We start from the raw sequence: 129,500 nt of genomic DNA on the forward strand, positions 1-129,500 counted from the left end.
CTCCAAGCAATCTTGTCCTCAGCCTGGGCACCCCTAGTTACCTGATCCATCCTTAACTGATCCACCTGTTCAGCCCGAATGACCCCCCCCCCCAGTGCCGCAATCCATTAAGCCGTCTCTCTAGCCGAAAAAGGTACATGGAGAGCTTCTCACCCTTCTCCTGATTCATATTTTGAAACTCCCCGAGGAGCTCCCGGTCAACCCAAAAGCACCTCCCAAGGCCTCCATATAGTCATCCAGAGTGGCCAAGGGCTGGTTAACCTTCACACCTCGCAGTACCCCAGCCGCCACTCCCTACAAACTTTCAACCAATCTCTGTCGATTTTCCTCATCCGAGCACTGCACTCACTCAACAACTGCAATGTCTGATAATTTCTGTCTCATAATCCTCTTCCCCTTTGGGGGTAGGTGTTATCCCTGAGAAAATATTTTTCCTCTGGTGGGGCCCCTCTGCCTTTCTCGCCTGGGAGGTAATGGCAGATGCCAACTCGGAACTCTCACCTTTCACTGGGGTATGGGAACTAACCAAATTTTCCAAATGTCACCACTCCTTCCCTTCATCCTCAGTACCGAGAGAATTCATTCCCCAAGATCACCTCCCTCAGCCGCTGACGACTCAGCTCACTGAGCTCCGGCCCCTCCCTCCCCGACAATTTACATACACCATGGCCCTGCCTCCCCTGGGATACCAATCACCTCTGGCAACTCTGCCCCTTATATGTCCTCACTTGTCTGCACTAACAGTATGGCTGTACCTGTCTCAAAATCAAAGTTCCGTGATACAATCTCCACCTTGCCAACAGCTTTAACTGTACTCAAACCTCGAAGTAACTCTTCATGCGATACACTAGTCTCCACCCCCTCAACATGCACGCATTGCCCTCTGCCCCCCTCACAACCGCACACTGTCGCCGAAATGCAGCTGTCGCCATCACAACTGTACTTTAAGCTGAGTGGCCACGCAACATCTGCAGAATTCGATCCGGAACGAGCCCCCACAAATATAATACTCCTCTCTATCAACCCACGTACATCGAGGGGAAACCGCCGTCTGCCCACCAAACTGTGTCTCACGCTCGCGTAGATGCTGCGTATGCACCCCGGCGCAAACCCACAACGTGAGATATCAGTCAGTACACAATGTGCGTTTGAACGATTACACTTTATAAATTTTACTGTAACTACGGAGTTAGTAGGGAAACAAAACTATAAATTAAAAAGGCGCCAAGATTAGAGATTATACAGTTTGTACACACGTTGGAGCTCACGCAATATCCTCGGTCCACCATTCGATTTCCTCCAAACTCCACGACCCTCGGACTGGGACCAACCACGGTGGTCTACCAGAGCGCTTCCCCGACGTCCTTCCTCCTCGCCTCTCCTCGCTGAACTTCCTGCACATCAGTCCTGGTTCCCACACGTACAGATAGAATAACAAGACTCCCATTGGCTAGTCCCCCTGTTATCAGTAGTTCCACATGAGTCTGGTGCACAGATCTCTTCAAATTCCTAAACCTTTGCCTATAGGCTTCTGGAACCAGCTCATAGGCTTTAAGTACAGCCTGTTTTACAGCCTCATAATTAGCTTCATCATCAACTGATAGGGCAGAATAAGCCTGTTGAGCCTTATACTTCATTACACTGTGCAACAAGAGAGGGCAGCTTCCTTCCGGCCACTTTAGGCTCTGAGCCACTTTCTCAAAATGCTGAAAGTATTTATCAACCTCAGTTTCATCAAATGGAGGGACCAATTTAACTTCCCAACTGGCAACAAACTTATCACCAGAGTCAACAGGTTGCCTCTCTTTACCTTGTCTAGCTTAAATTTCCTTCATTTTTCTAACTCAGCAGCCTCTAGTAATCTTTGTTGTGCAGCCTCAAACTGCCTGTTTTTCTTTCTCCGCAGCTTCAAACTGCTTTTGTTTTTCTTTTTCTCTTTCAGCAGCCTCTAGCTGTCCTCGTTGTTTTTCAATCTCTTATCTAAGTTTTTCTAACTTTATTCGTTCCAGCTTCAGCTGGAGCTCAGGGCTAGCTGGTTTACTTCCAGGAAACCTTTCTAACACATCTTCTTCAAACTTCTCCGTAGCTATATAGCGCTCAGCTATTTTCCTCTGAATCTCTGGCTTTCTCATTGAACGCTTAACCTCATCTTACTAGCTAGATCTTACTAGCTCTCTAGCAATGGCCAACAAGTCATCCTTTTTTGTATTCTCTAATGCCTCAGGGTCTGGCGATGCCAGAAATGCATCCATATCTTTTGCTGCTGGTTTCAACACCCAAGTTAATCAAAAGAGAAGCATCCAATCAGATCGATAATTAATCAATCAATTTTGTTCATATCCCGGACGAGCCCCCAATTTTATGTTATGTACCAACACCAATCGATCACACACTGAGTCTGGTTTTAATATTAAAACCACTGTCTTTATAAGTATCTACTCCGAATTTAGTAACTTAAACAAGATAAACAAAAGTTAACAGTGTTATGCATGTGTGTGTGTGTGTGTGTGTGTGTGTGTGTGTGTGTGTGTGTATATATGCAGCTCCCAAACTACCAAGATTAGGAACAATTCTTAAAGTCTTAAAATGGTAAAGTAGAAAAGTTCAGTAATCCATGAAATAAGTGAGTTCAGGGAGAGATTTGTAATCCAGGATATAATGTAGAGAGAAGGTGATTACGAAGGGTCAGAGGTTCCTGGCTGGGTAAACAAAATAACAGCCGTTGAAGATCTTGTCCATTGAGCCATTTCGAAATCCACTAGAAAACAACCAGGTGACAGGCACAGGAATATCGTCTTCAAGTGGTTACCACAACACCCCGATTCCAGAAAAAGGGCCAACAAAAGTGGTACCACAGGATACTCCAACAAATCCACACATAAGGATTATACGAAATGACAATCATACATCCTTTGGGCATAATCATAGTCAACCCAACCTTTTTGGCATAGGAGAGTTCCAAACCATAGCGGTGACAAGCTGAAGTTCCAACAGCTTTCCAGTCTCTTTCTCTCTCTCTCTCTTTCTCTCTCTCTCTCTCTCTCTCTCTCTCTCTCTCTCTCTCTCTCTCGCTCTCTGTCTCTCTCTCTCTCCCTCTCTCTCTCTATCACTCTCTCACTCTCTCTCGCTCTCTGTCTCTCTCCCTCTCTCTCTCTCTCTCTCTATCCCTCTCTCTATCGCTCTATCTCTCTCTGTCTCTCTCTCTCCCAATCTCTCTCTCTCTCTCTGTCGCTCTATCTCTCCCTCTCTCTCTCAAGTCCACAGTAGGCTGCCCCAGCCTGTGACTGACGTCATAGTCCTGCCTCACTGAGGTGATCTTAAAGTAACACTCACAGTACAAGCCTGCGTGTCTCATAGCACTGTGCATTGGCCCTTCCAAGCCTGATGGATACCAAAGGTGCTTCTCTGGCAGAGGATTGTGATACTGAAAGATTGCAGCATGCTGTTGTGCAGAGGAACTTGGGAGTGCTTGTGTGTGAATTGCAAAAAAGTTGGCTTTCAGGTACAACAGGTTATTAAGAAGGCAAACGGAATGGTGGCCTTCATTGCTAGAGGGATTGAATTCAAGAACAGGGAGCTGCAACTATACAGGGTACTGGCTAGGCCGCACCTGGAGTACTGTGTGCACTTCTGGTCTCCATATTTAAGGAAGGATATTCTGGCTTTGAAAGCAGTGCAGAGGAGGTTCACCAGGTTGATTTCAGGGATGAAGGGGTTAACTTATGAAGAGAGATTGAGTCGCCTGGGACTATAACTCTCTGGAGTTCAGAAGAATGAGAGGGGATCTTATAGAAACATACAAAATTTTGAAAGGGATGGATAAGATAGAAGTAGGAAAGTTGTTTCCAATAATAGGTGAGACTAAAACTAGGGGACATTGCCTCAAGATTCAGGGAAGAAGATTTCGGACAGAGATGAGGAGAAACTGTTTTTCCCAGAGAGTGGTAAATCTGTGGAATTCTCTGCCCAGGGAAGCAGTTGAGGCTTCTTCAGTAAATATATTTAAGATACAGTTAGATAATTTTTACATAGTAGGGGAATTAAGGGTTATGGGGAAAAGGCAGGTAGATGGAGCTGAGTTTATGGGCAGATCAGTCCCGATATTATTGAATGGCGAGGCAGACTCGATGGGCTGGATGGTGTTGTGGTTTCTCGTGCCCCACAAACGACCAGGAGATGCAGAAGATTCTTCAAGAAGGGTTAAACTTTAATTTGCAAATCAAAGCTGAGATAGTCATTGAGCTAGTCGCTGATTGCCCACCGATCCTTGTACATAGCATTTTTATAGCAATCTCCTGGTTTAGTTGCATTAGCATATCCAATCGGTCTACAGTTGCGTATCACAAGTACATCCGCCACTATTGTTTCTACCCATTGACTTAATCATATTCTAATCTACATCTCTTAGCTACCTCTTATTAACACACCATTGTCTTCTACATTCTTAAGATTTCATTCTCCTACTAAATTGGATACATGCATAGCAAATAGCAAGTTCAAAGCTGACTACATAGTTTTGGTTACACAGCAAACAATGCAACTTTTATACTCCAATAATGGCCTACTCCTGCTCCTATTTCTTATGTTCTTGTGTTTTTATGTTCCTATATCTATATCCCGGCTGTGGGTGGGGGGGGGGGGGATTCCGGAAGGAGAGAGGGAGGGATGAGGGAATCGGAGGTGGGTCCATTCCATGGGGTTTCGGGTGGAGTGAGAGATTTGGATGAAGGGAGCTCTGCCCTAAAGTGTGAGTGTTAGCAGGAGTGCAGGGATATCAAGCTGTGTGGGAGAGATTGCAGAGAAGTTGAGATACCATGCCACTTTCTCTTTGGAGACCTAATGTGCCGTATCATGACATTCCCCTGGACTGACTGATGCTGACAGTGCTTCTCTCTCTGTCTGTGTCTGCCACTTTCTATCCCTGTCTCTCTCTACCTCTCTAACTCTATCTTTGTCTCTGTATCTCTAGCTCTCTGTCTCAACCTCCCTCTCCCTCTGCCAATTTCAATCTATCTCTTTTTTTCCTCTACATCTCTCTCTCTCTGAAGTTTGCCTGCTCTCCTTGTGACCGTGTGGGTTCCCTCCCACATTCCAATGCCGTGACGGCTAGTTGATTGGCTACACCCATCCTATTGCTGTCTGCAAGGAGTTTGTATACTCTCCCTGTGACCATGTGGGTTTCCTCCAGAATCTCTGGTTTCCTCCCACATTCCACAAATTTGAATGTGTTAGTAAGCTCATTGGTCATGTAAGAGAAAAGAGGTGGCATGGTCTCATTAGGCCTGAAGGGCCTGCCACTGTGGGGTATCTTGAATTAAACCATTCCAGCAAAAAGAATGAGGGTTTGTTGCTATAAATTCCATTGGCTTTGAAAGGCAGCTGATGGCTGCAAGATAATGAGTCACAGAGATGCTCCCTTTAGACTAGCAGGGGTTCAGTGGGCTGAATGGCCTACTTCTGCAGCGACAACTTCAGATGTCCAGCTGGCCCAGTTTGTGAAGGGACTTCGGTAGATCACAGGTGCGCACTGCCAGCATTCCCCTTGATTTGGAAGTTCTTAAAATACGCTGCGACCGGCTGGCAAATGGAAGAGGAGGAGGGAGAGGAAAGACCCAACGGGTCGGCCAGCCTCTGTGGGGAGGAACGGACATCTGCACCCGCCCGGGACTCAGGACAGACTGAAGGAGAGGTTCACAACCTCCAGCGTGGGGGACGGCTGAGGCGGTGACACTGACTTCCGGCGTCGGGGGACGGCTGAAGCGGTGACACTGACTTCCGACGACGGGGGACGGCTGAGGCAGTGACACTAAGTTCCGGCGGCGGGAGGGCTACGGACCAGCGGCGGGTAAGGAGGGACCTTGGGGGACGCGGTCAGGCCGGGTGCGAGGGACGGAACGGTCGGAAGAGATGAGAGGGATCGGGTTGGAAAGCGGGACGGGAGAATAGAGGGCGGGAAGGGGAGCCGTGGCCCCGGTCCCGAGGCCTTGGCTCCGGGTCCGTTGGCCCCACGCTGGGCCTCGGCGGAGGGAGGGTGTTACTGTTCGTCTCCTGAATTGGAGGCCTGGCCTGGTCCTGGGAGCCTCTTCCCTTCCGCCCCCATATTCCTTCCCTCACTATCCTCACCCCACCTTCCCTTCCTCAATCCCCTCACTTCTCCTCCCTCCTCAACCCATCTCCCCTCCTCCACACTTCCCCCCCTGCATTCCCCCTTCGTTCTCCACCCTACCCCTTCCCAACTCCTCCACCTCATTCCTGCCCTTACCTCCCTAATCCATCTCTCCCTTCCTCCACCCCAATCCCCCTTTCCACCACTATCACCTTCCACTTATTTGCCCTCTTTCTGGACAGACACCGTGATTGTGCCCCGATTGCGCTGCCCCCTGTCAGCAGCACAGATCGGGTAGGTGCAAAAACCAGGAACGTGAAGGAGAAGGAGGCACTGTAGCTGTAGGTGATGATATGAGAAGAGAAAGTGATGGGACCTTTTCTTAGCCCAGGGATAATTATGTGCGTTTTAGTTGCATGCGATGAGGAAACATTGGAATAAATCTGGAAGCAGCCGGTGGATCAGAGAGAGTAGCATTATTTTATATCTGGTGAAATGGTCTCCATTGATGGTTTATTCCCCTCCATAGATGCTGCTGAGTTCCTCCAGCATTTTGTGTGTGTTACTCTGGATTTCCAGTGTCTCTTGTGTTTGAATATTTCCAGAACTTTCTTTCAATTTCAGATTCGCTGCATCTGAATGTAAAGTCCTGTTGTTCCCTCACTTTTCCTGACATATGTTTTTCCAGAATTGTTAAGAAAGCTATGATGTGGTTTGATTTGAAATCTGTAGGATATTAAGTGTAACTGATAGAGAAATCATTTCCACTCAGCCTTTCTAGATGCATTAAAAAAAAACACGATATAAACTGTAGATCATAGAAAATATTCAGGTTTATCATCATGGACTTTCTGATGTGAAAGTTGTTTCATGGTTGTAGTACAGTGCAAAAATGCTTAAGTTACTGTAAACTTCAAAAATAAATAAATGCAAAGGAAGGATTAGTGAGGTCATTTTAATGGGTTTATGGACCGTTTAGAAATACGCCCTAAGAGATAAAATAATTAGGCCTCTCAGCCTATCAATTCTGCTCCATCTGTTCCATCATGTCTGATTTATTCTCCCTCTCAACCCCATACTCCTGCCTTCTCCCTGTAACTTTCAACACCTTTACTAATCAAGAACCTGTTAACCTCTGCTTTAAATATATCCAGTGACTTGGCTTCAAAGCCACGCTGGGCAATGAATTCCACAGATTCACCACCTGTGGCTAAAGAAATTCTTCCCCATCTCCATTCTAAAGGAAATCTGATGGTTGAGGGGAAGAAGCTGTTCTTGAATCATTGAGCTTGTCTTTCAGGCTCCTATACCTCATCCCGGATGGTTACAAAGAGAAGGCTTGTATTGGGTGGTGGAGGAACCACGTTATAAAGATGTCCTTTTGAGAGTAGAGCAGTGCCCATGATTGGACAGTCCTCTGCAGCCTCTTGCAGTCCTGTGCATTGGAGCCTCCAGAGCAGGCGGTGATGCAGATTGAAACTCTGCAGGTGATGTGAGGTCTGGTGCTGGCTGAGACAATGAATATAAGTACAGGGAGGTTATGGTCCCACTTTGTAAAACATCAATGATGTCTCAGCTGGAGGAATGTTTAGCAATCTGGAAGGACACTATTCTACTGGTGAGGGTGCAGAGGAGATTCACCAGAACATAGCCTGCACTGGAGTGTTTCCTCGATGTGGGGCGGGGATGTTATCCTTGCAGAAGGGGAGAGGGATAGCAAGAAATCAGTTCTTAGCAGCAGAGGTTTCTCTGACCATAGGAGATAGGCTTTAGGTCAGAGGTTTGGAACTTTGAGTAGGAATTTTTGAAAAATTTCAGTGCATGGTGGAAATCTGTCTTAGAACTCAGATTTCATTCATTTATTTATCAACATAATCAAAACAGTGAATCTGTCATTGGCATTAAGAGTCAACACAATCTTTAAGAGTAAAGAGAAAGAATTGGGATTAGTATCGGAGGGTATCGATAACCAGGATAGATGTGCCATATGACATGTTGCAGCGAGGAGGGTTTTGGTGTGTTGCAGCCTGTCTGTCCTTCTCATGTATACACTGCTGACCCACAGTACACATCACCAGCAGCTGGTCCTGGTCCAGATACATAGACAGCACTGCCAAGAGAGCTCGCCGATGCCTCTACTGTCAGTACTCAGTAGCCTAAAAAAACAAACTTGGTACATCACTGTCAACACGCACCAATTTTTATGAACGCACCGCAGACAGAATCCTGCCTGGATACCTCAGGGTTTGGTACGGCAACTTTTCTAACCATAACTGCAAGAATCTGCAGAAAATTGTGGACACATCACAGGAACCAACCTCCCCTCTGTTTACATGCTCACTGCCTCAGTACAGCAGCCAGAAGAATCAAAAACCTCACCCACCCTGGACATTCTCTCGTCTCCCCTCTCCCCTCTCCCATCGGGCAGAGGTACCCAAACCTGAAAGTACCTACCACCAGGCTCAAGGACAGCTTCTGCCTCATTGTTATCAGCCTCTTGAATGGCTCCCTAGTACCATAAGAAGGTCTCTTAGCCTCACGACCTGCCTCATTAGATAGATAGATAGATAGATACTTTATTCATCCCCATGGGGAAATTCAACTTTTTTTTCCAATGTCCCATACACTTGTTGTAGCAAAACTAATTACCGTAGATTTCGCACTACAGAGCGCACCTGATTAAAAGCCGCTGGCTCTAATTTTAGAAAGAAAATCAATTTTGTACTTGTACAGGCCGCACCGGATTTTCGGCCGCAGGTGTCCCACGTTGTAATATGAGATATTTACACAGAAAGATATTACACGTGAGGATTTTTTAACTTTTAATTAAATCCATATGGTAACATAAACAAATACATATTGCAAATGCTTTTTTTCGAACCGTGCCTGTAACGTGGCTACTTTTAAATATACGTTGCGTATACTTTTTTACTGAACAACATTCCAATATCTCCTAACGACTGGTAAAAAATATATATACTGCAGCCTACCAGGAAAAGTTATTGATCGCCTTTAACTTAAAAGCAGCGTTCGCTCAGATCTAATGCCGCTCGCGTAATGCGCTCGCCCCCGCCTTCCCGTTTATCGCAAACCGGCATTTTTCCCACAAGACGCGGCAAAACCGGGTGTGACGTCATAGCATCCCGCGATGTAGTACAGAAAACAAATATAGTTAAAACACTTCTAACTTTAACTAGAAAATGAATTACTAAGCGAAAATATTATAAACTAAATAACTGCCATAAAGGCAGCACAACGCTTTTCTTCAAGTGTTTTCCATGTTGATGAGGGTGAGTACAAATGACTGATTTACAATAATTTAATTGTGAAAGTGCGCTTGATTTATCGTACAATTTCATTGGACCTCTGTGAACTACTCATCAATTTTATTGGTCTACTGTTACGAGGCAAAATGTTTTTGGCGGCATGAAAAAAAACCATGCATTAGCCGTACCGTAGTAAAGGCCGCAGTGTTCAAAGCTGTTCAAAATGTGGGAAAAAAGTAGCGGCTTATAATCCGACATCTACGGTACATACAATACTTAACTCAGTAAAAAATATGATATGCATCTAAATCACTATCTCAAAAAGCATTAATAATAGCTTTTAAAAAAGTTCTTAAGTCCTGGCGGTTGAATTGTAAAGCCTAATGGCATTGGGGAGTATTGACCTCTTCATCCTGTCTGAGGAGCATTTCATCGATAGTAACCTGTCGCTGAAACTGCTTCTCTGTCTCTGGATGGTGCTATGTAGAGGATGTTCAGAGTTTTCCATAATTGACCGTAGCCTACTCAGCGCCCTTCGCTCAGCTACCGATGTTAAACTCTCCAGTACTTTGCCCACGACAGAGCCCGCCTTCCTTACCAGCTTATTAAGACGTGAGGCGTCCCTCTTCTTAATGCTTCCTGCCCAACACGCCACCACAAGGAAGAGGGCGCTCTCCACAACTGACCTATAGAACATCTTCAGCATCTCACTACAGACATTGAATGACGCCAACCTTCTTAGGAAGTACAGTCGACTCTGTGCCTTCCTGCACAAGGCATCTGTGTTGGCAGTCCAGTCTAGCTTCTCATCTAACTGTACTCCCAGATACTTGTAGGTCTTAACCTGCTCCACACATTCTCCATTAATGATCACTGGCTCCATATGAGGCCTGGATCTCCTAAAGTCCACCACCATCTCCTTGGTCTTGGTGATATTGAGACGCAGGTAGTTTGAGTTGCACCATATCACAAAGTCCTGTATCAGTTTCCTATACTCCTCCTCCTGTCCATTCCTGACACACCCCACTATGGCCGTGTCATCAGCGAACTTCTGCACATGGCAGGACTCCGAGTTATATTGGAAGTCTGATGTGTACAGGGTGAACAGGACCGGAGAGAGTACGGTTCCCTGCGGCGCTCCTGTGCTGCTGACCACCGTGTCAGACCTACAGTCTCCCAACCGCACATACTGAGGTCTATCTGTCAAGTAGTCCACTATCCAATCCACCATGTGAGAGCCTACTCCCATCTCCGTTAGTTTGTGCCTTAAGATCTTGGGCTGGATGGTGTTAAAGGCACTAGAGAAGTCAAGGAATGTAATCCTCACAGCACAACTGACCCCATCTAGGTGAGAGAGTGATTTGTGCAGCAAATACGTGATAGCATCCTCCACTCCCACCTTCTCCTTATACGCAAACTGAAGAGGATCCTGGGCGTGCCTGGTTTGTGGCCTCAGATTCTGTATTATCAGCCGCTCCATGGTCTTCATCACGTGCGACGTCAAGGCAACAGGTCTGAAGTCATTCAACTCCTTTGGTTGTGGTTTCTTCGGTACCGGGACAATACAGGATGTTTTCCACTGTCTGGGTACTCTTCTCTGCTCCAGGCTCATGTTGAAGATGCGCTGTAGTGGTTCTCCCAGCTCAGTCGCACAGGCCCTCAGTAATCGTGGAGCATAGTAATCACCTTACTGGAGCATAGAATACCACAGAACAGTAAAGGCCCTTTGGTCCATGATGTTGTGCCGACCTTTAAGATTAAACTACTAGAAGATTAATCTAACCCTTCCCCACCACACACTGTCCTTTCCTCTTTCATGTGTCTTGAATGCCCCTAATGTGTCTACCACAACCCCGGTAGCATGCTCCACATACTCACCACTCTGTATAAAGAACACTCCCCTGTACTTTCCTCCAGTTGCTTTGTCGAACTATTGTACTGTTTACCTGCACTGCACTCTGTGGCTGTTGTTTGTTCTGGGTCCTGTTATTGTCCTCAGTCCGTTGTGTGATGAATCGATCCAGGTGAACAATGGGCAAGGCAAGATTTCACTGTTGTTAATAAACTGATTTCAGGAGGTCCTCAAAGCCCTGGTGTTCTTGTTAAGGCCATTGCACCTACTGGGACATAGGCAGCCAACAGCAGCTCACAGAGTCCTCTGTCCAGGGCCAGTTTTTTGGTCTTTTGAGGTGGAGCCTATCAAAGATCCTCTCCCAAGGATGAGCTATTTGGAGCTCCTGTTGGCATTTCTGTAGCGCTGGGTTTTTATGGGGTGGGGTGGCTAGCCCCACGGCCAACCCTCCTCCTCTCACAGCCTGACTCAGAACCGTAGACAGCGGAGTTAAACAGCTGATGTAAGCACTGCCCTCTGGACGAAGGATGGTTCTGGGATCCTGCTGTGTTGTGGTCAGGACAGGCAGTGGTCTCGCAAGTCCTCCATCTGGTCAGTCACACTGTGGACATACTCCAGTATGCCTGATTGTTCACCCAGACAGAAAATAACCCCATCCTCACCGCAGAAACCCTCCAGTGCAGGCTTCGTCCTGGTGAATCTCACCAATGGAGTAGTGTCCTTCCTATAGCACGGTGACCAGAACTATAAACAGTACTCCAGCTGTGACATCCTCCCCCTCCGCCAAACAACGATGGGCACTGTGCTGAATCCGCCCCACATTCTAACCAGTTGCATCACCGTCTGGTACGGAGGGGCCACTGCACAGGATTGGAGAAAGTCGTAAACTCAGCCAGCTCCATCATGGGCTTCAGCCTCCACAGCATCGAGGACATCTTCAAAAGGCCAGCATCCATCATTAAGGCTCCCCATCACCCAGGACATGCTGTCTTCTCATTTCTACCATCAAGGAGGATGTACAGGAGCATGAATAATTATTATAATAGTAATAATATCTTTACATTGCATCTCCATCGCTACATACAAGCAAAAAGGAAGGGAAATGGGGGAGGATATTGCCCAAACACTGATTGTGTACATCATTGTTTTCTATATATGTGTGTACAATCAGATCAATGTGTATTGATAAATTTGTTGGCCTGGTGAAAGAAGCTGTCTCGGAGCCTGTTGGTCCTGGCCTTAACACTGCAAAGCCATTTGCCAGACGGTAGCAGTTGATGCGGTTTGTGTTTGGGGTGACTGGAGTCCCTGATGATCCTCCGGGGCCTTTTTTACGCACCTGCTGCTGTAAATGTCCTGACTAGAGGAAAGTTCACATCCACTGATGCACTGGGCTGTCCACCCCACTCTCTGCAGAGCCCTGCAATTGAGGGTAGTACAATTCCCGTACCGGGTGGTGACACAGCCAGTCAGGATGCTCTCAGTGGTGCCCCTGTAGAAAGTCCTGAGGATTTGGGGTCTCGTGCCAAACTTCCTCAGCCATCTGAAGTGAAAGAGGCGCTGTTGTGCTTTTTCTCAGCAGGGGTGTCAAACTCATTTTAGGTCACGGGCCGGATTGAGCGAAATGCAGCTTCATGCAGACCGGATCAGTCGGACGCGTGCGAACGCAGCTTTCGTTGCCTCCGTTTTTCAGCCTGCTCTCATGTGTCTCAGTCTCTGCTATAACTACAAAGTGTTTCACTTTACAAATTCCATTTCTTATGAAGAAGACTGCCGAATAAACGCTAAAAACCCTGAAAACCTGGTACCTGAATAAACTCAGCATTAGCCATATCATACGCCATAGGCGCTTCGATTACTGGGGCCAGCTTTAATAGTAATTAGATATTATCTCGCGGGCCAAAGATAATTCCACCCGGGCCTTGAGTTTGACATATATGCCGTACAGATATACACTCAGCGATTCAGGAACAGCTTCTTCCCCTTCGCCATCAGATTTCTGAATGGACAGTGAACCCATGAACACTAACTCACTATTTTTTTTTACTCTTTTTGTACTACTTACTTAATTTATTTTTTAAATAAAATATATATTTCTTTTTGTAATTTATCTTTTTCAAAATTATATATTGCTTTGTCCTGCTGCCACAGAACAACAAATTTCACATTAAAAACATTAAGATATAGGAGCAGAAGCAGGCCATTCGGCCCTTCGAGTCTGCTCTGCCATTTCATCATGGCTGATCCAGTTACCCATCAACCCCAATCTCCTGTCTTCTCTCCATATCCCAGCATGCCCTGCCAGTCAAGAATTTATCAACCTCTGCCTTAAATAAAGACTTGGCTTCCACAGCTGCCTGTGGCAAAGAATACCACAAATTCTTCATTCTCTGACTAAAGAAATTCCTTTCTTAGATTGGGGCTCCAGATCTGCTCACAGTACTCCCAAATGACGCCTCACCAGTGCCTTATAATGCCTCAACAGTATATCCTTGCTTTTATATTCTAGTCCTCTCGAAATGAATGTTAACATAATATTTGCCTTCCTCACCACCGATTCAACCTGCAAGTTAACCTATAGGGAATCCTGCACGAGGACTCCCAAGTTGCCTTGCGCCTCAGATTTTTGAATTTCCTCTCCATTTAGAAACAGTCTAAGCTTTTATTTCTTCTACCAAAGTGCGTGATCGTACACTTCCCACACTGTATTCCACCTGCCACTTCTTTGTCCATTCTCCTAATCTGACTAAGTCTTTCTATAGCCTCTCTGCTTCCTCAACACGACCTGCCTCTCCACTTAACCATGGCATCCACAAACTTGGCCACAAAGTCATCGATTCCATCAGATCATTGACATATAACATAAAAGGAAGTGGTGGAACGCTGCAAGTCACCAGAAGCCAACCAGAAAAGGCTCCCTTTACTCCAACTCTTTGCATCCTGGCAATCAACAAATGCTCTATCTGTGCTAGCATCTTTCCTGTAACTTGTTAAGCAGCCTGATGTGTGACACCTTGTCAAAGGCTGTCTAAAATCCAAGTATACAATACAGTCGACCCTCCTTATCCGTGAATCGCGAAAACCTGGAAGTGCTCTTTCAGCACTTGTTGTTCGAGCATGTACAGACTTTTTTTCTTGTCATTATTCCCTAAATAATGTAGTATAACAACTATTTTACATAGCATTTACATTGTATTAGGTATTATAAGTAATCTAGAAATGATTTAAAGTATACGGGAGGATGTGCGTGGGTTACTGTGGATCGGGATCGAAAAAAAATCTGAAGTTCTCTTACTCAGTAAGTCAGAACAGGTACATTCGGTATTATTTAGTGTCAGTTAGTCAAACATTTGTCTTAGTATATAGCATATATTTTACCTTTCTATGCATATAAAGCACTTAAGAACGCATGTTTCAGTGCCGGGCTCGGGAATGGATTCGATCTAGTGACAGACCGCTATGGAATGCGCTCTCCACCATGCCGGGTTGATGTGGAGGATCAAAACCCCAGAATCCAATAATTCAACCACTGCGTTGCTTAGTAATAATTGTAGCTTTCATCGGGGCACAGCCTTTCTCACTTTATCCATTAAAATTGTTCCAATTGTTGACTGACGTAGCCTAACGCTTTTCCAATGACCGATGGCGTTTCACCTCTTTCTGATAGCTTTAATATTTCCACTTTATTTTCAATCGCGATCATGATTATTTTCGGTAACACAAACACTGCGGATTCAGATCTCTGCTGCTGGGTCCTAATGTCCACCGCACTGCGACAGGTTAAGTAAGGTCTGGGGTTCCGCTGGGTCCTAAGATCCACCGCACTGAACCAGGTTGAATAAGGGACTTGAGCATCCACGAATTTTGGTATCCGCAAAGGGTCCCGGAACCAATTCCTCACGGATCAGGAGGGCCGACTGTATTCACCAATTCTCCTTTGTTAAAGAATTCCAACAGATTTGTCAGGCAAATATTTCCGTGAAGGAAACCATGTTGACTTGTCTATTTTATCATGTGGTTCCAAGTACCCGGAAACTGCATCCAGCATTTTCCCAATCCGTGAGGTCAGGCTAACTGGCCGCTCATTTCCTTTCTTCTGCCTCTCTCTCCCTCCTTGAAGATTGGAGTGATGCTTGCAGTTTTTCAGTCCTCTAGAACCATGCCAAAATCTATTGATTCTTGAAAGATCATTATTGATGCCTCCACAATATTATCAGCCACCTCTTTGAGAACCCTGGGGTGTACACCATCCAGTCTGGGGGGGGGTGACCTACCTTCAGACCTTTAAGTTTCCCAAGCACCTCCCCTAGTAATGGCATCTTCACTCACTTCTGGCCCCTGACACTCTTAAACTTCTGGCATTCTGCTAGTGTCTGCCGCAGTGAAGACTGATGCAAAATGCTTAATCAGTTTGTCCGCCATTTCCTTGTCTTCCATTATTACTACTTCAGCATAGTTTTCCAGTGGTTCGATATCTACTCCTGCCTATCTTCTACATTTTATGTGTTTTGAAGAAAGTTTGGGTATTGTGTTTAATATTATTGGCTAGCCTGGCTTCATATTGAATCTTCCCTTCTGTTGGTTTTAAAAGCTTGACAATCCATTAATTTCCCATTGATTTTTTTCTCTATTATATGCCCTTTCTTTGGCTGTTATATTGGCTTTGACTTCTCTTTTCAGCCATAGTTGTGTTATCCTGCATTTAGAATATCTCTTTGGGATGTATCCACCCTGTGCCTTCCAACTTGCTCCCAGAATCTCACGCTATTGCTGCTCTGCCGTCATCCTTGCTGGTGTTCCCTTCCAATCAATTTTGTCCAGCTCCTCTCTCATGCCTCTGTAATTCCCCTTACTCCACTGTAATACTAATACACCTGAGTTTTTTCAAATTGCAGGATGAATTATATCATATCATGATTACTGACCCCCTAGGGTTCCTTTACCTTAAGCTCTTTATTCAATTCTGGTTCATTGCACAATCCCCTATCCAGAATAGCTGATCCCTTAGTGGGCTCTATCACAAGCTGCTCTAAAAAGCCATCTCTAGGCATTCTACGAATTCCCTCTCTTGGGATCCAGCTCCAACCTGATTCTCCCAATCTCCCTGCATATTGAAATCTCTCATGACTATCGTAACGTGCAGTGACGTTCTGATTTTGTCATCCACCCTAAATAGTTTGACTGGGTTCTCACACTGCCTCTGTTTCCTTGCCCTCGGCAGAGATGTCGCTCTCGCTGACCAAGCGGGATCTGGACGAGCTGAAGCCATGGGTGGAGAAGACGGTGAAGAGGGTGCTGGGTTTCTCGGAGCAGACGGTGGTGACCGCTGCCCTCAACTGCGTAGGCAAGGGGATGGACAAGAAGAAAACCGTGGGTAAGAAGGCCGCGGCGAGGGATAAGCTCCAGGGTGGGCTGACGGGCACGGAGAGTGTGAAGTGGGACAGTCTGTGACAGTGACCTAAACACACCAGAGATCGGGGGTTCATTTCTTGTGCTGTTTGTAAGGATTTTGTATGTTCTCCATGGGTGCTCTGGTTTCCTTCCACAGCCCAATGACATACAGGTTAGTAGGTTAATTGTTGACATGAGTGTGATGGGTGGTGGGGGCTCATTGGTGAGAAGGTTACCTTGCTAAATATCTAAATAAATAGTCATTTTATAATTCCGCCTAATCCATATGCCTGGGTATCTAAATGCCTTTATTGTATCTGCCTCCATTACCGCTCTGTCAGTGCATTCCTCCCACCCCGCATTATGTAAAGAAAAACAAGCCGTACACATCTCCCTTGTCTCTGCCTCTCACTTTATAAACCTCTATCAAGTCTTCCCTCCGCCACTCCAGTGAAAACAACCCTCAAGCGAGGGTGGGGCGAGGCTTGTGTTCACCACAGACATTCCTGTGGATGGAATCTGGCACCATCTTCAGGTCCAGTCTGTTTTCACCCTCTTGAGCATCCTGGGCGAGGGAAAGGCCAACTTGAGGTGTTGATGAGGGATGTTGGCCTGGAACGTCGACTGTTTATCGATGACGCCGGACCTGCTGAGTTCCTCTGACGTTTGTGTGCTTTGTGCTATCTTGTTCCATATTGATGGTGGCCCTTCAGCCCATCAGTATGCTGAGCAGTCCCTTTGCCGGCAGGTGGCTTCTCTCCCCACAGATGCTGCCCAACCTTCCAGCCTCTGTCATTTAATTGATTCCTGTTTCCTGCTGATTGATTGATCTACTTGCATCTCCCATGTTTGGAAATAGTTTACAGTGAGCAATCGACCCCATATGTCGTTGACCCACATTTTCAATTTTAATTGACCTTCAACCATACATTAAAACAGTAATACATCGATACATTAATAAACAAGACAGTGTTCCTGTGGGGTCAAGGTGCAGAACACAGTACCAACAGTCATACACAGCACATATGGCACGTATAAGGTTGCAGTAAGCATACAGTCACACAGAAATACAGTCCAAGTCCCTGAGCCAATGAATGTTGCAGAAGTGGAACACAATACGGCTTGTCAGCAGTGTGAACTCCACCGCAACTCCAGCACCCTCCTCCTGGGCGGCTGCAAACAGGACACTGGAGTCTGAGGCCCAGTCCTTGCTGTGACCGAGGTCTTGCAGCTCCCTGACTGTCGGCCCCACCAGTAAACCGGTCAACTGTACTTGCAGCATTTCACAATACCAAAGTCCAGCGGCGTCTTGCAATCACGGGAAAAGCAACAGAGACAACCTGTTAGACTGCACACTGCCTTCGATCCGAGGAAAATGTGCAAACTCCACAGACGTGCGCCTGCATACTCGTTCACGTGCACGTATGCTCACCAACGCAGACGTAGAACCTGGAGTGTCTGGAACTGTTGCACTACTTGGATGCCCCCAGGTTAGGGGGATTTCAGGGGAACTCCAGCCATCGCCTCACTTCTACATTCACCACCCCCACGTTCTCATTTCCTGAGACAGGGTGACTCCGCAACAGCTCGGGCTGTTCTTGCAGAAGAATATCAAGAGATTGGCAGACGGGCAGGTGAAATCCACACAGGACGGGATTGAGCTGGAACACCAAGACTATCCTCCTCCCAGAGTGATTTCATTTACACCTAGTAACGCTGTTACCACAGTGACTTGAGTTGGGCAGAGTCTGGTACAGGGTGTGTTATCAGGTGAAGCTCGATGGATGGGCTGTTGTTGGGTTTTATTTTATGAGTCTGACCTCTCTCCCCACATGTCTTGACTTCCCTCCCCACTGCCTCGCCCACCCTCCCTCCCTTCCCCCAACTTGCCCTTCTCCCCCCCCAACTCCCCCTCTGTCCCTCCCTCTGCCCTCCCCCCTGCCTTGGGCCCCCACCTGCCCCTCACCTCACCCCTGTCTCCTCCCCCACCTTGCTGCTCCCCCTCTGTTCTCTCCACAGAGCACCTGAAGCCGTTCCTGGATGATTCAACGGTGCGGTTTGTGGACAAGCTGTTCGAGGCGGTGGAGGAAGGCCGTAACTCCCGTCACTCCAAGTCCAGCAGCGAGAAACACAGGAAGCGGGAACTGAAGGTCAGTTGTCCACGCCTGGCCCTCTCCTTTCACCCTCTGCGGTTTTTCCCCCTTATTATTTCTGGCCTCTGTTACTTCACATTTCTCCTTAAAGTGACTTGATTCTCCGAGCTTTTGGTTGACTGGATGCCGCGGATTAGCTGGTGTGTGCTGCTGTGTAGTGTGTGGGATTTTTCAGGCACTGTGCGAATGTGGGTTCTTGCCTGGGGCGTAACTTCAGCTCACCATCTCGCTGCTGCCGGCAGGAAGTCTTCGGCGAAGACTCGGAAGTCACCCGGGAATTGTCGGCCAAGAGGAAACGGATCCCGAGGTTCGAGGAGGTGGAGGAGAACGAAATTATCCCAGGTCCCCCCACTGAGAGCCCCGGGATGCTCACAAAGATTCAGGTAGGACCTTCTTAACTCCAGAACATACCTGCTCTTGGGATGGGCAGGGTGCGCGGTGGGAAACACAGCTCATGGGCAGTTGTACAACTCAGACTGCTGAGCAAATAACTCTACTGACATAAAACAGCACAGCATACAATCCATTGAGAACTTAACAGCGCGTAAAAGCAAACAGTCCACAGCATCTGATTTGGTGCACCACAGCAAACAGTCCACTGAGTCTACTTCGACTTCACCACAGCAAACAGTCCACAGTCTGTTTGAACACCCCTCAGGAAGTTTGCCGAAAATGAGTTTGTCTGCTAAGAGAGAAAATAACCTAAAATTAAACTTCTAGCTTTTTGCATCTCCAACGTCTAGACCTTCATCTCATATCTGACCCCAGGACTGTGTGATGAGACAATGTGGAGGGGGCTTCTTCTCATGTCTGACCTGGGAACATGTGATGGGATGGTGTAGAGGAAGCATCACTCTGTGTCTTTCCACAGAAGTGTGTGATGGGATGGTGTAAAGGGACTTTCACTCTGTCTGACCCCAGATCTGTGTAATTGGGTGATGTAAAGGGAGCTTCATTCTATGTGCGACCCCGGATCTGTGTAATTGGATGGTGTAAAGGGAGCGTCACTCTGTGTCTGACCCCGGGAGTGTGTGATGGGACAGTGTGGAGGGAGTTTCACTCTATGTCTGACCCCGGGAGTGTGTGATGGGGTGGTGTAGAGGGAGATTCACTCTGTGTCTGACCCCAGGAGTGTGTGATGGGACGATGTGGAGGGAGTTTCACTCTGTGTCTGACCACAGAGTGTGTGATGGGACGGTGTGGAGTGAGATTCACTCTGTGTCTGACCCCGGGAGTGTGTGATGGGACGCTGTGGAGGGAGTTTCACTGTGTCTGACACCGGGAGTGTGTGATGGGACGGTGTGGAGGGAGTTTCACTCTGTGTCTGATCCCGGGAGTGTGTGATGGGACGGTGTAGAGGGAGATTCACTCTGTGTCTGACACCGGGAGTGTGTGATGGGACGGTGTAGAGGGAGATTCACTCTGTGTCTGACACCGGGAGTGTGTGATGGGACGGTGTGGAGGGAGTTTCACTCTGTGTCTGACCCCAGGAGTGATAGGACTGTGTAGAGGGAGTTTCACTCTGTGTCTGACCCCAGGAGTGATAGGACTGTGTAGAGGGAGTTTCACTCTGTGTCTGACCCCAGGAGTGATAGGACTGTGTAGAGGGAGTTTCACTCTGTGTCTGACCCCGGGAGTGTGTGATGGGACGGTGTAGAGGGAGCTTCACTCTGTGTCTGACCCTGGGAGTGTGTGATGGGGTGGTTTGGGGGAGAGCTTCACTCTGTGTCTGGCTTGACTCTGCCTCGGGAGTATTCCTGTCTGATCTGCCACTGGTTGATTGTGGTGTCTCCTGTCACTGACCGTTCCTGTTTGGTGTTTACAGATCAAGCAGATGATGGAAGCTGCAACAAAACAGATCGAGGAGCGGAAGAGGCAACTGAGTCTCATCACTCCCTCCTTTCCGCAGGTAGAACTGCTGTCCTTCCTCAGGGGCAGCCTCGAAAACCCTTGGTTGTATCGGCCTGGTGGCTGCTGGGGTTTAGTCCCCCTGAGATGGGGCAGGTGTTAGGGGAGTGCCCATGTGTGCTGGGCCACATACTCCCCAAGGTGTTGGGGTGGGTGGCAAGGGCGTTGGGTGCTGTGACTGCCTCTCTGTAGTGGGGTTTGCGGCCCTGGGTCCTGGGACTGTTTCCCTGAAAATACAATGCATTGGAAGGTCCCGTGGATGCTGGGACTGTCTCCCTGAGTTGGGGGGAGTCATGAAGTCCTGTGGGTGTTGGGTCTGTCTCCCCGAGGTGGGGGAACTGTATTGGGGGGGTGCGGTTTAGAGAGAAGGAGGTCCTTTAGCTGCTCTGGTGTCTCCCTGAGGCGCAGGTGGGGGAGGGTCTCTAGGGTGCTGGGACTGTCTCCCCGAGGTGGGGGGAGTGGTGAGGTCCTGTGGATGCTGGGACTGCCTCCCCGAGGTGGGGGGAGCGGTGAGGTCCTGTGGGTGCTGGGACTGTCTCCCCGATGGGGATGTGGGGGAGGGGGTGCATGGAGCTGTATCGTGGTCTGATCTGGGTCACGTCTCTCTGCCAGCGGGTCTCGGCTCCAGCCCTCTCGGCCGACCTCCCCCCGATGGGCCAGACTATTCAGCCATCCCAGGCTGCCTCGTTCATGAATGACGCCATCGAGAAGGCGAAGAAGGCGGCGGAGCTGCAGGCACGCATCCAGACGCAGCTCTCGCTGAAGCCCGGCCTGCTGCAGAGCACCAACCTGGTGGGACTGGCCAACCTGCACGCCATGGGCATCGCTCCTCCGTGAGTACCTCCGACCCCTGGACCCACTCACCACTGTTCCCTGTCCTCCGCGAGTACCTCCGACCCTTGACCCACTCAGCACTGTCCCGTCCTCTGTGAGTACCTCCGACCCTTGACCCACTCACCACCATCCAGGGTTCTGCCTCTCCCCACCCTGGGGCCCAATATCCACCATCCCAGCACGAGAGTTTGAATTAGTTCAGCTTTATTTGTCACGTGTCCATCGCAGTTTGTGAAATTCGTTGTTTACATCAACGACCAACACAACGCAAAGACGTTCTGGGGGCAGCAGCCACATTTCCGGCACCAACATAGCAGGTGCACGACTCACCAACCCTAGACCTAATGGAATAGAATAAGATAGGAGCAGAATCAGGCACTTTGACCAATCTGCCCCTTAATCCTGTCTGATTATTGCCAACCTTTAACCTCCCCAACACCTTACCAATCAAGAACCTGTAAATCTCTGCCCTAAATACAGCTAGTGCCCTCAGACTTTATTCCCCCTCCATAGGAGAATGAGGGGAGATATTATTGAGGTATACATAATTATGAGAGGTAAAGAGGGGGTGAATGCTTCGGGGCTGTTCCCCCTCAGGCTCTGTGAGACTAGAACTGGATAAGGGTGAAATACATAACAAGACTCTGAGGGGGAACTTCCTCGCTCAGGATGGTGTGAATGTGGAAAGAGCTGTGAGCAGAATTGGTTGTGGGTTGAATTGTGTGTACATGGATGAGAGAGAGAGAGATGGAGGGCTATGGTCTGGGCACTGGTAGATGGGACCAAGCCAGCATGGACCAGATGGGCTGAAGGGCCAGTTTCTATGTTGTGGTGCTCTATTACTCTGTTTGGCCTCCACAGTGCCCTATGGTATCAAATCCCACTGATTCACCGCCTTCTGGCTGAAGAAATAATTCTTCATCTCAATTCTGAGGCTGTGCCCTCGGATCCTGCCGATGGAAACACCCTCTCCACGGCTGCCCTTCCCTGGCCTTCCAGTATTCAGTGAGATTCCCTCTCCCTCATCCTTCTGATCTCCATCGAGACATGAAATCCGGATGGTCACTCCACAATTTCCCTCTCTCACCTCGCACACCAACTCACCCTCCGACTCGTTGTGTTACTGGGATATGGAGAAATCCCGTGTGCCCACACACTCAGCAGAGACACAGGTATAAGCACTTCTTTACTCAGGACACACACACACGCTCAGGAGAGACATGCAGGCATATACACACACTCGGGTGAACCAGGCACACGTACCTGCGTGTGTGTGTGTGTGTGCAGGACAGAAAGATGCATGCACACAATGTGCAGTGTGTGTGTGTGTAGGAGGGTGGGTAAGGTAGGGCAATGTGCGAGGTGCCCTGGTTGAACACGCCTCCTGTCCCTCTTCTCCCGACAGGAAGGTGGAGTCGAAGGAGCACCTGAAGCCGACACCGCTGATCCTGGACGACCAGGGCCGGACGGTGGACGCCACGGGCAAGGAGGTGGAGCTGACGCACCGCATGCCCACGTTGAAGGCCAACATCCGGGCGGTAAAGCGGGAGCAGTTCAAGCAGCTGCTGCTGAAGGAGAAGCCTTCCGACGACTTGGAGTCCAACAACTTCTTTGATCCCCGCGTGTCCATGGTGCCCGCCCAGCGGCAGAAGAGGCTCTTCCGATTCCACGAGAGGGGCAAGTTCGAGAAGATCGCCCAGAGGATACGGACAAAGGTAGCGCTGGGCACAGGGAGCGAGCTCGGCCTGCTCAAACCCAGCACACGTGTGGTTCTGTCCTGTATCATGTGTTGTTAACATGTGGCATATCTCAGGCACATGGCTGTAATGTGTTATTAGCATGTACACGAGTGCTTGTGGGCTGTAACATTGTGACGTGTGCCATTTACACATGGACATGTTGGCACACGTGTTAACATGCCTCTGGAACACGTGACTGGGCAGTAATGTGTCATTAACACATGACTCATGTTCACACACATGTTAACGTGTGTCTGGCCTCTCTGGAACACGGGTGATCATGAAGCTGGAAAGTGTAGAAAGGCTATTTGCAAAGATGTTACCGGGACTGAAGAGTTCGAGTTTTAAGGAGAGACTGGATGGGCTAGGACTGTTTTCTCTGGAGCGAAGGCGGTTGAGGGGGTGACTTTGGATTTATAAAATCATGAGGAGCATAGATAAGGTGATTGGTTAGTCTTTTTCCCCAGGATAGGGGAGTCTAAAACTGGAGGGCAAAGGTTTTAGGTGAGAGGAGAAAAATTTAAAGGGGACCTGGATGACAACTTTTTCCACCCAGAGAGTGGCAGGGATGTGATACGAGCCGTCAGAAGAAGTGGTAGAGACGAGTACTTGGTTAAAAGCTGCTTGGACAGGTACTGTACATGGGGAAAGGTTAAAAGGGAAATGGGGCAGATAGGGCTAGCTCAGGTCGGGGTACATTGGTCAGCATGGACCAGTTGGGCTGAAGGGCTGCTTCCATGCTGTATCAGTCTGCAGCTCTTAAGACAGCTCAGGAAACCACTGAGGGTAAATCTGAGCATTAAACTGAGTCACTGGAGTTGGGAGGCAGCGGCAATATTAGCTACAGACAATACTCCACACGTGGTCTCTCTGTACAGCTTATCAGGGTCAATGCCATTTCTACCAATCTCAATGAGCCATGTACCTGAATGTTGTAGGTTAGGTCTCTGTTCTATTAACATTCCCCACGAGTGCTTGGCCATAACCCTCTAAGCCAGGGGTCAGCAACCTCTTTGCCTCTGTGGGCTGGATCTCATATTAATGAGCGGACGGTGGGCGAGATAAATGCCCTAAAAAACAACTTGAAATATGGGAATTACCCATTTAAATACATCTAGTTATGTTTTGCCTCAAATTAATGAGTAACGCATGCTAGAAAATCAATTGTGCTTAAGGTTGCCTACCCCTGCTGTAAGCCTTTCCTATCCATGCCATTCACTGTGTCAGGCCTGTCCTGGTTTAAATTCCCAGAATGCAATTGCTGCCGTTTGTCTGAGTTCAGGACCCTTGACCTGAACCCTGAATTTGTGTCCTCGATCTCACTTGCCCTCCCACACTCTCCCCCCCCCCATTTTTATGCACACTGTCCCCCTCCAGTTTGCGTATGCTTTTTCTTGCCCCCCCCCCCCCCCCCCACCTCGCGCTTGCTGTCTCGCCACACTCCTGCCTGATCCACCGGGTGCCCCTGGCATTCTCAGACTTCGGGCATCTGCAGTATTTCGGTTTGTGAGCCTTGATGGGGGTATGGTGGGAGGGAGTGGTGGTCTGACCCTGGAACCGTCTCATCTTTCCCGTCTCCCCACAGGCTCAGCTGGAGAAACTACAGACCGAGATCGCCCAGGCAGCCAAGAAGACGGGGATCCAGGCGTCGACCAAGCTGGCCCTGATTGCCCCCAAGAAGGAGCTGAGGGAAGGCGACGTACCGGAGATCGAGTGGTGGGACTCGTACATCATCCACAGTGGGGTTGAACTGTAAGGCTCTCTCCACACAGGCCGAATCTTCAACTGCTCGGCGCTGGCTCATAACCTCTTTCTGTTTAAAGCATAAACAGTACTCCACCCATGGTGTTGTGCAGAACTAGTTGAACTATATTTCAACGCCCAGCAAAACTAATCCTTCCTTACACAACGTTCATAAGATGATAAGACATAGGAGCAGAGTTAGGCCATTTGGCCTATCGAATCTGCTCCACCATTCCATCACGACTGATTTATTATCTTTCTTAACTCCATTCTCCTGTCTTCTCCCCGTAACCTTTGACACCCTTACCAATCATGAACCTATCAACCTCCACTTGTTGTATGCCCGTGACTTGGCCTCCACGGCCATCTGTGGCAATGAATTCCACAGATTTGCCACTCTCTGGCTAAAGAATTTCCTTCTCATCTCTGTTCTGAAGGGGCATTCTTCTGTTCTGAGTTTGTGCCCTCTGGTCCTAGACTCTCCCACTGTTGGAACTGTTCCAGAATCTAGTGATTTTTGGAAGATCACTACTAATACTTCCACAACAAATGTCATTTATACGGCACTAGGCACAGAAATAGGCCCTTTGGCCCAACTAGTGCCTGCTAGCCTGATTTTCTGATGGGTGTCTAACATGGGATGTGTTACACTTAGTCGATGCGTGTCTAGTTCTCTCAAATTTGTTTTTCTTAGCCAGCCCCAGTTGACACGTAGAACGTAGTGAGGCCCTGGGGTTCCATCTTCGGCTTGTGGCAGTCGACCTTTGTTAGACCCAATAGCTTGGCCTCCACGGCCATCTACGGCAATGAGTTCCACCACCCCCATTGTAAAGGGACATTGTTGTATTCTGAGGCTGTGCTCTCTAGTCCTAAACTCCACTGTTGGAAGCATCTCCACGTCCACTCTGTTGAGATCTTTCTCATTCTTCTAAACCCCAGAGCCCTCAAACGCACCTCAAAAGTTAACCCTTTCATTCCCAGGATCATTCTTGGTGAAACTCTTCTGGATGCTCACCAGTGCTGGCACATCTTTCTTAGATAAGGGGCACACAACTGCTCATGATGCTCCAAATGTAGCCTGACAATGCCTTCTAAACCCTCAGCATTACATCCTTGCTTTAATATTCTAGTCCTCTGGATATGAATGCTGACATTGTTCCATCTCGCTGCATGATGTCTAAGTGTATTTGTGTCTTGCCTCCACCCAGGACTGCAGAGAACTTGGCCAGCGAACGCACCTTTCACGGAATCACTAACCTCGTGGAGCATCCGACCCAGATCAGCCCTCCAGGTACGTGCGGGGAATGAGGTGTACGTATGGACACCCCAGCAGGGCAGTGCCTCGAATGAAAGGGAGGAGCATTTGATCACTCTAGGCCTGTACTCACTGGAGCTTAGAAGAATGGGACAGGGGATCTCATTGAAACCAACCGAATATTGAAAGGCCTCGACAGAATGGATGTGGAAAGGATGTTTCCTATAGTGGGAGAGCCTAGGACTGGGGTACAGCCTCAGAATAGAGGGACATGCATTTAGAACGGAGATGAGGAAAAATTTCTTTAGCCTGATCGTGGTGAATCTGTGGAATTCGTTGCCACAGACGCTGTGGAGGCCAAGTCATTGGGTATATTTAAAGCAAGGGTTGATAGGTTCTTTAATAAGGGTGTCAGAGGTTACGGGGAGATTGCGGGAGAATGGAGTTGAGAGGGGAAATAAATCAGACAGAATTGACTGGCAGAACAGACTTGATGGCCAAATGGCTTAATTCCACTCCTGTGCCTTATGGTCTTTATAAGAAAATATGAGAGGCAGAGATGGGGAAGACAGTCTTTTTCCCAAGGTGAAATGGCAGATACTTGCATGGTATTGGGGAGGGGTTTGAAAGGAAATGTAGGGGAAGTTTTTCTTTGCATTGTGTTCGCAATGTGCTGCCGGGTGGTGGTGGAGGCAGATATGATAAGCTGTTTAAGAGTCTGTGGATGGTAGAGGGTGGAGGGATATGGACCACATGCAGGAAGAAGGGATTCTTTAAAATTGCCCTCCTGCGGTGCCACGGTAGAGTAGCCATAGACACGACTTTATTACGGCTCAGGGTGCCGGAGTTTGCCATCCGCAAGGAGTTTATACATCTTTCCCGTGAACGGGTGGGTTTCCTCAGGGTGCGCCATCTCCCCCCCCCCCCCCCCCCCCACCCACAGTTCAAAGTTGTACTGCTTACTAGGTTAATTAGTCATGGGAAATTGTCTCATGATTAGGCTAGGGTTGAATATGTGGTTCATGTTGTTGGGCCAGAAAGGCACGTTTGTCACTGTATCTTGAATATATAAAAAATGAAGTAAATTGCTGCCTGGCGTGTGGGTGAGGGAGTTAATGGCAATGTGGAGGCATTAATAAGTATGTTTGATGTACAGTGAGTGGTTGGCAGTGGGTACGAGGCCTGCCTCTATGTGGAATGATTCCGTTACTGGGGTGGGGAGGTAGTATTTGGCCGTGCGCTGACCAACGCGCTCTCATTTCTCTCACACAGTCGACACAGACAAGCCTGTGACCCTCGGGGTCTACCTGACCAAGAAGGAGCAGAAGAAATTACGGCGGCAGACCCGGAGAGAGGGGCTGAAGGAGCTACAGGAGAAGATCCGATTGGGGCTGGTACCTCCTCCCGAGCCGAAGGGTAAGGAGCAACCTTGTCTCCATCCTCCCCTCCCCGCTGTTGCCCACCTCTGCCCTTAAACCTCTCTCCTCTCTCTCCCCGCAGTGCGAATCTCCAACCTGATGCGAGTACTCGGTACGGAGGCTGTGCAGGATCCCACCAAGGTCGAGGCACATGTCAGGGCCCAGATGGCCAAGAGGCTGAAGTAAGTGGGGGCGGGGAGGGGTTCCCCAGGGTGGGGAGGGGAGAGGTTGGGAGCAGGCCAACCTTCAGAATGAGAATAGAGTTTGTCATTGTGAAATTTGTTTTGCGACAGCAGTACAGTGCAATTGATAAAAATGAGGGTGCAGAAGGTGTTCACTGGGACGCTGCCTAGATTCGAGGGCATTTGGGGGTGTTTGTCCAAGAGGTTGGACAAACTTGGGTTGTTTTCTCTGGAGCAGCCGAAGCTGAGGGGGAGATCTGATAGGGTAGTTAAGAAAGCTTATGGGTTGTTAGCTTTCATAAGTCGAGGGTTAGAGTTTAAGAGACGCAATGTAATGATGTAGCTCTATAAAACTCTAGTTAGGCCACACTTGGAGTACTGTCCAGTTCTGGTCGCCTCACTATAGGAAGGATGTGGAAGTATTGGAAAGGGTACAGAGGAGATATACCAGGATGCTGCCTGGTTTAGAGAGTATGCATTATGATCAGAGATTAAGGGAGCTAGGGCTTTACTCTTTGGAGAGAAGGAGGATGAGAGGAGACATGATAGAGGTGTACAAGATATTAAGAGGAATAGACAGAGTGGACAGCCAGCGCCTCTTCCCCAGGGCACCACTGCTCAGTACAAGAGGACATGGCTTTAAGGTAAAGGGAGGGAAGTTCAAGGGGGATATTAGTGGAAGGTTTTTCACTCAGAGAGTGGTTGGTGCGTGGAATGCACTGCCTGAGTCAGTGGTGGAGGCAGATACACTATTGAAGTTTAAGAGACTACTAGACAGGTATATGGAGGAATTTAAGGTGGGGGGTTATATGGGAGGCAGGGTTTGAGGGTTGGCACAACATTGTGGGCTGAAGGGCCTGTAATGTGCTGTACTATTCAATGTTCTATGTTTATGACAGGCCTAAATAGAGTAGACAGACTTTTCCCAGGGTAAAGATGTCTAATACCAGAGAGCATGCATTTAAGATGAGAGGGGGCAATTTCAAAGGAGATATGAGGGGAAGTTTTTTTTTGACACAGTGTTGGGTGCCTGGAATGGGCTGTCTGGAGAGGTGGTAGAGGCAGACACGTTAGAGATTTTTAAGAGTTAGGCACACCATTGTGGTGAGGAAGGTTATGGATATTATGTAGACATAAGGGATTCGTTTCATTGGCCATTTGATGACTAATTTATTTGGTTCGGCACAGGATTGTGGGCTGAAGGGCCTGTTACCATGGTGTATCCAGAAGTAATAGAAAAATAAATAGAACCTCTGAGAGTGGGTAACCAAGGGGTGAACAACACAACACACTAAACCACTTGTCCCCGTGGCACACTTAACAGACCTTCCTGACTGACAGGGTTCATATGTTCATAGACCTTTGATGGAGGGGAAGAAGCTGTTCCTCAGCTGTTAAGTGTTGGTCTTCAGGCTCCTGTACCTCTTGCCTGATGGTAGCAATGAGACAAGACCATGTCCTGGCTGGTGCAGGTTCTGAACCCTGGATGCTGTACTCTTGAGGAATCGCCTTCCGGAGATGTGGTTGACGCTTGAAGCTTGTGCCTGTGAGGGAGCTGGCAGAGTCTACAGCCTCTGGGTTGCTAGCACCGGAACGTGAAGCTTTTCACCCTTCCCACTGCTGATCCCTCAAAGAGGACTAGTGTGTGACCTGAACTCCCCTTCTTGAAGTCCATAATCAGTTCCTTGGCCCTGCTGACACTGAGTGCGAGGTAGTTTTGTGACACCACTCAGCCAGCCGATCTATCTCAGTCCCGCACACCACCTTGTCGCCATCTGAGACTCTGCTAGTGACAGTGGTGGATTTACAGGCGCCATTTGAGCTTTGCCTAGCCACTCAATTGTCAGAGTAGGGAGAATAGAGCAGTGGGCTAAGCACACATCCTTGAGGTGCACCGGTGTAGATTGCCAGCAGGGAGGAGTTATTATTGCTGATCTGCACTAACTGGTCTCCTGATGGGGAAGTAAAGGATCCAGTTGTAGAGAGTAGTACAGTGGGACCTGCTCATTGTTTACAACGTCGAAGGGCACTCAGATGGGACCAAGGGTGGAAGAGGTTTGCAAGGACATAGGCCAAACACTGGTCAGAACAGGCCAGTAGGGCAGAAGGGCCTAGAACGGCTGAGTGGAACCAGCATTTCCTCTGTGGAATTACTGTCAGACTCATGAGGGTGGTGTATATGTGTGGGAGTGTGCGAGGCTGCGGAGGACATGGGGGTCAACCTTTATACATTCCGAGAAGTTTCTTTGTTGCTCCAATAATGGAGATCTTGTGAAATTCTTTTAGATCATGACCAGACGATATAGGAACAGAATCAGGCCATTCTGCCCATCAAATCTGCCCTCGCATTCAATCACGTCTAATATTTTTTCACTCCATTTAATTGTTCAATTTAATATCAAAAAATTAATACAATATACAACCTGAAATTCTTATTCTTCGCAGACATCCACAAAACAGAAAAAACCCTAAAGAATGACAGAAATGTCAGAACCTCAAAGTCCCCTCCCACCCACAAACAGCAGGAACACCATCAACCCTCTCATTTCCCCCCCCTGCACAAGCAAAAGTACTGACCCACCCCCCATGCAAGCAATAGCAAAGCTGCCTAAAGAGAGAGACCTTGATCAAGAGTCCCATCAGAAACTACAGTCCATCCCAACACACCCGCACCTCAGACAGGCTGTTCCTGCAAGAAATTAGAGCGGGAGACCAATAGCTTGCTGTTTTGATGTTGCAATCTATCTCGTCACTTCTGAGTCGACCGACAGGCTCTCACCACCGAGAGAGGGGATCACTCACCACCAAGGGAAGGGATCACTCACCACCGAGAGAGGGGATCACTCACCACCGAGGGAGGGGATCACTCACCACCGAGAGAGGGGATCACTCACCACCAAGGGAGGCTCTCACTCACCACCGAGAGAGGCTCTCACTCACCCACCGAGAGAGGCTCTCATTCACAACCGAGGGAGGGGATCACTCACCACAGAGGGAAAGGATCACTCACCAGCGAGAGAGGCTCTCACTCACCACCGAGGGAGGGGATCACTCACCACCGAGAGAGGCTCTCACTCACCACCGAGGGAGGGGATCACTCACCACCGAGAGAGGGGATCACTCACCACCGAGGGAGGGGATCACTCACCACCGAGAGAGGCTCTCACTCACCACCGAGGGAGGGGATCACTCGCCACCGAGAGAGGGGATCACTCGCCACCGAGGGAGGCTCTCACTCACCACCGAGAGAGGGGATCACTCACAACCAAGGGAGGGGATCACTCACCACCGAGGGAGGGGATCACTCACCACCGAGAGAGGGGATCACTCACCACCGAGAGAGGCTCTCACTCACCACCGAGGGAGGGGATCACTCACCACCGAGAGGCTCTCACTCACCACCGAGGGAGGGGATCACTCACCACCGAGGGAGGGGATCACTCACCGCCGAGAGGCTCTCACTCACCACCGAGGGAGGGGATCACTCACAACCGAGGGAGGCTCTCACTCACCACCGAGGGAGGGGATCACTCACCACCGAGGGTGGGGATCACTCACCACCGAGAGAGGGGATCACTCACCACCGAGGGTGGGGATCACTCAGCACCGAGAGAGGGGATCACTCACCACCGAGGGAGGGGATCACTCACCACCGAGAGAGGGGATCACTCACCACCGAGGGAGGGGATCACTCACCACCGAGAGGCTCTCATTCACCACCGAGAGAGGGGATCACTCACCACCGAGAGAGGGGATCACTCACCACCGAGGGAGGGGATCACTCACCACCGAGAGAGGCTCTCACTCACCACCGAGGGAGGGGATCACTCACCACCAAGAGAGGCTCTCACTCACCACCGAGAGAGGGGATCACTCACCACCGAGGGAGGGGATCACTCACCACCGAGAGAGGGGATCACTCACCACCGAGAGGCTCTCACTCACCACCGAGGGAGGGGATCACTCACAACCGAGGGAGGCTCTCACTCACCACCGAGGGTGGGGATCACTCACCACCAAGAGAGGCTCTCACTCACCACCGAGGGAGGGGATCACTCACCACCGAGAGGCTCTCACTCACCACCGAGGGAGGGGATCACTCACCACCGAGAGAGCGGATCGCTCACCACCGAGGGAGGGGATCACTCACCACCGAGAGAGGGGATCACTCACCACCGAGTGAGGGGATCACTCACCACAGAGGGAGGGGATCACTCACCACCGAGAGAGGGGATCACTCACCACCGAGAGAGGCTCTCACTCACCACCGAGGGAGGGGATCACTCACCACCGAGAGAGGCTCTCACTCACCACCGAGAGAGGGGATCACTCACCACCGAGGGAGGGGATCACTCACCACCGAGAGAGGCTCTCACTCACCACCGAGGGAGGGGATCACTCACCACCGAGAGAGGGGATCACTCACCACCGAGAGAGGCTCTCACTCACCACCGAGGGAGGGGATCACTCACCACCGAGAGAGGCTCTCACTCACCACCGAGGGAGGGGATCACTCACCACCGAGGGAGGCTCTCACTCACCACCGAGGGAGGGGATCAATCACCACCGAGAGAGGGGATCACTCACCACCGAGGGAGGGGATCACTCACCACCGAGAGGCTCTCACTCACCACCGAGAGAGGGGATCACTCACCACCGAGAGGCTCTCACTCACCACCGAGAGAGGGGATCACTCACCACCGAGGGAGGGGATCACTCACCACCAAGGGAGGGGATCACTCACCACCGAGAGAGGCTCTCACTCACCACCGAGGGAGGGGTCACTCACCACCGAGAGAGGGGATCTCTCACCACCGAGAGAGGCTCTCACTCACCACCGAGAGAGGGGATCACTCACCACCGAGAGAGGGGATCACTCACCACCGAGAGAGGGGATCACTCACCACCGAGGGAGGCTCTCACTCACCACCGAGGGAGGCTCTCACTCACCACCAAGGGAGGGGATCACTCACCACCGAGGGAGGGGATCACTCACCACCGAGAGAGGCTCTCACTCACCACCGAGAGAGGGGATCACTCACCACCGAGAGAGGCTCTCACTCACCACCGAGGGAGGGGATCACTCACCACCGAGAGAGGCTCTCACTCACCACCGAGAGAGGGGATCACTCACCACCGAGAGAGGGGATCACTCACCACCGAGAGAGGCTCTCACTCACCACCGAGGGAGGGGATCACTCACCACCGAGAGAGGGGATCACTCACCACCGAGAGAGGCTCTCACTCACAACCGAGGGAGGGGATCACTCACCACCGAGAGAGGCTCTCACTCACCACCGAGGGAGGGGAATCACTCACCACCGAGAGAGGGGATCACTCAAGTGGACATCACCGAAATGTAGGCCACAGGCTCTGACAGTAGCAGAACCACACTGGAAAGACAAAAGAGCTGTGAAAGAAGTAGTTTTGTGAACCGACATGGTCTGAAAGTGCTTCCCCCCCCCAAACACCTTAGTCATTTTCCCTGCATCATGACCCCTCCCCACCCCTCTATTCGGGACAGAATACTCCATCATAAACCTTTTGGGTGCTGGGGATCATTTGTGGAGTCGAGATTTAATCTGTATGATCATTTACTGATACAACATGGTAACAGACCAACGAGCGCGCGCCGTCCAGTTACATGCATGTGACCAATTAACCTGCAAATCGATATGTCTCTGGATTGTGGGAGGAAACTGGAGAACCCCACATCGTCACAGGGAGATGTTTGAACCTCTTTATGATAGAAAAATGGAGGGCTATGTAGGGCGGAAGGGTTAAAGTGGGTCGAAGACCCTGTACTGTTCTATATTCATTGCTTGAATTGAACCCATGTCTCTGGCGCTGGGATAGTGTTATGCCACCCCCTTTTATTTGCTGCTGGTTTTGGGGGTGCAAGGAGAAGGCAGTCTCAACTGACAGAGGCACGTTGGGGTTCAGTGACCCAGGGTCACTGTAGAAAGGGAGGGTGCAGGCGCCAGGAAGGGCTGGCCTCCCTAACTGACTGCTCCTCGCCAGGGCTCACCAGGATGCCAACAGCGCCCGGAAACTGACAGCAGACCAGCGACGTGAGAAGAAGATGAAGAAACTGAAAGAGGACCTGACCCAGGGGGCCCACATTGCCGTCTACCGGTGAGTCCACGCGCCTGTCTCATGCTTCGAGTGGCCCTCTCGTAAGCAGCCTCCCGCCACTCGGTCGCCTTTCTCCAGCAGCCCCACTAGGCAACAGAGTCAGGGGACTGTCCAAAGGTTAAACCACGTGGCATCCTCTCCCATGGTGCCCCTGTCCCCCAAACAAACACCCTTCCCACAGTGTGGGGACACCTGCTCAGCCCTCCCACGGTGTGTGCCCCTGGGATGGTGCAAAGGGGGTTTCCTCTAGGTCCAACCCCGGGAATGTGTAATGGGACAGTGGGCTTCCACTTTGCAGGATTCACCCCACCCCTCCGGTCGTTCCTCCCAGAGTGTGACCTCCAATCGTATCGTCCCTCCCTCAGTACGATCCTCCCCGCAGTATGGTCCTCTCTCAGCATTGCCTGTCCCACAGTGTGACAGCCCTATGTGTCTGAGGGTTGATAAAGCAGGCAGGGTAGGAGAGTTGGCCGGGGGACTGTCTTTGTGCTGAGCCTCTCCCCTGCAGGTAGACTGACAGATCCCTGTCTCTCGCAGGATCCGAAACCTGAGCAACTCCGCCAAGAAGTTCAAAGTCGAGACGAATGCAGCGCAGCTCTACCTGACGGGGACGGTGGTCCTACACAAAGATGTCAATGTCGTGGTGGTGGAGGGAGGTGAGCAATCGTCTTGTCCCTTCATCGCCGTCCTAACTTAGGCAAAGCCAAACTTGGAGGTCACCTAGATCAGTTCTCCATCTCAGCAGAAACTCGCTGCCCAGCGGCCCCAGTTTCATAATAGTGAAGTGACAAGCAGGGTCTTAGCAGCCTTGTGACAGCAGGGTAGAGGGAGTTTCACTCTGTGTCTGACCCCGGGAGTGTGTGATGGGACGGTGTAGAGGGAGTTTCACTCTGTGTCTGACCCCAGGAGTGTGTGATGGGACAGTGCAGAGGGAATTTCACTCTGTGTCTGACCCCGGGAGTGTGTGATGGGACAGTGCAGAGGGAATTTCACTCTGTGTCTGACCCCGGGAGTGAGTGATGGGACAGTGCAGAGGGAATTTCACTCTGTGTCTGACCCCGGGAGTGTGTGATGGGACAGTGTAGAGGGAGTTTCACTCTGTGTCTGACCCCGGGAGTGTGTGATGGGACAGTGCGGAGGGAGTTTCACTCTGTGTCTGACCCCGGGAGTGTGTGATGGGACGGTGTGGAGGGAGTTTCACTCTGTGTCTGACCCCGGGAGTGTGTGATGGGACAGTGTGGAGGGAATTTCACTCTGTGTCTGACCCCGGGAGTGTGTGATGGGACAGTGTGGAGGGAATTTCACTCTGTGTCTGACCCCGGGAGTGTGTGACGGGAGAGTGTGGAGGGAGTTTCACTCTGTGACTGACCCCGGGAGTGTGTGATGGGACAGTGTGGAGGGAGATTCACTCTGTGTCTGACCCCGGGAGTGTGTCATTGGACGGTGTGGAGGGAGATTCACTCTGTATCTGACCCCGGGAGTGTGTGATGGGACGGTGTGGAGGGAGTTTCACTCTGTATCTGACCCCGGGAGTGTGTGATGGGACGGTGTGGAGGGAGTTTCACTCTGTGTCTGACCCCGGGAGTGTGTGATGGGACGGTGTAGAGGGAGTTTCACTCTGTGTCTGACCCCGGGAGTGTGTGATGGGACAGTGTGGAGGGAATTTCACTCTGTGTCTGACCCCGGGAGTGTGTGATGGGACAGTGTGGAGGGAGATTCACTCTGTGTCTGACCCCGGGAGTGTGTGATGGGACGGTGTGGAGGGAGATTCACTCTGTATCTGACCCCGGGAGTTTGTGATGGGACGGTGTGGAGGGAGTTTCACTCTGTGTCTGACCCCGGGAGTGTGTGATGGGACGGTGTAGAGGGAGTTTCACTCTGTGTCTGACCCCGGGAGTGTGTGATTGGACGGTGTGGAGGGAGTTTCACTCTGTCTCTGACCCCGGGAGTATGTGATGGGACAGTGTAGAGGGAGTTTCACTCTGTGTCTAACCCCGGGAGTGAGTGATGGGACGGTGTAGAGGGAGTTTCACTCTGTGTCTGACCCCGGGAGTGTGTGATGGGACAGTGTAGAGGGAGTTTCACTCTGTGTCTGACCCCGGGAGTATGTGATGGGACAGTGTGGAGGGAGATTCACTCTGTGTGTGACCCCGGGAGTGTGTGATGGGACGGTGTGGAGGGAGATTCACTCTGTGTGTGACCCCGGGAGTGTGTGATGGGACGGTGTGGAGGGAGATTCACTCTGTGTCTGACCCCGGGAGTGTGTGATGGGACGGTGTGGAGGGAGCTTCACTCTGTGTCCGACCCCGGGAGTGTGTGATGGGACGGTGTAGAGGGAGTTTCACTCTGTGTCTGACCCCGGGAGTGTGTGATGGGACGGTGTAGAGGGAGTTTCACTCTGTGTCTGACCCCGGGAGTGTGTGATGGGACGGTGTGGAGGGAGATTCACTCTGTGTCTGACCCCGGGAGTGTGTGATGGGACGGTGTAGAGGGAGTTTCACTCTGTGTGTGACCCCGGGAGTGTGTGATGGGACGGTTGGAGGGAGATTCACTCTGTGTGTGACCCCGGGAGTGTGTGATGGGACGGTGTGGAGGGAGATTCACTCTGTGTCTGACCCCGGGAGTGTGTGATGGGACGGTGTGGAGGGAGATTCATTCTGTGTCTGACCCCGGGAGAGTGTGATGGGACGGTGTAGAGGGAGTTTCACTCTGTGTCTGACCCCGGGAGTGTGTGATGGGACGGTGTGGAGGGAGCTTCACTCTGTGTCTGACCCCGGGAGTGTGTGATGGGACGGTGTGGAGGGAGCTTCACTCTGTGTCTGACCCCGGGAGTGTGTGATGGGACAGTGTGGAGGGAGATTTACTCTGTGTCTGACCCCGGGAGTGTGTGATGGGACGGTGTAGAGGGAGCTTCACTCTGTGTCTGACCCCGGGAGTGTGTGATGGGACAGTGTGGAGGGAGATTTACTCTGTGTCTGACCCCGGGAGTGTGTGATGGGACGGTGTAGAGGGAGCTTCACTCTGTGTCTGACCCCGGGAGTGTGTGATGGGACGGTGTAGAGGGAGATTCACTCTGTGTCTGACCCCGGGAGTGTGTGATGGGACGGTGTGGAGGGAGATTCACTCTGTGTCTGACCCCGGGAGTGTGTGATGGGACGGTGTGGAGGGAGCTTCACTCTGTGTCTGACCCCGGGAGTGTGTGATGGGACGGTGTGGAGGGAGTTTCACTCTGTGTCTGACCCCGGGAGTGTGTGATGGGACGGTGTGGAGGGAGTTTCACTCTGTGTCTGACCCCGGGAGTGTGTGATGGGACGGTGTGGAGGGAGATTCACTCTGTGTCTGACCCCGGGAGTGTGTGATGGGACGGTGTGGAGGGAGATTCACTCTGTGTCTGACCCCGGGAGTGTGTGATGGGACAGTGTGGAGGGAGATTCACTCTGTGTCTGACCCCGGGAGTGTGTGATGGGACGGTGTAGAGGGAGCTTCACTCTGTGTCTGACCCCGGGAGTGTGTGATGGGACGGTGTGGAGGGAGATTCACTCTGTGTCTGACCCCGCGAGTGTGTGATGGGACGGTGTAGAGGGAGCTTCACTCTGTGTCTGACCCCGGGAGTGTGTGATGGGACGGTGTAGAGGGAGTTTCACTCTGTGTCTGACCCCGGGAGTGTGTGATGGGACGGTGTAGAGGGAGTTTCACTCTGTGTCTGACCCCGGGAGTGTGTGATGGGACGGTGTGGAGGGAGATTCACTCTGTGTCTGACCCCGGGAGTGTGTGATGGGACGGTGTAGAGGGAGCTTCACTCTGTGTCTGACCCCGGGAGTGTGTGATGGGACGGTGTAGAGGGAGCTTCACTCTGTGTCTGACCCCGGGAGTGTGTGATGGGACGGTGTAGAGGGAGCTTCACTCTGTGTCTGACCCCGGGAGTGTGTGATGGGACAGTGTAGAGGGAGTTTCACTCTGTGTCTGACCCCGGGAGAGTGTGATGGGACAGTGTAGTGGGACTTTCACTCTGTGTCTGACCCCGGGAGTGTGTGATGGGACAGTGTAGAGGGAGTTTCACTCTGTGTCTGACCCCGGGAGTGAGTGATGGGACAGTGTAGAGGGAGTTTCACTCTGTGTCTGACCCCGGGAGTGAGTGATGGGACAGTGTAGAGGGAGTTTCACTCTGTGTCTGACCCCGGGAGTATGTGATGGGACAGTGTAGAGGGAGTTTCACTCTGTGTCTGACCCCGGGAGTGAGTGATGGGACAGTGTAGAGGGAGTTTCACTCTGTGTCTGACCCCGGGAGTATGTGATGGGACAGTGTAGAGGGAGTTTCACTCTGTGTCTGACCCCGGGAGTGAGTGATGGGACGGTGTAGAGGGAGCTTCATTCTGTGTCTGACCCCTTTTTATTTAACAAAATTCTTTTATTGCAAATATCGGTGCTATACAATATATAAAAAAGCAGTGACTAACACAATTACTTCACTACAAATAGACAATATACATTACACCAAAATGTTCCCATCTCTATCAACGATGGCAGAGCTCAAACGGTCTCGAAACTCCTCTAAGGTCGCTGTGGACTGCGCGTGTTCTTTTTCAATATTGACCCGGGCACGAACATACCCCCTAAACATTGCCAGGCAGTCTGCCCGGGGAGATCCTCCCGACACCCGTTTCCAAGACCCTTGGATGGCGGATTTCGCCAGCCCCAGGAGCAAGTTGACTTGGACATTCTCATCCCTCCATGCCCCCTTCCTTACTGAATGACCATATATAAACAGGGTGGGGCTAAAGTGCAACCAGAAGGCGAGAAGCAGCCCACGCAAATACGCGAAAAGGGGCTGCAGCCTCACACACTCCATGTACATGTGGTGCACAGTCTCCTCCAGCCCACAGAAATGACATGCGGGTGGGAGATCCGTGTACAAACTAAAGAACTTATTACAGGGCACCGCTCTATGCAGCACCCTCCTGCGGAGATCCCCCAGGTGCATGGGAAGAACCCCCTCGTAAAGGGACTTCCAGTGGGGACCCGCCTCACCTCCGGGTGGAAAGACCGACCACCATGGTGTGTTGGGACGGTGGACAAGGGCAAGAAAGTGGTGGGTCTGGAGCACCAGCCCATACAGATACCTCCTACTTGCATCCCTGAATGGGACTGTGGGTATCGAAGAGAGACGGCTCAAGTTGTGTGGACACGGCTCCCGGAGAAGATTGCGGGGCCTGGGCCCGACAAGCAGCTCGGCCTGAGTCGGTCCACACAACTGAGCCGCACCGACACCCACTGAGGTAGGGCAAGGGTCAGACAGGACCCCGCCCTCCGCCTGAGGAGGGGATTCCCGGCCTGAGGCGACCATGTTCCAGACTCTCAGTAGGTCCTGATAGAAGCCGGGCAGACTCCGCAAAGCAGTACGGCTGACGCCCGCCGGTGGTAGCCGCATGTCTTCGTGGAGACAGCAGCCCCTCTGGAGGAAGAAAGTTGCCAATACGTGCCATCTGGGAGGGTGCTCGGCGTCCAGGAATCTCTGCAGAGTCCTGAGGCGGAGAGCCGCCAGTCGTGTACAAACGCACACCAGTGACTGTCCGCCCTCTCCCGCTGGGAGACTCAAGACCGCTGCAGAGACCCAGTGTTTCCTGGTGCCCCAGAAGAAGTCCACTAACTTCCTCTGCATTCTCGCAACAAACGGGGCAGGAGGGGCCAAGGTGACCATCCGGTACCACAACATGGAGGCCACCAGCTGGTTTATGACCACCACCCTGCCTCGATAGGAAAGCACCCTGAGAAGGCCTGACCAGCGCCCCAGTCGGGCCATGACTTTCATCTCCAGGTCCTGCCAGTTCGCCAGCCAGGTCTCCCCAGAAGGACTCAGGTAGACTCTCAGACAGAGATGTCTAGTGCTCCACTCAAAAGCTCTCATCTCCTCTGGCAGGGAGTCCACCTGCCCCTGACCCACTAAGAGTCCGGAACATTTTGCCCAGTTGATCCTAGCGGAGGATGCAGCCGAGAAAACTTCTTGGCACTCGCGCATCCTCCGCAGGTCACTGGGATCTGTCATCATGAGGAGTACATCATCGGCGTAGGCCGAGACGACGACCTCCATGTCCGGTTCACGCAGAAACAGACCTGACGGCCTTCGCCGAAGAAGGCTCGAGAATGGTTCGACACAGATCGCGTACAATTGACCGGACATGGGGCACCCCTGACGTACTCCTGTCCTGAAGGGAATGGGCGCTGCCAGTGATCCATTGACCTTAACAAGGCACTCCGCGGCAGAGTATAGGAGCCGAACTCGGGCCACAAAATGTGGTCCGAGTCCAAAGGCCTGCAGAGTGCCCACCAGGAAACTGTGGTCTACCCGGTCAAACGCCTTCTCCTGGTCAAGAGAGAGAAACGCTGCCCAGGACCCAGTCTCCTGCTGCAGGTGGATCAGGTCCCGTACTAGGTGGACGTTGTCCTGGATGGAGCGGCCCGGGACCGTGTAAGATTGGTCAGGGTGAATCACCTGTCTCAGTACTGAACCAAGATGGTTGGCCATTGCCTGGGCGAAGATGTTGTAGTCCGCGCACAAGAGGGAGACCGGGCGCCAGTTCTTTAGCAGGCGGAGGTCTCCCTTCTTGGGCAGTAGGACCACAACAGCTCTCCGCCATGAGAGGGGCATTTCCCCGGTGGCTAGGCTCTCCCCTGGAACAAGGCTGTAATCAACCCCCAGGACATCCCAAAAAGCCTGATAAAACTCTATACTCAGACCATCTAAGCCAGGGGACTTACCCCTCCGGAGTTGCCGAAGGGCAGTAGACAGCTCCTCCCGAGTCAGGGGAGCATCCAGACACGCTGCGTGCTCTGGGCTGACCTTAGGCAAATATTCCCAGACCTCATTGCTCACCTCTGCATTTGACGGATCTGATGAGAATAAGGACCGATAGAATGAGTGGACTTCTTTGATAATTTCGTCAGGGTCCGTGACGGAGGTGACATCAGCAGCCAGTAGCTCCACCAGCTGCTTTTGAACTCCCCGCCACTTCTCCAACGAGTAGAAGAAGGGTGAGCCACGGTCCAAATCTTGCAGCATTTGGATCCGCAACCTCACATATGCACCTCGGGACTGCTGAAGCTGCAGATTCCTTAGTGAGTCCTTCTCCTGGTATTCCTGCCACAGTTGTTGGTCTCCAGCGGTTGGACCAAGATGGGATTCTAGGTGAAGCAACACTCTCTCAAGCCGCTCAATCTCAGAGCCCCGCCTCCTTGTCGACCCCCTAGTGTACTCCCGACATAAAAACCGGATGTAGATTTGCCCACACCTCACCACAGCCGTAGAGAGCAGAACTCTCAACGTCTCTCTCTCCAGGCGGCCCAGAACGCCCGGAATGAATCCCGCTCGAGGGTGCAGAGGAGTAAATTCCATCCTCACAAGATGATGATCCGAGCACGACACCGGCCGCATGGAGGACGCCGACACGCGGGAGACATAAGCCCGAGAGATATACAGGCGGTCTATCCGGGAACCCCCCTCTCTAGATCTTCTGGAGAAGGCGCTAGAGTCGGGGTGAAGATTCCGCCAGTTGTCCACCAAGTCAAAGGAGCCGACTAGCTCCTTTAACTTTTTTGCCGATGCTGGGTTGCGTTGGAAGCCCGAGCGGTCCTCCACCTCGAGGGTACAGTTGAAGTCTCCCCCGAGGATAACGCAGTCCCCAGGATCGATGGAACTCAGCAGAGTGGACAGCTGACAGAATAGGCTCGACTGTGTCACCCCACATACACATTGATAAAATGCAGAGGTACTCCATCCAGGCGCACAGCCAGGTGGAGCAGACGGCCGGGCACAACATCTTGGACTCCTACGATTTCTGGCCGAAAGGTTGGTGCCAACAGGATCGCCACCCTGCTAGAGTTGAAGCTAAGCTGACTCACGTAGACCCCGCCCTGCCACTCCAGGAGCCAAGCGGACTCGTCCCCTGAGGTGGTATGGGTTTCCTGTAGGAAACTCACCACGTATCTCCCATCCCTGAGGACTGAGAGATTGTTATATCTGCGGAGAGGGCCCCTGCTACCGTTTACATTTAGACTAGCTATGGTGAGTTTCATGTCGGGAGCATACTAGGCCTCAGCACCAGTACCCTTCCCGTTGAGAGCGGTGGCGCCCTCAGCCGCACTATCCTGAAGAAAACCAAGAATATTCTTTGCTTTCCGGGCCCGACTGCTACCATCGCTACCCTGTGACTCACCATCTCCCGAAGGAGCGAGTCTGCTTTTCACCCTGATGTCCCTCACCAGGTCATCCAGGAAGCATTTCAGCTGCCGCCTGTCGTTCCCCGACACAGCATTCCTCTTCCCCTACTCCTTCTGTCTGAGGATGACTCGCAGGGACTTCACCAGCCTCGGCATGCTAGGCCAGCAAAGCGAGGCTGGTTTCGGCCGATGGTTTGCACCCTCAGAGGTGAGAATGAACTCTCTAATCTCCTCTACAGGTATCAATGGGATTTTCTCAGGCGGGATGAGGATGTCTATTGTCTCACTATCAAAGGAGTTTCCCTCCAACCCCTCACTGCAAATAGATCCCCCATCTTCCTCCTCGTGCGTTCTAGAAGTTGGCTGCACTGGTAACCCACACTGCGCAGCAGGTACCTCACTCATACCTGCCCACTGCACCATCGTATCAGTCTTATCCACAGTTACGATGATGGAGGGAAAATCCCCAGGGACTCCCTGCAGGCCATTAGTATCTTTCCTTTCAGTTAGTCCTGACGAAGGGTCTCGGCCTGAAACATTGACAGTGCTTCTCCCTGTAGATGCTGCCTGGCCTGCTGTGTTCCACCAGCATTTTGTGTGTGTTGCAAGCCATTAGTTGATGGGGTCGGCATGCAGGTTATATCACCCTCCCCAGGAGACAGGTATGAAGGGGACCCCAGCAGCTCTGGTCCAAGGGATTCACCGGCAGCCTGATGCTGACAGTGAGAGAGCTTGGTCTCCTCTCCGCTCATATTATTCGATACACTTGCCTCCAGGGAGGCGCTAACTACTAAGTCCTGGGTGGAGGGCTCCGGGTCTGCCTTAGTTGTGCAAACAGGCCTAGCACTAGCTTGCTGCACAACCACACCACCTACCACAGGAGTGGTGGCCACATCTGGGATTCAGGGTTAGAACCAACCTCTGCCTGGATTCCCACCCCTTCCTGCGGCTCCCCTGCATCTACATTCCCTGCCCTCTTGGGGGAACATTCCCTACTCCTCTTCATGCTGGAGGAGCACACAGGTGCTGGATTCACCGATGGGATGGTACTTGCCACTTCCATCACCCTGTCCACCTGCACACTTCCCCGAGTCTCCTGCTCCATTTCAGGGCAAACGGGCGTGAGCTCTTCTGTCTTGGGGGCCGACTTCTTCGGGTGTTTGGACTTCTCCTTTGCTTTCTGGCCCCACACAGACTCCACCCCATCCCTCGCCTGAACCTCCCTGCACGTAGCCTCAGGATCTACTGCCTGAACCACAGGGGCAGGAGCAGGGACTGAAACAGATGTAAGAATAGGGACAGGGGCAGGCACAGGAATGGGATCGGGGCAGAGGTAGCTGGGGCACTGGTGCCCAAAGTGGACTCCCTGGGTTTTCGGGTGCTAGGACAGTCCCTCCGAAAGTGCCCCACCTCCCTGCACGCATGGCACCGTGGGCACTCAGATCTCCAATACACCTGATAATCTACCCCCTTGTGCCGGACAGTAAACTGGCCCTCAATGTAGTCCTCCCTTTCCAGCTGCATGAATACCTGACGCTGGAAAGAAAGTACGGTACGGAGGGTGCGTCTCCTGAATTTGTGCCTGATGGCAGTTATCTCGGACCTTTCTTGCCCCAAGCGTGCTAGTGCGGGAAGCAGGTCCTCGTTGGGGATGAAAGGCTTAACATGACCGAGGACGATGCATTGTGTGGGAGCTGTCACCAGCTCCATCTGTAAAAAGATGTTTTCCACCGTGATCTCCCTACTGAGAGCCCGATGCACCAACTCATCATTCCTCAGATAAAACACTGCCTTCCCGCACTCTTTCTCGGTGGCCAAAATACCATCTCTCCCCAACAAGTCCTCCATGGCCTCCGTGCACTTTTCCAGGGTAGTTCCAGGACGCAAGATACATTGCACCCCGCGTTCCACTTTTACCGACCGAAACAGGGCGTTGTCCGAGGCTGGAGAGGCAGCTGCCTTTGCATAACTCCCCGAAGGCCTGCGACTCCCTGTAGACCGGTCCGGCATGCTGGCACTATGTCCGAATCGAGAAAAGGCTGGAAAAGTTTGTACTCGACAGTACCTTGCTGGCCTGGCACCAGAGATTCCAACGCCAGGAAAGGCTCCGTTAGTCCTGCTGAACTTCCAGGCTGTGAGAGGTTGAGACGTCTCAAACGATGCTTTGGCTCCTACACCGAACGAGAATCACGACGATAAAGGTGGAAGGATGTTGTCCCAATGTCAGTGGGGAAACAACGGTGTTTGTCTCCAGTTTTTGGAGCGACCCAGCTTCCTGGCGAAATGCCAGCGGCCACAGCAGGGTACTGCGCAGTTAGCAGCTGTCAACGAACCCAGTCTAAGCTGGCAGAAAAACTCCAAACGAAGCTTCCACACTAACCCAGCCACTCACATAAATGTCCAAGAGACGTTTCGAAACAGCTCCAAAGTATCTCACAAACTTAATAATTCAGTTTTTCCTCGATTTCTCTCAGCTCATTCAGAACAGTTCCACGCTGTGTCTGACCCCAGGACTGTGTGATGGGACAGTGTAGAGGGAATTTCACTCTGTGTCTGACCCCGGGAGTGTGTGATGGGACGGTGTGGAGGGAATTTCACTCTGTGTCTGACCCCGGGAGTGTGTGATGGGAGAGTGTGGAGGGAGTTTCACTCTGTGTCTGACCCCGGGAGTGTGTGATGGGACGGTGTGGAGGGAGTTTCACTCTGTGTCTGACCCCGAGAGTGTGTGATGGGACGGTGTGGAGGGAATTTCACTCTGTGTCTGACCCCGGGAGTGTGTGATGGGACGGTGTGGAGGGAGTTTCACTCTGTGTCTGACCCCGGGAGAGTGTGATGGGACAGTGTGGAGGGAGTTTCACTCTGTGTCTGACCCCGGGAGTGTGTGATGGGACGGTGTGGAGGGAATTTCACTCTGTCTCTGACCCCCGGGAGTGTGTGATTGGACGGTGTGGAGGGAGTTTCACTCTGTGTCTGACCCCGGGAGTGTGTGATTGGACGGTGTGGAGGGAGTTTCACTCTGTCTCTGACCCCCGGGAGTGTGTGATGGGACGGTGTAGAGGGAGTTTCACTCTGTGTCTGACCCCGGGAGTGAGTGATGGGACAGTGTAGAGGGAGTTACACTCTGTGTCTGACCCCGGGAGTGAGTGATGGGACAGTGTAGAGGGAGTTTCACTCTGTGTCTGACCCTGGGAGTGAGTGATGGGACAGTGTAGAGGGAGTTTCACTCTGTGTCTGACCCCGGGAGTATGTGATGGGACAGTGTAGAGGGAGTTTCACTCTGTGTCTGACCCCGGGAGTGAGTGATGGGACAGTGTAGAGGGAGTTTCACTCTGTGTCTGACCCCGGGAGTATGTGATGGGACAGTGTAGAGGGAGTTTCACTCTGTGTCTGACCCCGGGAATGAGTGATGGGACGGTGTAGAGGGAGTTTCACTCTGTGTCCGACCCCGGGAGTGTGTGATGGGACGGTGTAGAGGGAGTTTCACTCTGTGTCCGACCCCGGGAGTGTGTGATGGGACTGTGTAGAGGGAGTTTCACTCTGTGTCTGACCCCGGGAGTGTGTGATGGGACGGTGTGGAAGGAGTTTCACTCTGTGTCTGACCCCGGGAGTGTGTGATTGGACGGTGTGGAGGGAGTTTCACTCTGTCTCTGACCCCGGGAGTGAGTGATGGGACAGTGTAGAGGGAGTTACACTCTGTGTCTGACTCCGGGAGTATGTGATGGGACAGTGTAGAGGGAGTTTCACTCTGTGTCTGACCCCGGGAGTGAGTGATGGGACAGTGTAGAGGGAGTTTCACTCTGTGTCTGACCCCGGGAGTATGTGATGGGACAGTGTAGAGGGAGTTTCACTCTGTGTCTGACCCTGTGAGTGAGTGATGGGACAGTGTAGAGGGAGTTTCACTCTGTGTCTGACCCTGTGAGTGAGTGATGGGACAGTGTAGAGGGAGTTTCACTCTGTGTCTGACCCCGGGAGTGTGTGATGGGACGGTGTAGAGGGAGTTCTGTGTCTGACCCCGGGAGTGAGTGATGGGACAGTGTAGAGGGAGTTTCACTCTGTGTCTAACCCCGGGAGTGAGTGATGGGACAGTGTAGAGGGAGTTTCACTCTGTGTCTGACCCCAGGAGTGAGTGATGGGACGGTGTAGAGGGAGTTTCACTCTGCGTCTGACCCCGGGAGTATGTGATGGGACAGTGTAGAGGGGGGCTTCGCTCTGTGTCTGACCCCGGGAGTGTGTGATGGGACGGTGTAGAGGGAGTTTCACTCTGTGTCTGACCCCGGGAGTGTGTGATGGGACGGTGTAGAGGGAGTTTCACTCTGTCTCTGACCCCGGGAGTATGTGATGGGACAGTGTAGAGGGAGTTTCACTCTGTGTCTGACCCCGGGAGTGAGTGATGGGACATTGTAGAGGGAGCTTCACTCTGAGTCTGACCCCGGGAGTATGTGATGGGACAGTGTAGAGGGAGTTTCACTCTGTGTCTGACCCCGGGAGTATGTGATGGGACAATGTAGAGGGAGTTTCACTCTGTGTCTGACCCCGGGAGTGTGTGATGTGACGGTGTAGAGGGAGTTCTGTGTCTGACCCCGGGAGTGAGTGATGGGACAGTGTAGAGGGGGTTTCACTCTGTGTCTGACCCCGGGAGTGAGTGATTGGACAGTGTAGAGGGAGTTTCACTCTGTGTCTGACCACGGGAGTATGTGATGGGACGGTGTGGAAGGAGTTTCACTCTGTGTCTGACCCCGGGAGTGTGTGATTGGACGGTGTGGAGGGAGTTTCACTCTGTCTCTGACCCCCGGGAGTGTGTGATGGGAAGGTGTAGAGGGAGTTTCACTCTGTCTCTGACCCCCGGGAGTGTGTGATGGGACGGTGTAGAGGGAGTTTCACTCTGTGTCTGACCCCGGGAGTGAGTGATGGGACAGTGTAGAGGGAGTTACACTCTGTGTCTGACCCCGGGAGTATGTGATGGGACAGTGTAGAGGGAGTTTCACTCTGTGTCTGACCCCGGGAGTGAGTGATGGGACAGTGTAGAGGCAGTTTCACTCTGTGTCCGACCCCGGGAGTGTGTGATGGGACGGTGTAGAGGGAGTTTCACTCTGTGTCCGACCCCGGGAGTGTGTGATGGGACTGTGTAGAGGGAGTTTCACTCTGTGTCTGACCCCGGGAGTGAGTGATGGGACAGTGTAGAGGGAGTTTCACTCTGTGTCTGACCCCGGGAATGAGTGATGGGACGGTGTAGAGGGAGTTTCACTCTGTGTCCGACCCCGGGAGTGTGTGATGGGACGGTGTAGAGGGAGTTTCACTCTGTGTCCGACCCCGGGAGTGTGTGATGGGACTGTGTAGAGGGAGTTTCACTCTGTGTCTGACCCCGGGAGTGTGTGATGGGACGGTGTGGAAGGAGTTTCACTCTGTGTCTGACCCCGGGAGTGTGTGATTGGACGGTGTGGAGGGAGTTTCACTCTGTCTCTGACCCCGGGAGTGAGTGATGGGACAGTGTAGAGGGAGTTACACTCTGTGTCTGACTCCGGGAGTATGTGATGGGACAGTGTAGAGGGAGTTTCACTCTGTGTCTGACCCCGGGAGTGAGTGATGGGACAGTGTAGAGGGAGTTTCACTCTGTGTCTGACCCCGGGAGTATGTGATGGGACAGTGTAGGGGGAGTTTCACTCTGTGTCTGACCCCGGGAGTATGTGATGGGACAGTGTAGAGGGAGTTTCACTCTGTGTCTGACCCCGGGAGTGAGTGATGGGACAGTGTAGAGGGAGTTTCACTCTGTGTCTGACCCCGGGAGTATGTGATGGGACAGTGTAGAGGGAGTTTCACTCTGTGTCTGACCCCGGGAATGAGTGATGGGACGGTGTAGAGGGAGTTTCACTCTGTGTCCGAACCCGGGAGTGTGTGATGGGACGGTGTAGAGGGAGTTTCACTCTGTGTCCGACCCCGGGAGTGTGTGATGGGACTGTGTGGAGGGAGTTTCACTCTGTGTCTGACCCCGGGAGTGTGTGATGGGACGATGTGGAGGGAGTTTCACTCTGTGTCTGACCCCGGGAGTGTGTGATGTGACGGTGTAGAGGGAGTTCTGTGTCTGACCCCGGGAGTGAGTGATGGGACAGTGTAGAGGGAGTTTCACTCTGTGTCTGACCCCGGGAGTGTGTGATGGGACAGTGTAGAGGGAGTTTCACTCTGTGTCTGACCCCGGGAGTGAGTGATTGGACAGTGTAGAGGGAGTTTCACTCTGTGTCTGACCCCGGGAGTATGTGATGGGACGGTGTGGAAGGAGTTTCACTCTGTGTCTGACCCCGGGAGTGTGTGATTGGACGGTGTGGAGGGAGTTTCACTCTGTCTCTGACCCCCGGGAGTGTGTGATGGGAAGGTGTAGAGGGAGTTTCACACTGTGTCTGACCCCGGGAGTGTGTGATTGGACGGTGTGGAGGGAGTTTCACTCTGTCTCTGACCCCCGGGAGTGTGTGATGGGACGGTGTAGAGGGAGTTTCACTCTGTGTCTGACCCCGGGAGTGAGTGATGGGACAGTGTAGAGGGAGTTACACTCTGTGTCTGACCCCGGGAGTATGTGATGGGACAGTGTAGAGGGAGTTTCACTCTGTGTCTGACCCTGGGAGTGAGTGATGGGACAGTGTAGAGGGAGTTTCACTCTGTGTCTGACCCCGGGAGTATGTGATGGGACAGTGTAGAGGGAGTTTCACTCTGTGTCTGACCCCGGGAGTGAGTGATGGGACAGTGTAGAGGGAGTTTCACTCTGTGTCTGACCCCGGGAGTATGTGATGGGACAGTATAGAGGGAGTTTCACTCTGTTTCTGACCCCGGGAATGAGTGATGGGAGGGTGTAGAGGGAGTTTCACTCTGTGTCCGACCCCGGGAGTGTGTGATGGGACGGTGTAGAGGGAGTTTCACTCTGTGTCCGACCCCGGGAGTGTGTGATGGGACTGTGTAGAGGGAGTTTCACTCTGTGTCTGACCCCGGGAGTGTGTGATTGGACGGTGTGGAGGGAGTTTCACTCTGTCTCTGACCCCGGGAGTGAGTGATGGGACAGTGTAGAGGGAGTTACACTCTGTGTCTGACTCCGGGAGTATGTGATGGGACAGTGTAGAGGGAGTTTCACTCTGTGTCTGACCCCGGGAGTGAGTGATGGGACAGTGTAGAGGGAGTTTCACTCTGTGTCTGACCCTGTGAGTGAGTGATGGGACAGTGTAGAGGGAGTTTCACTCTGTGTCTGACCCTGTGAGTGAGTGATGGGACAGTGTAGAGGGAGTTTCACTCTGTGTCTGACCCCGGGAGTGTGTGATGGGACGGTGTAGAGGGAGTTCTGTGTCTGACCCCGGGAGTGAGTGATGGGACAGTGTAGAGGGAGTTTCACTCTGTGTCTAACCCCGGGAGTGAGTGATGGGACAGTGTAGAGGGAGTTTCACTCTGTGTCTGACCCCAGGAGTGAGTGATGGGACGGTGTAGAGGGAGTTTCACTCTGCGTCTGACCCCGGGAGTATGTGATGGGACAGTGTAGAGGGGGGCTTCGCTCTGTGTCTGACCCCGGGAGTGTGTGATGGGACGGTGTAGAGGGAGTTTCACTCTATGTCTGACCCCGGGAGTGTGTGATGGGACGGTGTAGAGGGAGTTTCACTCTGTGTCTGACCCCGGGAGTGTGTGATGGGACGGTGTAGAGGGAGTTTCACTCTGTGTCTGACCCCGGGAGTGTGTGATGGGACAGTGTAGAGGGAGTTTCAATCTGTGTCTGACCCCGGGAGTGTGTGATGGGACGGTGTAGAGGGAGTTTCACTCTGTGTCTGACCCTGGGAGAGTGTGATGGGACAGTGTAGAGGGAGTTTCACTCTGTGTCTGACCCCGGGAGTGTGTGATGGGATGATGTAGAGGGAGTTTCACTCTGTGTCTGACCCCGAGAGTATGTGATGGGACAGTGTAGAGGGAGTTTCACTCTGTGTCTGACCCCAGGAGTGAGTGATTTGACAGTGTAGAGGGATTTTCACTCTGTGTCTGACCCCGGGAGTATGTGATGGGACGGTGTGGAAGGAGTTTCACTCTGTGTCTGACCCCGGGAGTGTGTGATTGGACGGTGTGGAGGGAGTTTTACTCTGTGTCTGACCCCGGGAGTGTGTGATGGGAAGGTGTAGAGGGAGTTTCACTCTGTGTCTGACCCCGGGAGTGTGTGATTGGACGGTGTGGAGGGAGTTTCACTCTGTCTCTGACCCCCGGGAGTGTGTGATGGGACGGTGTAGAGGGAGTTTCACTCTGTGTCTGACCCCGGGAGTGAGTGATGGGACAGTGTAGAGGGAGTTACACTCTGTGTCTGACCCCGGGAGTATGTGATGGGACAGTGTAGAGGGAGTTTCACTCTGTGTCTGACCCCGGGAGTGAGTGATGGGACAGTGTAGAGGGAGTTTCACTCTGTCTCTGACCCCCGGGAGTGTGTGATGGGACGGTGTAGAGGGAGTTTCACTCTGTGTCTGACCCCGGGAGTGAGTGATGGGACAGTGTAGAGGGAGTTTCACTCTGTGTCTGACCCCGGGAGTATGTGATGGGACAGTGTAGAGGGAGTTTCACTCTGTCTCTGACCCCCGGGAGTGTGTGATGGGACGGTGTAGAGGGAGATTCACTCTGTGTCTGACCCCGGGAGTGTGTGATTGGACGGTGTGGAGGGAGTTTCACTCTGTCTCTGACCCCGGGAGTATGTGATGGGACAGTGTAGAGGGAGTTTCACTCTGTGTCTGACCCCGGGAGTGAGTGATGGGACATTGTAGAGGGAGTTTCACTCTGAGTCTGACCCCGGGAGTATGTGATGGGACAGTGTAGAGGGAGTTTCACTCTGTGTCTGACCCCGGGAGTATGTGATGGGACAGTGTAGAGGGAGTTTCACTCTGTGTCTGACCCCGGGAGTGTGTGATGTGACGGTGTAGAGGGAGTTCTGTGTCTGACCCCGGGAGTGAGTGATGGGACAGTGTAGAGGGAGTTTCACTCTGTGTCTGACCCCGCGAGTGAGTGATTGGACAGTGTAGAGGGAGTTTCACTCTGTGTCTGACCCCGGGAGTATGTGATGGGACAGTGTAGAGGGAGTTTCACTCTGTGTCTGACCCCGGGAGTATGTGATGGGACAGTGTAGAGGGAGTTTCACTCTGTGTCTGACCCCGGGAGTGTGTGATGTGACGGTGTAGAGGGAGTTCTGTGTCTGACCCCGGGAGTGAGTGATGGGACAGTGTAGAGGGAGTTTTACTCTGTGTCTGACCCCGGGAGTGAGTGATTGGACAGTGTAGAGGGAGTTTCACTCTGTGTCTGACCCCGGGAGTATGTGATGGGACGGTGTGGAAGGAGTTTCACTCTGTGTCTGACCCCCGGGAGTGTGTGATGGGAAGGTGTAGAGGGAGTTTCACTCTGTGTCCGACCCCGGGAGTGTGTGATGGGACTGTGTAGAGGGAGTTTCACTCTGTGTTTGACCCCGGGAGTATGTGATGGGACAGTGTAGAGGGAGTTTCACTCTGTGTCTGACCCTGTGAGTGAGTGATTGGACAGTGTAGAGGGAGTTTCACTCTGTGTCTGACCCCGGGAGTGTGTGATGGGACGGTGTAGAGGGAGTTCTGTGTCTGACCCCGGGAGTGAGTGATGGGACAGTGTAGAGGGAGTTTCACTCTGTGTCTGACACCGGGAGTATATGATGGGACAGTGTAGAGGGAGTTTCACTCTGTGTCTGACCCCGGGAGTATGTGATGGGACAGTGTAGAGGGGGGCTTCGCTCTGTGTCTGACCCCGGGAGTGTGTGATGGGACGGTGTAGAGGGAGTTTCACTCTGTGTCTGACCCCGGGAGTGTGTGATGGGACGATGTAGAGGGAGTTTCACTCTGTGTCTGACCCCGGGAGTGTGTGATGGGACGGTGTAGAGGGAGTTTCACTCTGTGTCTGACCCCGGGAGTGTGTGATGGGACGGTGTAGAGGGAGTTTCACTCTGTGTCTGACCCCGGGAGTGTGTGATGGGACGGTGTAGAGGGAGTTTCACTCTGTGTCTGACCCCGGGAGTGTGTGATGGGACGGTGTGGAGGGAGATTCACTCTGTGTCTGACCCCGGGAGTGTGTGATGGGACGGTGTGGAGGGAGTTTCACTCTGTGTCTGACCCCGGGAGTGTGTGATGGGACGGTGTGGAGGGAGATTCACTCTGTGTGTGACCCCGGGAGTGTGTGATGGGACGGTGTGGAGGGAGATTCACTCTGTGTGTGACCCCGGGAGTGTGTGATGGGACGGTGTGGAGGGAGATTCACTCTGTGTCTGACCCCGGGAGTGTGTGATGGGACGGTGTGGAGGGAGCTTCACTCTGTGTCCGACCCCGGGAGTGTGTGATGGGACGGTGTAGAGGGAGTTTCACTCTGTGTCTGACCCCGGGAGTGTGTGATGGGACGGTGTAGAGGGAGTTTCACTCTGTGTCTGACCCTGGGAGAGTGTGATGGGACAGTGTAGAGGGAGTTTCACTCTGTGTCTGACCCCGGGAGTGTGTGATGGGATGATGTAGAGGGAGTTTCACTCTGTGTCTGACCCCGAGAGTATGTGATGGGACAGTGTAGAGGGAGTTTCACTCTGTGTCTGACCCCGGGAGTGAGTGATTTGACAGTGTAGAGGGATTTTCACTCTGTGTCTGACCCCGGGAGTATGTGATGGGACGGTGTGGAAGGAGTTTCACTCTGTGTCTGACCCCGGGAGTGTGTGATTGGACGGTGTGGAGGGAGTTTTACTCTGTGTCTGACCCCGGGAGTGTGTGATGGGAAGGTGTAGAGGGAGTTTCACTCTGTGTCTGACCCCGGGAGTGTGTGATTGGACGGTGTGGAGGGAGTTTCACTCTGTCTCTGACCCCCGGGAGTGTGTGATGGGACGGTGTAGAGGGAGTTTCACTCTGTGTCTGACCCCGGGAGTGAGTGATGGGACAGTGTAGAGGGAGTTACACTCTGTGTCTGACCCCGGGAGTATGTGATGGGACAGTGTAGAGGGAGTTTCACTCTGTGTCTGACCCCGGGAGTGAGTGATGGGACAGTGTAGAGGGAGTTTCACTCTGTCTCTGACCCCCGGGAGTGTGTGATGGGACGGTGTAGAGGGAGTTTCACTCTGTGTCTGACCCCGGGAGTGAGTGATGGGACAGTGTAGAGGGAGTTTCACTCTGTGTCTGACCCCGGGAGTATGTGATGGGACAGTGTAGAGGGAGTTTCACTCTGTCTCTGACCCCCGGGAGTGTGTGATGGGACGGTGTAGAGGGAGATTCACTCTGTGTCTGACCCCGGGAGTGTGTGATTGGACGGTGTGGAGGGAGTTTCACTCTGTCTCTGACCCCGGGAGTATGTGATGGGACAGTGTAGAGGGAGTTTCACTCTGTGTCTGACCCCGGGAGTGAGTGATGGGACATTGTAGAGGGAGTTTCACTCTGAGTCTGACCCCGGGAGTATGTGATGGGACAGTGTAGAGGGAGTTTCACTCTGTGTCTGACCCCGGGAGTATGTGATGGGACAGTGTAGAGGGAGTTTCACTCTGTGTCTGACCCCGGGAGTGTGTGATGTGACGGTGTAGAGGGAGTTCTGTGTCTGACCCCGGGAGTGAGTGATGGGACAGTGTAGAGGGAGTTTCACTCTGTGTCTGACCCCGCGAGTGAGTGATTGGACAGTGTAGAGGGAGTTTCACTCTGTGTCTGACCCCGGGAGTATGTGATGGGACAGTGTAGAGGGAGTTTCACTCTGTGTCTGACCCCGGGAGTATGTGATGGGACAGTGTAGAGGGAGTTTCACTCTGTGTCTGACCCCGGGAGTGTGTGATGTGACGGTGTAGAGGGAGTTCTGTGTCTGACCCCGGGAGTGAGTGATGGGACAGTGTAGAGGGAGTTTTACTCTGTGTCTGACCCCGGGAGTGAGTGATTGGACAGTGTAGAGGGAGTTTCACTCTGTGTCTGACCCCGGGAGTATGTGATGGGACGGTGTGGAAGGAGTTTCACTCTGTGTCTGACCCCCGGGAGTGTGTGATGGGAAGGTGTAGAGGGAGTTTCACTCTGTGTCCGACCCCGGGAGTGTGTGATGGGACTGTGTAGAGGGAGTTTCACTCTGTGTTTGACCCCGGGAGTATGTGATGGGACAGTGTAGAGGGAGTTTCACTCTGTGTCTGACCCTGTGAGTGAGTGATTGGACAGTGTAGAGGGAGTTTCACTCTGTGTCTGACCCCGGGAGTGTGTGATGGGACGGTGTAGAGGGAGTTCTGTGTCTGACCCCGGGAGTGAGTGATGGGACAGTGTAGAGGGAGTTTCACTCTGTGTCTGACACCGGGAGTATATGATGGGACAGTGTAGAGGGAGTTTCACTCTGTGTCTAACCCCGGGAGTGAGTGATGGGACAGTGTAGAGGGAGTTTCACTCTGTGTCTGACCCCAGGAGTGAGTGATGGGACGGTGTAGAGGGAGTTTCACTCTGTGTCTGACCCCGGGAGTATGTGATGGGACAGTGTAGAGGGGGGCTTCGCTCTGTGTCTGACCCCGGGAGTGTGTGATGGGACGGTGTAGAGGGAGTTTCACTCTGTGTCTGACCCCGGGAGTGTGTGATGGGACGATGTAGAGGGAGTTTCACTCTGTGTCTGACCCCGGGAGTGTGTGATGGGACGGTGTAGAGGGAGTTTCACTCTGTGTCTGACCCCGGGAGTGTGTGATGGGACGGTGTAGAGGGAGTTTCACTCTGTGTCTGACCCCGGGAGTGAGTGATTTGACAGTGTAGAGGGATTTTCACTCTGTGTCTGACCCCGGGAGTATGTGATGGGACGGTGTGGAAGGAGTTTCACTCTGTGTCTGACCCCGGGAGTGTGTGATTGGACGGTGTGGAGGGAGTTTTACTCTGTGTCTGACCCCGGGAGTGTGTGATGGGAAGGTGTAGAGGGAGTTTCACTCTGTGTCTGACCCCGGGAGTGTGTGATTGGACGGTGTGGAGGGAGTTTCACTCTGTCTCTGACCCCCGGGAGTGTGTGATGGGACGGTGTAGAGGGAGTTTCACTCTGTGTCTGACCCCGGGAGTGAGTGATGGGACAGTGTAGAGGGAGTTACACTCTGTGTCTGACCCCGGGAGTATGTGATGGGACAGTGTAGAGGGAGTTTCACTCTGTGTCTGACCCCGGGAGTGAGTGATGGGACAGTGTAGAGGGAGTTTCACTCTGTCTCTGACCCCCGGGAGTGTGTGATGGGACGGTGTAGAGGGAGTTTCACTCTGTGTCTGACCCCGGGAGTGAGTGATGGGACAGTGTAGAGGGAGTTTCACTCTGTGTCTGACCCCGGGAGTATGTGATGGGACAGTGTAGAGGGAGTTTCACTCTGTCTCTGACCCCCGGGAGTGTGTGATGGGACGGTGTAGAGGGAGATTCACTCTGTGTCTGACCCCGGGAGTGTGTGATTGGACGGTGTGGAGGGAGTTTCACTCTGTCTCTGACCCCGGGAGTATGTGATGGGACAGTGTAGAGGGAGTTTCACTCTGTGTCTGACCCCGGGAGTGAGTGATGGGACATTGTAGAGGGAGTTTCACTCTGAGTCTGACCCCGGGAGTATGTGATGGGACAGTGTAGAGGGAGTTTCACTCTGTGTCTGACCCCGGGTGTATGTGATGGGACAGTGTAGAGGGAGTTTCACTCTGTGTCTGACCCCGGGAGTGTGTGATGTGACGGTGTAGAGGGAGTTCTGTGTCTGACCCCGGGAGTGAGTGATGGGACAGTGTAGAGGGAGTTTCACTCTGTGTCTGACCCCGCGAGTGAGTGATTGGACAGTGTAGAGGGAGTTTCACTCTGTGTCTGACCCCGGGAGTATGTGATGGGACAGTGTAGAGGGAGTTTCACTCTGTGTCTGACCCCGGGAGTATGTGATGGGACAGTGTAGAGGGAGTTTCACTCTGTGTCTGACCCCGGGAGTGTGTGATGTGACGGTGTAGAGGGAGTTCTGTGTCTGACCCCGGGAGTGAGTGATGGGACAGTGTAGAGGGAGTTTTACTCTGTGTCTGACCCCGGGAGTGAGTGATTGGACAGTGTAGAGGGAGTTTCACTCTGTGTCTGACCCCGGGAGTATGTGATGGGACGGTGTGGAAGGAGTTTCACTCTGTGTCTGACCCCCGGGAGTGTGTGATGGGAAGGTGTAGAGGGAGTTTCACTCTGTGTCCGACCCCGGGAGTGTGTGATGGGACTGTGTAGAGGGAGTTTCACTCTGTGTTTGACCCCGGGAGTATGTGATGGGACAGTGTAGAGGGAGTTTCACTCTGTGTCTGACCCTGTGAGTGAGTGATTGGACAGTGTAGAGGGAGTTTCACTCTGTGTCTGACCCCGGGAGTGTGTGATGGGACGGTGTAGAGGGAGTTCTGTGTCTGACCCCGGGAGTGAGTGATGGGACAGTGTAGAGGGAGTTTCACTCTGTGTCTGACACCGGGAGTATATGATGGGACAGTGTAGAGGGAGTTTCACTCTGTGTCTAACCCCGGGAGTGAGTGATGGGACAGTGTAGAGGGAGTTTCACTCTGTGTCTGACCCCAGGAGTGAGTGATGGGACGGTGTAGAGGGAGTTTCACTCTGTGTCTGACCCCGGGAGTATGTGATGGGACAGTGTAGAGGGGGGCTTCGCTCTGTGTCTGACCCCGGGAGTGTGTGATGGGACGGTGTAGAGGGAGTTTCACTCTGTGTCTGACCCCGGGAGTGTGTGATGGGACGATGTAGAGGGAGTTTCACTCTGTGTCTGACCCCGGGAGTGTGTGATGGGACGGTGTAGAGGGAGTTTCACTCTGTGTCTGACCCCGGGAGTGTGTGATGGGACGGTGTAGAGGGAGTTTCACTCTGTGTCTGACCCCGGGAGTGTGTGATGGGACGGTGTAGAGGGAGTTTCACTCTGTGTCTGACCCCGGGAGTGTGTGATGGGACGGTGTGGAGGGAGATTCACTCTGTGTCTGACCTTGGGAGTGTGTGATGGGACGGTGTGGAGGGAGTTTCACTCTGTGTCTGACCCCGGGAGTGTGTGATGGGACGGTGTGGAGGGAGATTCACTCTGTGTGTGACCCCGGGAGTGTGTGATGGGACGGTGTGGAGGGAGATTCACTCTGTGTGTGACCCCGGGAGTGTGTGATGGGACGGTGTGGAGGGAGATTCACTCTGTGTCTGACCCCGGGAGTGTGTGATGGGACGGTGTGGAGGGAGCTTCACTCTGTGTCCGACCCCGGGAGTGTCTGATGGGACGGTGTAGAGGGAGTTTCACTCTGTGTCTGACCCCGGGAGTGTGTGATGGGACGGTGTAGAGGGAGTTTCACTCTGTGTCTGACCCCGGGAGTGTGTGATGGGACGGTGTGGAGGGAGATTCACTCTGTGTGTGACCCCGGGAGTGTGTGATGGGACGGTGTAGAGGGAGTTTCACTCTGTGTGTGACCCCGGGAGTGTGTGATGGGACGGTTGGAGGGAGATTCACTCTGTGTGTGACCCCGGGAGTGTGTGATGGGACGGTGTGGAGGGAGATTCACTCTGTGTCTGACCCCGGGAGTGTGTGATGGGACGGTGTGGAGGGAGATTCATTCTGTGTCTGACCCCGGGAGAGTGTGATGGGACGGTGTAGAGGGAGTTTCACTCTGTGTCTGACCCCGGGAGTGTGTGATGGGACGGTGTGGAGGGAGCTTCACTCTGTGTCTGACCCCGGGAGTGTGTGATGGGACGGTGTGGAGGGAGCTTCACTCTGTGTCTGACCCCGGGAGTGTGTGATGGGACGGTGTGGAGGGAGATTTACTCTGTGTCTGACCCCGGGAGTGTGTGATGGGACGGTGTAGAGGGAGCTTCACTCTGTGTCTGACCCCGGGAGTGTGTGATGGGACAGTGTGGAGGGAGATTTACTCTGTGTCTGACCCCGGGAGTGTGTGATGGGACGGTGTAGAGGGAGCTTCACTCTGTGTCTGACCCCGGGAGTGTGTGATGGGACGGTGTAGAGGGAGATTCACTCTGTGTCTGACCCCGGGAGTGTGTGATGGGACGGTGTGGAGGGAGATTCACTCTGTGTCTGACCCCGGGAGTGTGTGATGGGACGGTGTGGAGGGAGCTTCACTCTGTGTCTGACCCCGGGAGTGTGTGATGGGACGGTGTGGAGGGAGTTTCACTCTGTGTCTGACCCCGGGAGTGTGTGATGGGACGGTGTGGAGGGAGTTTCACTCTGTGTCTGACCCCGGGAGTGTGTGATGGGACGGTGTGGAGGGTGATTCACTCTGTGTCTGACCCCGGGAGTGTGTGATGGGACGGTGTGGAGGGAGATTCACTCTGTGTCTGACCCCGGGAGTGTGTGATGGGACGGTGTGGAGGGAGATTCACTCTGTGTCTGACCCCGGGAGTGTGTGATGTGACGGTGTGGAGGGAGCTTCACTCTGTGTCTGACCCCGGGAGTGTGTGATGGGACGGTGTGGAGGGAGATTCACTCTGTGTCTGACCCCGGGAGTGTGTGATGGGACGGTGTAGAGGGAGCTTCACTCTGTGTCTGACCCCGGGAGTGTGTGATGGGACGGTGTAGAGGGAGTTTCACTCTGTGTCTGACCCCGGGAGTGTGTGATGGGACAGTGTAGAGGGAGTTTCACTCTGTGTCTGACCCCGGGAGTGAGTGATGGGACAGTGTAGAGGGAGTTTCACTCTGTGTCTGACCCCGGGATTGTGTGATGGGACGGTGTGGAGGGAGATTCATTCTGTGTCTGACCCCGGGAGTGTGTGATGGGACGGTGTAGAGGGAGCTTCATTCTGTGTCTGACCCCTTTTTATTTAACAAAATTCTTTTATTGCAAATATCGGTGCTATACAATATATAAAAAAGCAGTGACTAACACAATTACTTCACTACAAATAGACAATATACATTACACCAAAATGTTCCCATCTCTATCAACGATGGCATTTAAGCCCCGCAGAGCTCAACGGTCTAGGAACGCCTCTAAGGTCGCTGTGGACTGCGCGTGTTCCTTTTCAATATTGACCCAAGCACGAACATACCCCCTAAACATTGCCAGGCAGTCTGCCCGGGGAGATCCTCCCGACACCCGTTTCCAAGACCCTTGGATGGCGGATTTCACCAGCCCCAGGAGCAAGTTGACTTGGACATCCTCATCCCTCCATGCCCCCTTCCTTACTGAATGACCATATATAAACAGGGTGGGGCTAAAGTGCAACCAGAAGGCGAGAAGCAGCCCACGCAAATACGCGAAAAGGGGCTGCAGCCTCACACACTCCATGTACATGTGGTGCACAGTCTCCTCCAGCCCACAGAAATGACATGCGGGTGGGAGATCCGTGTACAAACTAAAGAACTTATTGCAGGGCACCGCTCTATGCAGCACCCTCCTGCGGAGATCCCCCAGGTGCATGGGAAGAACCCCCTCGTAAAGGGACTTCCAGTGGGGACCCGCCTCACCTCCGGGTGGAAAGACCGACCGCCATGGCGTGTCGGGACGGTGGACAAGGGCAAGGAAGTGGAGGGTGTGGAGCAGCAGCCCATACAAATACCTCCTACTTGCATCCCTGAATGGGACTGTGGGTATCGATGAGAGACGGCTCAAGTTGTGTGGACACGGCTCCCGGAGAAGATTGCGGGGTCTGGGCCCGACAAGCAGCTCAGCCTGAGTTGGTCCACACAACTGAGCCGCACTGACATCCACTGAGGTAGGGCAAGGGTCGGCCAGGACCCCACCCTCCGCCTGAGGAGGGGATTCCCGGCCTGAGGCAACCATGTTCCAGACTCTCAGTAGGTCCTGATAGAAGCCGGGCAGACTCCGCAAAGCAGTATGGCTGACGCCCGCCGGTGGTAGCCGCATGTCTTCGTGAAGACAGCAGCCCCTCCGGAGTAAGAAAGTTGCCAACACGTGCCATCTGGGAGGGTGCTCGGCGTACAGGAATCTCTGCAGAGTCCTGAGGCGGAGAGCCGCCAGTCGTGTACAAACGCACACCAGTGACTGTCCGCCCTCTCCCGCTGGGAGACTCAAGACCGCTGCAGAGACCCAGTGTTTCCTGTTGCCCCAGAAGAAGTCCACTAACTTCCTCTGCATTCTCGCAACAAACGGGGCAGGAGGGGCCAAGGTGACCATCTGGTACCACAACATGGAGGCTACCAGTTGGTTTATGACCACCACCCTGCCTCGATAGGAAAGCACCCTGAGAAGGCCTGACCAGCGCCCCAGCCAAGCCATGACTTTCATCTCCAGGTCCTGCCAGTTCGCCAGCCAGGTCTCCCCAGAAGGACTCAGGTAGACTCTCAGACAGAGATGTCTAGTGCTCCACTCAAAAGCACTCATCTCCTCTGGCAGGGAGTCCACCTGCCACTGACCCACTAAGAGTCCAGAACATTTTGCCCAGTTGATCCTAGCGGAGGATGCCGCTGAGAAAACTTCTTGGCACTCGCACATCCTCCGCAGGTCATTGGGATCTGTCATCATGAGGAGTACATCATCGGCGTAGGCCGAGAGGACGACCTCCATGTCCGGTTCACGCAGAAACAGACCTGTCAGCCTTCGCCGAAGAAGGCTCAGGAATGGCTCGACACAGATCGCGTACAATTGACCGGATGTGGGGCACCCCTGACACACTCCTCTTCTGAAGGGAATGGGCGCTGCCAGTGATCCATTGACCTTAACAAGGCACTCCGCGGCAGAGTATAGGAGCCGAACTCGGGTCACAAAATGTGGTCCGAGTCCAAAGGCCTGCAGAGCGCCCACCAGGAAACTGTGGTCTACCCGGTCAAACGCCTACTCCAGGTCAAGAGAGAGAAACGCTGCCCGGGACCCAGTCTCCTGCTGCAGGTGGATCAGGTCCCGTACTAGGTGGCATTGTCCTGGATGGAGTGGCACAGGACTGTGTAAGATTGGTCAGGGTGAATCACCTGTCTCAGTACTGAACCAAGACGGTTGGCCATTGCCCGGGCAAAGATCTTGTAGTCCGCGCACAAGAGGGAGACCGGGCGCCAGTTCTTTAGCAGGCGGAGGTCTCCCTTCTTGGGCTGTAGGACCACAACAGCTCTCCGCCATGAGAGGGGCATTTCCCCGGTGGCTAGGCTCTCCCCTGGAACAAGGCTGTAATCGACCCCCAGGACATCCCAAAAAGCCTGATAGAACTCTACACTCAGACCATCTAAGCCAGGGGACTTACCCCTCCGGAGTTGCCGAAGGGCAGTAGACAGCTCCTCCCGAGTCAGGGGAGCATCCAGACACGCTGCGTGCTCTGGGCTGACCTTAGGCAAATATTCCCAGACCTCATTGCTCACCTCTGTATTTGACGGATCTGATGAGAATAAGGACCAATAGAATGAGTGGACTTCTTTGATAATTTCATCAGGGTCCGTGACGGAGGTGACATCAGCAGCCAGTAGCTCCACCAGCTGCTTTTGAACTCCCCGCCACTTCTCCAACAAGTAGAAGAAGGGTGAGCCACGGTCCAAATCTTGCAGCATTTGGATCCGCAACCTCACATATGCACCTCGGGACTGCTGAAGCTGCAGATTCCTTAGTGAGTCCTTCTTCTCCTGGTATTCCTGCCACAGTTGTTGGTCTCCAGCGGTTGGACCAAGACGGGACTCTAGGTGAAGCAACACTCTCTCAAGCCGCTCAATCTCAGAGCCCCGCCTCCTTGTCGACCCCCTAGTGTACTCCCGACATAAAAACCGGATGTGGGCCTTGCCCACATCCCACCACAGCCATAGAGAGCAGAACTCTCAACGTCTCTCTCTCTAGGCGGCCCAGAACGCTCGGAATGAATCCTGCTCGAGGGTGCAGAGGAGTAAATTCCATGCACACAAGGTGATGATCCGAGCACGACACCGGCCGCATGGAGGACTCCGACACGCGGGAGACATAAGCCCGAGAGATATACAGGCGGTCTATCCGGGAACCCCCCTCTCTAGATCTTCTGGAGAAGGCGCTAGAGTCGGGGTGAAGATTCCGCCAGTTGTCCACCAAGTCAAAGGAGCCGACTAGCTCCTTTAACTTTTTTGCCGATGCTGGGTTGCGTTGGAAGCCCGAGCGGTCCTCCACCTCGAGGGTACAGTTGAAGTCTCCCCCGAGGATAACGCAGTCCCCAGGATCGATGGAACTCAGCAGAGTGGACAGCTGACAGAATAGGCTCGACTGTGTCACCCCACATACACATTGATAAAATGCAGAGGTACTCCATCCAGGCGCACAGCCAGGTGGAGCAGACGGCCGGGCACAACATCTTGGACTCCTACGATTTCTGGCCGAAAGGTTGGTGCCAACAGGATCGCCACCCTGCTAGAGTTGAAGCTAAGCTGACTCACGTAGACCCCGCCCTGCCACTCCAGGAGCCAAGCGGACTCGTCCCCTGAGGTGGTATGGGTTTCCTGTAGGAAACTCACCACGTATCTCCCATCCCTGAGGACTGAGAGATTGTTATATCTGCGGAGAGGGCCCCTGCTACCGTTTACATTTAGACTAGCTATGGTGAGCTTCATGTCGGGAGCATACTAGGCCTTAGCACCAGTACCCTTCCCGGTGAGAGTGGTGGCGCCCTCAGCCGCACTATCCCGAAGAAAACCAAGAATATTCTTTGCTTTCCGGGCCCGACTGCTACCATCGCTACCCTGTGACCCACCATCTCCCGAAGGAGCGAGTCTGCTTTTCACCCTGATGTCCCTCACCAGGTCATCCAGGAAGCATTTCAGCTGCCGCCTGTCGTTCCCCGACACAGCATTCCTCTTCCCCTACTCCTTCTGTCTGAGGATGACTCGCAGGGACTTCACCAGCCTCGGCATGCTAGGCCAGCGAAGCGAGGCTGGTTTCGGCCGATGGTTTGCACCCTCAGAGGTGAGAATGAACTCTCTAATCTCCTCTACAGGTATCAATGGGATTTTCTCAGGAGGGATGAGGATGTCTATTGTCTCACTATCAAAGGAGTTTCCCTCCAACCCCTCACTGCAAATAGATCCCCCATCTTCCTCCTCGTGCGTTCTAGAAGTTGGCTGCACTGGTAACCCACACTGCGCAGCAGGTACCTCACTCATATCTGCCCACTGCACCATCGTATCAGTCTTATCCACAGTTACGATGATGGAGGGAAAATCCCCAGGGACTCCCTGCAGGCCATTAGTATCTTTCCTTTCAGTTAGTCCTGACGAAGGGTCTCGGCCTGAAACATTGACAGTGCTTCTCCCTATAGATGCTGCCTGGCCTGCTGTGTTCCACCAGCATTTTGTGTGTGTTGCAAGCCATTAGTTGATGGGGTCGGCATGCAGGTTATATCACCCTCCCCAGGAGACAGGTATGAAGGGGACCCCAGCAGCTCTGGTCCAAGGGATTCACCGGCAGCCTGATGCTGACAGTGAGAGAGCTTGGTCTCCTCTCCGCTCATATTATTCGATACACTTGCCTCCAGGGAGGCGCTAACTACTAAGTCCTGGGTGGAGGGCTCCGGGTCTGCCTTAGTTGTGCAAACAGGCCTAGCACTAGCTTGCTGCACAACCACACCACCTACCACAGGAGTGGTGGCCACATCTGGGATTCAGGGTTAGAACCAACCTCTACCTGGATTCCCACCCCTTCCAGCGGCTCCCCTGCATCTACATTCCCTGCCCTCTTGGGGGAACATTCCCTACTCCTCTTCATGCCGGAGGAGCACACAGGTGCTGGATTCACCGATGGGATGGTACTTGCCACTTCCATCACCCTGTCCACCTGCACACTTCCCCGAGTCTCCTGCTCCATTTCAGGGCAAACGGGCGTGAGCTCTTCTGTCTTGGGGGCCGACTTCTTCGGGTGTTTGGACTTCTCCTTTGCTTTCTGGCCCCACACAGACTCCACCCCATCCCTCGCCTGAACCCTGCACGTAGCCTCAGGATCTACTGCCTGAACCACAGGGGCAGGAGCAGGGACTGAAACAGATGTAAGAATAGGGACAGGGGCAGGCACAGGAATGGGATCGGGGCAGAGGTAGCTGGGGCACTGGTGCCCAAAGTGGACTCCCTGGGTTTTCGGGTGCTAGGACAGTCCCTCCGAAAGTGCCCCACCTCCCTGCACGCATGGCACCGTGGGCACTCAGATCTCCAATACACCTGATAATCTACCCCCTTGTGCCGGACAGTAAACTGGCCCTCAATGTAGTCCTCCCTTTCCAGCTGCATGAATACCTGACGCTGGAAAGAAAGTACGGTATGGAGGGTGCGTCTCCTGAATTTGTGCCTGATGGCAGTTATCTCTGACCTTTCTTGCCCCAAGCGTGCTAGTGCGGGAAGCAGGTCCTCGTTGGGGATGAAAGGCTTAACATGATCGAGGACGATGCATTGTGTGGGAGCTGTCACCAGCTCCATCTGTAAAAAGATGTTTTCCACCGTGATCTCCCTACTGAGAGCCCGATGCACCAACTCATCATTCCTCAGATAAAACACTGCCTTCCCGCACTCTTTCTCGGTGGCCAAAATACCATCTCTCCCCAACAAGTCCTCCATGGCCTCCGTGCACTTTTCCAGGGTAGTTCCAGGACGCAAGATACATTGCACCCCGCTTTCCACTTTCACCGACCGAAACAGGGCGTTGTCCGAGGCTGGAGAGGCAGCTGCCTTTGCATAACTCCCCGAAGGCCTGCGACTCCCTGGAGACCGGTCCGGCATGCTGGCACTATGTCCGAATCGAGAAAAGGCTGGAAAAGTTTGTACTCGACAGTACCTTGCTGGCCTGGCGCCAGAGATTCCAACACCAGGAAAGGCTCCGTTAGTCCTGCTGAACTTCCAGGCTGTGAGAGGTTGAGACGTCTCAAACGATGCTTTGGCTCCTACACCGAACGAGAATCACGACGATAAAGGTGGAAGGATGTTGTCCCAATGTCAGTGGGGAAACAACGGTGTTTGTCTCCAGTTTTTGGAGCGACCCAGCTTCCTGGCGAAATGCCAGCGGCCACAGCAGGGTACTGCGCAGTTAGCAGCTGTCAACGAACCCAGTCTAAGCTGGCAGAAAAACTCCAAGCGAAGCTTCCACACTAACCCAGCCACTCACATAAATGTCCAAGAGACGTTTCGAAACAGCTCCAAAGTATCTCACAAACTTAATAATTCAGTTTTTCCTCGATTTCTCTCAGCTCATTCAGAACAGTTCCACGCTGTGTCTGACCCCAGGACTGTGTGATGGGGCAGTGTAGAGGGAGTTTCACTCTGTGTCTGACCCCGGGAGTGTGTGATGGGACGGTGTGGAGGGAGTTTCACTCTGTGTCTGACCCCGGGAGTGTATGATGGGACGGTGTGGAGGGAGTTTCACTCTGTGTCTGACCCCAGGAGTGTGTGATGGGACGGTGTAGAGGGAGTTTCACTCTGTGTCTGACCCCGGGAGTGTGTGATGGGACGGTGTGGAGGGAGTTTCACTCTGTGTCTGACCCCGGGAGTGTGTGATGGGACGGTGTGGAGGGAGTTTCACTCTGTGTCTGACCCCGGGAGTGTGTGATGGGACGGTGTGGAGGAAGTTTCACTCTGTGTCTGTCCCCGGGAGTGTGTGATGGGACGGTGTAGAGGGAGTTTCACTCTGTGTCTGACCCCGGGAGTGTGTGATGGGACGGTGTGGAGGGAGTTTCACTCTGTGTCTGACCCCGGGAGTGTGTGATGGGACGGTGTGGAGGAAGTTTCACTTTGTGTCTGTCCCCGAGAGTGTGTGATGGGACGGTGTGGAGGAAGTTTCACTTTGTGTCTGTCCCCGGGAGTGTGTGATGGGACGGTGTAGAGGGAGTTTCACTCTGTGTTTGATTGGGAGTGTGTGATGGGACGGTGTGGAGGGAGCTTCACTCTGTGTCTGACCCCGAGAGTGTGTGATGGGACAGTGTGGAGGGAGTTTCACTCTGTGTCTGACCCCGAGAGTGTGTGATGGGACGGTGGCCCTTCCCTTAACCCTCATTGGGCTGGGAGATCACCACTGATCTGGATGCTGTGCATTTCGAATGTCTGGGTTAAGGTTTCAGCTGCTGTCCCTCCTGTCCACTCAGGTCCGAAAGCACAGAAGAAGTTCAAGCGACTGATGCTGCACCGCATAAAGTGGTCGGAACAGACAGCCAGTTCCCGTGACGATGGTGAGTTTTGGTCAGGGTCCTGACACGGATGTCTGGTTGGGTGGGTGTCAGCGCCTTGTCAGTTCGTTTTTCTTGAGATTCTTACACACTTGATACAAATGCAATACGCCAACTTCCTTGGATAGCCACGATTCGTTATTTAAGCAAGTACAAGCTTTTTGGAGGATCGCTTAACAAACTTCGCAGTGTTTGCGGAGCCCTGTCAAGCGATGCTCCCCGAACAAGGGAACATTCCTCCCTTTTTATAGGGTTTTACACCACAGTCAGTCACATATGCAAGATACAATATTTAGGTACCACCAAAGTCACATGCCTGGCAACAGTGATACGAAACAAAGAATACTTAAGCAACTAAAGCAGACGCAAAGGTCATTCACCCAAGGACGATTAGTATCTAAATTCTTGCATGTCATCAGGACAAATTGCCCTTTAACATCCCAATAGTACTTGATAAAGACCACTTACTCACCTAAAGGCAGAAGTAAAGGCCAGCCACTCGAGAGCAATGTGTGCGATTAGCTAGTTTCTTTAGCCTTAGGCTACGTCCACACTACACTGGAGAAATCCGTAACCGAAGCTTTTTCTCTTCGTTTTTACCCTCTGTCCACACTAAAACAGCGTTTTCATCCCCCGAAACTGGAGCTTTTCAGAAACGCTCTCCAAAGTGTTTAATTTTGAAAATGCCACTCGGGCAGATCAGTGTGGACGGGGTAACCGGAGAAATCTGAAAACGTTGTCAGACGGCAGTGCGCCATTTCATTGTTTTCTTGAACGCAACCTAACGATTTCAGAACTGACGGCAATGAGACTGAAGCCAGAAGCGTTAGAAATGTACTCACCAAATACTTTGACCCATAACTTACTGAATAAATAAGTATACTCACTTTGCCCTGTTTTCTGTCCTTGCTTGTATGAAGGTGGTTTACCTATTTATGCAAGTACTTCTCTGACAATAGATGTGTAACAGCCTAATGTAACATTGTATGGAAATACAAGATAACACTGATGCAGACATGTTTTATACATTTAACAAGGTGCTTTATTAATGCAACAGAGTTAGTCAGTTTTTCAATGTCGTCGTCAGCTGGTTCATACTGTCCGCGAACTCCCTGTCGGTTGCCTCCGTATGCTCCAGTATTTGGTTTTTTTTACTTTTAAGTCCTCCTGCGCGAGAGCCAACAGCTACCCGTTGTTTAAGTTTTTCTAGTCTGTAACTGCAAAAACGCGCACTTTCACGGCGAGATTTGACACCAAACACGTTGCTTGTTTTCGGTAGATGTGTCCTGCGCATGCGCAGTTGGAGGAGATTCGCTGAAATCTCCGTTTCAATGTGGACGGAGGTATTTTTAAAAACGCATAGCGTGGACGCCTATCGTTTCTACGCGAAACCGGCGTTTTCAAAATTATCCAGTCTAGTGTGGACGTAGCCTCAGTTCAGCATTTCCAGAGACAGTATAATTAGTTTGCCACACCCTGCATGCAAGGCAAGGAAGCCCACGGCGTACTTAGCATCTAATTTCCTGCATGTCAGCAGGACAAATTAACCTGTTAACATCTCACATTGTTACAGCACCAGTGTGGTATCTGGACTCTGTTGGATCGATTCTAGGTCAATGCAATTTAACAAGGTTTGTGATTCTTGTGTTTTAATCCAAGGATCGTTCAGAAGTCAGGAATGAGGAACAATACCTGTTGCTTCATCATGGTTTTAATCAGCCATGAGAGGACGTAGAGAAATTGAAATAAGCAGTGATAGAGGTCTAAGCAATGAGAGAGAGAGAGAGAGAGAGAGAGAGACTAAGGAACTAAGATGGGACTAGTTTGTGGTCAGATATTTTATGCCCATAAATAAGGAACATTTCTTTCAAATTTGTTGATAAGAGTCAACCAATGAGATTGGTGTTATTCAAATAATGCAGTACCAAGAGAAATTTCCAGAGTCACACTTGGTAGAACTGCTGGGACCACACTAAAATTGCTTGTATATATTGTGACCACTAGGAAGCATATTAAATTGTTATGCATATAAGAACTGCTTAAAGTACATGTAGATAATGCTTAAACACTGCAAAGAAAATACCAATTAAACAGTCAGATTCAACAGAAGTAACTCCCCAGTTATAGGCGGGATGGCTCCAGGTCACTTTGGGCAGAGTTTGGAAGATTGATTACAGGAAGCATGTAATCAGGGGTGTGATTCATGGAGATATTAGGTCATCCCGGTAGCATAGCGGTTAGCACGAGGACTCTGTGTCTTTACTCGCCGGAATGTAAACAAGTGGGGGGGGGGGGGGATCTCATTGAAGCCTATCAAATGTTCAAACGCCTAAATAGAGTGAATGTCTCCTACAGTAGGGGAGTCTAAAAGCAGAGGGCACAGCCTCAGAATAGCGGGACATCCTTTTAGAATAGTAATGAGAAATTGCTTTTGCCAGAGGCTGTCGAATCTGTGGAATTTGTTGCCACAGGTGGCTGTGGAGGCCAGGTCATTCGGCAGAAGTTGATAGGTTCTTGTTTAGTCAAATGTGAAGACAGGAGAATGCGCTTGAGAGAGAAATGTATCAGCCATGATGAGATGGCTGAGCAGACTCGATGGGCTGAATGGCCTCATTCTGCAACTGTATCTAATGGCCTTACAGCTTGGGGCATCAGGGTTCAATTCTGACTCCATCTGTAAGAATTTTGTACATCCTTCCTGTAAGCACATGGATCTCCTCCGGATGTACCGTTTAGCAGGTTAATTGGTCATTGTAAATTGTCCTGTGATTAGGGTAGGGTTAAGGAGGTGGGTCTGGGCAGTGTAGCTCGGTGGGCTGGATTGGCCTGTTCTATCTGTCTCTAAATGAAATTGAGTACATCACAGAAACAGGCCCAGCTCTGCTAGACTGAGAAAAATGCCTGTCTAATCCCCATTTGACAAAATCTATGAACACCTTTCCAGTCTGTTCAAACGATCTCTCGGAGGGTGGTGAGAGAGCGGAGCAAGCGCCCAGCGGATGTGGTGGAGGCAGGGTCGATTTCAACATTCGAGGGAAATTTGGATAAGTAAATGAATGGCAGGGTATGGAGGGTCATGGTTGATGGGACTAGCCAGAGTAACAGTTGAGCGTGGACTAAATGGGCCGAAGGGCCTGTGTCTGTGCTGCAGTGCACTAGATTCTTTAAGCGTTGTCTCTAACAGTTACTCTGGCTGCTCGTTCCATAGACCCACCACCCTCAGATCCCCTTTAAATTCCGTGCTTAAACCCGTGCCTCTTGGTTTTAGCTTCTCCACTCTGGGGAAAAAGGTTAGACTAATGCCCCTTGTGATTGTATAAGCCTCTCCAATGTCATTCCTCAGCCCCCTCCACTCCCGGGAAAACTGTCCCAGCCTATCCATAAACATGAGGTTCAGCAGATGCTGGAGATCCTAAGTAACACACACAAAATGCAGGCCAGGCAGCATCTGTGGAGGAGAATAAACCGTTCTGGGCTGAGACCCTTCATGGAAATGGGGAGAGGGGAAGCAAGCTGACGGGTGATGAGAGAGGCTGGGTGAAAAACCCCAGCTTCTTACTTCATCGCCCCGCCCCCCTCCATTTCCCCCCTCACCCGGGTGGTGTGTCTGCGGGTACACTGACTCCTGCTACTGTCTCTCCCTCAGACGAGGAAGGATCTGACGACGATGCGGTGAAGAGGGTGAACAAGTGTGCGCTGGTCTGGGAGGTAAGAGGTGATTTCGTTCTCGTCTCCTCCCCCCCCACCCCAAAAAAAATCCTTGTAATGCTTGTCAGTGTGTGGGTGGGTTCCCAGCGCACTTTCCACCTCCCTCCCTCCACCCTCCCCTCCTACCGTATCCCATCCACTCCTCTCGGTCTCCCTCCCTCCTGCCCTCCAACTCCTATTGAGCTCCCTCCCTCTCCGTTCATTCACTCCTACAAGCCTCCATCTCCTCGTCTGTCCCATGTCGTCCATCCCCACTTGGGCAGCAGTCCCAGCCTCTGTGGGAGAGACTGGGCATCGTCACCTCCACCCTGGGATCCCGGGGCAATCAGACCGTGCCGAGGGTGGGGAGGAGTGGCCCGAGGCCTCTAGAAACACAGAAACCTTGATTCTAATTCAGATAAACCTCTCTCCACCCTTTCCCGAACCTGTGACCCAGGGAACGGCGAAGGAGAGGAGCTTCGGGGAGATGAAGTTTAAACAGTGCCCCACAGAGAGCATGGCACGCGAACACTTCAAAAAACACGGTGTGGAGCAGTACTGGGACCTGGCCATCAGCGAGTCGGTGCTGGAGGTCACCGAGGACTGAGGGACTGTCCGGCACCATCGCATCTGCTGGGGGCTCTGAGGGGATGCGGACAATTCTCAGCGGGAGGCGGCTTTCAAATGGAGCAGGAGCGGCAGCCCGCGGGGCTCATCGCTCTCCCCACCGGTGGACGCCGAAGGTTTTCCGCATGTCGGGAAGGTAGATTTTGAAAGGAAAGCAGGCTGTCTGCGGAGGTCCGGCTGGAGGGAGAGCCCGCTGACTGTGTTAGGAAAGTGGAGTACACGTATTCCAGGGCTGGTTCGCCACCACCACGGCCCAATCTTCTTGCCAGCTCGATGTCTTGTCACTGATCGTGGCAGATCCAGGTGTTAAAACTTGCGTTCTCTTCCCCTCTCCTCTCTAACCCTTCCTGCCCCCTACCACATTCCTCCACCTCACTCTTGTCCCTCCCCTCCACCCTCACTCGTTTCCCTCCCCTCTCTCCAGATGAACTCTGCCTGGCTTCCTTTTACTTTAAGTCATGATCCATTCTGGAGAGGAAGGGGTTGTTGCCGCCAGTGAAGGTTCCCCGGCATATCTTCGGCGGGTCTCGCATAGGGGCTGTGTAACTGGAGTCTTGTGCTGATTGTGTTTGGGCTGTGTAATGCAAGCATTGCACAGATTGCATTGCAAACCTTGCACTGATGCGTAATGTGTTTGGGCTGGGTAAGCAGGCCTCTGGTTCATCACGTTTGAGGTGTGCAACGCAAGCCTTGCGCTGATCATCTGCTGTGCATTAACGCACTGTGTTCTGTACATCGAACGAGTGGGTTTTCTGCGTCTGCACATCCGGCATACAGAACCATCCAGGGAAACGGGCCTTGCTTTAATGGGTCTTTCGAAGCATCCCCTCACACACCCGTTCACGGCCCCTTCCCTCGTCGTCCCCTTCATGGCCCCCCTCCCCTTCATGGCCCCCCTCCCCTCGTCCTCCCCTACATGGCCCACCTCCTCTCGTCCCCCCCTTCACAGACCCCCATCCTCTCGTCCCCCCCTTCACAGTCCCCCTTCCCTCATCGTCCCCTTCACAGTCCCCCTTCCCTCATCGTCCCCTTCATGGCCCCCATTGCTCCCCTCCTGTTCCTAAATCCTTGCTGCCTGTTGCTTCCTAGCAGACTGTGGCTGTAGTTGCTACTCGGGCTAGCTAAGTGATGCTACCGCCTGGGCTGACCCCCCGCCCCCCCCCCCCCCCCCCACCTGGCTGCCTGAGAACTCATCAGTGCAGAACGTGTCAGAGGAAAGGGATGTGGTGGCTAAAGAAATTCACTGGAACTGTCCCTTTCCCGGAAGTGTGTGATGGGACGGTGTGGAGGGAGCTTCATTCTGTGTCTGACCCCAGGAGTGTGTGATGGGACAGTGTGGAGGGAGTTTCACTCTGTGTCTGACCCCGGGAGTGTGTGATGGGACGGTGTGGAGGGAGTTTCACTCTGTGTCTGACCCCGGGAGTGTGTGATGGGACGGTGTGGAAGGAGATTCACTCTGTGTCTGACCCCGGGAGTGTGTGATGGGACGGTGTGGAGGGAGTTTCACTCTGTGTCTGACCCTGGGAGTGTGTGATGGGACGGTGTAGAGGGAGATTCACTCTGTGTCTGACCCCGGGAGTGTGTGGAGGGAGTTTCACTCTGTGTCTGACCCCGGGAGTGTGTGATGGGACGGTGTGGAGGGAGTTTCACTCTGTGTCTGACCCCGGGAGTGTGTGATGGGACGGTGTAGAGGGAGTTTCACTCTGTGTCTGACCCCGGGAGTGTGTGATGGGACAGTGTAGAGGGAGATTCACTCTGTGTCTGACCCCGGGAGTGTGTGATGGGACGGTGTGGAGGGAGTTTCACTCTGTGTATAGTCTTTGCTGTCACCATTTCGTTTGTACGTGATGTGGCACTGTTAAGGAAACCTGCTTTTTTTCCAACTGGACATTGACGTGGAAGATCGTTCTGAGTGGGACACATTGTATATTAGATGCTCAGACACTGGGATGTGCTTCATTACTGGTGTGGTCATTCACTCTATCTACAAAGTCAACTTCGTCAACATCAAGAGCCAGTCGTAAAGAAAGAACCCTTCGGTGTGAAGAGCCTGGAGGAACAGTTTTGTTGAGCGTGGGTACTGATCAGACATTTATTGCTGTATAAGCAGACAGCCTGGAGTTTCATAATAAAGATTGATTTTTTTTTCTAAAGTGAGCGTGTTGTGTTTTGCAGGGCTTATTCGTTGTTCATCCCCAGTGCCCCAGATCCTTTGACTGGAGAAGCATTGGACTACTGCTAATCCATATGCGAAACCCTGTTCCATTCTTGCCCAGGTCCCACAAAGGAAAACTCTTGACTGCACATCGGATAGCTTCTCCCACCCCTCCCTCCTCTCTTTTGCCATTCCCCAATTTGGTTTTTCTCTCATCCCTGCTCTCCTCTCTCTGGTTCTCCCCCCCCCCCCCCCTTCCCTTTCTCTCATGGTCTGTTGTTTTCTCCTATCAGATTCCTTCTATGGTCCTTTACCTCTTTCATCTATAACCTCCTAGTTTACTGCAACCTCTCCCTCTCACCTGCCAGCTGTTACTCCTCCCCCTCCGCCCTCACCTTGAGGGCTTCTGCCTCACCTATCACCTAACTGTACTCCTTCCCCTCCTCCACTTCCTTGTTCTAGCATCCTCCCCCTTAATTTCCAGTCCCAATGAAGGTTCTCAGCCCGAAATGTCAACTGTTCATTCCTCTCCATGGATGCTGCCCGACCTACTGAGTTCCTCTAGCGTTTTATGTGTGTTGGTCATGATTTGCAGCATCTGCAGAATTTCGTGTTTAAGTCAAACAACTTGCCGGTTTTCTGGCATTAGCCAGTGATAAGTGTTGGCCCAGGACTGACCTGTTACCTCCTGAAAATAATATCCCACTGCACCTTGGGATTAATATCCCAGCCTCAAGGCAGCACCTCAGGCTTGACTTGCCAAGTTCCTCCAACTTTCTGTGCGTGTTCCCCACCCTTCAATCTGGCTTGTCAACATCCAGTACCTCATTCACGGCTGGATTCAGACTCATTTATTTATCACATGTACATCGAAACATACAGTGAAATGTGTTGTTTGTGTTATCAACTGACTCACGCAAGGGGGCAGCTTTTCAGCGCCAATATGGCACACTCACAGTTTACTAACCCCAATCCATACAACTTTACAGTGTGGGAGGAACCAGAACTCAGGAGAGACAGACACAAGAGATTGAGATATAGAGGAGAGGCGCACAGAAACACAAGTGATACGCACAGACAAACACGGGAGATACCAATGTCACAGACAGGTGATACATTTGTACGAGATAACCACTCACTCACAAAGGATATAGTGAATTCTGGATAATTGGGGCAGCTGTTTGTTTGGGATAACAAAATAAAAACTCTAAAAAAAATTGGGATTCTGTTATTCTATGTGGGATACTGCAATTAATTTCGACAGGAGACAAGCGGAACAATTTCTACCTGGTTCAGTTGCATATACTTGTGTTGCCATTAGGGCGAACTTACACTATGCTCAGAGCAAACAATTTTTAACTACTGTCACGTAACGTGTCTGTGTTCATAAAGCAGATATTTTGTCAGAGTTGGCAAAAAAATAAGCAGTAAGACAATTCAGAACTTTTGCCCTTTGTGGTTTCAAGCACTTCAGGCTTGGGGATGTAAGAGACAACTGGGGGTAACAATGAAGCATTTCACTGCTTCAAGTTAGGAATTATGGAGAATTTGAAGGTATTGATAATCATAAATGTTACAATGAAAATGAAGATTTGGAAGATGCAATCATCAAAAGCAATCATGACAGCAGTCGATTATCTGTGCTGACTTTGCTCAGTTATAGTCATCAAAAGAACACAGGATAACTCCCTCCATTGATAACTATCAGGAACTAATACTTTTTTATAGTACTGTAGAGGTACTAAATTGTTACTCAGTTACAGGACTTTTTTTATATACCTTTTAACTATTCCTATGTGTGGCCAAGTGTTGAAGGTGTGGGACTAGCGATCTGAAGGTTGTGAGTTCAAGCCCCAGCTGAAAAATGGGTACCGGCAAATGCTGGGAGTTAACCTCGCGATAGACTGGCCCCCTATCCGGGGGGGGGTGGAATCTTGTCCCTCTCAGTCCCCTCACGCCACGGAAGCTGCAATAAGCACCAGCCTGATGAGCCTCTAAGGCTCGGGACAGACTTTTAACTAACCCTTCCTATGGATTCTCAATATTCCTGGATTTCAGTGCTTTGTAAGGGGAGGAGGGGTGGCATTACTGGTCAGGGATACTATTACAGCTGCAGAAAGGGTGGGTAATGTAGCAGGATCCTCTTTTGAGTCATATGGGTGGAAGTCAGGAACAGGAAGGGAGCAGTTACTCTACTTGGGGGTATTCTATAGGCCCCCTGGTAGCAACAGAGATACCGAGGAGCAGATTGAGAGGCAGATTTTGGAAAGGTGCAAAAATAACAGGGTTGTTATCATGGGTGACTTTAACTTCCCTAATATTGATTGGCACCTGATCAGTTCCAAGGGTTTAGATGGGGCAGAGTTTGTTAAGTGTGGCCAGGATGTTGACAGACCGACTAGGGGGAATGCCATACTAGATCCAGTATTAGGTAACGAACCGGGTCAGGTCACAGATCTGTCAGTGGGTGAGCATCTGGGGGACAGTGATCACCGCTCCCTGACCTTTAACATTATCATGGAAAAGGATAGAATAAGAGAGGACAGGAAAATTTTTAATTGGGGAAGAGCAAATTATGAGGCTATAAGGCTAGAACTAACAGGTGTGAATTGGGATGATGTTTTTGCAGGGAAATGTACTATGGACATGTGGTCGATGTTTAAGGATCTCTTGCAGGATGTTAGGGATAAATTTGTCCTGGTGAGGAAGATAAAGAATGGTAGGGTGAAGGAACCACGGGTGACAAGTGAGGTGGAAGAAAGCAGCATACATGAGGTTTAGGAAGCAAGGATCAGATGGGTCAATTGAGGAATATAGGGTAGCAAGAAAGGAGCTTAAGAAGGGGGCATGAGAAAGCCTTGGCGAGTAGGGTAAAGGAAACCCCCAAGGCATTCTTCGATTATGTGAAGAACAAAAGAATGACAGGAATGAAGGTAGGACCGATTAGAGATAAAAGTGGGAAGATGTGCCTGGAGACTGTGGAAGTGAGCGAGGTCCTCAGTGAATACTTCTCTTCGGTATTCACCAATAAGAGGGAACTTGATGACAGTGAGGACAATATGGGTGAGGTTGATGTTCTGGAGCATTTTGATATTAAGGGAGAGGAAGTGTTGGAGTTGTTAAAATACATTAGGACTGACAAGTCCCCGGGGCCTGACGGAATATTCCCCAGGCTGCTCCACGAGGCAAGGGAAGAGATTGCTGAGCCTCTGGCTAGGATCTTTATGTCCTCGTTGTCAATGGGAATGGTACCGGAGGAATGGAGGGAGGCGAATGTTGTCCCCTTGTTCAAAAAAGGTGGTGGGGATAGTCCAGGTAATTATAGACCAGTGAGCCTTATGTCTGTGGTGGGAAAGCTGTTGGAAAAGATTCTTAGAGATAGGATCTGTGGGCATTTAGAGAATCATGGTCTGATCAGGGACAGTCTGCATGGCTTTGTGAAGGGCAGATCGTGCCTAACAAGCCTGATAGTGTTCTTTGAGGAGGTGACCAAGCATATAGATGAGGGTAGTGCAGTGGATGTGATCTACATGGATTTTAGTAAGGCATTTGACAAGATTCCACACGGTAGGCTTATTCAGAAAGTCAGAAGGCATGGGATCCAGGGAAGTTTGGCCAGGTGGATTCAGAATTGGCTTGCCTGCAGAAGGCAGAGGGTCGTGGTGGAGGGAGTACATTCAGATTGGAGGGTTGTGACTAGTGGTGTCCCACAAGGATCTGTTCTGGGACCTCTACTTTTTGTGATTCTTATTAACGACCTGGATGTGGGGGTAGAAGGGTGGGTTGGCAATTTTGCAGATGACACAAAGGTTGGTGGTGTTGTAGATAGTGTAGAGGATTGTCGAAGATTGCAGAGAGACATTGATAGGATGCAGAAGTGGGCTGAGAAGTGGCAGATGGAGTTCAACCCGGAGAAGTGTGAGGTGGTACACTTTGGAAGGACAAACTCCAAGGCAAGTACAAAGTAAATGACAGGATACTTGGTAGTGTGGAGGAGCAGAGGGATCTTGGGGGTACATGTCCACAGATCCCTGAAAGTTGCCTCACAGGTAGATAGGGTAATTAAGAAAGCTTATGGGGTGTTAGCTTTCATAAGTCGAGGGATAGAGTTTTAAGAGACGTGATGTAATGATGCAGCTCTATAAAACTCTAGTTAGGCCACACTTGGAGTATTGTGTCCAGTTCTGGTTGCCTCACTATAGGAAGGATGTGGAAGCATTGGAAAGGGTACAGAGGAGATTTACCAGGATGCTGCCTGGTTTAGAGAGTATGCATTATGATCAGAGATTAAGGGAGCTAGGGCTTTACTCTTTGGAGAGGAGGAGGATGAGAGGAGACATGATAGAGGTGTACAAGGTATTAAGAGGAATAGACAGAGTGGACAGCCAGTGCCTCTTCCCCAGGGCATCACTGCTCAGTACAAGAGGACATGGCTTTAAGGTAAGGGGAGGGAAGTTCAAGGGGGATATTAGAGGAAGGTTTTTCACTCAGAGAGTGGTTGGTGCGTGGAATGCACTGCCTGAGTCAGTGGTGGAGGCAGATACACTAGTGAAGTTTAAGAGACTACTAGGCAGGTATATGGAGGAATTTAAGGTGGGGGGTTATATGGGAGGCAGGGTTTGAGGGTCGGCACAACATTGTGGGCCGAAGGGCTTGTAATGTGCTGTACTATTCTATGTTCTAAACCGTCTAAATGGGGCAGCTGTTTAATTGGGCCAAAATGTACTGGTCCTGCCATGTGCCAATTAATGGAATCTACTTAGAGACACAGGGGATATCAGAATCAGGTTTATTATCACCGGCATGTGTCATGAAATTTGTTAACTTAGTAGCAGCAGTTCAATGCAATACATAATATAGAAGTAGAAAATAATAATGAATAAATAAGTACAGAAAATCGATTACTTATTAGCAGCAACAGATACATACAGACCATATGAAAGACACGTGCACGAGAGAGAGGCACGCAAACACACCACCCACATAGGAGAGATATTCAAAGAGACGGGCAGGACCTCCCCCAGTCCTTGTCACCAATTCCACTATCCCCCACCCACATCAGGGTTGTTGATATGCGATTTCCCACTAGAGGGCGTGTGTGAACAGTTGGAGCTACCGACTGTCATCAGCGGGCACCAGGAGCCACGCTGTTCCTTCCCACTTTTAACGCGATGGTTACTTGCTAATAACTTTCAAACAACCACCTTTACTTACAGAGTGCCTGCATCTTAGGGTAACCTCCCAAGATGCTTCGGTGGAGCGCTTTCTGACCCTGAACCACAAAATATATTGGAGCAGCAGAGTGTGAGAGGGAGGATTGATGCATGGCGGGGGTGAATTCCAGAGTCCAGGGAGCAGAAGAAGAGGCAGACTGTGATAGAACAACAGGAATCCGGGGGTTAGAATAAAGATCTGTTACAGACATTGGCGGAGAAATGGTACATGGAATTTAACCTGGGCAAATGCGTACTGCACTTAGAAAAATGAAATGTAAGGGTAACGTAGACAGCTAACGGGCAGATATTTTACTGCCGATGTATATAGGGATCTGGCGTTCCAAGTCCAAAGCTCTCTGAGAAGACGGCAAAGGAGGGTTGCCTTCACTGGTCGGGAAATTGAGTGGAAGAGTCCGGAAAATGTATAAAACTGGTCAGGGGTCGCACTGGAGGGATTGTGTTCAGTTCTAATCGCTCCGTTCTGCGAGGATGTGAAGGCCTTGGAGAGGTTCACCAGGGCGCTGTCTCGATTGGACAGTATGTTGTACAAGGAGAGGCTGATGGAGGTGTGAGAAGCAAAGAATTGGAAAAACCATGCATACTCTTCCTACAGATCAGGCCATTAAAGAGTAGAAGAGGGTAAAACAATGAGGGGATGCAGAATGAAATGTGACAGCTACAGAGAAAGTGCGGTGCCGGGAAGCATTAAAGTACACGATTATAACCAGGCAGGCTGTGAGGCCAAAAGTCGATCTAACCACTTAATAGTCATAACTATTAATACGTAGTTATATTAACTATTAATAGGGGTAATAGGTAGGGTAAGCGGCTGGTATTTTCCCCAGGGTTAAAATGTCAAACACCTGAGGCCATGCATTGAAGCTGAGGTGGGGGGGGGGGGGGGAGGTTTTCCTACCCTGAGAGTGGTGGCTGCTGATGAAAGCAGATCTGATAATAGCATTTAGACTTTGTCTACACTTCTCCCTGCCTCAGTAAAGCAGCCAACATCATCAAAGACCCCACCCATCCCAGACATTCTCTCTTCCCCCCTCTCCTAATAGACCAGGCTCAAGGACAGCTTCTATCCAAGTGTTATCAGACTCTTGAATGGATCTTTTGTACTAGAAGCTGGACTCCTGGCCTCACAATCTACCTCATTATGATCTTGCACCTCATTGTTTACCTGCTCTGCTCTTTCTCTTTTATACTTTATTCTGCATTGTTGTTGTTTAACCTTAGTCTAACAGCAGAAGAGAGCCGGGAGAAATGCAGCCATGGTTATCACCACTACCACATATACATGTCCCACCTGCAGTAGAGCTTGTGGATCCAGGATAGTCATCAAAGATCTCACCATTAAAGGAGTGGACGTCGTCATTGGATTCGGATGGACAACCGAAGAAGAAGAAGAACTCAATGCACCATGATCTGTGCAAGATAAGCTTTTCACTATCTTGTTACATGTAACAATATTAAACCACTACCAGTACACATTCTATTTATACTGAACAAAGATATTCGATGGAATCACAGGGATATGGTTGGTCTGCAGGCAGACGGGATAGAATTTAATTTGGCATCATGTTCAGCACAGGCATTGTGGGCCGAAGGGCCTTTTTCTGTACTGTTTATGTTCTGTGACTGGGGGAATATAGAACAGTACAGTACAGGCCCTTCAGCCCACAATATTCTGCTGAACTTTCAATCTACCCTTAGGATCCTCCTACATCAGCCTCTATTTTTCTTTCATCCATGCGCCTATCTATGAGTTTCTTAAATGTCCCTAGTTTACCACCCCCCCCCCCCCCGGTCGAGATTTAAGAGGGCTGGAGGGGTTTGTAGAGAAAATGAAGGTGGGGTATTCGGCAACGGGGGTGGATATTTTTAAGGGAATGGTTCGATGGGTGAGGGACCTCTTTGCTCCAGATAGACTCAGAGTAAATGGACAGCACAGTAGCGTAGTGGTTAGCATAAAGCTGCTGTGGTGCCTGCGACCCGGGTTCGATTCCCGCTGCTGCCTGTAAGGAGTTTGTACTTTCTCCCCGTGGCCACGTCAGTTTCCTCTGGGTGCCCCGGTTTCCTCCCACATCACAAAGATGTACCGGTTAGTAGGTTGATTGGCCACATGGGTGAAATTGGATGGGCCTGGGCCTGAAGGTACTGGATCCATAAGGCTGTAAGACACAGGAGTGTAACCCCCAGGGTTCTGAATCAGGTGGCTGAAGGCATTGGTAATTATCTTTCAAGAATCACTAGGTTGCTGAATGGTTCTGGAGGACTGCTAATTTGCAAATGTCACTCCACGCTTCAAGGAGGGAGGGAGGCAGAAAACAGGGAACTATAGGCCAGTTAGTCTGGCCTCAGTGGCTGAGAAGATGTTGGGAGTCGATTATTAGGTATAGGGTCTCATGGTAATTGAAGGTACATGATAAAATGGGCCAAAGTCAGCATGGTTTCCTTGAGGGGAAATCTTGCCTGACATGTCTGTTGGAATACTTTGAAGAAATAACAAGCAGGATAGACAAAGGAGAGTTGGTGGATGTTGTGCACGGGATTTTCAGAAGGCCTTTGACAATGCGCCACTCATGAGGGTCCCTTAACACAATAAGAACCCACGGTATTATAAGAGAGATGCTGGTACGGATAGAGCAGTGGTTGATTGGAAGGAGGCGAAGAGTGGGAATAAAAGGAGCCTTTTCTGATTGGTTGCCTGTGACTAGTGGTGTTCCACAGGGGTTAGTGCTGGGACTGCTTTGTACATGGTAATGTATGTCGATGATTTGAATTGATGGTTTTGTAGCTAAGCTTGCAGATGATAGATGATAGGTGGAGGGGCAGGTAGTGCTGAGGAAGCAGGGAGTCTGCAGAAGGACGGACAGATTAGGAGAATGGGCAATGAAGTGGCACATGGAATACAGTGTTGGAAAGAGTATGGTCATACACTTTGGTAGGAGGATTAGAAGCATAGACTTTTATTCCTTAACAGAGAAAATTCAAAAATCTGAGGTGCAAAGGGAGTTGGAAGACCTCATGCAGGATTCCCTAAAGGTTAAATTCCAGGTTGAGTCGGCGGTGAGGAAGGCAAAGGCTATGCTCGCATTTGCTTCGACAGGAATGGAACGTAGAAGCAAGAGTGGAATGCTGAGGCTTTATAAGACACTGTGAAGTCTCACTTGGAGTACTGAGAAGCTTTGGGGCCCTTATTTAAGAAAGGCCGTGCTGCCACTGGAGAGGGTCCAGAGGAGGTTAACAGGAAGGATTATGGGAATGAAAAGCTTCCCATAATCAATTGATGTTGCTGGGCCTTTACTGGCTGCAGTTTAGTTAAATAAGGGGGCAATCTCATTGAAACCTATCAACCATTGAATGGCCCAGATAGAGTGGATGTGGAGAGAAGGCTTCCTATGGTGGGAGAGTCAAGGACCAGAGGGCACAACCTCAGAATAGAGGGATGTCAATTTACAATAGAGAGGAGGAGGAATTTCTTTAGTCAGAGGGTGGTGAATCTATGGAATTTGTTGCCACAACCAACTGTGGCTTTACCCTCTGGCTAAAGAGATTCCTCCTAATCATCATACTAAAGGGACATCCTTCCATTTTGAGACCCTTTTTGCTGTATAATCCGAAAAATTATATTTACACATTGACACAATGCAGAATTAAGTTCCACAGAAACCTCTTAAACTAAATTAACTCAAGTTTAGACAGGAAAAATGCACATTCAAATCTTCATCTCTAAATCAATAAATAAATCTTTCCATCAGAACATGGAGGTTTGCTGATCCGAACTGCTGGCTCTTGGTGGGGAATGGATAGCTTGCTCCCACACACTGTCAGCTTTGATGACCGCCATCCTGGAATTGGAAAGTGCTCACTTGAAGGGGAAATACCTCATTACCATCCTGGGCCCTCACCCAGCCTCAGCTGATTCAACACCACCCCAAGTAAGGCAACCCTTGTGTGGAACACATCAGCATTTCTGGAGGGGGGGAGTGGGCTCTGATACATTAAGGGACTTCTCCCCCACGGAGTTGACCTGACATTTGTTCTACTTCAAAGTAGTTCATGAAGCATACACCTGTACCCAATAAACTGCTCACTGAGTGTACCGTCATGGACATCTGCTGCAGTAGCCCATCAACTTCAAAGTTCGATATGTTGTCATCCAGAGATGCTCTTCTGCACACCACAGTTGTAACACATGTTTATTTGAGTTATTATCACCTTCCTGTCAGCTTGAACCAGTCTGGCCATTCTCCTTTGACCTTGCTCATTAACGAGGCGTTTTCACCCGCAGAACTGCCACTCACTGGATGTCTTTTTGTTTATCGCACCATCCTCTGTAAACTCTGGAGACTGTTGTGTGTGAAAATCCCAGGAGACCTGTAATATCTGAGATACTCAAACCACCCCATCTGGCACCAACTATCATTCCAAAGTCATTTAGATCACGTTTCCTCTCCATTCTGATGTTTGGTTTGAAGAACAACTGAATCTCTTGACTGTGTCCGCATGCTTTTATGCTGCCATGTGATTGGCTGATTAGATATTTGATTAATAAGCAGGTGTACAGGTGGTCACAGAGTGTACCTTCGACAGGTGTAATGTTGAAAATGTCCTGACTGGTTGTATCGTGGTCTGGTATGGCGATCAGAATGTGCAGGAATGAAAGAAAAGATAAAGATTAAAGATTAGCTTTCTTTGTCACACATACTTTGAAACATACAGTGAAATGTGTCATTTGCGTCAACAACCAACACAGTCCGAGGGTTGTGCTGGAGACAGTTTGGAAGCGTTGGCATGTTTTTGGTACCAACTTGGCATGCCCACACCTTATGTACCCTAACCCAGACGAACGTGTGAGGAAACCCACAAGGTGATGGGGGGGTGAGGGATGTACAAACACCTTACAAAGAGCAGCAGAACTGAACCCCAATCTTACAGCTTGCACTAACCACTATACTGTACTACCATGGAGAAGATGCAGGGGCTAGTGGACTCTGCCCAGTACATCACAGGCACATCCCTCCCCACCATCAGTCATATTTACAGGAGCCACTGCCTCAAGAAGGCAACGTCCATCATCAAAGATCCCACCATCTGGCCAGGCCATCTTCTCACAGCTCCCATTGGGCAGGAGGTACAGAAGCCCGAAGCCCCACAGTACCAGGGTCAGGAACAGCCACTTCCCTTCAACCATTCGGTTCTTGTACTGACTGGCACAACCCCGATCACCATCTCAGTACAGAAACTGTTACAAGGACGTGGCAGTGGAACCCAAGTGCTGAACACGGGCGCGGAGGCCGAGTCGGGAGGCATTGCCATCGTAGCCAGCGTGGGAAGGGTTCCAGGGGAGTCTTGGTTTGTAGTAGATAATTCAGGATCAAGGTTAGACTTAGAACTGATAGCCCTAAGTCCCATGGAATGAGGTTACTCGTACACAAGTCGACCAACGAACTGGCACCTTCTAGTTGTGGTCACAGGATTCTTGCACTGCCTTGGTTGATGGGATGCAGGTGTACCGGGGAATGACTGGGAACTAAACGAGGTGGTTAAGGCCCAATTCCTGAGGAAGATAGCCAGGTGCCAGAAGGGACCATGACAGTAACACTGTGACCACTTTGTACCACAATGGACTTTGAGGGATTTTTCCTCTAATTGTATTCTTTTTTGTAAAAATACAACTTTATTGTTTTTTAAAAACAGCTGCTGAATTGTCCCCACTACTCTGAGCTGATAGTACGACCCGCAGACTTTCTTTCAAGGAGTCTTTCTAACTCATGTCCGATGTTCCCTCTAATTTGTAATGTCCAGCGTGCACAAAAATCTTGTGCTGTGCAATTTTTTTTTTTGCCCAGTGACAACAACATGTGCGCAACTGAATAGTTTCTTCAACAAAAACGGTATAAATAAGCCAGTTTGAAAATCTGCGGACACACCATCACAAACTCCAAGTTGTCAGCACGGTCCGCATCGGAAACCGGAAAAGGAAATGCGATTGCGTACGATCGTGACATGTACTCACCATGCCAACCAGGTAGAGGGTGACTACATTGCGTGCACAGTTTAAATTCCTTTGTGTGCTAGTAGCCAGAGTTGTTTGCGTGCACGTGGACACCTTAGAGAAAACATTACTCATGCTCCCATGAGTATCACGTTTCTCTTTTGCACGTTGGTTGTTTGCCACTTTATGTATCGTGAAATTCGAAGTTCAAAGTACATTTTTGTATCTGATGTATATCATACATTATATACATACAAAGAAACATAGAAACCCTACAGCGCAATACAGGCCCTTCAGCCCACAAAGATGTGCCGAACATGTCCTTACCCTAGAAATTACCAGGAGTTACCCATAGCCCTCTATTTTCCTGAGCCCCATGTATCCATCCAGGAGTCTCTTAAAAGACCCTATCGTATCCACCTCCACCGCCGTTGCCGGCAGCCCATTCCACGCACTCACCACTCTCTGAGTAAAAAACTTACCCCTGACATCTCCTCTGTACCTACTCCCCAGCACCTTACAACTACCCCTCTTGTGCTGGCCATTTCAGCCCTGGGGAAAAGCCTCTGACTGTCCACACAATCGATGCCCCTATCATCTTGTACGCCTCTATCAGGTCACCTCTCATCCTCCGTCGCTCTATTTATGTATATGATAAAACTCCGCCATGGATGGTCCCAAGCCTGGCTGTGAAAGGGGGAGAGTTGGGCTGGGGGCGAGCAACCCCCTCCTACGGAAACAGAGCAGCAGAAGCCCAGAAGACTCATCCTGGAGGAGGAAGGACCTTGCTGTTCGGTAGTGCTGACGGGCTAAGGAAAAGGTATATATGGCCCTGAGGTTAATTATCCTGTAGGCACCCACAGGAAGACAAAGAAACATAGTCGAATCTACAAAAACACACACACACACACATCCGACATGCAAAAGTGGACAAATCATGTAAATGATAACAAAAATAAACGAGTAATGCTGAGAACGTGAACTGCAGAATCCTGAAAAGTGAGTCCACAGGCTCAGCAAATCCACTTTTCACGATAAAACCCTGGAAGAAAGTGAACGTCAAGGTAGAGTGTAGTGACGTATATACACACTGAGATCATAAACTTAATTGGAACTTTGAAAACCCTGTATAATTCTGTTTTATTTTTGCAAATGCTGCTTGTCTGCTGCGTTGGACCTCTGCTTCCGCATGTGACAGTAAATCTGACTTTGACGGTACTTTCGTGCACGATTTCTCTTTGGAGAGGGGTCAGAGATACACACCACCACCGGTTCGGTAAGCAGACTGTGGTGAGTTTGTAGCATCGTCAGTCTGGGTTTTAGCAATGACTGGCAGCCCGTAAAAATGAGAGAATCTGCGGGTGCTGGACATCCAGAGCAACATCACACAGAACGCCAGAGGAACTCAGCAGGTCAGGTGGCGTCCATGGAAATGAATGAACAGCCGGCGTTCCGGCCGACACCCTTCATCAGGTCTGGAAAGGAAGGGTGGAGGGGAAGGAGGATAGCTCGAAGGTGATCGGTGAAACTGGGTGGGTAGGAAAGGTCAAGGGCTGGAGAGGAAGGAATCTGATGGGAGAGGAGAGTGGACCGTAGAGAAGGAAGAGCAGACGAGGTAAGAGGGGAAAAGAAGAAGAGGGGAGTGGGAGGGAATATTTTTCACTGAATCGATATCCATGCCACCCAGATGAAAAGAGGTGTCGCCACTCCGCCCTGAAGGTAGCCACATTGTGGAACGAGAGGAGGCCATGGACCAACATGTCGGAATGGGAATGGGAATTGAAATGTTTGGAAGTTTCACTTTTGGCAGATGGAGAGGAGCTGCTCGGTGAAGCAACGTAATTATAAAATTTGCAATAATTTACAACAAATACATAAATAAAAAGACAGAGCAGGAGAGGAATAGCAAGGTAGTGCGTAAGGATCATTCAGAAATCTGATAGCGGAGGGAAAGAAGCTGTTCCTGAAACGTTGACTGTGGGTTTCAGCTCCTGACTGTAGCGATGAGGGTGAGGGTCCTTAATGATGGATCACTTCCTGTTCTCGCTAACATTAAGTGCAAGGTTGTTGTTATGACACCACTCATTGGTCAAAGTCCATCAACCCTCCCTCTCTCATTTGCACCCGCTCGATTCACTCTCTGACTCATCCCCCACCCCCACCGACATCTTCCATTGTCAGTTTCTGGTATAAATTTGTGCATGGAATGAGCTGGCAGGTACAAAATGGGCTGAATGGCCTGCAGTTCAGCAACATTCTGTGATTAGATATTTTTTTTCTCTCTCTCGTGGATAAGGAGACCACAATGCTCCCGGTGTTGTTGACCTAACAGCCAGACCTCCTTGCTATTCTGAATTGAATCTAATTGCTTTCAAAGACTTGTGTTTCACTTTGGGCATCAACACTCCTGTATTTTAGCACTTAACAAATAACTTTGTGCATTTCTGTTTGTGCTCCAAAATTTTTCTCCGAACTACATTCCACCACCAAAACTCCTGCCACAGCCTACTGCGCTTGCGCCGACTGCCTGGCAAAACTAATTCGGTGACGTGTCCTGAGCGTCTACACTCCGCCTCTTGTCCTGTTCATCTCGCAGAACGATTGGCGAAGACGGTAAGAAACCCCGCGTTGGGATTGGCGACTGTCCTAGATTTCGGTGTTGATTGGCTAATCATACGTCTCAATCAGAGCAAAGGCAATCTCCTCACGTCTGACGTCCTCTTACGTTTGCCAGTAAGACAGACATTCCCGGCTTTGATTGGTCAATATGGTCTGTCTGTCATGCCGAGGACGGCAGTATTATTGGTTACGTCTCCCTACCCCACGCACGCCGGCCTCACCTGGCGTCAGGTGGTGCTCCTCCCCCTGCGCGCACAACGATTGGGCGTAAATGGACGAGGAAGGGCGGGGATTGGCTAAAGGGGTTGTCAGTCAGCGGCTGCGGGTGGGGGAAGCTGGCGGCGACGGCGACGGCGACGGCGACGAGCGGAGGGCTGACGGAAAATTGGGGGTTGAGTTCGGCTGGCCAAGGAATCGGGGGCCCTGAGGCCATGTCCGTCTTGACCCGCAGGTCCCGACGGGCCGAGCCGGCGGCCCGGGACGCCGAGCGCTGGCGGGACGGGCTGGACGACGAGGAGAGGCAGCAGGTCGAGCAGCTGGAGGACGAGGAGGATCCGGGCGACTCCAAGGAGCTGCGGCTGACGCTCATGGAGGAAGTGCTGCTGCTCGGCATCAAGGACCGGGAGGTCAGGCCGCTGCTCACCGCGCTGGGTGGTGGGCGGGTGGAGGCGCTGGGCCTTCGTGGAAAATAGGGCCGTGGACTTCTGGATCTCCAGTAAGCCACTGGGTCTCCAGGTTAGGCCACTGGATTCCCGCGACGAGCCACTGGTGGAGGACCGGGTCCGCCTAGAGTTCAAGGAGCTGCCATAGTGGATCTCCAGGCAGACCCTGGAGCACTAGGCGGGTCACTGACATCTCCACGCAGAAGGTGGCAATATGCCACCAGATCTCAGTGGAGGTCAGGCCTGTTGGGCCTCTGGAAGTCCAGGTAGCCAACTTGGTTTCCATGGAGATCAGGGCCAGGGTTGCTCACTGGTTGTCCGTGGAAACTGGGATAGCTGTGGGTCTGTGATGGAGCACTGGTCTCCATGGGGTCAGGCCAGTGGGACACTAGATCTCCGTAGAGATCAGAGAAAGGCTGGCTGCTGAACGTCCATTTAGATCGGGGCAGTGGTCTGTTGGAGGTTGGGTTGGCGGGAGACTGGGTGCCCATGGAGACAGGATGATCAGGACAATGAGCCACTGGACCCTTTGGCGATCAGGTGAGTTGGACCACCAGATGTCCAGGTGGGCCACTAGGTATCAGTGGATATCAGGGCAAGGTTTGGCTGCTGGAGATCAGGGTATGGTCCACTGATCTCACTGGAAATTACTAATTTCTCATAGGGGAATACAGATAATTTTGATTCTGTTCCACTAGATCCCAGGGTGTACCATATAGGTTACTTGCTGGTGTGAACAGCTTTACTCTTGTCACAGCAGTCAGATTATTCAGTTGCTATTGGAGTGGCCCTTGGGCACTGGATCCTGTAGGGTATGGTCGTAAAATATCTGGAGCATGAGACGCAGGTATTGTGCATCACCTGAATGCACAGGATCATCCCTTTGTTGTTGGCTGGAGATGGCTGGGTGTATATGGTGGTGTGCTAATCTCTGTCTGTGAAGGGAATGGATATGTCTGGTCAAATCAGATTTATTTATTTATCAAACAACACACACAAAATGCTAGTGGAACACAGCAGGCCAGGCATCATCTATGAGGAGAAGCACTGTCGACCTTCGTCAGTACATTTATCACATGTACGTGGAAACATACAGTGAAAAGCATCATTTGTGTTAACAATCAAAGGCATACTGGTTAGTAGGTCAATTGGTTATAAATTGTTCTGTGATTAGGTTAGTAATGTTAAATATGTGGGTTGCTGCATGGTGCAGAGGGCTTTTGTATCTCTAAATTTAAAAAAAAATTTATATGATCTAAGGATGTGCTGGGGGTAGGCTGCAAATGTTGCCAACGTAGCATGCCCACAATGCTCGCAGAACAACACTAGCAGCAACAGAGCGACAGCAAAACAGGTCCCTTCCACTACTCGTGCACATAGTCAGTTCTCCAGCCCCAAGACAGGCTGCCTCCAGTCACATAGGTAGTTAGAAATACTGACCGTGTCAGCATCTGTAGGAAGGGGAACAATTATGGTTACAGGATCTGAGAACCTTTCTCAATACTGACTATTGCAGTTCCTCTTTATGTTTCAAAGTAATGGAGTTATTTTCTACCACCACTTGTCTTCTCTTCCACCATTGTCAGGATGCCCCCACCCCTTTAGATGATCTGCCCCTTGTCTCACCCCTGTGTTCCCCTCTCAGGGCAAAAATTCAGCCTCCATTCCTGTGCTGATAATATTTACGGTGGCATGGGGGTTAGTGAAATGCTTTTCAGTGCTAGCTGTAAGATTGGGGCTCAATTCTTGCCGATGTCAGTAAGGAGTTTGCACGTTCTGCCCAAAACCACGTGGGTGTCCTTGGGTGCTTAGCTTTCCTCCCTCATTCCAAAGACACCAGTTAGGATGAATCAGTTCCGGGCACGTTATGTTGGTTTTGGCCGCACCACTCTTCCAGGCCTGTACGCCGATGGCCGCACCGCTCTTCCAGGCCTGTATGCCGATGGCCGCACCGCTCTTCCAGGCCTGTACGCCGATGGCCGCACCGCTCTTCCAGGCCTGTATGCCGATGGCTGCACCACTCTTCCAGCCCTGTATGCCGTTGACCCCATTACTGTTCCTCCTCTCTGTCATCAGGTCTACCAATTTTCACCTGCGTAATCCCTACCTGAGCCTCCCACTGATGAAGCCCTCATCCATGACTTTGTTAATTCCACAGTACAATTTTCTGACCCTGTCCTATGTAAACACCAGCTCATACAAAGGCCTGGCTTGTTCCCTCTTCCTTTCCAGTCCCGGTGGTGGGGGTCTCAGCCCAGTACGTCGACTGTTTATTCCACTCCATAGATGCTGCTGAGTTCCTCCAGCATTTCTGTCTCTTGCTCTGGGTTTCCAGCATCTGAAGAATTTCTTGTTCTTCAAAAGATCTGCTGCCTGAGGTCCTAAGAATCAGAATCACGTTTATAGCAGCAGTACAGTGGAAACTAGTGCGAAAGGAGACCAGAATAGGCTGGTAGTGTTCATTGACTTTTCAGGTGGAGGGGAAGAAGCTCAAACTAATGTATTGAGTGTGTGCCTTCAGGCTCTTGTACCTCCTCCCTGATGTTAGTGATGAGAAGAGGGCCTGTCCTGGGTGGTGAGGGCCCTTGAGGCATCACTTTTTGAAGATGTCCTGGATGATGAGGAGGTTTGCGGTCATGGAAATCTAACACTTACAGAGTCCCATTCACGCAGCTAAGCAATTTCTAAAATCCTTAGACTGGTTTTCAGATTTCCTTCCTCCCTGCCTCTCCCCTGTCTTTGCATCCATAACCCATTCCTGCTCCGTGAATCTCCGATCCCTGCATTCCCTGAACTCTGGCCTCGGGCTCCCATCATTCCGCAGTGGGTGGTCAAACCTGCAGCTGTAGGGATCCCGAGCACTGGAGGTCCCACTCTAAACCTCAGAGCCTCTCCCTCTTCCTCAAAAACACCCCCGAGGTTCGGGTTGACCCTGGTGTTGCCAAAGTAAACTTGTTATCAAAGCACATACAGTATATGTCACTGTATGCTACCTTGAGATTTGTTGTCTTGCAGGCATTTACAGGAAAGTTTTTTAAAAAATGCAATAGAATTTAAGAAAAACTATATGCAAATGAAGATCAAAGAACCAGTGTGCAAAAGAATGCAAATTGTGCGATTGAGAACAAAATAATATGGAGAGCGTGAGTGGTAACAAGTCCTTGAAAGTGAGTCCATAGGTTGTGGAGTCAGTTACACCTGAGGTTGTGGGGTAATCGCTGTTCCTGAACGTGGTCCTGTGAGAAGAAAGCGCGGCCTGGATGATGTGGGGAACGGCAGGGAGGGCGTTGCCTGGGATGGACTACGCTGACACCATTGGACATACACTGGATTCAATGTGAAAGTTAGCTTCTTGCAGCAGCTGACAGTACATTACAGACATGATGACATAAACTTAATTAACATAAATTATACACAACTTGCATAATAAAACAGCAATATACATAACAATATGGAAAGGCCTGGATAAAGCAGACATGGTGAGGAGGTTTCTCTCTGTAGGGGAGTCTCGGATCTGAAAGCACAGCCTCAGAATAAAGGGGTGAATCTGTGAAATCCATTGCTGGAGATGGCTGCAAGAGGGCAAGTCACTCGCTGTATTGAAGCAGAGGCTGACAGGTTGAGGTTAGGTTGGGGGAGAAGGTGGCTGAGTGGATTAGAGAAGAAAATGGCAACTGTTGAATGGTGTAGCACACCCAACGGCCAACAGGTCTAATTTTGCTCATGTATTGATGGATCCCAAACTGCCTGCCCTATGTCATCGTTTTAGGCAATTGGCAAATTGTATTTGTCCTTTGAAATCCTTGTCCTCCAGCGACCAAGCTTCCCAGCACAGGGTTACAGGATAGTGTAGTGGTTTACAGTGCCAATAATGGAGGTTCAGTCCCTGCTGCTGTCTGTGAGGAGTTTGGAGTTGTACGTCCTCCCCATGATAGTGTGGGTTTCCTCCGGGTGCTCCGGATCCCTTCCACACCAAAAACGTACTGTTAGGGTCAGTGAGTTGTGGCATGCCATGTTGGCACCATAAGCACGTGGCAGCCCTCGTGGGCAGCCCTCGGACTGTGTGAGACATTGACATAAAATGACGCATGTCACTGTGTGTTTAGGACATGTGACAAGTCAAGCTACTCTTTATTTAACGGGATAAAAGCCCCAGAATCAGAATTAGGTTTAACATCACTGTCATATGTCATAACATTTGTTGTTTTGCAGATATAAGTAATAATTTTTAAAAAACTATAAATTATATACACTCAAACTCACACACACAGTGGTTTACAGTACAGGCAACCCAGGTTCAATTCCCGCCTCTGTTTGTAGGGAGTTTGTACGTTCTCCCTGTGACCATGTGGGTTTCCTCCGGGTGCTCCAGTTTCCTCCCATGGTCCAAAGGCGTACGTGTGGGTAGGTTAATTGGTCATTATAAATTGTCCTGTGATTAGGCCGGGGTTAAATCAGGGATCATTGGTGCCGCGGCTCAAAGGGTCAGAGGAGCCTTTTCCATGCCCCATACCAATAAATAAATAAAATTAAGTTGTGCAAAAAGAGATCAAAAACAAAACAAAATACTGGGGCAGTGTTCATGGGTTCATTGTCCATTCAGAAATCTGATGGCAGAGGAGAAGCTGTTCCTGAAACATTGAGTGTGTCTTCAGGCTCCTGTACCACCTCCTTGATGGTAGCAATGAGAAGAGTTTTGTCCATCTAAACAAAATTGCCATGATTAACATGATGTATATGTGATGCACTATCACTCCGAGACGTGAGGCGAGATATCGGCTTTTATTGACTGGAGGAAAGAACAAGCAGTAATTGACCACCATGCTACATCCTGGAGACTGAGGGCAGGGCTCAGGCCTCAATCGCCTTTATACCGGGGTCTGTGGGAGGAGCCACAGGAGCAGTCAGCAGGGGGGTGTGTCCAGACAGGTATATGTAGTTCACCACATTATGGGAGCTCACTGAGTAGAAGTTGGGCCACTGTGTTTCATACATGACACAGTAACTGTACTTAGTAATGGGGTTGATAAGGAAGGTCTGGAGGAAGCATTCCATGAGCTCCTTCCTCAGCCACGTTTAGGCCCAGTAAACATTTGCAGCTGTGACCACATGCCAGATCTTTGCCAATGCAAACTGTGTCTGCCTCTGTTCACATGGCAACCTTCTGGCCCTCTTCCAGTCCCATGCTCCAGCCAGAAAGAAACTCTTCACACCTACCAGGCACTCGAGATCCAAACAAGAAGTAGCCTTTTACAAGAGAATTGCTTTGTCTGGCTTTCAAGGCAGGCTGCAAATTTTTTTTAAAGATCTTTGCTGAGCAGATCCATAGACAGGGCCTGAGGTGCTGAAGTTTCTAACACTTTTGTTATTTATGGGTTTCCAGTGTCAGCAGTCGTTTCCTTTCAGTGTGGTGGCTTTTTCAGAGTGGTTGGCCACTGTTAAAGCATATCACCCCTCCCCGTATCCTCCACGCCCTGCTGCTGCTTAACTGACTTACAATGCAGTGTCCTGTTCTCTCCAGTAAGGGCTTCAGTCTAGCTTCATGGTGGCTCTGCAGTCCAATGTGTGGGTACTGGTACGGGTATTGGTATTGATTTGTTATTACCACACACGACCCATTCAGCCCATCAAGTCTCTTCTGCTGTTCGATCACAGTTGCTTTATTTTCCTTCTCATCCCTGCTACTGGTGGAGATGGGTCTGCCATGGGTACAGTTCTATCATTGCACCAGTGGGTACGGGTCTGTCACTGTATAACACCGGGGTGCAGTACCGGTGGGGACGGGTCTGTCACTGTATAACACCGGGGTACGGTACCGGTGGGGACGGGTCTGTCACTGTATAACACTGGGGTACGGTACCGGTGGGGACGGGTCTGTCACTGTGTAACACCGGAGTACAGTACCGGTGGGTACGGGTCTGTCACTGTATAACACCGGGGTACAGTACCGGTGGGGACGGGTCTGTCACTGTATAACACCGGGGTACGGTACCGGTGGGGACGGGTCTGTCACTGTATAACACGGGCACAGTACCGGTGGGGACGGGTCTGTCACTGTATAACACCGGGGTACAGTACCGGTGGGGACGGGTCTGTCACTGTATAACACTGGGGTACAGTACCGGTGGGGACGGGTCTATCACTGTATAACACTGGGGTACAGTACCGGTGGGGATGGGTCTGTCACTGTGTAACACCGGGGTACAGTACCGGTGGGGATGGGTCTGTCACTGTATAATACTGGGGTACAGTACCGGTGGGGATGGGTCTGTCACTGTATAACACTGGGGTACAGTACCGGTGGGGATGGGTCTGTCACTGTGTAACACCGGGGTACAGTACCGGTGGGGATGGGTCTGTCACTGTATAACACTGGGGTACGGTACCGGTGGGGACGGGTCTGTCACTGTATAACACTGGGGTACGGTACCGGTGGGGACGGTTCTGTCACTGTGTAACACTGGGGTATGGTACCGGTGGGGACGGGTCTGTCACTGTGTAACACCGGGGTACGGTACCGTTGGGGACGGTTCTGTCACTGTGTAACACCGGAGTACGGTACCGGTGGGGACTGGTCTGTCACTGTGTAACACCGGGGTACGGTACCGGTGTGGACGGTTCTGTCACTGTGTAACACCGGGGTACGGTACCGGTGGGGACGGTTCTGTCACTGTGTAACACCGGGGTACGGTACCGGTGGGGACGGGTCTGTCACTGTGTAACACCGGGGTACGGTACAGGTGGGGACGGGTCTGTCACTGTGTAACACTGGGGTACAGTACCGGTGGGGACGGGTCTGTCACTGTATAACACTGGGGTACGGTATCAGTGGGGACGGGTCTGTCACTGTATAACACTGGGGTACGGTACCAGTGGGGATGGGTCTGTCACTGTATAACACCGGGGTATGGTACCGGTGGGGACGGGTCTGTCACTGTGTAACACCGGGGTACAGTACCGGTGGGGACGGGTCTGTCACTGTATAACACCGGGGTACAGTACCGGTGGGGACGGGTCTGTCACTGTATAACACCGGGGTACGGTACCAGTGGGGATGGGTCTGTCACTGTATAACACCGGGGTACGGTACCGGTGGGGACGGGTCTGTCACTGTATAACACGGGTGTTTATAACCATCTTTGCCTTCACATTGGAGTTCTGTGAATCTCTTTTTAGAAGGTTCTGTTTGCTCAAGTTTAGTCAGGACAAAGCACTGATGTGTTTTTAGTTCCACCTGATGTATATTTCCTACTCCCACATTTTCAGAAGGGTGCTGGTCCATTATCTGACAGCACTTTCATCCTAATCTGTCACCCAGTAGTTTGGATAGCCTAACAGTTTGGCGTCTCACAAGACATGGGTCTAGAGTGCGAGGGGGATGTATATCTGGCGCCGGATCCCTGAGCATCTGGGATCAGGAGCACAGCTACGTTTGTGGCTGGGTACAGAATCCAGAACACTTCTATGTTTCCTGCTGCCTTTAAACTCACTCCTGTAACTGGAACGTTGAAGATTTTTAGGATTTACCTTTGTGTCAACAACCAATACGGCCTGAGGGTGGAGTGGGGGCAGCCCACTCGTGTCACCGTGCTTCTGGCACCAACTCAGCGTGCCCACAACTCACTCACCCTGACCCTGGCCCGCATGGCTTTGGAATGTGGGGGACACTGAAACCCACGCGGCGACAGGGAGAACGTACAGACAATGGCAGGAATCGAACTCTGGTCACTAGAACTGTAAAGTGTCGTACTAGTGGTTACGTTCACATGCCGCCCAAACATACAACTGCATAACTTGCAGTAACTAATTAGAAATGATGTTTATGTGTGTGAATAATATAATACTCCAGAAAATCTGCGACCGAAGGTGCTGGGTTATCGGAGTTTGTGAAGAGCTCGGTGTCCAGTTGCACCAACCTCAAATTCAAATTCAAGCTTATTGTCATCTGAGTGTATGTGTCCATAAACCATGTATCACACAAGCACATATCACAAAGTGTTTCCACAAATAAGTTTATAAATTATGATTCAAAATGCATGTAGTGCCCAGTGCAGGTAAACACACTGTCGTGGTGACGATCTCGGTGGTGGCAGGGTATTCCTTATTACTCTCAGCCTGGGGGAAGAAGCTGGCAGTCCTATTCCCAATGCCCCTGTGCTTCCTTCTCCGTGGTACGGGGATCCCCGACAATGCTGCCGGTAGATATCTCAGAGAGGAGGGGAGGAGACTCGGCAGTTTTTACTTTCTGCTGTAGGATCTTGCGATCCACACAGTGATACTGCCAGACAGGACAGTCTGCGTGCTGTTTCGGTAGAAAGTTTTTGTAATGGGGATAGGGAGTGTTGCATGCCTCACACCTTTGAACTTCATGTCAGCTCCAGTCTCTCAGCCCCTACAACCTGTTGAACCAGCCAAAGCTGGTTTGCCTAGTTTCACAAACATGAGAAAATCTGCAGATGCAGATCCAAAGATTGACTGGGTGCTCTTTTCCATAGATGCTGCCTGGCCTGCTGAGTTCCTTCGGAGCTCTGTATGTGTTGCTTGCCTGCAGTTCTGCCCGCTTCAATTGTGAATTACCGAGAGGCAGTCCACACCCTAGCCCGAAGAAAGAGCTGTCACAGTCTACATTGGTCCCCGCCCACATGCCAAGCTGGACAAACAGACGGCAACACCGTAAAGGAAATTTCTTAGTGAGCAATGCACAGAGAATGTTGAAGGAACTCAGCAGGAGAGGAGTACACAATCGATGTTTCCTGCTCTTTATGCACTCACTGCCTCTTTTCACTCAGCATCACCTTTCTCTGGTTCTCCTCCTTCCCTTTCTCCCATGGTCCACCACCCTCTCTTATAGATTTCCTCTTTAGCCCTTTGCCTCTTTCACCTTCTTTTACCCTCCTCCCCCTCCCACCCACCTGCCTTCTCCCTCAGCTGGTCTTGCCTATCACCTGCCATCTTGCAGTCCTTCCCTTCTTCCCCACCTTATTCTGGCTTCTACCCCCTTTCCAGTGCTAATGAAGGGTCTCGACCCAAGGTGTCAGCTGTTAATTCCCCTCCATGGATGCCGCCTGACCTGCTGTTCCTCCAGCATTTTGTGTGCGTTGCTCAAGATTTCCAGTGTTTTTAGGAATTGAGTTCCACAGTTTAGGAGTGTAGTTTAAAAACAGCTGACCTGTGAAGGAGGTTGTTTAAATTTACGAGACCAACAGAAGAAGCCAGGTCATTGGGTAAATTTAAGGTGGAGATGGATAGGCTCTTCATTAATCAGGGTGTGAACGTTATGGGGAGAAGGCAGAAGAATGGGTTTGAGAAGGAAATGGATCAGTCATGATGAAATGGCAAAGCAGCCTCTATGGGCTGAATGGCCTAATTCTCCAGCTGTGTCTTATGGACTAAGACCTGAGAGCTCAAGCCGGATTGTAAAACAAAAATGATTCTTTGATGCACTCTGGACCCAGACCATTAAGAGCTTTAAAAGGGACCAGTGAGACATTCTAATAGCAAGGTACCAGGATACCAGAGGATTTTCGTGTACAAGTCCAAGGTTTTCTGAAAGTGACAACATAGGTAGGAAGGCAGTGAAGAAGGTGTACAGGATATGTTCTTTCATTATAATATAAGAACAGGGAAGTTACATTACATTGGTCAAGGCAGAGTTGGGGTACTGTGGCCGGAATCCAAAACACTGTAAAGGCAGAAAGCTCGCACAACAGCTAAGCATGTGGACAAACACTTGAACTGCAAAGTGCTGGTCAGTACTGATTGTACTCAATAATCAGCATAGGTACGGTGAGCCGAAAGGACTGGCTTATCTACTCTCTGTCTATATGCCTCTTTATTTAGTGGAGCTGAAAGCTTTTAGTTGAGCCATTTCAACTAATTTGACCGGATGAGTTCTGAGAGGCTGCAGAGAAGATTAGATTAGCTTCATTTGTCATGTATGCTGAAACGTCATTTTGCGTCGACAGCTTACACGGTGCTGAGGGCAGCCCGCAAGTACAGCCAGGCTTCCAGCGTTGGCATAGCTTGCCCAGAAAGTTATGTTTTGGGAATGTAGGAGGTAACCCACAGACTCCTTACAGACAGCACCGGGAGCTGAACCCCGGTCGGTGATCACTGCTGCACAAAGCCCCAGGGAGGGCATTTTGGACTGAGATGAGGCTGTGAATATTTGGAGGCTCATTCCTTTGGCCGGTGGATTTCTGTGTGTGAATAAAAGGATGTGGAGATTCAATACCTTTGTTTGTATCTCAGGGAAGTGATTGTTTAAACGAGACCAACCCAAGCAGGGAGCCCACAAGCTGTTGTTTGTACTGTGGCTTATCTTACCAGATCTTTTGAGCAGGTGGCTCCCACACAAGCTGAGCATTTTGAGTGTTGCTAAGAGCAGACTTTTTCTAAATGTTTGCGTAAGGACTGCCTGCAGGAAGGTATGGTAAAGAGATCCTGAAGGTGTGGGCTGGTGTGATTATGATCCACGGGTATTAGGAAGTGGTCCATTTGGTTAATAGGTTCCTTTTCCCACATTCCCTGGGACATAGAGGTGCCCGTTCAGCCCACTGAGTGTCTGCTGGACCTCGTTCCCTCATTGTTTACCCCTATAACCCATTGTACCAACATTCCCCCAGATTGAGTCGCATTGATGAAGTTGTTAACAAGGCATATGGTGTATTTTCCTACGCTAGTCGATGGATTGAGTTGAAGAGCTGTGAAGTAATGTTGCAGCTCTATAAAACTCTAGTTAGACCATGCTTGGAGTATTGTGTTCACTTCTGGTTGCCTCATTAAAGGAAGGATGTAGAAGCTTTGGAGAGGGTGCAGAGGAAATTTACCAGGATGCTAAACACAGGGGATTCTTCAGTTGCTGGAAATACAGAGTAACACACACAAAATGCTGGAGGAACTCAGCAAGTCAGGGAGCATCGATGGAAATGATTAAACAGTTGACATTTTGGGCTGAGACCATTCTTCAGAACTCACCAGGATGCTGCCTGGATTAGAGAGTATGCCTTGTGAGGAAAGGTTGAGCAAACTAGAGCTTTTTTTCCTTTGGAGTGAAGGAGTGTGAGAGGTGAATTGATAGAGGTATACAAGGTGATCAGGGGCACAGATAGAGTGGACTGCCGGAGGCTTTTTCCCAGGGAGGAAATGGCTAATACAAGGGGCATAAGTTAGGGGGGGATATCAGAGGTAAGTTTTTACACAAAGTGGTGATGCATCGACCGCTCTCCCAGGGGTGATGGTACAGGAGATACATTGGGGATGTTTAAGAAACTCTTAGATAGGCACATGGAGGCGAGGAAAATGGAGGGCTATGTAGGAGGGAAGGGTTAGATTGGTCAGAGTAGGCTAAAGGGTCAGCACAACACTGTGGGCCGAAGGGTCTGTACTGGGGTGGTGCTTGGAGGTAACCTACTGCCAATTGACCCACTAATCCCCACTTCTTTGGTATGTGAGAGGGAACAGGAACAGAGTGGGGCGAACTGTTAAAGTGACAGGAACATGGAAATCAAATGCATACAACACACACAGGCTTAAACCTGCAGTCACTGAAGATGCGAGACAGCTGCAACGTTGTAATCATCTACCTCCTTGTCCTCAAAACCTGTACCACTCCCTTTTTAACCTTTGCTCATTATTGTTCCTACGCTGGGTTTCAGCACACCTTATTGTCTGTCCTTTGTCCCTGCACTCGCTCCTGGCTCGGAGATATAGCTGCTTTTCTCTAAAGCCCAGGGTAACCCTGGCGTACCAGGTTGCACTCCAGCGACACGGTATTGTAGCAGTCAGCTACTGGGGTTCAATTCCTGTCACTGCATGTTCTCCCCATGACCGTGTGGGTTCCCTCTGGGTGCTCCGCTTCCCTCCCACACTCGGAATGGTATCGGTCAGGATTACTAAGTTGTGGGCATTTTGCATTGGTGCCGCTGGAAACGTGGTGACATTTGCAGGCATCCCCAGGGCATCTTGGTCGCTAACACAAACAACACGTTTCTCTGTACACTTGACAAATAAAGCTAATCTTTCGATCTTTAGTCTTGACTTGCTTGCCAGATCCAGGGAAATATACAACTGCTTCTCCCCCCACCCCACCCCAGGGGATTTATATAACCCCTTCTGTTCGCTCATGTTTGTAAACGGGGCTGCTAATGGGTTTAGCATTGTTAAAAAACTCGTCCATCCATCTTAACGTAACCCTGTATTGCAGCTGGCCAGCTCCTCACTCCCCACCGTACCTCCCACCCTATTGCTGCTCAGCTCCACAGCCCCTGTGGTAGAAGACTGAAACTCGTCATCAGAGTTATGAAATAATGGAAGGCGGATGTAGAGAGGGTTCATATCACCTGTGATCTAATTCAATGACAGAACAGGCTAGACAAGCTTTGAGGCTCCTGCAGGTGTAAATTCCCTAACTCTCTGTGTCTTTCTTTCTCTCTCTCTCTCTCTCTCTCTCTCTCTCTCTCTCTCTCTTGTACACTCCCCATCTTTCTCTTTAACTTTGTCTTCTCCCCCTCCCACCCTCTGCCCCTTCCCACCCTCTCACTCCCTCCCACCCTTCCAGCCCATCTCCACTCCCCCTCTCCCCTCCCCTCCCCTCTCTCTCTCTCTCTCTCTCTCTCACTCACACTCACACACTCACACACTCACACACTCACACTCTCACACTCTCACACTCTCACACTCTCACACTCTCACACTCACTCTCCCTGTCTCTGTGATGTGAGTGCACTGACGTCCTCTGCCTGCTCTCTCCCTCAGGGGTACACCTCGTTCTGGAATGACTGCATCTCTGCCGGCCTGCGCGGCTGCATCCTGGTGGAGCTGGCGTTGAGGGGGCGCATACAGCTGGAGCCTGTCACCATGCGCCGCAAGAGCCTGTTGAATCGCAAGGTAAGCGGTGGGACTGGGGCAGGGCAGAGCAAGGGAAGCAGCAGTCGCAGAAACCACTGGCAGCCCCTTCAGGGTGGAAGCGTCTCTGTTGCCTTTGTGCATTCTATCTGTAAAGTGCATCGCAGTGGTTTCGAAGGTGTATGGAGTGCTGGCTCTCATTAGCCAGGGGATTCAGTCCGAGTGGCCACAATGTTGCAGCTCTATAAAACTCTGGTTAGACCACACTTGGGACTATTGTGTTCCGTTCTGATTGCCTCACTGTAGGATGGATGTGGGAACTCCACAGAGGATGCAGGAAGGATTTACCTGAATTAGAGAACAGGTCAAACGTGGAAATGTTGAACGATCTAGGACATTGGGGCAAAAGAGAATAGAGGTGACTGGATATAGGTGTATAAGATGAGGCAGAGGTTGAATGGACAGCCAGTGCCTTTTCCTAGGGTGGCAAATGCTAATACTAGATGTTATCCTTCTAAGGTGTGTGGAAAGTCAGAGGTAGGGTGTTTTTGTTCTGCACTTTACTCAAAGCTAATCCCCTCCTCTTATTTTCCCACCCCCCTCCCTTTTTGTTGCAGGTCCTCTTCAAGTCCGATGCCCCAACTGGCGATGTCCTCTTGGACGAAGCCTTGAGACACATCAAGGCCACTGAACCCGCTGAGACAGTGCAGAGCTGGATCGAGCTGCTCACAGGTATTCGTCCTGCCCACAGGCTTCGGATTGGCAGCTACGCTGGGAGTGGGCGAGGGGGTAGATCGGGGCCTCTGGTGATCAGTCCTGCTGCCCTCTGATCCCAGGATCAACTGCATTCCCTCCTGTACGAGAGTAGACCTTCGTTCACTGTCTGCCAAACGAGGGATCTAGTGAAATGAGGCAGCAGTCTTATCCTCTGCCCATCCCATGTTTTCATCACCCCTCTTTCTCTCTTCGACCTCAGACTCCCAGTTTGGACGTCTATAAGACCTGGAAGCGGAATCAGGTCTTTCAGTCCCTCTGGCGCTCTGCCGTTCAACCACGGCTGATTTACTTCCCTTCTCCACGTAACATTTGACTTTTTGACCAATCTGGTACTGGAACATCTGAAGGTTCAAAGGTCATATTTAATGTCAGAGAAATGTATACAATATACATCCTGAAATGTTTTTTCTTCGCAAACATCCATGAAAACAGAGGAGTGCCCCAAAGAATAAATGACAGTTAAATGTGAGAGCCCCGAAGTCCCCCACAGCTCCCCTCCCTCCCACACGTAAGCGGCGAGCAACGGCCTCCCCCTTCCCCCCACCAGCAAAACAAAGTACACATCGGTACAATCACTGAGCCCAAGTGTGTGCTAAGCAATAGCAAAGATACAGATCAAAGTTACCCCAAAAACTTTGCATTTCATCCGAAATTTGACAAACCACAGGTTTGCTCTTTCCCTGGCAAGGGAGAGGGAGGTGTCCCTCATTTTCACAGCGAGCGGGAGAAATAACAACAACCCACTGGTTTACGATGTTAAAAGTCGGTATCAATGCTGTTTTTGAGCTCTGCTTCCGAAGATCACAAAGACCTCGGGTCTTCGGGCCCACAGCGAAAGATTTTCTGGCCTTCCTGATGACACATGAGTCTCCTGCTGTGACCACCCGTCTTCAGAGCCCCGAGATCTTAGGCTTCTGAATACGATAGGAACTCTCAGGCCAAACCCTTGGCATGTTGAATAGCGGCCAGTCGTGGAACCCCGAGAACGGGTCCCATTCTCGCAAAGAACCGAAGCCCGTGTGTAACTCCAGGTCAGGGACTTCAAAGGAACCCTGAAAGGGAAAAAATAAAGATATTAAAGATGGAAGTAGAGCTGTTTCCAAAGATGCAAGCAAAGGAGTTGCCATTAGGCACCCTCATCCCTCCTGAGCTCCACCCCCAAGATTTCCTAACAAATTTCATTCCTCCCCCCCAACACACCTTCATTACTACAAGCCCCAGCCACACTCTGTTCCCTGACCAGCTCAGCAGACTGGATGCCCCATACCTGAGCCTCCACCTTGCAGGAAGTACCTTTCATGGAGTCATGGTGGCCCATCGGCCCACGGAGTTCTGACAGACAACAGCCCCCACACTTGAGGACTGAGTTATCAGGAAACGTTGATTAGAACATAGAACGATACAGCACGCTACAGGCTCACAGTGTCGTGCGGAACTTTTCACCTCCCGGGTCAGTGTCACCCTTCCATCCTACATAGCTGTCCATTTTAACTACTTCCATCTTAAATGCCCTTAATTTGCCTCTACCACCACCCCTGCCAGAGCATTCCATGTCACCCACCACTCTCCATGTTAAAATAACTGCTACCCCGACACTGCCCCCTATATTTTCCTCCAATCATATTAAAATTATGTCCCTTTTATATTATCCATATAAAGACAGTGGTTGTCTGTTCTATCTGTTTATGTTATCATCTTGTGTGTCTCTATCTGGTCACCTCTCATCCTCCTTCACTCCAAAGAGAAAAGCCCGAGCTCACTCCACCTATCCACATTATTCTCTAATTTAGGCAGCACCCTCTCTAAAGCTTCCATATCATTCCTATAATGAGGTAACCATCTCTGAACACAATAGTCCAGGTGTGGTCTAACCAGAGTTTTATAAGGCTCCAACATTACCTCGTGGCTCTTCAACACAATACCCCAACTAGTGAAGGTCAGCACACAACACGACTTAGAGTCGTAGGACACTGCAGCACAGAAGCAGGTACTTTGGCTCACCTAGCCTGGCCGAACTAATAATCTGCCTATTGTCCCATTGACGTGGACCATGGCCCTCCTATCTATGTACCTGTCCAAATTTTTCATAAATGTTGAGGCCACACATCATACACCTTCGTAACCACCCTGTTAACTTGTTTGGCAACTTTGAGCAGTCAGTGGTTTTGGACCCAAGAATCCCTCCATTAATCATGTATTCTGCCACTGCTCTACCTTGATCAGATCTTGTGATTACAGTCACAAGAACGCAGTGAGGAGGAGATGTGTAATCTCCTAACAACACGCAAGGCTGGAGAGAAGTTCGACGACTGGATTTGAATGCTTTGAGGTGCTCGCGGTCAGCCATAGATGTTGAGTCCCAGCTGTCTGTGTGATACGCAAGCCAGGGCAGTACGATGTGGAGAGCGAGCTGTTGCCCACGTAGCAGGCTGCCCTTCTCCACACAGCTGATGAACCCAGAGGAACGGCAGAGACCAGTACAGTTCGGCACCAGTGGCGTCGCAGGAGTTGCCGGTCAGCGTTGAACTCGACATGGGCCCGCTATAGGAACCCCAGCTCTGGATTTTTTCTCAGGGTTTACTCCTGAAGCCTGGCAGCCGGGGTTTGAGAGTTTTCCGTCTGGATGAGCTGCCAACCACAGCTGCCTGAAGCGACTAGAAACATTGAAAACCTACAGCACAATACAGGCCCTTCCGCCCACAAATCTGTGCTGAACATGTCCCTACCTAGGCTTACCCATAGCCCTCTATTTTTCTAAGCTCCATGTATTCATCCAGAAGTCTCTTAAAAGACCCTATTGTATCTGCCTCCACCACCGCCGCTGGCTGCCCATTCCACGCACTCACCACTCTCTGCGTTTTAAAAAAAAAAAAAAAAAACCTACCCCTGACATCTCCTCTGTACCCACTTCCATGCACCTTAAAACTATGCCCTCTCGTGCTAGCCATTTCAGCCCTGGGAAAAGGCCACTGACTATCCACATGATCAATGCCTCTCATCATCTTTCACACCTCTATCAGGTCACCTCTCATCCTCCGTCGCTCCAAGGAGAAAAGGCCAAGTTCACTATTCTCATAAGGCATGCTCCCTAATCCAGGCAACATCCTTGTAAATCTCCTCTGCACCCTTTCTATGGCTTCCACATCCTTTCCCGTAGTGAGGCAACCAGAATTCAGCACAGTACTCCAAGTGGGGTCTGACCAGGGTCCTGTATAGCTGCAACATTACCTCTTGGCTCTTAAACTCAATCCCTCGATTGATGAAGGCCAATACACTGTATGCCTGCTTAACCACAGAGTCAACCTGCATAGCAGCTTTGAGCGTCCTATGGACTCGGACCCCAAGATCCCTCTGATCTTCCACATCGCTAAGTCTTACCATTAATGTTATATTCTGCCATCATATTTGACCTACCAAAATGAACCACTTCACACTTATCTGGGTTGAACTCCATCTGCCACTTCTCAGCCCAGTTTTACATCCTATCAATGTCCCTCTGTAACCTCCGACAGCCCTCCACAGTATCCACAACGCCCCCAACCTTTGTGTCATCAGCAAATTTACTAACCCATCCCTCCATTTCCTCATCCAGATCATTTATAAAAATCATGAACAGTAGGGGTCCCAGAACAGATCCCTGAGGCACTCCACTGGTCACCGGCCTCCATGCAGAATATGACTCGTCTACAACCACTCTTTGTCTTCTGTGGGCAAGCCAGTTATGGATCCACAAAGCAATGTCCCCTTGGATCCCATGCCTCCTTACTTTCTCAATAAGCCTTGCATGGGGTACCTTATCAAATGCCTTGCTAAAATCCATATACACTTTTACAGCTGTACTTTTATGCTTAGTCACATCCTCAAAAAATTTAATCGGGCTCATAAGGCACGATGTGCCTTTGACAAAGCCATGCTGACTATTCCTAATCATATTATGGCTCTACAACTGTTCATAAATGTTCACATACTTGTAGAATGCCTTGGGGTTTTCCTTAATCCTGTCTGCCAAGGCCTTCTCGTGGCCCCTTCTGGCTCTCCTAATTTCATTCTTAAACTCCTTCCTGCTAGCCTTATAATCTTCTAAATTCATATCATTACCTTATTTTTTTGAACCTTTTGTAAGTTGTTCTTTTCTTCTTGACTAGATTTACAACAGCCTTTGTACACCACGGTTCCTGTACCCTACCATCCTTTCCGTGTCTCATTAGAACATACCTACACAGAACCCCACGCTCAATGTTCAATCCCCTGAACATTTGCCACATATCTTTGGTATGTTTCCTTGAGAACATCTGTTTCCAATTTATGCTTCCAAGTTCCTGCCTGATAGCCTCATTGTTCCCCTTACTCCAATTAAACGCTTCCCTAACTTGTCTGTTCCTATCCCTCTCCAGTGCTATGGTAAAGGAGATAGAATTGTGATCACTATTTCCAAAATGCTCTCCCACTGAGAGATCTGACACCTGACCAGGTTCATTTCCCAACACCAGATCAAGTACAGCCGCTCCTCTCGTAGGCTTATCTACGTACTGTGTCAAGAAACCTTCCTGAACACACCCAACAAACTCCACCCCATCTAAACCCCTCACTCTAGGGAGATGCCAATCAATATTTGGGAAATTGAAATCACCCACCACGACAACCCTGTTATTATTACTCCTTTCCAGAATCTGTCTCCCTATCTGCTCCTCGATGTCCCTGTTACTATTGGGTGGTCTATAAAAAAACACCCAGTAGAGTTATTGACCCCTTCCTATTCCTAACTTCCACCCACAGAGACTCCGTAGACAATACCTCCATGACTTCCTCCTTTTCTGCAGCTGTGACACTATCTCTGATCAGCAGTGCCACGTCCCCACCTCTTGCCTCCCTCCCTATCCTTTCTGAAACATCTAAAGCCTGGCAGTTGAAGTAGCCATTCCTGTCCCTGCACCATCAAAGTTTAAGGTGCCAGTAACCCGCATTTGTCCCTTCTCCTCTCAGTAGAAGCAGTTCAGCTGGGCTTAGTTGCCAAGCCACACGTGAAGTTCAGGACGTGGACTTGGTTGTCAGGGGCTATCTGAGACAGATGCCATTGTGAGCATTTAATAGGTAGTGGGAGCTTATCCCCTCTACCTTGCTCAGCTACAATAACCTACAGGAACCTTGGAAGGGTTCAGAGTAAATGTCATAACTGATTGCAGCACAAGGTTGACATCTGGAAGGCAGACAATTTGTGATTAACTTGGGCTTCAGGAAGCAACTGTGTAAATAGTTGATTAAAACGAGAGTTGCAAGCTAATGCAGAACCGCAGTATGGGACTGACTGGATTGTTAAACGCTGGACACAGGGAACGTATTTCCTCTGGCTGACCAGCTGGGCTCACATCTCAGAACAAGTGATGAGATTTCTTCACCGGAGCCTTTGGAACTCTGCAGCCCGGAGAGCTGCTCACACATTGAGATTGGAGAGTAATAAATGCCTGGATGTTACGGGTCAGGGTTAACTGGGATGACAGTGCTAAGGTACATCAGCTGCCTACTCAATGAAGTGGGATGAGTGCTACAACTGCCCAGTTACACTCCCAAGCCACCCTACTTAAACAGCAATTAAATACATAACTAAACAAATCCCTTCTGCCTACACAATGTCCATATCCCTCCATTGTCCGTCTAAGAGCTTCTTAAACACATCTATTGTACCTACCTCCACCACCACCCCTGCAGTGCAGGCACCCCCTCTCACACTGCCCTCTGGTATTAGACATGTTAACCCTAGGGAGAAAGATACAAGCTGCCTACTCTTGTAACCTTATGAACCTCTTACTTCATCCAGTTGCTCCAAATTTTGGCACCTGTAGTCTCTTTTGTCTGCCACCAAATCCCATCCTTGATTATAGGAAGGATGTGGAAGCTTTAGAGAGGTTGTAGAGATTTACCAGGACACTGCCTGGATTAGAGAGCATGTCTTGCGAGAATAGGATGAGAGAGCTCGGGCTTCTCTCTTTGGACTGAAGAGGTTATTTGATAGAGGTGTACAAGATGGTAGAGTGGACAGCCAGCACATTTTTTCCAGGGTGACACATCCTGTTAGGCTGAATGGAGGGAAGTTTCAGGGGGATGTCAGACATTTTTTTTACACAGAGTGCTAAGTGCCTGGCAGGCCTTGCTGGGGCAGTGCAAAGGCTGATACATTAGGGACATTTCAGAGACTGTGGTTTAAATGTAACTTCTAAGAGAAGTTTGGACAAGTACTTGGGCAGGAGTGGTGTGGAGTGCTCCGGTGCCAATATGGGTTGATAGGCTAGGCAGAATTACAGTTCTGCATGGGCTAGATGGGCTTAAGGGCCTGTTTGTAGTACTCAGTGACTCTTGGGGACGTGGAGGGTTATGACCTGTGCAAGAGAGAAGGGCAGAGAAATGGTGAGTAGTTTATAGTTTAGTAAGAGGTGGGAAGTTCAAGGGGGATATTAGAGGAGGGTTTTTTACTCAGAGAGTGGTTGGTGCGTGGAATGCACTGCCTGAGTCTGTGGTGGAGGCAGATACACTAGTGAAATTTAAGAGTCTACTAGACAGGTATATGGAGGAATTTAAGGTGGGATAATATAAGGGAGGCAGGGTTTAAGGGTTGGCACAACATTATGGGCTGAAGGGCCTGTACTGTGCTGTACTATTCTATGTTCTATATCATGTTGTGCTGTATGTTCTAATTCTATTGCCCTTTTTTTTTAACCCTTTGTCCCTCCTGATCCATTTGTTTCTGCCCTGGGCACCAGGCGAGACATGGAACCCCCTCAAGCTGAACTACCAGATCCGCAATGTGCGTGAGCGCTTGGCCAAAAGCCTGGTGGAGAAGGGGGTGCTGACCACCGAGAAGCAGAACTTCCTGCTCTTCGACATGACCACCCACCCGGTGACCAACGACACGCTGAAGCAGCGCCTCATCAAGAAGCTGCAGGACGCTTTCCTAGACAAGTGGGTGAAGGAGCCCCAGCGCATGGAGAAGCGGCTGCTGGCCCTCATCCTGCTGGCCCACAACTCGGACGTTTTGGAGAACGCCTTCGTGCCGCTGCAGGACGAGCAGTACGACCTGGCCACCAGCCGGTCACGGGAGCTGCTGGAGCTCAACCCGGACGTGGAGTGCACCAAGTCGAGCAGTGGCGAGATGATCTGGGCTGTAATGGCAGCCTTTACCAAGTAATGCCCAGATCCTTATTTCCATTTGAACAATGAAAACTCTGGTTGAGGGAACAATCTAATGGTATGGTGTTTCTCTTCACTCCCCCCCCCCCCCCTTAAACCGTCCCATCGCTTCCCCTCCCGTGTGCACCCTGCCTCAGTAAGAGTGTGCCTCTGTGTGCAATAGGGTGCTGGTAGCTCTTGGGAACAGGACAGGATGTGACTGGATACCTTGGCTGGATTTATTCTGTCTTGCAGTCTCATCTGCCCCCATCCCCAATCCTTTTTAGGCTACCCGATCACCCAAGATGTGGGGAGGGGGTTGGTGGAAGGATCCAAGGAAGCAAGAGGCTTGGATTGGATTGGTGGTGGTCAAGGAGTGCCACCATGTTGGGTAGGTGCAGTGGATTATTCTGGCCTCTGGGTGGCGCTGCTGCTTACTCAGCTCCTTGCTGCCACCTCTTGGTGATAGTAAGGGACCACCTATTTTGTGAAGGAGAGGAGGTCTAATCTATTTCCCTATGATCAGTGAGCTGCATTTTTATTTTAGGTCCCATTTCCCTCACGGCACCCCTCCCTCCACCTCCCAATGAACTCCCAACATGGCCCCAGACCTTGTTTTCTTCCGAGTGTTCCCACCATGATTCCTCTGTTCTTGATGTGAGTCAAGATGGCCTGTGCCCCAATCGTTACTCTGTTCTACCCCAGGGGTCAGTGGTTATTAATACAGCATCCTCTCTTGGGGAGCTAACACACAAACCTGACCAACAGTGGGGGAGTGGGTTGAGGTGGGATGTTTCGGAGTGGGTGGGTGACCGCACCTGCACTCTCCCCTCTTGCCCCCCTTCCCCACTTCCACTGTGAAAAGTCATGAGGGCCGTGATGGTGGCCTTTACCAAATAACACACACGCAAGATCCTTCCACCTTGTATCTTCCCGAGTTCCCCACCATTAAATGCCTTCTCTGTGTGCCATATCCGTCAGCCCAGTGACAGAAAAGCAGTGTGCTACAGGCCTCCATTCCCAGTGTCAGGTCTGCACTGTTAAGATACTGTTGGGCGTTGTCCCTGACTCCAGGTAAAGGTGCTGCCTTGATTCTGGGGATTAATATAACTCCTTTATCTAATTTTTGTTGAAAGAGAGCGTACTGTTCCACAGGTGATGAGTCGTGTTCTAAATTATGCCCACGATCCACGTGAATTAATTCTTTCTATTTGCCAATTGAAGCATCTTAACTAACTGATGGTGACACTGGAGATCTTGGGAACGGGATGGGGTGTGACCTGACACCCTGCTGAATATATGCCCCCTCCCACCTCACAAACCCACTCACCCCCCCCCCCACTCAACCTTTTCAAGGTAGTGTGGGGGGAAAGTAGTGGAGTGGGGGAAGGATCTGAGGGATCGAGAGGCTTGGACTGGATGGGTGGTGGCCAAGGAGTGCTGCCGTGTTGGGCCGGGTCGCCACAGTGGTTTATTTCGGCTTCGGTGGTGCTCATAAGACAATGTTCGCCCAGCGTATTAGCACCACCCCTCAGTAGCAGTCCATCATTACAGGCTCCTCTTCTGCCAGGGCTGATTTCTTCCCTCTTCCATACACGTCCTCCTAGGTGGGTCACTCCCTCTCCCACCTCCATATAGGCGACAGGCATGGAGAACCAGCTATGTTCCCTAGCCACAGTTCAAGGTGAAAGGCTGGTGAAGATCGGTTCCAAACAGCAACAAAGGAATTCTCCCCAGCATGTGCTGGTCAGTCAGGAGAGGAGTTCCTATCACCTTGCTTCTCAGAGCTTGGGCCACTCCCAATTGTGCCCCTAAGCAGGGAGTGGGAAGGGTAATTAAATTCAACTCTTGAGTCTTTTGAGGCCCAGCCCAGTCCACTGTCCATGAGCCTCTTAAATGTGACATCGGTAATCTGTTAGGCCAGTGATTCAGTTGAATATCTTTATTTTCAGCTCTATGTAATCAATGAAACTGTAAAATAAATTTAAAACTAGTTTAACAAAAAAAAACAGGGACTGTTGGATCATTGGGAAGCTTTTTGTTGGACTGTCTTGGAGACTCACAGCATAGAAGCATGCTCTTCAGTCAATGAGACTGTGCTATCAACCACCCGTCTTCACCAATCTGACATTACTGTCATTTAATTCTTCCCAAGCTCCCATTAACTCCCCCACTGATTCCAGCATTCCCCAACGTACAGCGGCTAGTTAACTCAGCGACCCCATGTGTTGTTGAGGTGTGGGAAGGAGGCCACAGGGAGAGTATGGAAACTGCATGCACAGATTCTCCCTCTCACACACACGAGACATGATATGAGACACGTGACGAGATACACATACACACACAGCGTTGGAAGTCAGGATCACAACCAGCTCACTGGCAAAGTGAAGCAGTGCCTCTTCCCTCTGCAAATTTCTGCTCCCCCCCCCCCCCCCGAAACTGCTTGAGACTATGAGACTGTGACATGGACCTCCTTCAAGCTCAAGGGAATCCACTGCTCCCCTGTCTCCCTCTGCCCAATCCTGCCCCTGGTTCCTCCCTTCGCCCCCCCCATTGCCCCTGTCCCTCCTGCCCCTTTCCCTTGACCTCACCCCCCCGCCCTTGCATGCTCCCTATCACCCTTTCAGACTTTATCCTGTAATGTTATAGGGTACTGGTTTCCCTGGAAATGCTGCAGTTCTGTTACCAGGGCAACATCCTCAATCAGTCCAGTACAAATTGGGAAGAAAAGACAGGTTATTGATCCAAAGACTTGTGGGGATAAATGAGTTTTGAAAGCTGCCCTGACCGTGAAGGGTTGTCTGTGTTCATTGCTTCTCGTGGGTCAGAAGTCGTGACCCAAGTACCCTGCTGCTTTGTTGAGTTCTGGGTCAGACTGAGTCCTGATCCGGGTTAAATTTCCTGCAATGGGTATTGTCGAGACGCAGTGGGAGGGAGAGGGGGAGAATGAGGGAGAGAAGGGAAGGGAAGGCCTACAAGGGAGGAGGGGAGAGGGAATGGGGGAAGGAGGGAAGGGTGGGGGAGGTATGTAAGGGAGAAGGGAGGGGAGAATGAGAGAGAAGGGAAGGCCTACAAGAGAAAGGGAGAGGGAATGGGAGAGGGCAAAGGAAAATGGGGAGGGAGAGGGATAAGGGGGAAGTATATGAGGGAGGGAGGGGTGATACAGCAAGGAGGGGGAGATTGTGAAGGGGGGGAAAGAGAGAGAGAGAGAGTCAGGGAGAGAAAGAGAACTGATGAGGTCCTGGACCTGGATTTGACCCATCACTGCACTGTAGAGTTTGCCTGCTCCTTGCTGTTAAATACAAGGAGGGATCTCACTCCAGCTCCCTATACCTGGGAAAGCTTGTGTCGTACAACAGTTCCTTCGGCCCATCGAGTCGGTGTTGCCCATCCACCGCTCATTCACAATGAGAGGTGACCTTATGGAAACAGTATAAAATCACGAGGAGGCCGAGTGCACACAGTATTTCCCCCCCGCCCCAGGTTAGGCGAGGGTGGGGGTTCTAAAACTAGGTTGCATCGATTTAAGGTGAGAGGGAAGTTTTGAGGAGCAACTTTTTGATGCAGGTGGGGGTGAGTATATGGAAATGGCAGATGTTAACGGCATTTGGGTAGATGTCTAGATAGGAGGGAGTTAGGTGGGCCGAATGCAGGCAAATGGGACTAGCTTGGAGAGCAGCAGGAATGTGTTGGGCTGAAGGGCCTGGTTTCACGTGGCTTGCTCCATGACTCCATTTCACACCTGATCTACCTCCGTGACATTAAACCTAGAGCCCCAATTTCTCCTGGATCCAAATCGTTGTCTTGAATATCCCTGAAGACCAAGGCTTTGGGGGGGGGGGGGGCTCTGGATTCTAGGATCTGTGATATCTTGTGACCCCACAGGATGCTGCGTCAACATAAAATTTGAAAGCCAGGGAAAGACACAAACCTGTTCCGCCGCTCAGTGAGTTCAAAGTCTCAAGTGAATTCATTATCAAAGTGTGTACCTGTCACTATAGACTGCCCTGAGATTCATTTACTTGCAGGCATTTTCAGTGGAGCATTGAAATGCAACAGAATCAGTGAAAACCTGCACACACTGACAACCAATGTGCAGGAAGAGACAAACTGTACAAACACAAAAAGATAAGAATGGTAAATAGAGAGAGACGGATAGTATGGAGAACACAAGTTACAGAGTCCTTGAAAGTGAGTCCGTAGGTTGTGGAATCAGTTCAGTGTTGAGGTTAGTGAAATTATCCACGCTGGTTGTAGGGTAATAACTTCCTGAACTCTAGGGACTTTTAAGAGTCATTTAGATAAGCTTATGACTGTGAGGAAAATTTAAAATTATGGACATTGTGTGTAGGTGGAAGAGATTGGTTAGCCAATTGATTACTAATTTAATTGGCATAACATTGTAGGCTGAAGGGCCTGTCCCTGTGTTTTTCTGTTCCGTGTTCTGTGAACCTAATGGTATGCCAGACTTCAAGAGATGGGGGAAGAATTAGGCCATTCAGCCCATGGAGTCTGCTCGGCCATTCAATCGAGGTTGATTTTTACCAACTCTTTGTCTTGACTTCTCCCCCTATTGTAACACCCTTTACCAATCAATCTCTGCCTTAAATACACGAAATGACTTCATCCCCGCTGCATTCTGTGGCAACGAATTGCACAAATTCAGCTTTAAATGAAGAAATCACTCATACCTTCATTCTGAGGTTGTGCCTTCCAGGACCTAAGGCTTCTGTACTTCTTGCTCGATGGTAGCAGCGAGTTTAGTTAGGGGTTTAAGTGCCAGTTTATTTAGCTCGGCACAACATCGTGGGCCGAAGGGCCTGAGCCTGACTTGTCGGCGTCACGTTGACAGGCGGGGGAATGGGGCTTCTCCCTCCAGCACAGCGCGCAGTGCCCCTCAATGACCACCAGGTGGCAGCGGTGTGAAGGGAGAACGATGTTACCAAATTGATGACTCGCCGGCTCACAAACCCCACCGCAGCCTACCGAAGTTTCGTGCAGAACGTGTGATTTTATTTTACCCCATCAGGGCAGAAGTTGGATAACCTACAGCAGGGGAGACAGAAGGGATTTCTGCTTGTGCTGGGTATGGAGACGGGGTGATTTGGGGCGTTTTTATTTACCCCTTAAGCCAGGAGGTATCTATGGAGATGACGTTTCAGTCCCAGAGCAAGGGTTTAGTGGGATGGGTAATAGACATTGAAAACCGGGTTCTTCACATACCGCCGCTCCCACAGCGCGGGGCTCTGTCCTCACCGCCAACACCACCCCCCTTCCTCAAACACACACAGTGTTCTCTTGTTAATTCCCCTCCCACAGCGCGACACTCCCTCCTCACCGCCCCACCCGCGTGAATCTACAATCGAAGGAAGAACTGGTCGGGCCAACAATTACCCAGTACTGAATTAACATTTAAAAGGTCAGTCTTTGAAGAATCGGCTGCCGATGCCAAACCCTGGCCATCATCACACTCCCGGGTGCCGAAGGAAGGACGTAGTGCCTCAGGAATGCAGGAAATATGCCGAAATAGAACAAATTAATCTGTCGGTCACACATCAGGACTGGAGCCTCCCACCGACGCTCAACAAGGTCAATCCTCAGGCCTATACCGTTGGACTTTTTGATCCTCTTCCGTTGCATTTCGGATTTACACTCAGTGACCACTTTATAAGTTAACTCCCGCCTCAGGAAATGGCCACGGATTGTGCGTTCGTGGTCTGCTGCTGTAACCCATCTACTTCCAAGTCCGACGTGTTGTGCGTTCAGAGATGCTCTTCTGCACACCGCAGTCGTGACGCGTGGTTATTTGAATTGCCGACACCTCGAACCAGTCTGGCCATTCTCCTCTGACCTCCCTCATTAACGAGGCGTTTTCGGCCACAGAACTGCCGCTCACTGGATTTTTTTTTACCATTCTCTGCGAACTCTAGAGATTGCTGAGCGTGAAAATAACCGGCCCCAACCTCCTGCCTTCTCCTCGTATCCCTTCATGCCCTGACTAATCAAGGATCTATCAACCTCTGCCTTAAATAGACAGAGACACAGATTCACCACTTTCTGGTTGAATAAATTCTTTCTCATCTCCACCTTAAAAGGACGCCCCTCTATCCTGAGTCTATGCCCTCTGGTCTTAAACTCTCCCACCATAGGAAACATCCCCTCCACATCCACTCTATCGAGGCTTTTCAGCATTCGATGGGTTTCAATGAGGTCACCCCTCATTCTTCTGAATTTCAGTGAGTCCGGGCTCAGAGCCGTCAAACGCTCTTCATATGACCAGCCTTTCAATCCCGGAGTTATTTCGCGACCCTCCTCTCCAACGTTAGCACATCAAGGAGCCCAGAACTGGTCACAATACTCAGGTGAGGCCCCACCAGTGCCTTATAAAGCCTCAGCATCACATCCCTGCTCTTGTATTCCAGATCTCTTGCAATGAATGCTGACATTGCATTTGCCTTCCGCACCGCTGACTCAACCAGCAAGTTAACCTTTAGGGAATCTGCAGGAGGATTCCCAAATCCCTTCCCACCTCAGATTTTTGTATTTTATCTCAATTTAGAAAATTGTCTACCCTTTTGTTTTTTCTACCAAAGTGCATGACCATACACTGTACTCTATCTGCCACTTCTTTGCCAATTCTCCTAATCTAAGTCCTTCTGTAGTCTCTCTGCTTCCTGAGAACTACCTGCCCCTCCACCCACCTATCTTCATATCATCCACAAAGTTGGCCACAAAGCCATCAGTTCCTGTGCTGTTCAATGTTCTGTGTAATTCTGTCGTCAGAATCATTGACATAGAACGTAATAAGAGGTGATCCCGACACAGACCCCCGGGGAACAGCGCTGGTCACTGGCAGCCAAAAGTTCCCTTTACTTCCACTCTTTGTCTATGCTGCTTGTTATTTCTTCAAATAATTCCAATAGATCTGGCAGGGAAGATTTTCCCTTGTGGAGACCATGCTATTTTATCATGTGCCTCCAAGTACCCCAAACCACATCCTTAACAGTCGACTCCAACATCTTCCTGAACACTGAGGTCAGACTAACTGGCCTATAGTTTCCTTCCTTCTACCTCTCTCCCTTCTTGAAGAGTGGAGTGACATTTACAGTTATCCAGTCTTCCGGAACCATTCCAGAATCTAGTGATTCTTGAAAGATCATTATTAATGCCTCCACAGTCTCTTCAGCCACCACTTAAAGAACACTGGGGTGTAGTCCATCTGGTCCAGTTGATTTATCCACCTTTGGACCTTTCAGTTTCCAAGGACTTTCTCCCTAGTAATGGGAGAAACACACTTCTGCCATATCCTCCACCTCTCCCCCTCCCCACCCCTGCCTCCAACGCTCTCAAACCTCCGGCATACTATTAGTGTTGTTTACAGTGAAGATTGATGCAAAATACTTATTCTCCTCTACCTTCATCCCTGTCCGTGTTCTTTTCCAATTAATTTTTGTAAACTTTTCTCTCATGCATCTGAAATTCCCTTTACTCGATGGTAATATTGCTGACTTTTATTCCCACCTGACTTTGGCTTATCCTTCCCAAACTGTAGGATGAATTCTATCAAATAATGTTCACTGGCCCCTAAGAGTTCTTTTACCTTAAATTCTTTAATCAATTCTGCCTCATTACACAACTCCCAATTCAAAATGGCTGATGTGCTAGTGGGGTTCAACACGAGCTGCTCCAAAAATCCATTTCCATAAGACCATAAGACATAGGAATAGAAATAGGCCATTTGGCCCATCGAGTCTGTTCCACCATTCAATCATGGCTGATCCTTTCTTTTCCCCTCCTTAGCCCCACTCCTAAGCCTTCTCCCCACTCCCTGGCCTTCTCCCCATAACCTTTGATACTGTGTCCAGTCAAGAACCTATCAAGCTCTGCCTTAAATATACCCAACGACCTGGCTTCTACAGCTGCCTGTGGTAACAAATTCACAAATTCGTCACCTTCTGGCTAAAGAAATTTCTCTGCATCTGTTTTAAATGGATGCCCCTCTATCTTGAGGCTGTGCCCTCTTGTCCTAGACTCCCCCACCATAGGAAACATCCTTTCCACTTCTACTCTATCTAAACCTTTCAACATTCAAAAGGTTTCAATCAGATTTTCCCCACGCCCCCCCCCCCCACCCCATCCTTCTAACTTCCAACAAGTACAGACCCAGAACTATCAAACATTCTTCATACGATCACCCTTTCATTCCTGGACTCATCCTTGTGAACCTCTTCTGAACCCTCTCCAATGCACGGATATACAGCATAAAAAGAAGCGGTCCCAACAGCGACCCCTGCAGAATACCACTGGTCTCTGGCAGCCAACCAGAAAAGGATCCTTTTATTCCCACTCGCTGCCTCCTACCAATCAGCCAATACACTAACCATGTTAGTAACTTTCCTGTAAGACCATGACTGGCACCATGCCAGAATCCAATATTTTTTGAAAGATCATTACTAGTGCTTCCAGAATCTCTACTGCTATTTCTTTCAGAACCCTAGGGTGCAGTTCATCTGGTCTGGGTGACTTGTGTATCTTTGGATCTTTCAGCTTTTTGAGCACCTTCTCCCTTGTAATAGTCACTGCACTCACTTCTCTTCCCTCACACCCTTCGGTGAAGACTGATGCAAAATACTCACTTAGTTCATTTGCCATCTCTCTGTCCCCTATTATTATTTCCCCGACCTCATATTTTCTAGTGTTCCTATATCCACTCTCATCTCTCTCTTTTTTACATATTTAAAAAAGATTTTACTATCCACTTTGATATTGTTTACTAGCTTGCTTTCATATTTCATTTTTTCCGTCCCAATGATTCTTTTAGTTGCTCTCTGTAGGGCTTTAAAAGCTTACCAATCCTCTGTCTTTCTGCATTGCTGTCTGCCCCCTCTTTTGCTTTTACAATAGCTTCGACTTCCCTTGTCAGCCACGGTTGTACTATTTTGCCAGTTGAGCATTTCTTCATTTTGGAATACATCTATCCTGCACCTTCCTCATTTTCCCCAGAAACTCACGCCATTGCTGCTCTGCTTTCATCCCTGCCAGTATCTCCTTCCAATTTAATTTGACCAACTCCTCTCTCATACCACTGTAGTTTCCTTTACTCATTTGAAATATTGCTACATTAGACTTTACGTTCTCCCTATCAAATTTCAAGTTGAACTCAATCATATTGTGGTCACAGCCTCCTAAGGGTTCTTTACCTTAAACTACCTAATCACCTCCAGTTCATTACAAAACACCCAATCCAGTATAGCTGATCCCCTAGTAGGCTCAATGACAAACTGCTCTAAAAAGCCATCTCGTAGGCATTCAACAAACCCACTCTCTTGAGATCCATTTCCAACCCGATTTTCCCAATCGAATTGCATGTTGAAATCTCCCATTTCATAACATTGCCCTTTTGGCACGCCTGTGCTATTTCCTGTTGTAATCTGTGGTCTACATCCCAGCTACTATTGGGAGGCCTGTATATAACTGCCATCTATGTCCTTTTACCCTTGCAGTTTCTTAACCCAACCCACAAGGATTTAACATCTTCCAATCCTATGTCACATCTTTCTACTGATTTGATGCCATTCTTTACCAGCAGTGCCACGCCACCCCCCTCTGCCTACCTTCCCATCCCTCCGATATAATGTGTAACCTTCGACATCCAGCTCCCAACTACAACCGTCGTTCAGCCACGATTCAGTGATCAACATCATACCTGACAATCTGTAATAGTGGAACAAGATCACCCACATTATTTCTTATACTCTGTGCATTGAGATATCACACTTTCAGGACTGCATTTGCTACCTTCTTTTTGATTCTGCATCCCTAACACACTGATACTCGCCCTGCTGGCTGCAATGTTGTCCTACCATCTTGGCAGTTTGACTGCACGCTACCTTTGTTTTTTTTTAACCATCCGGCCTATCCTGAGTCGCTTCACTGCGGTTGCCAACCCTTGCCAAGTTATTTTAAACCCTCCCCAACAGCTTTAACAAACCTGCCCGCGAGAATATTGCCCCCCCCTTCGGGTTAAGGCGCAGTCCATCACTTTTGAACAGGTAATACCTCCCCCAGGAGGGATTCCAATGATCCAAGAACCTGTCGCCCTGCCCCCTGAACCAGCTTTCCAGCCTCAGTGACGCATGGCGCAGGTAACAATCAGAAATTATTACCTGGGAGACCCTGCTCCTCAGCTTTCTACCTAGACCTCTAAATCCCTTTTTTCAGGACCTCTTTGCTGAATCATCGGTGCCAATATGTACCACGACATCAGCCTGCTCTCCCTCCCTCTCCAGAATGTCCGAGACGTCCCTGACCCTGGCACCTGGGAAGCAACATACCATCCGGGCGTCCCGTTCACGTTCACAAAATGTCCTGTCTGTTCTCCTATCACTACCACTCCCCTCTTCTCCCTCTTTCTCTATGCTCAGTGCCAGCAATCCGGTCTCCGTGACATTCCCCTGGAATGTACCCCCGCCCCACACACACAACAGTATCCAAAGCGGTATACTGTACTTATTATTGAGGGGAGTGGCCACAGGGGTGCTCTGCACTGACTGCCTTTTCACGTTTCCAGTTCTCCTGACAGTCACTCAGTCCTCACCTCCTGCAACTTCAGGGTGACTACTTCCCTGTAACTCCAAAAGATGATCTCCTCACTCTCCCGTTCAAGCTGAAGGTCATCCAGCTGTTGCTCCGGATCCCCGCGCGGTCTTCAAGGAGCTGCAGCCGGATGCATCTCACGTAGATGCGGTTTCCTGGGAGACTCTGGGTCTCTCCAGGACTCCAACATCCGGCATGAAGAACACACAGCAGCCATTTACTACACCAAATACAGCAAGAGTGAGGGGAAAAGGGAACCTTAGGAAAGCTTACCCAGAGCCAAGGCCGCTTTTGAGCCGAAGCCTGACTCTCCTACCACCACCACGGGCCTACTCCCAACAATGGCTGCCTCGCTTGTCCCTTCTGTTCTTTTAAACAAGCGTCGCCGACCTGCGAGAAACCTGGCTGCGGTCTGCTCCTGCCGCTGATTTACTTATTCATTTATTATTATTTTTTTATTTCATTTATTATTTTTTCTAGATTATGTATGGCATTGAACTGCTGCTGCTAAGTTAACAAATTTCACGTCACATGCCGGTGATGATAAACCTGATTCTGACTCATCTCCGACGGGGCACTCCAGAAATCACCCCCCCCCCCCCGCCTTGGGGTCCAGCACCAGCGTGATTTCCCCAGTCCTCCTGCGTATTGAAATTCCCCACGACATTGCCCTTTTGGGTTCCATTTTCTATCTCCCGATGGGAATCCCAGGAGACTCAAACCAGTAATCATTTCACGGTCAATGTCACTTAGATCACATTCCTTCACGAGTCTGACGTTTGGCCGGAACGCCTTCCGAACCTCTGGGCCACGTCGGCATGCTTTTACGCATTGAGTTGCTGCCACATGATTGGCTGCTTAGATCTTTGCATTAGCGAGTACCTAATAAAACGGCCACTGTCTGTCGGTTCATGTTTTAATGTCAGTAGGGCTGTTGGCTGGGCCTCCATCCATCTGCAACGTCTTTTAATGTGGTTAGATGTTACAGAGAAGTTTCACAGGAGCTTTATCCAGGTCTGGTCGAACACCCCCCACTTGCCTGGGTGGAGTTAGTCCAGGCACTCAACATCCGCCCAGTACCTCTCCCCTGCGTACAAGGCACAGGTCCGGACTGTGATGGGACATTCTCTACTTAACCGCGTTTGGAAATCCACCGTTCTGCTGCGGTCCCTCCTCTTCGCCGCCCCCACAGCGCCTCGTCCTCGCCACCCCTCCTACGCCCAGGAAGGAGAGATCTCTCTGCTCCCACTCCGTGAACTGACTCTCGGAAGCAGGGACAGCCCTGCCCGTGAAGGGGAGACACTCAGTATTGAATGGACTTCGCAAGCGGCGATGTGGATACGGCAGCGGGAAAGGTCGCTGCAATAATCTGGTTTGCCCACGGAACGCAGGAAACCTGGGTACATTCTCCGGGCACAGCGGAAGGCTCTCCCCTCTCCGGTAGCAGAGCGATCAAGAGACGGGCAGCCGCGCTCACCTTCTGCATTCGCCTCAATGTTTCCATCTGCCTCGGCGCTCCAATCGGCGAAATGGATTCGAACATCGGTTCAGTCCCCGTCCTGCAGCATGAGGTCCGTGCACGCTGTCCCTCCCTTCCGAGATCCTGCAGAGCGCTGGAACACCCGAACCATCTCCAAACACCAAATCACAGACTCCGGCAGTTCCAGAATCACATCCAAGTCGAAAAAACAAACGTAAAAGACATAAAATACATATATGGTTTCATGATCTATCCAACAGATGTCGACCGAAGGTGCCATCTTGCCTGGCAGTTTCACTGTTTCTCATCCTGCCCCTCTCTCACACTCGAGGCCCTCTCCTACATTCCATCCTTCCCTCCATCTCTGTTTTCCTGCTCTCTGTCTGTTACTCTCTCTCCCTCTCGATATCCCTCTCTGTCTGGTCCCCTTCTCTCCCTCTGTGTGAGTCTCTCTCTCTCGTCACTATGTGCCGGGTAGCCTCTTTTCTTCCTCACACTCACTGAAAACGTGTGTAGTGACTTTTCACTCATTCTGTGTCTATACCTCAGACTTCCTCTTCCTCTCCCTCTGTACCTCTCCATCTCTTCTGCGTCTTTCACTTCCTGGTTGGTCCTCTCTTCCTCACTGTACCCCTCTCTGCTCTTCTCTGTTCCCTGCCCCCACTCTCTCTCTCCCTTCCATATTGTTTGATTTTCTCATCCCCTCTCCCCTTCACTCACTCTCTCTAATCTTCCCTATTCCAGCCCCCTCTCCTACCCTCTCTCCCGGCTTTATCACACTCTGCCTCTCCTCCTCCCCGCCCCTTAGTCACGTTTTCTCGTGTCTGTCACTTTCTCGCTCTCCTTCCTAAACACGAGAGATTCTGCAGATGCTGGAAATCTGGAGCAACACATACGGAATGCTGAAGGAAATGAGCAGGCCGGGCAGCCCCCATGGAAATGGCGTTTCTGGTGGAGCCCCTTCATCAGGACTGGAAAGGAGCCAGAATAGAAAGGGGTGGAAAGGAAAGGCGTTCAAGCTGGCGGGTGATAGGGGAGGCCCGGTGAGGGGTAAGGTGGCTGGAATGAAGTGAGAAGCTGGGATGTGATAGATGGAGAGCCAAAATGCCGAAGGAGAAGAAGGAATCCAGAAACTATTCCTCTCCTTCTACCTGCTCCCTCTTGTCTCCATGTCACGGCGGGGGCTGACAATGACTGAACCCGGGTGCAGAGGAACGACAGACACCCACTTAGAGACATAAACAAGAGGTTTTACATGGGAATTCCAACAGCGACAAGGACCCCACGATAAGCACTAAATGGAAGACCACTTTAATTAATCAGCAGGTGGAAGCCCCGTGCCAATCAAAACGAACGATAAGATTAAACAGAAAGCTCAGAGGCTTAACAAGTCTAGTTAAAACAATAATTAACGGATGCTCTTGAAACACGGAGCCCAACGCTAGTCCCGCCCAGGCCCGCAGGACTCATGACAACTCGTCTCCCTTTTGCTCTCTCTCACTCTCTTTTCCCCGCCCGCTCTCCCTCGACCCCTCTTTCTTTCTCTCTGTCTCTCTCTCTGCCCGTACCTCCCTCCTCTCCTATTTCCCTCTCCTCCTGTGTTATGGAATCGTCTCAAGGGTGGGGAATCCACGAAACACAAGCACTTCATGTATCTCAACGAGTCAAATATAATGCTTTCTAGATCTGAAGCCAACCTTCTTTTCTATTTGGCAAACAAAACTTGGAGCATTTTCCCTCAACAGGGCGAAAACCAATGACAGGCAACACTACAACTGAACCAGCCTGCTCAGTCCTGATCACTAGCTCAGCACAGCCACACCGTGACCACTTTTCACAGCCACACCGTGACCACTTTTCACAGCCACACCGTGACCACATTACACAGCCACACCGTGACCACTTTACACAGCCACACCGTGACCACTTTACACAGCCACACCGTCACCACTTTACACAGCAACACCGTGACCACATTACACAGCAACACCGTCACCACTTTACACAGCCACACCGTGACCACTTTACACAGCCACACCGTGACCACTTTACACAGCAACACCGTGACCACTTTACACAGCCACACCGTGACCACTTTACACAGCAACACCGTGACCACTTTACACAGCCACACCGTGACCACTTTACACAGCAACACCGTGACCACTTTACACAGCAACACCGTGACCACTTTACACAGCCACACCGTGACCACTTTTCGCAGCAACACCGTGACCACTTTGTGTGTATGTGTGTATCTGTGTGTGTATGTGTTTGCGTATGTATGTGTGTGTGTGTGTGTGTTTGTGTATGTATGTGTGTTTCTGTGTGTATGTGTTTGCAAATGTATGTGTGTGTGTGTGTGTGTGTTTGTGTATGTATATGTGTGTGTTTCTGTGTGTGTGTAGAAACTTAGCCTGTGTGCATTCATTATGTGCACATTTCTTTTCATGTTTTTCATACATGTAAACAAAGTCAAAGTACTTTATGATCAATGTACGTATACGTCACCACAAAAACTACCCTGAGATTCATTTTCTTGCAGGCATTTATAGAAATACAATAGAATCAATTAAAATTACTTACAGATTGACAATCATCCAATCTGCAAAACAATGACAAACTGCAAATAAAACAGTAGTTACTGTAGTAGTGATAGTAACTTTGCTTGGGATATCAACTTGCAAAAACAGATCCTACTGCCGTAAAGGGAAAACTTTCAACAGAATTAACTTCAAAGTTTCAGAAAATCTGCCAAACAGAGGTCAATAGTGAAAATATAACAAAGGCAATAAACACATTTCCTGCACCCATACTAACATATTCTTTTGGCATACTATCTTGGTCCAAAAGCGATCTACAAAGTTTACAAAGAAAAATAAGACCTGCGGTGACAAATTTTAGAAAACTTGATGTACTCTGATCTGTGCACTTAGATGAACAATCGCCCAGGACAGAAGGAGGGAGATCTGAGACTAGATGTTGACAAGGAAGCGCCAAATGTCTTTGCTTCTTCCCAAAGCAGTCAGATTCCTTGAGCAATGCAGGACCAGGCGGTTAACACAAAAAAAAAATGATCAAAATACATAATAAAAGACCAACAAAATAAAGTAGAAAGTGACGAGAAACCAGAAACAATCCCAATGCTTTACAGGATCCTGTAGCAGTATAACTCAATCTGATTACTTTCACAGGCACAATGAAGTGGCAAATATCATTCACCAAAATCTTGCTTTAAAATACAAACTTATAAAAGACAAGATAGGTCATTATAAATACAATCCTGATCCAGTATTAGGTCAGAATCCCACAAATTATATTATGACCAATCCGTTATTACAGATAGAACAATCCATAATAACTGTCCAGATATAATAATACAGGATAATCAAGCAAGAAAGCCTACTTAATAGATATAGCCATTCCAAACACACATAACATACAGAAATCAATATATGCAAAACACCAGAAATATGCTGAACTAACAGAGGAAATTGAAAGACTATGGAATATCACCAGGGTATTCATTGTCCCAATAGTAACATCTACAAATGGTATCATCCCAAAGTCGCCACACAATAGCATTAAGCAATAAGGCCTACAGAACAATATTTATATAAATCTTCAGAAAGACACAATACTAAACATCACTAGAATGGTCCAAATGTTCCTAGCAATTGAGAAATGAGTGTGCTTGGCTATGCCTGTACCTCAGGTTTTACCAGCTTGAGCTGAAACAAAATAGATAGATAGAGGGGTTGATAATAAATGGATAAATACTGAGAACATGACTTGTAGAGTCCTTCAAAATTAGTCCATAGGTTGTGAAATCAGTTCAGAGTTGAGGTGAATGAAGTTACCACACCGGTTCAGGTTGAAGGATAGTTGCTGGTTCCGAATTTAGTGGCGTGGCTCCCTGTACCTCCTTCCCTGTAGCGGCAGCGAGCACAGGACCTGGCTGGATGTCGGGGATCCTTGGTAATGAACGCTGTTTTCTTGTGGCAGCGTTTCTAAATGTATGTATTTGTATATATGTATGTTTATATATGTGCATGGTCATATTTGAAGGTGCATGTGTTCATACATGTTTAAACACGTGTGCATACACATACATGTGTACGTTTATTTGTGTGTACTACATACCTACATGTGTCAGGGGAATATCTTGGGGTCTAAGTCTATAGTTCCCTCAACGATGCCGCGCAAGTTTTGATAAGGTGGGTAAGAAAGCGTCTGATGTATTTGGTCTTCATCAGCCGAAGGGCAAATCAAGAGCCGTGAGGTGATCCTGTTTCGGGTTTAATTTGGAGAAGGAAGGCTGAGAGTCGGAGCGGGAGAGCGGCGGGAGCCATTTTGATCTTCGCATCGGAGTTAAGAGAGGCGGGACTGCGCAGGCGTGTGACGTCGGGCAGTGAAGCGCGGAAGATTTAAAAGGAACGCAGCCTCATACAGAGGGCAGCGGAGTGAGCCGGGAGCAGAGTGTAGGTTTAAAGGCTTGAGTCCAACGGGCTTCGGCGGAAACGGGCGAGGCAAGGTAGGTTTAGGTTTCAGTTTTTCCTGTTATTTGAGGAAAAGGGGAAGTATGAGTGTGAAGGCAGCTTGCTGTTCTCGGTGTCGGATGTGGGAGGTCCTGAAGTCTCCTAGCCTCCCGGACATCCACATCTGCGCCAGGTGCGCCGAGCTGCAGCTCCTAAGGGACCGTGTTAGGGAACTGGAGATGCAGCTCGATGACCTTCGTCTGGTCAGGGAGAGTGAGGAGTTGATTGAGAGGAGTTACAGGCAGGTGGTCACACCGGGGCCACGGGAGGCAGACAAGTGGGTCACGGTTAGGGGGGGGGGGGAAGGGGATGAGTCAGGTACTAGAGAGTACCCCAGTGGCTGTACCCCTTGACAATAAGTAATCCTGTTTGGGTACTGTTGGGGGGGGGGGGGGGTGGGAACAGCCTACCTGGGGCAAGCAACAGTGGCCGTGCATCTGGCACAGAGTCTGGCCCTGTGGCTCAGAAGGGTAGGGAAAGGAAGAAGAAGGCAGTAGTGATAGGGGACTCTATAGTTAGGGGGTCAGATAGGCGATTCCGTGGATGCAGTCAGGAGACACAGATGGTAGTTTTCCTCCCTGGTGCCAGGGTTCAGGATGTTTTTGATCGCGTCCAAGATATCCTGAAGTGGGAGGGTGAGGAGCCAGAGGTCGTGGTATATATAGGTACCAATGACATAGGTAGGAAAAGGGAAGAGGTCCTGAAAGGAGAATATAGGGAGTTAGGAAGGGAGTTGAGAAGAAGGACCGCAAAGGTAGTAATCTCGGGATTACTGCCTGTGCCACACGACAGTGAGAGTAGGAATGGAATGAAGTGGAGGATAAATGTGTGGCTGAGGGATTGGAGTAGGGGGCAGAGATTCAAGTTTCTGGATCATTGGGACCTCTTTTGGGGCAGGTGTGACCTGTACAAAAAGGACAGGTTGCACTTGAATCCTAGGGGAACCAATATCCTGGCAGGGAGATTTGCGAAGGCTACTGGGGAGACTTTAAACTAGAATAGTTGGGGGGGGGGGAATCAAATTGAAGAGTCTAGGAGAGAGGAGGTTAGTTCACAAATAGAGAAAGCTGGTAGACAGTCTGTGAGGGAGGATAGACAGGTGACAGAGAAGGGGAGCACCCAGACCGAAGATATAGGGGAGAAGGAAGAAAAAGATAATAAAGTTGTTTGCACCGTTAGGGATAAACAGAGAGGAAGAGGTGGAGAGTTTCTTAAATGCATCTATTTTAATGCTAGGAGCATTGTAAGAAAGGTGGATGAGCTTAGAGCATGGATTGATACCTGGAAATATGATGTTGTAGCTATTAGTGAAACATGGTTGCAGGAGGGGTGTGATTGGCAACTAAATATTCCTGGTCTTCGTTGCTTCAGCTGTGATAGGATCGGAGGGGCAAGAGGGGGAGGTGTTTCATTGCTTGTCAGAGAAAATATTACAACGGTGCTTTGGCAGGATAGATTCGAGGGCTTGTCTAGGGAGACTATTTGGATGGAATTGAGGAATGGGAAAGGTGTAGTAACACTTATAGGGGTGTATTATAGACCACAATGAGGAGCAAATTTGTAGGGAGTTAGCAGATATTTGTAGTAAGCACAAGGTTGTGATTGTGGGAGATTTTAATTTTCCACACACAGACTGGGAAGCCCAATCTGTAAAAGGGCTGGATGGTTTGGGGTTTGTAAAATGTGTGCAGGATAGTTTTTTTCAGCAATACATAGAGAAACCAACTAGAGAAGGGGCAGTGTTGGATCTCCTGTTAGGGAATGAGATAGGTCAGGTGACAGAGGTATGTATTGGGGAGCACTTCAGGTCCAATGATCACAATGCCATTAGTTGCAATATAATTATGGAGAAGGATAGGACTGGACCCAAGATTGAGATTTTTGATTGGAGAAAGGCTAACTTTGAGGAGATGCGAAATGATTTAGAAGGAGTGGATTGGGGCAATTTGTAATAGAGAAAGGAGGTCATTTAAAATTGAAATTTTGAGGGTACAGAATCTTTATGTTCCTGTTAGGTTGAAAGAAAAGGTTAAAAGTTTGAGAGAGCCATGGTTTTCAAGGGATATTGAAAACTTGGTTCAGAAAAAGAGGGAGATCTACAATAAATATAGGCAGCATGGAGTAAATGAGGTGCTCGAGGAATATAAAGAATGTAAAAAGAATCTTAAGAAAGAAATTAGAAAAGCTAAAAGAAGATACGAGTTTGCTTTGGCAAGTAAGGTGAAAATAAATTTGAAGGGTTTCTACAGTTATATTAATAGCAAAAGGATAGTGAGGGATAAAATTGGTCCCTTCGAGAATTAGAGTGGACAGCTATGTGTGGCTCCAAAAGAGATGGGGGAGATTTTGAACAATTTATTTTCTTCGGTATTCACTAAGGAGAAGGATATTGAATTGTGTAAGGTAAGGGAAGCAGGGTAGTTATGGAAACTATGATGATTAAAGAAGAGGATATTAAAGAAGAGTGCTTTTAAGGAATATAAAAGTGGATAAATCTCTGGTCCTGACAGGATATTCCCTAGGACCTTGAGGGAAGTTAGTGTAGAAATAGCAGGGGCTCTGACAGAAATATTTCAAATGTCATTAGAAATGGGGATGGTGCCGGAGGATTGGCGTATTGCTCATGTGGTTCCATTGTTTAAAAAAGATTCTAAGAGTAAACTTAGCAATTATCTAGTATGTTTGACGTCAGTGGTGGGTAAATTAATGGAAAGTATTCTTAGAGATGGTATATACAATTATCTGGATAGACAGGGTCTGATTAGGAACAGTCAACATGGATTTGTGCGTGGAAGGTCATGTTTGACAAATCTTATTGAATTTTTTGAAGCGGTTACTAGGAAAGTTGACGAGGGTAAAGCAGTGGATGTTGTCTATATGGACTTCAGTAAGGCCTTTGACAAGGTTCCACACGGAAGGTTAGTTAGGAAGGTTCAATCGTTAGGTACTAATATTGAAGTAGTAAAATGGATTCAACAGTGGCTGGATGGGAGATGCCAGAGAGTAGTGGTGGATAACTGTTTGTCAGGTTGGAGGCCGGTGACTAGTGGTGTGCCTCAGGGATATGTACTGGGTCCAATGTTGTTTGTCATATACATTAATGATATGGATGATGGGGTGGTAAATTGGATTGGTAAGTATGCAGATGATACTAAGGTAGGTGACGTTGTGGATAATGAAGTAGGTTTTCAAAGCTTGCAGAGAGATTTAGGCCAGTTAGAAGAGAGGGCTGAAAGATAGCAGATGGATTTTAATGCTAATAAGTGTGAGGTGTTACATTTTGGTAGGAATAATCCAAATAGGATATACATGGTAAATGGTAGGGCATTGAGGAATGCAGTAGAACAGAGTGATCTAGGAATAATTATGCATAGTTCCCTGAAAGTGGAATCTCATGTGGTGAAGAAAGCTTTTGGTATGCTGGCCTTTATAAATCAGAGCATTGAGTACAGGAGTTGGGATGTAATGTTAAAATTGTACCAGGCATTGGTGAGGCCAAATTTGGAGTATTGTGTACAGTTCTGGTCACCGAATTATAGGAAAGATGTCAACAAAATAGAGAGAGTACAGAGGAGATTTACTAGAATGTTACCTGGGTTTCAGCACCTAAGTTACAGAGAAAGGTTGAACAAGTTAGGTCTTTATTCTTTGGAGCATAGAAGGTTGAGGGGGGACTTGATAGAGGTATTTAAAATTATGAGAGAGATAGATAGAGTTGATGTGGATAGGCTTTTTCCATCGAGAGTAGGGGAGATTCAAACGAGAGGACATGAGTTGAGAGTTAAGGAGCAAAAGTTCAGGGGTAACACGAGGGGGAACTTCTTTACTTAGAGAGTGGTAGCTGTGTGGAACGAGCTTCCAGTTGAATTGGTAGAAGCAGGTTCGGTATTGTCATTTAAAGTAAAATTGGATAGGTATATGGACAAGAAAGGAATGGAGGGTTATGCGCTGAGTGCAGGTCGGTGGGACTAGGTGCGAGAAAGCGTTCGGCACGGACTAGAAGGGCCAAGATGGCCTGTTTCCGTGCTGTAACTGTTATATGGTTATATATGGTGATCTTGCACCTCGTGTACGAAATGATAAAAAGCAGAGATCGAGTGGACAGTCAGAAGCTCCCCCGGGCGGAAATGGTTAATACTGTAACCAACACTTTGAGGCGATTGGAGGAAATTATAAAATGGATGTCAGAGGTAAGTTTTTACCGAGAGAGAGGCGGGCCCGTGGAAACCGCGGCCTAAGGTAGTTTTCGAGACAGATACATTAAGAACATTTAAGAAACTCTTCGATAGGCACGTGGATGAACGGAGAGTGGAGGGCGATGTTGGAGGGAAGGGTTAGATTGACTTTACAGAAGGTTAAAGGGTCAGGACAACACCGTGGGCCGAAGGGTCTGTACTTTTCTGTTTTCTATGAGTGTAAGCATGTTTGTATGAGACAGAATTAGCGCACGAGATGCTGACTGACACTAGGGCCGATCCGTGGATCTCGAACCCCGCAGAGACCAGGATGACAGACTGCAGACACGGAGTCCGTGAGGGACTGGCCTGCCGGAGAGAAGCTATTGATCCGCATAACATTAGATTGCTTTTCACCAACTGCCAGGATATACTTGTGGAATTCCTGAAGTGTGGGGTAGCTGTGGTTTATTTAAATACAAGGGTAAAATTCTAAAGTATTATCGAGATGGACAGCAATCGGCGTCTTAGATCTGGCCTGGCGCCCGCGCACGCGTGCTTGTGTCTATCTGTGCGCGCGTGTATCTGTGTGCGCGCGCTCGTGTGTCTGTGCCCGTGAGCGTGTGTGTACGTGTTTGTCTGTCTATCTATGCACGAGCATTTATGGATATGTTTATATGTGTGTCAGTGCGTGTGTGTGTGCATGTCTT

At 50.3% G+C, this 129,500-nt stretch overlaps 2 protein-coding genes across 2 annotated transcripts; both read left to right on the top strand.

Annotated features, from left to right (window-relative positions):
* Positions 1-5,777: 5,777 nt before the first annotated feature.
* On the top strand, positions 5,778-72,714 carry prpf3 (PRP3 pre-mRNA processing factor 3 homolog (yeast)). Its single transcript, XM_073061256.1, has 16 exons — positions 5,778-5,845; positions 16,446-16,598; positions 18,635-18,765; positions 19,011-19,151; positions 20,594-20,677; positions 21,289-21,509; positions 22,916-23,225; positions 24,835-25,001; positions 26,201-26,283; positions 27,520-27,663; positions 27,748-27,847; positions 33,869-33,982; positions 34,520-34,638; positions 66,167-66,250; positions 69,894-69,955; positions 70,392-72,714. Exons 2-16 carry the CDS (start codon positions 16,448-16,450, stop codon positions 70,539-70,541), a joined length of 2,061 nt encoding a protein of 686 aa, XP_072917357.1. The 5' UTR covers positions 5,778-5,845; positions 16,446-16,447; the 3' UTR covers positions 70,542-72,714.
* Positions 72,715-86,901: 14,187 nt separating this feature from the next.
* Positions 86,902-110,010, top strand: LOC140735779 (Golgi phosphoprotein 3-like). Its single transcript, XM_073061257.1, has 4 exons — positions 86,902-87,181; positions 99,974-100,105; positions 100,681-100,795; positions 107,596-110,010. The coding sequence occupies exons 1-4, from the start codon at positions 86,987-86,989 to the stop codon at positions 108,018-108,020; spliced, it is 867 nt and encodes a 288-aa protein (XP_072917358.1). The 5' UTR covers positions 86,902-86,986; the 3' UTR covers positions 108,021-110,010.
* The last annotated feature ends 19,490 nt before the right edge of the window (positions 110,011-129,500 follow it).

Source organism: Hemitrygon akajei, chromosome 11, assembly GCF_048418815.1.
Source record: "Hemitrygon akajei chromosome 11, sHemAka1.3, whole genome shotgun sequence".
Taxonomy (NCBI): Eukaryota; Metazoa; Chordata; class Chondrichthyes; order Myliobatiformes; family Dasyatidae; genus Hemitrygon; species Hemitrygon akajei.

Bases quoted from the DNA above. Each gene is read 5' to 3' on its own strand.
- prpf3 (XM_073061256.1), top strand. From the start codon at position 16,448: ATGTCGCTCTCGCTGACCAAGCGGGATCTGGACGAGCTGAAGCCATGG. The intron at 18,766-19,010 runs GTCAGTTGTCCA...TGCTGCCGGCAG, and splicing joins ACAGGAAGCGGGAACTGAAG to GAAGTCTTCGGCGAAGACTC. The intron at 33,983-34,519 runs GTGAGTCCACGC...TGTCTCTCGCAG, and splicing joins GCCCACATTGCCGTCTACCG to GATCCGAAACCTGAGCAACT.
- LOC140735779 (XM_073061257.1), top strand. From the start codon at position 86,987: ATGTCCGTCTTGACCCGCAGGTCCCGACGGGCCGAGCCGGCGGCCCGG. The intron at 87,182-99,973 runs GTCAGGCCGCTG...TCTCTCCCTCAG, and splicing joins TCGGCATCAAGGACCGGGAG to GGGTACACCTCGTTCTGGAA. The intron at 100,106-100,680 runs GTAAGCGGTGGG...TTTTTGTTGCAG, and splicing joins AGAGCCTGTTGAATCGCAAG to GTCCTCTTCAAGTCCGATGC.